The 110,262-nt window shown below is 50.0% G+C and overlaps 2 protein-coding genes across 3 annotated transcripts in view; both read left to right on the top strand.

Annotated features, from left to right (window-relative positions):
- The window catches only part of LOC143956983 (tumor protein p63-regulated gene 1-like protein), a 34,229-nt gene extending 14,099 nt beyond the window's left edge, over positions 1 to 20,130 (top strand). The window contains exons 2-6 of the mRNA XM_077467156.1: positions 1,233 to 1,550; positions 4,980 to 5,071; positions 8,023 to 8,199; positions 10,643 to 10,799; positions 19,576 to 20,130. Coding sequence (XP_077323282.1) covers positions 1,233 to 1,550; positions 4,980 to 5,071; positions 8,023 to 8,199; positions 10,643 to 10,799; positions 19,576 to 19,770 — 939 coding nt within the window. The 3' untranslated portion in view covers positions 19,771 to 20,130. The remainder of the gene's footprint in view (positions 1 to 1,232; positions 1,551 to 4,979; positions 5,072 to 8,022; positions 8,200 to 10,642; positions 10,800 to 19,575) is intronic.
- Positions 20,131 to 39,046: 18,916 nt separating this feature from the next.
- Positions 39,047 to 102,027, top strand: P3H3 (prolyl 3-hydroxylase 3). 2 transcript variants are annotated; one of them, XR_013270023.1, is made up of 16 exons: positions 39,047 to 39,529; positions 46,716 to 46,868; positions 48,330 to 48,507; positions 50,806 to 50,937; positions 52,186 to 52,319; positions 55,232 to 55,321; positions 60,652 to 60,704; positions 63,066 to 63,097; positions 67,020 to 67,144; positions 67,267 to 67,362; positions 71,265 to 71,412; positions 72,883 to 73,000; positions 78,126 to 78,201; positions 86,427 to 86,567; positions 94,408 to 98,241; positions 98,417 to 102,027. XR_013270023.1 is itself a non-coding variant. In XM_077467104.1 (15 exons), exons 1-15 carry the CDS (start codon positions 39,158 to 39,160, stop codon positions 94,594 to 94,596), a joined length of 2,037 nt encoding a protein of 678 aa, XP_077323230.1. In that variant the 5' UTR covers positions 39,047 to 39,157; the 3' UTR covers positions 94,597 to 102,027. The 2 variants fall into 2 exon arrangements, 1 of the variants encoding a protein (XP_077323230.1); XM_077467104.1 differs by having other exon boundaries at positions 94,408 to 102,027.
- Positions 102,028 to 110,262: the final 8,235 nt, after the last annotated feature.

Here is a 110,262-nt window from a genome sequence, read left to right as displayed (position 1 = left end):
AAGGTGAAGGGAGAAGGTGAAGGGAGAAGGTGAAGGGAGAAGGTGAAGGGAGAAGGTGAAGGAGAAGGTGGAGGGAGAAGTGAGAAGGGAGAAGGTGGAGGGAGAAGTGAGAAGGGAGAAGGTGGAGGGAGAAGGTGAAGGGAGAAGGTGAAGGGAGAAGGTGAAGGGAGAAGGTGAGGAGAAGAGAAGGGAGAAGGTGGAAGGGAGAAGGTGGAGGGAGAAGTGAGAAGGGAGAAGGTGGAGGGAGAAGGTGAAGGGAGAAGGTGGGAGGGAGAAGGTGAAGGGAGAAGGTGAAGGGAGAAGAATGAAGGGAGAAGGGAGAAGGTGAAGGGAGAAGTGAGAAGGGAGAAGGTGGAGGGAGAAGGTGGAGGGAGAAGGTGGAGGGAGAAGTTGGGAAGGGAGAAGGTGAAGGGAGAAGGTGAAGGGAGAAGGTGAAGGGAGAAGGTGAAGGGAGAAGGTGAAGGGAGAAGTGAGAAGGGAGAAGGTGGAGGGAGATGGTGAAGGGAGAAGTGGAAGGGAGAAGGTGAAGGGAGAAGTGAGAAGGGAGAAGGTGGAGGAGAAGGTGGAGGGAGAAGGTGAAGGGAGAAGGTGGAGGGAGAAGGTGAAGGGAGAAGGTGAAGGGAGAAGGTGAAGGGAGAAGGTGGAGGGAGAAGGTGGAGGGAGAGGTGAAGGGAGAAGGTGAAGGGAGAAGGTGAAGGGAGAAGGTGAAGGAGAAGGTGGAGGGAGAAGGTGAAGGGAGAAGGTGGAGGGAGAAGGTGAAGGGAGAAGTGAGAAGGGAGAAGGTGGAGGGAGAAGGTGGAGGGAGAAGGTGAAGGGAGAAGGTGGAGGGAGAAGGTGGAGGGAGAAGGTGGAGGGAGAAGGTGAAGGGAGAAGGTGAAGGGAGAAGGTGAAGGGAGAAGGTGGAGGGAGAAGGTGAAGGGAGAAGGTGGAGGGAGAAGGTGGAGGGAGAAGGTGAAGGGAGAAGGTGAAGGGAGAAGGTGGAGGGAGAAGGTGAAGGGAGAAGTGAGAAGGGAGAAGGTGAAGGGAGAAGAAGGTGGAAGGGAGAAGTGAGAAGGGAGAAGGTGCAGACATTGACAACAAGATATGATGTAGATGTGTTGGACAGACTGACATAAGAAAATCAAGAAGAAAGCAAAAGTCCAATAAAGAAAACATTTCTACATTGTTACATTGTATTACATAGTTACATAGTATTACATAGTTACATTGTATTACATTGTATTACATTGTAGGTGAGGTTGAAAAAAGACACAAGTCCATCAAGTCCAACCCATGTGTGTGATTGTATAAAAAGACTAAGAAGGGGTAAAGCTCAGGACGGGTCGGGACTAATTGAGCTCCTGTTGGATTTCCATAAGAGCCAACAAAGAGAAGAAGACCAGAAGACTCATGATGTCTTCGGAGACCTCATCGGCTGCCGACAGCGAAGCTCCCCAAATCCCTCCACACCCCATGTACACCAAGGAGCCCCGAGCATCTTTTTAGCCCTCAAAGCATCAACCCCTGAAACAAAGAAAAGCGCCCCCACCGAGGAGTACTTCATATTCAGGGTAAGCCTGATGAAAGATGCCCTCTTTAGGGCTGTTTTTGCCATAATGGCACACTTCTGGGTCGGGGCGGCATGGGTGGCCAAAACCCAGGAGCCAGAGTCTTAAGTAGACTCTGCATGACCCAAGATGGCCACCAGAGTCAACCAGATTGCTGCCCCGATAAACCATAGAGGAACCGTGTTCCTCCTGACTTCCTCTCCCTCTGCACTGCTCCTGAAGCTGAGCGCCACCTGCAGTGGATGAAATAGACTGCACATGTATACAGGTGGGTATCAGTCAGAAGCATCCACCCACCCCCATGTGACCACACTGGGTGCCAATCCCCAAGCTGTAACTCTATCTTGTTGGAGGAAGGTAGGTGCTTCCCCATACCTGGACGTATGGGATATTTTCCTTGCATCCACAGACGTGTAGCACACCCCTGTAAGACCCACTGGTTCTGAACGGTTCCCACCTAATGCACACACAGCCAGGCACTTGGTATTTTCTTCTCTCTCTCTCTGGCTCAATGAAACAGTCTAGAGGGTATCTTTTGTACTTTTTTTGCTGAGTAGAACTTGGCTTGGTATGGGAAAGGCATGGAATACCCCAAAGGAACTGAAGTCACTGAGGAATCTTCTGACGAAAGTGGTGGAGAACTTCCACAAAGCCACTCCTTGCTTGGAGGAAGGCTGTAGATTGGTCTCTGTGTAGAACGGGCAGTCTCTAGGGGGGGCCCAACCTTTTGAAGAGTGAGGGCCACTTAAAGTGGTTGTATACTCTTTTTTTTACTTTTACCTACAGGAAAGCCTATAATAATGGTTACCTGTAGGTAAAAAAAAATCTCCTAAACCTGTACGGTTTAGGAGATATTCCCCTCGGTATGCGCCGCTGACTGCAGCGGCGCATGCGCACGAGGGGATTCTCGGCTGAAAGTCCGGCAGTGGCCGGCCGGCCGGGATGAAATCTCCCGGGCGCATGCGCAGGAGTGACGATATCGCGGCTCCGGCCACTCACAGCGCCGGAGCCGCGATACCCGGAAAAAACGTGGCGGGAGCATGTCAGCTCCCTCGGCGTGGATCGGGCCAGATGTCGGGGGCCTCATTCTAAGGTAAGTATTTCATAATGAGATAGTATGCGGTGCATACTAGCTCATTATGCCTTTTGCTTTGCAGGTGGTAAAAAAAAAAAAATACTTCAGCGGGTTTACTGCCGCTTTAAGTGACTTGGTAACCGGTCGCAGGCCACAATGAGCAGAGCGGACACAGACGCAGCCCACGATACTTTTTGGTGGATCGTATTGGAGATAGAACACAAATCGGTTTATGTCTGCCACTACTTAGAGGTGAATGGAGGGTCCAATTGGTGGGAATGTCAGATTGACTGTGTGAAAGGGGTCCAAGGCTGCTTTCACACTGATGCGCTGTGGTTTACCCGCCCCACGTGTGCAACGCAGTGTACCTTTGGCGTTCCTGCAGTTTGCAATAGACTTCTATTATATTCTGCAGGTTTGGTGCACTTTCAGAAAGCTCACCAAACTCACAGGTAACAATAGAAGTCTGTGGCTCAGTGCAGGTAATGATAGAAGTCTATGGGGCTCAGTGCAGGTAATGATAGAAGTCTATGGGGCTCAGTGCAGGTAATGATAGAAGTCTATGGGGCTCAGTGCAGGTAATGATAGAAGTCTATGGGGCTCAGTGCAGGTAATGATAGAAGTCTATGGGGCTCAGTGCAGGTAATGATAGAAGTCTATGGGGCTCAGTGCAGGTAATGATAGAAGTCTATGGGGCTCAGTGCAGGTAATGATAGAAGTCTATGGGGCTCAGTGCAGGTAATGATAGAAGTCTATGGGGCTCAGTGCAGGTAATAATAGAAGTCTATGGGGCTCAGTGCAGGTAATGATAGAAGTCTATGGGGCTCAGTGCAGGTAATGATAGAAGTCTATGGGGCTCAGTGCAGGTAATGATAGAAGTCTATGGGGCTCAGTGCAGGTAACCTGCAGGTAAATTGCTCTGCACCTGCGGATCAGTTTGAAAGCAGCTCAGTAACCACTGCAGAAAAGATATGCCCAGATATACACTGTGGTTTTAGTAGCAAACTGACCTTTAATAACAGTCTTCTTTCTATTCTATCCCAGAGCAGGAGGTCGCGGGCCACATCAGAGGGCTATGCGGGCCACATGTGGCCCCCGGGCCACTGGTTGGGCACCCCTGCTCTAGGACATAGGTCAGAACTCACAGGCCTCAGGATCATCAGTGGCCACCTTCTGACATACACCGGGCGCTTCTTAGTGAAGGAGACGCAGACTCACAAAACCACCAACCACCGGACCCTCTCCCATTTAGCCTCCACCGGGTATCCTCCAGAGTTCTCCAGACCATAAGCGAGTAACCCCAGATTTTAGGGAATAGCCCCCCCCCCCAGCATAAGCTATGGCTGGGACCTCAATGATATCCAGAAAGCATCTCAGCAGACTGTCTAGAGGGGCAGAGAGATTCCTCTGGCAAGGCTCACCCAGGATCCAAGAACCCTCTGCTCTGGTGCTTCCGACTATTTATGGGCCCTCCAACCACCTCTTGGACACACCTCTCCAGGGATTGGATGGGTTCCAATCAGGGGCGGACTGACAACTCATGGGGCCCCCAGGCAATAGGAGAAGATTATGGGTCCCCCGGGCAACAGGAGATTATGGGGCCACACAGTATACACACACATATATACATACAGTATACACACAGACACACAATATACACACAATATACACACAATATACACACACACACATATACATACAGTATACACACAGACACACAATATACACACACAGAATACTCACACTGAAAAGGTACTGTAGAGGCGGGGCCGCTATAATCTTGGGATTTTTAAAAATACACCGATTTTTACATACTGTCCCTGGTTTTATTGAGGCTGGCAACCCTGATGGGGCCCCTTAGTGGCACGGGGCCCTCGGGCAGTGTCCGAGTGCCCGAATGGTCAGTCCGCCCCTGCTTCCAATAAATATTTAAACTGCTCTGCCATTCTTCTTCGCACTGTCATTTAAGAATCTTCCAGAATGCAGGGGAAAGGAATCAGACCAGCAGGCTGTGTAACACCGAGCAGTCTAGAACAATCAACCCCCGCTCCGCTGATTACAGAGGAGCCGAGCAAAATGTACCCATCGACCTGTACTAACTACTAGAAGGGTGCTACAGGGGGGTGGAGAAGGGAGGAAAATATAAGCATCTGAAGCACAACTTCACTTTAAAGCTAAATTCATGTACTTTTATCACTTACATGTTTAATGGGCACAAAACCCCATGAATTGGTCTCATTGATTGATCTTCCTGGAGTTCCGGTGACTTCCAGGTCTTGGCATTTCTGTGCACAAATCGTGCTGATGGAAGACCAAATCTCCGATTCCCTGATGTCTCTCGCTCTCTCTTCCAACAGACTTCAGTTGTCCAGCAGGCGGTGCAGAACCTTAGAGGGTCCCTCTCTGAAGAGGAGGATGGGCAACTCCACAGTTCCTGGATCCTGGCACAGTGAGTATTGAATCTGGCCTTGTGCCAATGAAGCCTGGCACAGTGAGTATTGAATCTGGCCTTGTGCCAATGAAGCCTGGCACAGTGAGTATTGAATCTGGCCTTGTGCCAATGAAGCCTTTATTACCCGCTTACATCATTGATAAAAGGGAACAGCCGGGACATAATGTGCCGTATTGTATGAAAGACAATCATTCTTTATGGAGGAGATCAACTTCTATCCTCATTGCCATCTGAAGGAAACGAATGTAGCGCTAATCCCGAAGGAGCCGCTGGACTTTTGCCCAGGTCTTCCTCACTTTTGCCCCACAGCCAGGCACAAGGTAGCCTTGGTGGTCTCCCTGTCTTCAGTGATCAGTCTAGGGGTTGGTGATTTTGTTGTTTTATTTTTGGAGAACTTGGATGGGGAAGGGGATTGGGATACTCCAAGAAATAGAACTATTCAAAAGTGAGGACATCTAATGCCGCGTACACACGACCGGACTTTTCGATGGACTTTCGGCAGAGTTCCGACGGACCTTCCCAATGAACGGACTTGCCCACACACGACCGGACTAGGTCCATTTGAAAGTTTTGAACGTGATGACGTACGACGGGACTAGAAAAGGAAGGTCAATAGCCAGTAGCCAATAGCTGCCCTCGCGTCGGATTTGGTCCGTTGGACCAGCACACAGACCAACGGTTTTCCCGATAGGAATTGAGTCCGTCGGACAGATTTGAAAGATCTTCTATTTCTAAGTCCATCGGATTTTTTTTTAACGAAAAACGATCAGATTCCGATGGACCTAGTCTGCCGGAAAGTCCGGTTGTGTGTGCGCCGCATTACTGATCTCTTAGTAAAGCTCTGGGGAAGTCCTCGCTGAAAGCAGATAAAAGACTTCTCCTTGGCAACTAAAGGACTTTACCCAGGGGCGGACCGACAACTCACGGGGCACCCGGGCAATAGGAGATTATGGGGCCCCCAGGCAATCAGAGATTATGGGGCCACACAGTATACAATCACACAGTATACACATACATGTACACACACAGTATACACAGACAGTATACACAGACATGTTTCTATTGGCTGAGAAGGTACTGGAGAGGCGGGGCAGCTATAATCTCGGGATTTTTAGACCAAAAGGATGTCATTTCAGAGACAGATGTAAAAAACACAGATTTTTACATACTGTCCCTGGTTTTACTGAGGCTGGCAACCCTGATGGGGCCCCCTAGTGGCCCGGGGGGCCGTCGGGCGAGTGTCTGAATGGTCAGTCCGCCCCTGACTGTACAGGACCCTTAGTATTAGCAGTAACCGGACAAAGCTCTTCAGAACACCAGCCAGTGTTCCCTAGTCTGGACCCTCAGCTGACTCTATAGTAGAACAGTGGGGGGTAAGAAAGTCTATAGATCCTTTAGGTTGTTTACTCACAAAATGTTCAGGGACAGCTAATGGCCTCCTTCCAGCTTCCAAGCGACCAGATCTTCAATAAACAGCCCCTCACCCAGCTCTCCGTAAAACCAGGGTCCTTCTCTCTCTGACTTCAGGTCGCCCACCTGAGGCCGCATGGCAGTGTGCCCCCCTCCCCCCCCCCCCCTCTCCAGGAAAGACCTCATGCGCAGTGTATCCAAAGACTAAATACCCTCTCCCAGCATCCTCCAGGGCCACCCTCCCTGGGACTGACTAGAGTGGTATTAATATTCAGACACCTATTCACAAAGAACCTTCCTAGGTGGCCTGGATACAGAGGAGGTCAGTGCCGGAAACCAACCAGCAGCTGAGCACACTGAGCAGACTACACTAATCAATCACAGCTCCTCTGTTAAAGTGGTTGTAAACCCTGACAAACCACTTTGACCTACAGGTAAGCCTAGATTAAGGCCTAGATTAAGGCTTACCTGTAGGTCCAATAAATATTTCCTAAACCTACACGGTTTAGGAGATATTTGCCGAAAGACAGGCACCGCTGTCTACGGAGCATGTGACGTAGACAGCGACGCGCAGGCGCACTGAGCACGCCGCGGTCAACGGCGATATGCCGCGAGTGGTGGCTCCCGTGCGCATGTGCGGGGAGTGACGTCATAGCGGCTTTGCCGAATGACAGCGTCGGAGCAGTGAGACCCACTGAGAAGATGGAGGCTCCGGACTACAGGGGACAGCGGTGATTTCGCTGGCTCCTGTGTCAGGTAAGTGACACATAATGGACTACTATGCGATGCGATGCTATGTGATGCTATGTGATGTGATGCGATGCAATGCATAGTAGTCCATTATGTGTCACTTACCTGACACAGGAGCCAGCAAAGTCACCGCTGCCCTCCTAGGTAGGTACTAGGATTGCTAGGATTGATAGGATTAGTGTGTATATAGCTTGGTTCCCCTGCTTAACAGGAGAATTTCTAGAGAAATGTACTTAAAGAGGAAGTAAACCCTGATGGGTTTACTTCCTCTTTGATTCCCTGCAAAGGTAAAGCATAATGGACTACGATGCGATGCGATGCTATGTGATGCGATGCGATGCTATGTGATGCGATGCGATGCATAGTAGTCCATTATGCTTTACCTTTGCAGGGAATCAAAGAGGAAGTAAACCCATCAGGCGCTACACTAAAGAGTAGAATTTGATTCATGCTTTTCAGATCTCCATTTCAACCAGCTGGGACTCCTCTTTGCAGTTTGCGGTTGGTTTTGGTAATGGAACACCGTGGCACCAAAGATTTGGCACATCCCTTTTTTTAGAACCAGCAAGAAAACTTTTGCTACCCATGTTTTGCCCGGTATCGGTACTTATGGGCCGGGGCCTACAGCAGCAGTTTTATAGGGGGATTTCTAAAACCAATGGAGCCAGGTGTAAAGTTGTTGGCACAACAGGGACTGCGCCCTAGCGGGAGGAAGGGAAGGTTGAATAGTGAAAAGAGTTTCTGCGATCTTTCTTTAATTTGATTGGCCTCCCATCTGCCCCCTACAGGATCAGCCACTGGGGCACAGAGCGAGAAGTCCTCGTCTTCCTGTGTGAGCGTTCCCTTCTCATCTGTTACTATAACTTCCTGGAGATGGGCAGCTGCCGTTTATTCCGCATCCCTCTGAATTTCATTGACACTGTGATATGGGGACCTCTGACCTACCCCAAGATGGCGCTGAACAAGTAAGTCTTCTGCAAAACCCAACAATGGAAATCCAATATCTATGGTTTTGTTTTGGATAGAGTGGTGGTGGGGGGGGGGGGGTTAGAACCCCTGCTGGTTCTTTTTTCTTTCCGTTTAGCATTGGGGAACCTTCCCTTCACCCTCCTACCCCAGAGACTCCCCAGGAAGGTAGTAGAAGCCAGCAGGAGCTATTCACCTTCAACTGGAATTCTTCCGTTCCAATGAGTATCAGGAAGAGGGGCTACAGAATGTTCACACCTCCTGCCCCGTACTTGGACAATGTCAGGATGATTCCCTCAAAATTGTTATCAACACTTTAAGAGACTTTAATCTAAACCACCATGGAACGCGTTGATGTTGATTTCCCAAGAATAGGATGGGAGATGTGAAAATGGTTCTTCCTGACACTTGTGGGAGCTGGAGAAGTGGCTTTAGGATAAGTCATGGATGGTTAAAGAGGTGGTGGTGGTCAATGGTGAGACATGGTCATCCAGTGTCCTGAGTAAAGGTGCCAAAATGCCCCCCCATTATGTGCAAGCTTAGAGGATCCTACCCCCAGCAGGTATTCACTTGGCAGAATAACTGCACAGCTCCAGATCTGTCTGTAGGCAGGGGTAGTCTACTTTCTCCATGGTAGGTGGTGCTTGGCCGCAGTGGCATTGCAGTCGGAGGGGAGGTCAAGAGGAACATGGCCCCTCTATGGTTTCCTGGATCACTGGGGAAGCTGTCCAATTGGATGCTGTTCCCCGTGTGACTCTGGGAGACATCTTGGGTCAGGCAGAGCCAATTTAGCTCAGAAGAGAAGTATGGCCAAAAAAAAATTGGCCATACTTCCCTATTAATAAAATGTCACATTTCAATAAAGTTTTTCTATTTTTTATTAAAGTCTAAGGCCGCGTACACACGGGCGGATTGTCTGCCCAACTAAGTTCGTCAGACAATCCGACAGACAGTCCGTCCAAATTTTGAATGAACGGACTTGACCACACACGATGAACAGACAGTCCGCTGAAAGCGTGCGGGATGACGTGTACAGCACGTACGACGGGACTAGAAATACGACTTCCAATACACTGCAATGCAACCTTCGGCCGTGTAAATCCTTTCTGAGCATGCGCCATACTTAGTCCGTCCAACTTGCCTACACACGAGCGGACTGTCCTCTGAAACCAAGTTTGAACGGACTGTCTTACGGAAATTCCGTAAGACTTTGTTGGTCAGATTGTCCGCTGAAAAAGTCAGCTGAAGCCCACACACGAGCGGATTTTGGACAGACAATCCGCCCGTGTGTACGCGGCCTGATGCACTGCAGTTGGCGCATTGGCGCTGCTGTCATCCCACCACACACCAGCCACTGTGTTCTAATGCAGCATTTATGCATGAATTTGTGTTTGAAGTGGGGGTGGGGTGGGGGGGGGGGCAGGTAAGCAAAGCCAGTACGGCCCCAATCTGACAGCTCTCCTACTTTTAGAAGCAGGCAGCTTTGTGTAGAAGAGCGCTGCACCGGGAGGAAGGAGAAGAGGGAGAGAGAGCACAGCATACACCTCCTCCCAACTCTCTCCTCCTCACTTCAGTGCTTCCAGGACTGGGCTGACAGGAGTAGTGATGCCGATGCCAGGTACAGTGGGGGCTGGTGCTCCATTGGTTGGGGGGGGGCAACAGACAGACCACCTGAGCACCCCCCCCCCCCCCCCCGTTCGCTTCAGCTCGCCACCCCACACTAATCCACTAATAGTAGTGAGACTCTCTGGGCACTGGGGGGCTTGGATTGCAGGAACACTGGAGTGAGGGCCTCTTGCAGCACAGGGACGATGGTATTATGGGAACACACATGAGAGGGACTAGGAGCACCAGGGTACTGGGATCACTGGGATCACTGGAACGTAGGATACAATGGAACCTAGAGGCATTTCGGAGGTGCTCAGGGGGTCACAGAAGAAGCTGCTGAGGGTCTCGGGGGGCACACAGGAAAGCACAGGGGGCTTAGCACCTGGTGTATTGTCTGTAACACTGAGCCGCACACGCGCTGGACGCCAGGCTCTGGTTGGTGTGGCACCAGCAGACCCCAGAAGTCGGTGGCCTTTCACTGGATCAGGCGTTGGAGCGGGAAAATAATTCCTACAGCAGGAGGACGACCCCGAGTCTCCATCACCACCATTCCATTATTCCCAGGTCATGATAACTTTGCTGCCTGCCGGACCAGTTCATCCTCTCTGATGGCTGCTCCATATTATGGCCTTGAATGATGGACACCTCACCGTTCCTGCTGCCCATCCAACGACCTCCAATACCTCCAGGTTATAGTGACAGTGTAGAGTTGGTGGCGTTGGTAGGAAAGGTTTTGGTAAAGTCATAAAGAACAGATTCCAACAACCAAAACAACATTTCTCTTATTCTTCCCGTTATTATTTCCCGTTGTCATTGGTTGTCTTCTCTCTCCAGGAGGGGGGGCAATGCTCTCCAGGTGAAGTGGGACAAGCTCCGAGCTCCGCCATCTTTCCTTTCATGGTGGAATCCATGGACAGAAGACCTTTCCTACATCAACCTGGTCCAACACCCGGGAGAGGCCACCCAGGAGGACCTGAGAGACATGTGCCAGGTAAAGTCACAAAGCAAAACAAAAATGGTGACTATCAGGAGAAATGAGAGCTGGTCTAGCGTCAGATATATATGTTTCATGTTAAAGAGGAAGTAAACCCTGATGGGTGTTACTTCCTCTTCCATTCACTGCAAAGGTAATGGACTACTATGTATCGCATCGCATCGCATTGCATCACATAGTAGTCCATTATGTGTCACTTACCTGACACAGGAGCCAGCGAAGTCACCGCTGTCCCCTGTAGTCCGGCGCATCCATCTTCTCGGTGGGGTCTCGCTGCTCCGCCGCTGTCATTCGGCGAAGCCGCGATGACGTCACTCCCACGCATGCGCACGGGAGCCAACACGCGCGGCTTCTCCGTCATTGACAATGCCGCGCTCAGTGTGCCGGCGCGCCGGTGCCTGTCTTCGGGCAAATATCTCCTAAACCGTGTAGGTTTAGGAGATATTTCTTGGACCTACAGGTAAGCCTTAATCTAGGCCTTAATCTAGGCTCACCTGTAGGTCAAAGTGTGTTGTAAGGGTTTACAGCCACTTTAAGAGCATGTATGATACAATACCCAATCACCTCTCTTATTCCCCCACCAAGGATGCCTTCACTTGCCCTCCAGAAGGGCAGCACCATCTTTGTTAAGGAATCATCCAACGTCACCATCTACAGTGGGGGGGAAATAACGATTGTCTCCCCTGCAGATTGTGCAAAGAAATGTAAGAACCTTCTTACATTGACAGGACTAATCTGTGTACCACATGAGCACCTACTGGAGCCAGTCTGTGGGGGGAGGGTTATTGTTGGTTGGTTGGGGATCAAATACTTATTTTACTCCATTTATAACATTTGTATTGTGTGTTTTTTCTGGATTTTTGGTTGATATTCTGTCTCCATCATATAAAATACACCTCTGATAAGAATGCTAGACCCTTCATTTCTATGTAAGTGGGCAAAACTTACACAATCCTCAGGGGAGACGATCGGCAACCCTAAGACCCCCCCGTACTTCTTGAACTGAGATTCTGACTTAGAGATAAGAAAATTATGTAGATCCTGGTGCCTGTGTAGTCCTTGGCAGTGTTCACAAATGTCTGACAAAGAAGACATGGATGGATGGATGGATGGATGGATGGAAACATGGGTGATGGATGTACTTCATATTCCCGTGGCACACGTTCCTGGATGCACTCCCAGATTTGGGTGCTGCAGCAACAACCAGCTGGATACGGGTTCAAGTCATGATGAAGATATTTGCCAGCACACCATGGAACGACGCAAATAGCTTCGAAAACGGGTGATTTATTGCATGATCACAACACAAAGATAGTGCAACGTTTCAGAAACCACGCAGGGCCCCTTCACCAGGCATGTGATCACATGCCTGGTGAAGGGGCCCTGTGCGGCTCCGAAACGTTGCACTATCTTTGTGTTGTGATCATGCAATAAATCACCCGTTTTCGAAGCTATTTGCGTCGTTCCATGGTGTGCTGGCAAATATCTTCATCATGGGCGATGGATGGATGAAGACATGGATGGATGGATGGAGACCTGGGCGATGGATGGATGGATGAAGACATGGATGGATGGATGGAGACCTGGGCAATGGATGGATGGATAAAGACATGGATGGATGGATGGAGACCTGGGCAATGGATGGATGGATAAAGACATGGATGGATGGATGGAGACCTGGGCGATGGATGGATGGATGAAGACATGGATGGATGGATGGAGACCTGGGTGATGGATGGATGGATGAAGACATGGATGGATGGATGGAGACCTGGGCAATGGATGGATGGATAAAGACATGGATGGATGGATGGAGACCTGGGCGATGGATGGATGGATGAAGACATGGATGGATGGATGGAGACCTGGGCGATGGATGGATGGATGAAGACATGGATGGAGACCTGGGCGATGGATGGATGGATGGATGGAGACATGGATGGATGGATGGAGACATGAATGGATGGATGGAGACCTGGGCGATGGATGGATGGATGAAGACATGGATGGATGAATGGAGACATGGATGAATGGATGGAGACATGGATGGATGGATGGAGACATGGATGGATGGAGACCTGGGCGATGGATGGATGAAGACATGGATGGATGGATGAAGACATGGATTGACGGATGGAGACCTGGGCGATGGATGGATGGATGGAGACCTGGGCGATGGATGGATGGATGGAGACCTGGGCGATGGATGGATGAAGACATGGATGGATGGATGAAGACATGGATTGATGGATGGAGACATGGATTGATGGATGGAGACCTGGGCGATGGATGGATGGATGGAGACCTGGGCGATGGATGGATGGATGGAGACCTGGGCGATGGATGGATGAAGACATGGATGGATGGATGGAGACCTGGGCGATGGATGGATGGATGAAGACATGGATGGATGGATGGAGACCTGGGCAATGGATGGATGGATAAAGACATGGATGGATGGATGGAGACCTGGGCGATGGATGGATGGATGAAGACATGGATGGATGGATGGAGACCTGGGCGATGGATGGATGGATGAAGACATGGATGGAGACCTGGGCGATGGATGGATGGATGGATGGAGACATGGATGGATGGATGGAGACATGGATGGATGGATGGAGACATGGATGGATGGAGAACTGGGCGATGGATGGATGAAGACATGGATGGATGGATGAAGACATGGATTGATGGATGGAGACCTGGGCGATGGATGGATGGATGGAGACCTGGGCGATGGATGGATGGATGGAGACCTGGGCGATGGATGGATGAAGACATGGATGGATGGACGGAGACCTGGGCGATGGATGGATGGATGGAGACCTGGGCGATGGATGGATGGATGGAGACCTGGGCGATGGATGGATGAAGACATGGATGGATGGATGGAGACATGGATGGATGGATGGAGACCTGGGCGATGGATGGATGGATGGAGACTTGGGCGATGGATGGATGGATGGAGACCTGGGCGATGGATGGATGAAGACATCGATGGATGGATGGAGACATGGATGGATGGATGGAGACCTGGGCGATGGATGGATGGATGGATGGATGGAGACCTGGGCGATGGATGGATGGATGGAGACCTGGGCGATGGATGGATGGATGGATGGAGACCTGGGCGATGGATGGATGGATGGAGACCTGGGCGATGGATGGATGGATGGTGACATGGATGGATGGATGGATGGTGACATGGATGGATGGATGGATGAAGACATGGATGGATGGATGGAGACATGGATGGATGGATGGAGACATGGATGGATGGATGGAGACCTGGGCGATGGATGGGGGGTTGCTCTGGATAAAAAAATTGATTGAAATGTGTTTTGGGTTTGTGGGGCTCACACACAGTTTAGATGTAAGATGTAGATTTAGATCTGCACAGATTTGGCGCTCGGTTTTCGGGGACACTCCCACAATGTATCTTTATTAGCGCTGAGTCTTGTGTACAAAGTAAGAATCTTCTGTTTGTAGATGTTCGGCTCCATCCAGCCTCGGCCATCACTAATCTCTATCGATCGGTGGTGTCTGATAAATAATCTTCATTCCTTGTCAGGCATTTGTTAGAGAATCCCCTCTGTGAATCGCGTCGCCATCATCCATTGCTGGGCATCGATCGGTGTTCTGAGTCGGCTCCGTGTAACAAATTAGCTTCATGTCATCCCGGCAATTTGTCCAGGAAAGCCGCCGTATTATTATCCTCCCAGCCGCCTCCAAAGTCAATTACCGGAGCGCTGGGCCAAGCGGGAATTACACATCAGACATTATGAAGGTTCAAAAAGAAAGATGGCTTCTCTCCGCCATGGTGCTGCGCCCGGAGAGAAAAAATCATTGCAAAAAAATAATGTGAAAGACGTCTGAAGAGTCAGTCCCCCCAAAACTGAAAATAAGATGCGGGGTGGGGTGAAGATCGGGGCAACTGCGATGACAAAGAAGAAGAGATCTCTATGACTAAGCCCAAATGACTGAAACGCGTTTAAGGGGCAGATCCAGAGTGGAAGAATGCAGTGTCTGTTATCAATAAAGCTTTGATGACATCATCGGAGTATGGCTCTTATAGTCATGGTGGTGTGTGTTGCATGGAGCGAGGACGGGCCCCTGGCTGGCTGTAGTGCAGCAGGAGGACTAACGGGCAGCTGGGGGTTCCTGGAACTATCCAATGACTCTGTATGTCTTAGGAACTCCCGTGTAGATCTTGTTCCCAGCTCCACCCACTCCAGAGATTACCAATCAAGTAAAACTCCAAGCAACGTCCCTTGGTTCCACCCCCTACCCACCTCCGAGCACCGCCCCTTGGTTCCACCCCCTACCCACCTCCAAACACCGTACCTTGGTTCCACCCCCTACTCACCTCCCAGTACCGCCCCTTGGTTCCACCCCCTACCCACCTCCAAGCACCGTCCCTTGGTTCCACCCCCTACCCACCTCCAAGCACCGTCCCTTGGTTCCACCCCCTACCCACCTCTGAGCACCGTCCCTTGGTTCCACCCCTACCCACCTCTGAGCACCGTCCCTTGGTTCCACCCCCTACCCACCTCTGAGCACCATCCCTTGGATATACCCCCTACCCACCTCCGAGCACCGTCCCTTGGTTCCACCCCCTACTCACCTCCAAGCACCGTCCCTTGGTTCCACCCCCTACTCACCTCCAAGCACCGTCCCTTGGTTCCATCCCCTACCCACCTCCCAGTACCACCCCTTGGTTCCACCCCCTACCCACCTCCGAGCACCGTCACTGAGTTCCACCCCCTACTCACCTCCGAGCACGGCCCCTTGGTTCCACCCCCTACCCACCTCCAAGCACCGTCCCTTGGTTCCACCCCCTACCCACCTCCGAGCACCGTCCCTTGGTTCCACCCCTACCCACCTCTGAGCACCGTCCCTTGGTTCCACCCCCTACCCACCTCTGAGCACCATCCCTTGGATATACCCCCTACCCACCTCCGAGCACCGTCCCTTGGTTCCACCCCCTACTCACCTCCAAGCACCGTCCCTTGGTTCCACCCCCTACTCACCTCCAAGCACCGTCCCTTGGTTCCATCCCCTACCCACCTCCCAGTACCACCCCTTGGTTCCACCCCCTACCCACCTCCAAGCACCGTCACTGAGTTCCACCCCCTACCCACCTCCAAGCACCGTCCCTTCGTTATACCCCCTACCCACCTCTGAGCACCATCCCTTGGATATACCCCCTACCCACCTCCGAGCACCATACCTTGGTTCCTCCCCCTACCTAGACAATACAGAACCAAGTATAATTTATGGTGCTAAGTAGTTTGTATGGCATTTGCTAATGAAGGGCAGTGAAATAGATCCTCTGCAGACAGCAACAATAGATCCCCACCCAGCAACAACTGACCCTTCCCAGAAACAATATAGCCCTTCCAGTAACAAAAGATCTCCCCAGCAACAATAGATCCCTTCTAACAACTATATATCCTCCCTGCAGCAATAGATCTTCCAGCAACAATAGATTCCTCCCAGCAACAATAGATTCCTCCCAGCAACAATAGATCTACCCAGCAACTGTAGATCTCCCTTGAAACAATAGATTTCACCAGCAAAAATAGATCCTTTTCAGCAAAAATAGATCCCCACTCCAGCAACAATAGATCTTTACATAAACTATAGACTCCACTGCACCAATAGATCCCCTTAGCAACAACAGATCTCCCCAGCAACAATAAGTCTCCACAAAAACAATAGACTTCACCAGCACAATAGATCCCCATCCAGCAACAAAAGATCTCTTCCAGCAACAACAGATCTCCCAAGCAACAACAGATCCCTTCCAGCAACTATAGATCCACCCTGCAGCAATAGATATCCACAGCAGCAATAGATCCCTCCCAGCAACAATAGATCCCCCTTGAAACAATAGAGTTCACTGGCAGCAATAGATCCCTCCCATCAACAATAGATCCCTCTGCACCAATAGATCCCTTTAGAAACAGTATATCTCCCCAGCAACAATAGATCCCCACCCCAGCAACAATAGATCTTCCTATCAACTATAGATTCATCTGCACCAATAGATAACCTCAGCAACAATAGATCTCCCCAGCAACAATAGGTTCCCCCAGCAATAATAGATTCAGTTAGAAACAATAGATCTTCCCAGCTACAATAAACCTCCACCAGCAACAATAGATCTTCCAGTACCCAGCATCAATAGACTCTCCAGCAGCCAGCAAAAATAGACCTCTCCCATCAACAACTGACCACTCCAGAACAAATAACCCCCCATCAGCAACAATAGATCCTCACAGCAACAGTAGAACCCCCAGCAGCCAGCATCACTAGAGCCTCCAGCACATCCAAGCACCCCTTATCATAATATCCATTCCGTGCTGGTGGTGCCTTCACTGCGTTCCCCAGCATTCCCAGGCGTTCCCCCGCGTTCCCCCGCGTTCCCCCGCGTTCCCCCGCGTTCCCTCGCGTTCCCCCGCGTTCCCCCGCATTCCCCCGCGTTCCCCCGCGTTCCCCCGCGTTCCCCCGCGTTCCCCCGCGTTCCCCCACATTCCCCCGCATTCCCTCGCGTTCCCCCGCGTTCCTGCTGAAAAAAACCCCTAAATTTGAGTGGAACTCTAGGATTTTTTTTTGATTGCCCCCCCCCATCCCCCCATTTAAAAAAAAGGTATTTCCATTCTTCACTTACCCTCTCCACTCTCCAATGCTGCACCTGACTTCATCCTCAGTCCTGCTCTTCAGAGCATTCTGCCCCCTGCTCTCCCCTCCCCCACCATTAGGGGGCACATTATCACATAGGTGGGGCTCGTAGTCCTTCATGACTGAAGCTGGTCATAAATTATGAAAAATTACTTGATCCCCCCCATAAACACAGGAATTCCTCCAGCTGGGTGGGGGGAGGGGGGAGCCTTCCCATTGGCAGAATACAATGATCACTGCTGGCAGCTACGGCCACTGGCAGTGATCAGATGAAGATAACCCGACAGGCTGATCAACGGATCAACTTCCGTACAACCAGCCAGGGCTGGATTAACATAGGGGCTATTGGAGCTGCAGCTCCAGGCCCCTGCCTTAATATAGGCTCAGCCACCCAAAAAGAACGCACTGCTCATGAAAAGCAATGGGCCAACAGAGTTCTCCCCTGACGGGCCCTGCATTCCACATGCACCGCCTGGGCAGGGTGGTGGGATCGATGATGAGCAGTCCTAACGGAAGCCTGGGGCACACCAGTGCAGGGCTACTGCAGAATTCTGGGGCTTCCGTAGCGTCACGCCTATCCGGCTGCACTCTTTCAGCACAGAGTGCACACCAATGCACGGCCCTTACACCAACCTGGCAAGTCAAATGCCAGCAGGGGCGTAACTATAGAGGGTGAAGCAGTTGCGACCGCAACCGGGCCCTGTGATGCAGGGGGCCCATGCAGCCCCCTCTACATATGGCCGGCAGCAGCATAGGCAGCTAGGGGTACCAGTGCACCATGCACACGGGTGGTGGAGGTGGAGGGTGACTAGCAGAGCTCCATGCTCGACTATCGCACTGGCTGCTCTTTAGTTGTGCATTCCCCACATGACCTGTGTCCTCGGCCGGCTCCTCAGAGTACCCCTCTCCTGCTCCATGCATTGCCGCTCAGTCCGATGTCTGTTCTCCCCAGCCAGAGTCCCGCCCCCTCTGAGTCCAGCCCACACTGCACTGCATACTTCTCCCGGGTAAACAAACTTTAAGCACACAGATGCAGTGCAGCCCTATGAGAGCCCCCCGGAGGACACTGCAGGCTTGTCAGCCAGCCCCCCTCCTCCCCCGTCATACACAGATGATGAAAGGTCTTTCTGGGAGATATGCTGATCGCCCGTCCAGCACACTGGATGGAGCCCAGGCCAACATGGATGAGTGCACGGCCTGCAGCTTGGTCATGGTGAGTGAGAGGACCCCATCCCCCACACACCATTACATACCCCCTCCATCTCCCCCTGGGGACAGGGACCCCTTCTTACGTGGGGACAGAGACCCCCACCTTCCCTGGGGACAGGGACTCCTTCTCACGTGGGGACAGAGACCCCCACCTTCCCTGGGGACAGGGACTCCTTCTCACCTGGGGGCAGTAACTTCATCTGCCCTGGAGAAAAGGACCTCATCTCTTCTGGGGACGGGGACCCCATCCTGCCTAGGAACAGTCCCCCAATGAGGCACCTAAAAATAAAATAAAAAATAAAAAAAATAAAAATACTGATACCAGTGGTGGAAGTACAGGGCTCACAAAGGTCATACCTGTGACCACGCCCTGGAGTTCCACCGCCAGACTCGGAGGGAAGGGCCCTGGCTGGGGTTCAGGGGGGCCCTTCATGGTTTCTTGCATCGGGGGCCCTGAAGGTTCTAGTTACGCCACTGAATGCCAGGCTTCCCTAGTTGGCATGAGCCCTTTGGAGTTTGAGCGCATGCCAACAAAGGCTCTTCTAAACACAGAAGGGTGTCCAGTAAAAGGTCCACCAAAATCCTCAGCACAAAGCACACGATGCTCTTAATCTGGCCCTGCAACCAGCCTGCCCATAGACGGATCAAAATGTGTCCCGTTCCTGCTGAACCAATACAGAGAAACAAAAGGACTTTGGCAGAACTGCATCCATTTAAGTAAATCATTGTGAATTCATAATCTATAATTGTTATTGTCAAGCTGGCCGATGATAAACCTGGTCTAGGCATCCATGTAGCCGGAAATGGAGAGACCCCCCAGTCACTCCATCTAATGCTTTCACTCACGGTGGATTTTGTGTTTTTTTTTTTTTCACAGCTGGAGCAATTTAAGGAGAAGCTATTGGAAATGGTGAACGTGGCACACCAAAGCAGCCCCCTCCCTGGGCGAGCCAACGGCGCACTCATTCTCAACAGGCCTGTGCAGATAGATACCTCCATAGGACTGGTGTCCTTAGTCAACAGCAAAGTCCAGTTGGGTTATGCCAAGCCAAGGTGGGGATTTGGATTTTGAATGGTCGCCTACGGCTATGTAAATACTCCACTCCAAGTGATGGATCCGAGAAGACATCGTAGGGGAGGACTTCTACCTGAAAGTACAAGAGTCATCAGATCTACAACTCTCAATGGATTTTTTCTTTTTCGAGAGCGAATTTTAAAGTTTAGTTTGCAAATGTTAAAGACTGAAATACTTAACTACATTCAGCTCTTCAAGTGAAGGAAAACCTCCAACCCAAAGGAAGTCAGACTTTATAAAGGGAAAACGTGTCGGCATCACTCTTCCTTATCAAGTACTTTAAAAATATATTTATTTAAAGAAAATGAAGTTTTGTGACGTAAATTTGTTTGAGCAATAAAGGAAAGAACAACTGGATGTCTCGTCTCTGATGGAGAGATGATTGGATCCAAGAAATGAGAGAGAGATAAATGGATCCAAGAAATGAGAGAGAGATGATTGGATCCAAGAAATGAGAGAGATGATTGGGTCCAAGAAATGTGAGAGATGATTGGGTCCAAGAAATGAGAGAGAGATAAATGGATCCAAGAAATGAGAGAGATGATTGGGTTCAAGAAATGTGAGAGATGATTGGGTAGAAGAAATGAGAGAGATGATTGGGTCCAAGAAATGAGAGAGATGATTGGATCCAAGAAATGAGAGAGATGATTGGGTCCAAGAAATGAGAGAGAGATAAATGGATCCAAGAAATGTGAGAGATGATTGGGTCCAAGAAATGTGAGAGATGATTGGATCCAAGAAATGTGAGAGATGATTGGGTCCAAGAAATGTGAGAGATGATTGGGTAGAAGAAATGAGAGAGATGATTGGGTCCAAGAAATGAGAGAGAGATAAATGGATCCAAGAAATGTGAGAGATGATTGGGTCCAAGAAATGTGAGAGATGATTGGGTAGAAGAAATGAGAGAGATGATTGGGTCCAAGAAATGAGAGAGATGATTGGGTCCAAGAAATGTGAGAGATGATTGGGTAGAAGAAATGAGAGAGATGATTGGGTCCAAGAAATGTGAGAGATGATTGGGTCCAAGAAATGTGAGAGATGATTGGGTAGAAGAAATGAGAGAGATGATTGGGTCCAAGAAATGAGAGAGAGATAAATGGATCCAAGAAATGTGAGAGATGATTGGGTCCAAGAAATGTGAGAGATGATTGGGTAGAAGAAATGAGAGAGATGATTGGGTCCAAGAAATGAGAGAGAGATAAATGGATCCAAGAAATGTGAGAGATGATTGGGTAGAAGAAATGAGAGAGATGATTGGATCCAAGAAATGTGAGAGATGATTGGGTCCAAGAAATGTGAGAGATGATTGGGTCCAAGAAATGTGAGAGATGATTGGGTAGAAGAAATGAGAGAGATGATTGGGTCCAAGAAATGTGAGAGATGATTGGGTCCAAGAAATGTGAGAGATGATTGGGTAGAAGAAATGAGAGAGATGATTGGGTCCAAGAAATGTGAGAGATGATTGGGTCCAAGAAATGTGAGAGATGATTGGGTCCAAGAAATGTGAGAGATGATTGGGTCCAAGAAATGAGAGAGATGATTGGATCCAAGAAATGAGAGAGATGATTGGGTCCAAGAAATGTGAGAGATGATTGGGTCCAAGAAATGAGAGAGATGATTGGATCCAAGAAATGAGAGAGATGATTGGATCCAAGAAATGAGAGAGATGATTGGGTCCAGGAAATGAGAGAGATGATTGGGTCGAAGAAATGAGAGAGATGATTGGGTCGAAGAAATGAGAGAGATGATTGGGTAGAAGAAATGAGAGAGATGATTGGGTCCAAGAAATGAGAGAGAGATAAATGGATCCAAGAAATGAGAGAGAGATGATTGGGTCCAAGAAATGAGAGAGATGATTGGGTCCAAGAAATGAGAGAGATGATTGGGTAGAAGAAATGAGAGAGAGATGATTGGGTAGAAGAAATGAGAGAGAGATGATTGGGTAGAAGAAATGAGAGAGATGATTGGATCCAATAAATGAGAGAGATGATTGGGTAGAAGAAATGAGAGAGATGATTGGATCCAATAAATGAGAGAGAGATGATTGGATCCAAGAAATGAGAGAGATGATTGGGTAGAAGAAATGAGAGAGATGATTGGATCCAAGAAATGAGAGAGATGATTGGGTAGAAGAAATGAGAGAGATGATTGGGTAGAAGAAATGAGAGAGATGATTGGATCCAATAAATGAGAGAGAGATGATTGGATCCAAGAAATGAGAGAGATGATTGGATCCAAGAAATGAGAGAGATGATTGGGTAGAAGAAATGAGAGAGATGATTGGATCCAAGAAATGAGAGAGATGATTGGGTAGAAGAAATGAGAGAGATGATTGGATCCAATAAATGAGAGAGAGATGATTGGATCCAAGAAATGGGAGAGATGATTGGGTCCAAGAAATGTGAGAGATGATTGGGTCCAAGAAATGAGAGAGATGATTGGGTAGAAGAAATGAGAGAGATGATTGGATCCAATAAATGAGAGAGAGATGATTGGATCCAAGAAATGAGAGAGAGATGATTGGGTCCAAGAAATGAGAGAGATGATTGGATCCAAGAAATGAGAGAGATGATTGGGTAGAAGAAATGAGAGAGATGATTGGGTAGAAGAAATGAGAGAGATGATTGGGTCCAAGAAATGAGAGAGATGATTGGATCCAAGAAATGAAAGAGATGATTGGGTCCAAAAATGGTAGAGAGATAAATGGCTCCAAGAAATGTGAGAGATGATTAGGTCAAAGAAATGAGAGAGATGATTGGGTCCAAGAAATGAGAGAGAGATGATTGGGTCGAAGAAATGAGAGAGAGATGATTGGGTCGAAGAAATGAGAGAGAGATGATTGGGTCGAAGAAATGAGAGAGATGAATGGATCCAATAAATGAGAGAGTTTCTTAGGTTGGACTTGATGGTCTTTTTTCAACCTCACCTACTATGTAGATGAATGGGTCCAAGAAATTATAGAGAGATGATTAAGTCCAATAAATGAGAGAGATGATTGAATAAAATAAATGATAAAGTGATGACTAAGTCCAAGAAATGATAAAGATATGATAGAGATGATTGGATCCAAGAAATTATAGAGATGATTGGGTCCAAGAAATGGTAGAGAGGTGATTGGGTCCAAGAAATGTGAGAGATGATTGGGTCCAAGAGATGAGAGAGATGATTGGATCCAAGAAATGAGAGAGATGATTGGGTCCAAGAAATGAGAGAGAGATAAATGGATCCAAGAAATGTGAGAGATGATTGGGTCCAAGAAATGTGAGAGATGATTGGGTCCAAGAAATGTGAGAGATGATTGGGTAGAAGAAATGAGAGAGATGATTGGGTCCAAGAAATGAGAGAGATGATTGGATCCAAGAAATGAGAGAGATGATTGGGTCCAAGAAATGAGAGAGAGATAAATGGATCCAAGAAATGTGAGAGATGATTGGGTCCAAGAAATGTGAGAGATGATTGGGTCCAAGAAATGAGAGAGATGATTGGGTCCAAGAAATGAGAGAGATGATTGGATCCAAGAAATGAGAGAGATGATTGGGTCCAAGAAATGAGAGAGAGATAAATGGATCCAAGAAATGTGAGAGATGATTGGGTCCAAGAAATGTGAGAGATGATTGGGTCCAAGAAATGTGAGAGATGATTGGGTAGAAGAAATGAGAGAGATGATTGGGTCCAAGAAATGAGAGAGAGATAAATGGATCCAAGAAATGTGAGAGATGATTGGGTCCAAGAAATGTGAGAGATGATTGGGTCCAAGAAATGTGAGAGATGATTGGGTAGAAGAAATGAGAGAGATGATTGGGTCCAAGAAATGTGAGAGATGATTGGGTCCAAGAAATGTGAGAGATGATTGGGTCCAAGAAATGTGAGAGATGATTGGGTCCAAGAAATGAGAGAGATGATTGGATCCAAGAAATGAGAGAGATGATTGGGTCCAAGAAATGTGAGAGATGATTGGGTCCAAGAAATGAGAGAGATGATTGGATCCAAGAAATGAGAGAGATGATTGGATCCAAGAAATGAGAGAGATGATTGGGTCCAGGAAATGAGAGAGATGATTGGGTCGAAGAAATGAGAGAGATGATTGGGTCGAAGAAATGAGAGAGATGATTGGGTCCAAGAAATGAGAGAGAGATAAATGGATCCAAGAAATGAGAGAGAGATGATTGGGTCCAAGAAATGAGAGAGATGATTGGGTCCAAGAAATGAGAGAGATGATTGGGTCCAAGAAATGAGAGAGATGATTGGGTCCAAGAAATGAGAGAGATGATTGGGTAGAAGAAATGAGAGAGAGATGATTGGGTAGAAGAAATGAGAGAGAGATGATTGGGTAGAAGAAATGAGAGAGAGATGATTGGGTAGAAGAAATGAGAGAGATGATTGGATCCAATAAATGAGAGAGATGATTGGGTAGAAGAAATGAGAGAGATGATTGGATCCAATAAATGAGAGAGAGATGATTGGATCCAAGAAATGAGAGAGATGATTGGGTAGAAGAAATGAGAGAGATGATTGGATCCAAGAAATGAGAGAGATGATTGGGTAGAAGAAATGAGAGAGATGATTGGGTAGAAGAAATGAGAGAGATGATTGGATCCAATAAATGAGAGAGAGATGATTGGATCCAAGAAATGAGAGAGATGATTGGATCCAAGAAATGAGAGAGATGATTGGGTAGAAGAAATGAGAGAGATGATTGGATCCAAGAAATGAGAGAGATGATTGGGTAGAAGAAATGAGAGAGATGATTGGATCCAATAAATGAGAGAGAGATGATTGGATCCAAGAAATGGGAGAGATGATTGGGTCCAAGAAATGTGAGAGATGATTGGGTCCAAGAAATGAGAGAGATGATTGGGTAGAAGAAATGAGAGAGATGATTGGATCCAATAAATGAGAGAGAGATGATTGGATCCAAGAAATGAGAGAGAGATGATTGGGTCCAAGAAAGGTGAGAGATGATTGGGTCCAAGAAAGGTGAGAGATGATTGGGTCCAAGAAATGAGAGAGATGATTGGATCCAAGAAATGAGAGAGATGATTGGGTAGAAGAAATGAGAGAGATGATTGGGTAGAAGAAATGAGAGAGATGATTGGGTCCAAGAAATGAGAGAGATGATTGGATCCAAGAAATGAAAGAGATGATTGGGTCCAAAAATGGTAGAGAGATAAATGGCTCCAAGAAATGTGAGAGATGATTAGGTCAAAGAAATGAGAGAGATGATTGGGTCGAAGAAATGAGAGAGAGATGATTGGGTCGAAGAAATGAGAGAGAGATGATTGGGTCGAAGAAATGAGAGAGAGATGATTGGGTCGAAGAAATGAGAGAGATGAATGGATCCAATAAATGAGAGAGTTTCTTAGGTTGGACTTGATGGTCTTTTTTCAACCTCACCTACTATGTAGATGAATGGGTCCAAGAAATTATAGAGAGATGATTAAGTCCAATAAATGAGAGAGATGATTGAATAAAATAAATGATAAAGTGATGACTAAGTCCAAGAAATGATAAAGATATGATAGAGATGATTGGATCCAAGAAATTATAGAGATGATTGGGTCCAAGAAATGGTAGAGAGGTGATTGGGTCCAAGAAATGAGAGAGTTTCTTAGGTTGGACTTGATGGACTTGTGTCTTTTTTCAACCTCACCTACTATGTAGATGATTGGGTCCAAGAAATGGTAGAGAGGTGATTGGGTCCAAGAAATGGTAGAGAGGTGATTGGGTCCAAGAAATGATAGAGAGAAGACTGAAGCCAAGAAATGAGAGAGACATGAATGGTTTTGCAAAAATCATAGAAAGATTTATATTCCTAAGAGTCCAAGAAACAATGCAGAGACGATTAAGTCCAATAAATGAGAGAGATGATTGAATAAAATAAATGATAAAGTGATGATTAAGTTCAAGAAATGATAAAGATATGATAGAGATGATTGGATCCAAGAAATTATAGAGATGATTGGGTTCAAAAAATGATTGAACGATTATTGGGTTCAATAATTAATAGAGAGATGACTGAATTCAAGAAATGAGAGAGATGATTGCATCCAATAAATGATAGAGAGATGATGGCATCCAAGAAATGATCTAAGGAATGGTACCAGCTGATTGGAGAAAAAACAATGTAGCACCAATATTTAAAAAGGGCCCAAAATACATCCCTGGGAATTACAGACCAGTCAGCCTAACATCAATAGTATCTAAACTCTTGGAGGGGATGATAAGGGACTATATACAAGATTTTAGTAATGAGAACGTTATCATTAGCAGTAATCAGCATGAATTCATGAAGAATCGTTCTTGCCAAACCAATCTACTAACCTTCTATGAGAAGGGGAGTTGCCATCTAGATAAAGGAAGGCCCGTAGACGTGGTGTATCTGGATAAAGGAAGGCCCGTAGACGTGGTGTATCTAGATAAAGGAAGGCCCGTAGATGTGGTGTATCTAGATAAAGGAAGGCCCGTAGATGTGGTGTATCTAGATAAAGGAAGGCCCGTAGACGTGGTGTATCTGGATAAAGGAAGGCCCGTAGACGTGGTGTATCTAGATAAAGGAAGGCCCGTAGACGTGGTGTATCTAGATAAAGGAAGGCCCGTAGACGTGGTGTATCTAGATAAAGGAAGGCCCGTAGACGTGGTGTATCTAGATAAAGGAAGGCCCGTAGACGTGGTGTACCTAGATAAAGGAAGGCCCGTAGACGTGGTGTGTCTAGATAAAGGAAGGCCCATAGACGTGGTGTATCTGGATAAAGGAAGGCCCGTAGATGTGGTGTATGTAGATAAAGGAAGGCCCGTAGACGTGGTGTATCTAGATAAAGGAAGGCCCGTAGACGTGGTGTATCTAGATAAAGGAAGGCCCGTAGACGTGGTGTATCTAGATAAAGGAAGGCCCGTAGACGTGGTGTATCTAGATAAAGGAAGGCCCATAGACGTGGTGTATCTGGATAAAGGAAGGCCCGTAGATGTGGTGTATGTAGATAAAGGAAGGCCCGTAGACGTGGTGTATCTAGATAAAGGAAGGCCTCGTAGACGTGGTGTATCTAGATAAAGGAAGGCCCGTAGACGTGGCGTATCTGGATAAAGGAAGGCCCGTAGACGTGGTATATCTAGATAAAGGAAGGCCCGTAGACGTGGTGTATCTAGATAAAGGAAGGCCCGTAGACGTGGTGTATCTAGATAAAGGAAGGCCCGTAGATGTGGTGTATCTAGATAAAGGAAGGCCCGTAGACGTGGTGTATCTAGATAAAGGAAGGCCCATAGACGTGGTGTATCTGGATAAAGGAAGGTCCGTAGATGTGGTGTATCTAGATAAAGGAAGACCCGTAGACGTGGTGTATCTAGATAAAGGAAGGCCCGTAGACGTGGTGTATCTAGATAAAGGAAGGCCCGTAGACGTGGTGTATCTAGATAAAGGAAGGCCCGTAGACGTGGTGTATCTAGATAAAGGAAGGCCCGTAGACGTGGTGTATCTAGATAAAGGAAGGCCCGTAGACGTGGTGTATCTAGATAAAGGAAGGCCCGTAGACGTGGTGTATCTGGATAAAGGAAGGTCCGTAGATGTGGTGTATCTAGATAAAGGAAGGCCCGTAGACGTGGTGTATCTAGATAAAGGAAGGCCCGTAGACGTGGTGTATCTAGATAAAGGAAGGCCCGTAGACGTGGTATATCTAGATAAAGGAAGGCCCGTAGACGTGGTGTATCTAGATAAAGGAAGGCCCGTAGACGCTACATAAAGGAAGGCCAGAAGACGTGGAGTATCTAGATAAAGGAAGGCCCGTAGACGTGGTGTATCTGGATAAAGGAAGGTCCGTAGATGTGGTGTATCTAGATAAAGGAAGGCCCGTAGACGTGGTGTATCTAGATAAAGGAAGGCCCGTAGACGCTACATAAAGGAAGGCCAGAAGACGTGGAGTATCTAGATAAAGGAAGACCCGTAGACGTGGTGTATCTAGATAAAGGAAGGCCCGTAGACGTGGTGTATCTAGATAAAGGAAGGTCCGTAGACGTGGTGTATCTGGATAAAGGAAGGCCCGTAGACGTGGTGTATCTGGATAAAGGAAGGCCCGTAGACGTGGTGTATCTAGATAAAGGAAGGCCCGTAGATGTGGTGTATCTAGATAAATGATGGCCCGTAGATGTGGTGTATCTAGATAAAGGAAGGCCCGTAGACGTGGTATATCTAGATAAAGGAAGGCCTGTAGACGTGGTGTATCTGGATAAAGGAAGGCCCGTAGACGTGGTGTATCTGGATAAAGGAAGGCCCGTAGACGTGGTGTATCTAGATAAAGGAAGGCCCGTAGATGTGGTGTATCTAGATAAATGATGGCCCGTAGATGTGGTGTATCTAGATAAAGGAAGGCCCGTAGACGTGGTGTATCTAGATAAAGGAAGGCCCGTAGACGTGGTGTATCTAGATAAAGGAAGGCCCGTAGATGTGGTGTATCTAGATAAAGGAAGGCCCGTAGACGTGGTGTATCTAGATAAAGGAAGGCCCGTAGACGTGGTGTATCTAGATAAAGGAAGGCCCGTAGACGTGGTGTATCTAGATAAAGGAAGACCCGTAGATGTGGTGTATCTAGATAAAGGGAGGTCCGTAGACGTGGTGTATCTGGATAAAGGAAGGCCCGTAGACGTGGTGTATCTAGATAAAGGAAGACCCGTAGATGTGGTGTATCTGGATAAAGGAAGGCCCGTAGATGTGGTGTATCTGGATAAAGGAAGGCCCGTAGACGTGGTGTATCTAGATAAAGGAAGGCCCGTAGATGTGGTGTATCTGGATAAAGGAAGGCCCGTAGATGTGGTGTATCTGGATAAAGGAAGGCCCGTAGATGTGGTGTATCTAGATAAAGGAAGGCCCGTAGATGTGGTGTATCTAGATAAAGGAAGGCCCGTAGATGTGGTGTATCTAGATAAAGGAAGGCCCGTAGATGTGGTGTATCTAGATAAAGGAAGGCCCGTAGACGTGGTGTATCTAGATAAAGGAAGGCCCGTAGACGTGGTGTATCTAGATAAAGGAAGGCCCGTAGATGTGGTGTATCTAGATAAAGGAAGGCCCGTAGATGTGGTGTATCTAGATAAAGGAAGGCCCGTAGATGTGGTGTATCTAGATAAAGGAAGGCCCGTAGACGTGGTGTATCTAGATAAAGGAAGGCCCGTAGATGTGGTGTATCTGGATAAAGGAAGGCCCGTAGATGTGGTGTATCTGGATAAAGGAAGGCCCGTAGACGTGGTGTATCTAGATAAAGGAAGGCCCGTAGACGTGGTGTATCTAGATAAAGGAAGGCCCGTAGACGTGGTGTATCTGGATAAAGGAAGGCCCGTAGACGTGGTGTATCTAGATAAAGGAAGGCCCGTAGATGTGGTGTATCTAGATAAAGGAAGGCCCGTAGACGTGGTGTATCTAGATAAAGGAAGGTCCGTAGACGTGGTGTATCTGGATAAAGGAAGGCCCGTAGACGTGGTGTATCTAGATAAAGGAAGGCCCGTAGATGTGGTGTATCTGGATAAAGGAAGGCCCGTAGATGTGGTGTATCTGGATAAAGGAAGGCCCGTAGATGTGGTGTATCTAGATAAAGGAAGGCCCGTAGACGTGGTGTATCTGGATTTTGCAAAAGCATTTGACACAGTTCCCCATAAATGTTTACTGTATAAAATAAGGTGGGTTGGCATGGACCCAGAAGACAGCAGGGACCACTCAGAACGCGCAGCGTGACTCGCGCATGCACAGTAGGGAACCAGGCTGTGACGCCCGATTCCCTTACTGAAGATGCCGGCACTTCCACCCGGAGCCGAGCGGACAGATCGGCTTCAGGTGAAGGTATGGCGGGCTCCCTGGACAGGTAAGTGTCCTTATTTTAAAAGTCAGCAGCTGCAGTATTTTTAGCTGCTGACTTTTAAAATTGTTTGTTTTTTTTAGGCGGAACTCCGCCTTAACCTCTTCAAGACCAGGGCTTAGCAGATTCTTCCAAAACCTTCCATGTCTCAACAGTGAAGGAAAAAAAAAGTTTACACTAAGAGAATAAAAGAGCACTATGTATTGAAATGGTGGAAGGCTCCGGAGGGGGCTGGGTGTCACTCTGGGGAAATAAGGGGGTTAGGTGACTCTGCAGTAGATTTTGTAGCCTTGTAGGGGATGAGGTTTCTGGGGAGAGCTGTGGGCAGGAGTAGCGAATGGGGTTTCTCTAGGGGGCTGTGAGTCTCTCCAGGAGGATGGGGGTTTTCCAGGGGCACTGCGGTAGACTAGGGTGCACTACAAGGACTGGAAGAGCTCTGTTGAAGGTTGGGGGCACTATGAGCAGTCTAGAAAGCTAGGGGGCCCTGCAGGAGGCTGGTGGGACATTGTGTGAGGTTCATAATGGAAGGTTGGACAACAGCACTATAGGAGCTGGGGGGTATTGTGGGAGGTTGAGGCATTTTCAGCTGGCTGGAGGCCAGGGGGAGTATTGTGGGAGGTTGAAGGTCATGGTGGGCCACAATGGAAGGTTGGACAGCACTATGAAAGCTGGCGGGTATTGTGTCAGGTTGAGGAATCTTCAGCTGGCTGGAGGCTAGGGAGACATTGTGGGAGGTTGAAGGGCATCGTGGGCCACAATGTAAGGTTGGACAGCACTATGAGAGCTGGGGGGGTATTGTAGGAGGTTGAGGAATCTTCAGCCAGCTGGAGTCCAGGGAGAATATTGTGGAAGGTTGAAGGGCATGGTGGGCCACTGTGGAAGGTTGTGAAGCACTATGGGAGCTGGGGGGTATCTTGGGAGGTTGAGGCATCTTCAGCTGGCTGGAGGCCAGGGAGAATATTGTGGGAGGTTAAAGGGCATGGTGGGCCACAATGGACAGTTGGCGATACTATGGGAGCTGAGGGGTATTGTGGGAGGTTGAGGCATCTTCAGCCGGCTGGAGTCCAGGGAGAATATTGTGGGAGGTTGAAGGGCATGGTGGGCCACTGTGGAAGGTTGTGAAGCACTATGGGAGCTGGGGGGTATCTTGGGAGGTTGAGGCATCTTCAGCTGTCTGGAGGCCAGGGGGAGCATTGTGGAAGGTTGAGGGGCATGCTGGGCCACAATGGACGGTTGGCGATACTATGGGAGCTGAGGGGTATTGTGGGAGGTTGAGGCATCTTCAGCCGGCTGGAGTCCAGGGAGAATATTGTGGGAGGTTGAAGGGCATGGTGGGCCACTGTGGAAGGTTGTGAAGCACTATGGGAGCTGGGGGGTATCTTGGGAGGTTGAGGCATCTTCAGCTGTCTGGACGCCAGGGGGAGCATTGTGGAAGGTTGAGGGGCATGCTGGGCCACAATGGACGGTTGGCGACACTATGGGAGCTGAGGGGTATTGTGGGAGGTTGAGGCATCTTCAGCTGGCTGGAGGCCAGGGGGAGCATTGTGGAAGGTTGAGGGGCATGCTGGGCCACAATGGACGGTTGGCGACACTATGGGAGCTGAGGGGTATTGTGGGAGGTTGAGGCATCTTCAGTTGGCTGGAGGCCAGGGGGAGCATTGTGGAAGGTTGAGGGGCATGCTGGGCCACAATGGACGGTTGGCGACACTATGGGAGCTGAGGGGTATTGTGGGAGGTTGAGGCATCTTCAGCTGGCTGGAGGCCAGGGGGAGCATTGTGGAAGGTTGAGGGGCATGGTGGGCCACAATGGACGGTTGGCGATACTATGGGAGCTTGAGGGTATTGTGGGAGGTTTACACATATTCAGCTGGCTGGAGGCCAGGGGGAGGAATACCGGGGCTGGATGTTGGGCCATGACCGGTGGTTTAGAACCACTGTTATAGCGTGTCACTTGAGTGACAGCTCCAGATCTGCTGGGGCTGCTGACATCACATCAAAGATGGCGGCACCCAGCAGCAATTTCAGGGCTTTTGGATGTCACATAAGGGAGGATTGTTCAGGTAAATGAATGAAACGGACATACAATCCTATGGGAGGTTTTTGTTATGGGGAATGGTGTGGTGACAGGGTCTCTTTAGTCATTGGCAGACCACTTGGTAAAGAATTGCCGTCGTTGAAACTGACAGGTTTTACACATGAATATTTCAATAGATTCATTAGCTGGGAACGGCGGACATCAGAGACGCTTTACATCTGAAAGTGATCGGATTTGCCGGAGCTTTGATGTGGGGTGAAGGATGGAGGAAGAGAAGGTTCACGTGTAGCGGTGATATCTGGAGGCGTAATAACCGATAATTCTGATTGGGAGGGGAGTTGGAGGGACCATTAATGAGAGGAGAGACGGGGGGTTTTCTGTGATTTATCACAGAGGGTGAAGGTTCAAGAGCAGAAAAATACAAACTGAATGTCATTGCATCCACACCGTGTCTAAAGTCAGCAATTAATTCTCCCAGGGGTGTTGTGTAGAACAAGAATAGGGGGGCCGAGCGCTGACCCCATCTGCAACCAACCGGTAAACAGCTATGCAGTGCAAAGACTAACAAGGATGGGAAGTCAATGTGTTGCTTAGGTAGTGTAACATTGCTCATTGTTACTGAATTGCAGAACTTTCTTTGTCCACAAGATGGTGCTGCCAACTATGCCTTGCTTGGCCGTGATTGGACTTACACTCTGCACTCTGTACACAGCACACCCCTGACCTCTGTACACAGCACACCCCTGACCTCTGTACACAGCACACCCCTGACCTCTGTACACAGCACACCCCTGACCTCTGCACTCTGTACACAGCACATCCCTGACCTCTGTACACAGCACACCCCTGACCTCTGCACTCTGTACACAGCACACCCCTGACCTCTGCACTCTGTACACAGTACATCCCTGACCTCTGTACACAGCACACCCCTGACCTCTGCACACTGTACACAGCACATCCCTGACCTCTGTACACAGCACACCCCTGACCTCTGCACTCTGTACACAGCACATCCCTGACCTCTGCACTCTGTACACAGCACACCCCTGACCTCTGTACACAGCACACCCCTGACCTCTGAACTCTGTACACAGCACACCCCTGACCTCTGCACTCTGTACACAGCACATCCCTGACCTCTGCACTCTGTACACAGCACACCCCTGACCTCTGCACTCTGTACACAGCACACCCCTGACTTCTGCACACAGCACACGCCTGACCCCTGCACTCTGCACACAGCACACGCCTGACCCCCTGCACTCTGCACACAGCACACCCCTGACCTCTGCACTCTGTACACAGCACACCCCTGACTTCTGCACACAGCACACTCCTGAACCCAGCACTCTGCACACAGCACACGCCTGACCCCTGCACTCTGCACACAGCACACCCCTGACCCCTGCACTCTGCACACAGCACACCCCTGACCCCTGCACTCTGTACACAGCACACCCCTGACCTCTGCACTCTGTACACAGCACACCCCTGACTTCTGAACTCTGTACACAGCACACTCCTGAACTCTGTACAGAGCACACCCCTGACCTCTGCACTCTGTACACAGCACACCCCTGACCTCTGCACTCTGTACACAGCACACCCCTGACTTCTGCACACAGCACACTCCTGAACCCAGCACTCTGCACACAGCACACGCCTGACCCCTGCACTCTGCACACAGCACACCCCTGACCCCTGCACTCTGCACACAGCACACTCCTGAACTCTTCACTCTGTACACAGCACCCCCCTGAACTCCACACATAACACACTCCTAGTATTTATTGTCCTTTAGGATCCTTCCACCCTGCAATTTGGCATGGTTGAGTTCCAGGACCTATTCCATGAGAAAAAAAAGCCATGGATACATTTATATAGTCTTGCAGACACATCTGGACCTTTGAGGACAACCACGTGGCTGATGTGGCCTGTCAATAATTTGAGTGTGGAACCCCTGGATCTGCAATGCCACTCAGTAAGGCTGCTGATTGGTTTGCATGGACATATAACGATCCAGGAACATCATTTTTACATAATTGTTTGCCCTCTTTGTTTAAAGCAGAATGACACTCTTCTATACTCATCTCCCCTCCGGTGATGTCTATGAGCCCCTTAATGGTGACAAAGTCTTCTCTCCAAAGTTTCAGGCCACATTAAACCCTATAGGGGAATCCAGGTGTATAGCTGTGCCACTGGGCAGAGCAGGCAGATTGTGCCTTGTAGGCCTTGTGTGGGCATCCATGGTTGTATTCACCTGACTTCTCTAGAGACTTTGTAGAAAAGACTGATGAGTCTGATTTTGGGTAGGGGTCTCCCTCACCCCCACCATTCCCCCCCCCCTCCCCAGGCTGGTCAATCAGTCCCTGCACTTAACCCATCTAGGTCGCAGCGGGCTTCCTCAGGGCGGCGGGCCTCTGCGTCTCCAACTTCCTCGGCTTCATGGAGGTGCGGCTTCCCCTGCATCTCCTCCCTCCTCGGCGGCCAATAGGATTGCTTCTCCCCTTGGCCAATTGGGTCTCAGGATCCCGCTTCCTGATTCAGGATTGGCCGAGAGCAGAATCAGGAAGACAATAGCGAACATTAATTTGCTATTGTCACACAGCTGGGTAGGCACAGTGATCTGCGCCCTGAGCCCACCCTTTTTTGAAGCCAATTAGAGCCTCCAGATCTAATCATGTGCTTCTACAAAAAAAAACCTCCCATTGGAATCCATGTGTCAGGTGCCCCGCATGTAAATGAGGAGCTGGATTTGGGGGGGCGGTGCCCCTGTGCCCCGTGTGGACGGGCCGCCACTGTAATTTTATTGTAAAATGCCATCCTGTTGACGAGATGGGGGAGGAGCTGGTCAAGGTCACTAGTTCACTTTTATGCCCACCTGGACCTCTAGGCTGGGCACTTCCCGGGTCCAAGCCACATTCACATGGAATTGTATAGCGGCTAAGAACAGTAAGAATACCCGCTAACGTTACAAGGAGCTGCTGGAAGGCCCATTGTCCTGCCACGTCTCTCTTTTGGGGTTCTCCTTGTGGTGGGACATGGGCCGGGGTGGTTACTGTAGGGAGCTTACTTGGGAACCTCGAAATTTATATCTCAATGGGGTTTGGTAACTACGGCTATGGAACTGTTGTCCGATTACCAGTGGCGACTGGTGGGGGTTTTTTTTCTTGGGGGAGGGGGGTGGGCTGTGGGGTCCTACAGCATGGTGGTGGTGGTGGGGTGTGTGCAGCGGCTCCGGTGTCTGCTCTTTAAGCGGCTTCCTTAGCCATCCTCCGCCTCCTCGGGAAGACACATGGACAGGTCCCCCTCCTCGGGAAGACACATGGACAGGTCCCCCTCCTCAGGAAGACACATATACAGGTCCTCCTCCTCAGGAAGACACATGTACAGGTCCTCCTCCTCAGGAAGACACATGTACAGGTCCTCCTCCTCAGGAAGACACATATACAGGTCCTCCTCCTCAGGAAGACACATGTACAGGTCCCCCTCCTCGGGAAGACGCATGTACAGGTCCCCCTCCTCAGGAAGACGCATGGACAGGTCCCCCTCCTCAAGAAGACGCATGTACAGGTCCCCCTCCTCAGGAAGACGCATGTACAGGTCCCCCTCCTCAGGAAGACGCATGTACAGGTCCCCCTCCTCAGGAAGACGCATGGACAGGTCCCCCTCCTCAAGAAGACGCATGGACAGGTCCCCCTCCTCAAGAAGACGCATGTACAGGTCCCCCTCCTCAGGAAGACGCATGTACAGGTCCCCCTCCTCAGGAAGACGCATGGACAGGTCCCCCTCCTCAGGAAGACGCATGGACAGGTCCCCCTCCTCAGGAAGACGCATGGACAGGTCCCCCTCCTCAGGAAGACGCATGGACAGGTCCCCCTCCTCAGGAAAACGCATGGACAGGTCCCCCTCCTCAGGAAGACGCATGGACAGGTCCCCCTCCTCAGGAAGACGCATGGACAGGTCCCCCTCCTCAGGAAGACGCATGTACAGGTCCCCCTCCTCAGGAAGACGCATGGACAGGTCCCCCTCCTCAGGAAGACGCATGGACAGGTCCCCCTCCTCAGGAAGACGCATGTACAGGTCCCCCTCCTCAGGAAGACGCATGTACAGGTCCCCCTCCTCGGGAAGACGCATGTACAGGTCCCCCTCCTCGGGAAGACGCATGTACAGGTCCCCATCCTCGGGAAGACGCATGTACAGGTCCCCCTCCTCAGGAAGACGCATGTACAGGTCCCCCTCCTCAGGAAGACGCATGGACAGGTCCCCCTCCTCAGGAAGACACATGGACAGGTCCCCCTCCTCAGGAAGACACATGGACAGGTCCCCCTCCTCAGGAAGACACATGGACAGGTCCCCCTCCTCAGGAAGACACATGGACAGGTCCCCCTCCTCAGGAAGACACGTGTACAGGTCCTCCTCCTCAGGAAGACACGTGTACAGGTCCCCCTCCTCAGGAAGACACATGTACAGGTCCTCCTCCTCAGGAAGACACGTGTACAGGTCCCCCTCCTCAGGAAGACACATGGATAGGTCCCCCTCATCAGGAAGACACATGGACAGGTCCCCCTCCTCAGGAAGACACATGTACAGGTCCCCCTCCTCAGGAAGACACATGTACAGGTCCTCCTCCTCAGGAAGACACATGTACAGTTCCCCTCCTCAGGAAGACACATGTACAGGTCCTCCTCCTCAGGAAGACACATGTACAGGTCCCCCTCCTCAGGAAGACACATGTACAGGTCCTCCTCCTCAGGAAGACACATGTACAGGTCCCCCTCCTCAGGAAGACACATGTACAGGTCCCCCTCCTCAGGAAGACACATGGACAGGTCCCCCTCCTCAGGAAGACACATGTACAGGTCCCCCTCCTCAGGAAGACACATGTACAGGTCCCCCCTCCTCAGGAAGACACGTGTACAGGTCCCCCTCCTCAGGAAGACACATGTACAAGTCCATGTGAAGTTTGCCAATAAACATCTAAATGATTCAGAGAAGGATTGGGGGAGAAAGTTCTGTGGTCAAATGAGACCAAAATTCAGCTCTTTGGCATCAACTCGACTCGTCATATTTGGAGGAAGAGAAATGTTGTCTATGACCCTAAGAACACCATCCCTACAGTCACACACGGAGGTGGGAACATGAACACCATCCCTACAGTCACACACGGAGGTGGGAACATGAACACCATCCCTACAGTCACACACGGAGGTGGGAACATGAACACCATCCCTACAGTCACACGGAGGTGGAAACATGAACACCATCCCTACAGTCACACACGGAGGTGGGAACATGAACACCATCCCTACAGTCACACACGGAGGTGGGAACATGAACACCATCCCTACAGTCACACGGAGGTGGAAACATGAACACCATCCCTACAGTCACACACGGAGGTGGGAACATGAACACCATCCCTACAGTCACACACGGAGGTGGGAACATGAACACCATCCCTACAGTCACACATGGAGGTGGAAACATGAACACCATCCCTACAGTCACACACGGAGGTGGGAACATGAACACCATCCCTACAGTCACACTGAGGTGGAAACATGAACACTATCCCTACAGTCACACACGGAGGTGGGAACATGAACACCATCCCTACAGTCACACACGGAGGTGGGAACATGAACACCATCCCTACAGTCACACACGGAGGTGGGAACATGAACACCATCCCTACAGTCACACACGGAGGTGGGAACATGAACACCATCCCTACAGTCACACTGAGGTGGAAACATGAACACTATCCCTACAGTCACACACGGAGGTGGGAACATGAACACCATCCCTACAGTCACACACGGAGGTGGGAACATGAACACCATCCCTACAGTCACACACGGAGGTGGGAACATGAACACCATCCCTACAGTCACACACGGAGGGGGGAACATGAACACCATCCCTACAGTCACACACGGAGGTGGGAACATGAACACCATCCCTACAGTCACACACGGAGCTGGGAACATGAACACCATCCCTACAGTCACACGGAGGTGGAAACATGAACACCATCCCTACAGTCACACACGGAGGTGGGAACATGAACACCATCCCTACAGTCACACACGGAGGTGGGAACATGAACACCATCCCTACAGTCACACATGGAGGTGGAAACATGAACACCATCCCTACAGTCACACACGGAGGTGGGAACATGAACACCATCCCTACAGTCACACACGGAGGTGGGAACATGAACACCATCCCTACAGTCACACACGGAGGTGGGAACATGAACACCATCCCTACAGTCACACACGGAGGTGGGAACATGAACACCATCCCTACAGTCACACACGGAGGGGGGAACATGAACACCATCCCTACAGTCACACACGGAGGTGGGAACATGAACACCATCCCTACAGTCACACACGGAGGGGGGAACATGAACACCATCCCTACAGTCACACACGGGGGGGGGAACATGAACACCATCCCTACAGTCACAGACGGAGGTGGGAACATGAACACCATCCCTACAGTCACACACGGAGGGGGGAACATGATGGTTTGGGGCTGTTTCTCTGATAAAGGTACAGGCCGACTTTGCCGCATTGAGGGGCCAATGGACGGGGCCATGTATTGTAAGATCTTGGAGGAGAACCTTCTTCCCTCATCCAGAACACTGAAGATGGGTCATGGATGGGTCTTCCAACATGACAATGACCCAAAACATACCGCCAAGGCAACAAAGGAGCGGCTCAAGAAGAAGCACATGAAGGTCATGGAGCGGCCTAGCCAGTCTCCAGACCTTAATCCTATAGAAAATATATGGAGGAGCTGAAACTTCAAGTTGCCAAGAAACCTTCAGGATTTGGAGAAGATCTGTAGAGAAGAGAGGAGAAAATCCCTCCTGAGATGTGGAAACCTCATCACCACCTACAAGAAACGTCTGACCTCTGTGATCACCAACAAGGGTTTCTCCACCAACTACTAAGGGGGTCAAATACTTATTTTACTCACTGAACTCCATTTATAACATTTGTATTGTGTGATTTCTCTGGATTTTTGGTTGATTTTCTGTCTCCATCATATAACATACACCTTTCACAAGTTGTAGAGTTGGGGGAGCTCTCTTTGGGGGGGGGTGACATCACAAGTTGTAGAGTTGGGGGAGCTCTCCTGGGGGGGGGGGGTCTTCCATGTGGGATACAGGCTGCTTTCCTGCTGAAGACTTTTCGGGAATTTTCATATTTGGCGCAGACAATTCCAGGTTATTTTCCAATGACTCCACCCAGGTCTCTGCCCCCCCCCCCCCCCATCAGGTCTCTGCCCCCCCGTCTCTAGTCCCCCCCCCCCCCCCCCGCATCATCAGGTCTCTAGCCCCCCCCCCCCCCATCATCAGGTCTCTAGTCCCCCCCCCCAGGAATGCAGCTTCCTATCCCCCCCAGGCTGATCCATCAGCTGGGAAGTTCCTCCCTCCTCCTCCTCTGTGGCTCCTGTGCTCCTCCATCCAGAAGTCTGCTCCCCCAATAATATAATGGGGATCCCCCTGATGGTTCTGCTCCCCCTCGCTCTGGCTCAGAGCCTCTCTTTGCCGCCCCCCGATGAGCTGCTGATGGACGGGGTGTCCCTCTTCTCCCGGGGAGATTGGTCGGGGGCCCGGGACCGGCTCTGGGGGGCCCTGCGGAGCCTGCGGGAGGTGCGGGGGGCCCGGCTGCGCTGTGCGGAGGAGTGCGGGCCCCGGGGGGCCCCTCATCTGGAGGAGCTGGTCCTGGAGAGGGCCGACTGTCTGCTGAGCTGCGAGAAGATCCAACTGGGGCAACCGACCCTCTACCGACTGAGCCGGGAGACCGAGAAGATCTTCCTGAGGGGGGCGCCCTACAACTACCTGCAGCTGGCCCACTACAAGGTCAGCGGGGGCAATGCTCTGCAGCTGGGAGGGTGAAATGCTCTGCAGCTGGAAGGGTGGGTGCACTAGTCTGCAGGATATAAGTGCTGTGGTCTGTAACTGGGTGTAATGGTCTGCAGAGTATGAGTGCTGTGGTCTGTAACTGGGTGTAATGGTCTGCAGAGTATGTGTGCTGTGGTCTGTAACTGGGTGTAATGGTCTGCAGAGTATCAGTGCTGTGGTCTGTAACTGGGTGTAATGGTCTGCAGAGTATCAGTGCTGTGGTCTGTAACTGGGTGTAATGGTCTGCAGAGTATGTGTGCTGTGGTCTGTAACTGGGTGTAATGGTCTGCAGAGTATCAGTGCTGTGATCTGTAACTGGGTGTAATGGTCTGCAGAGTATGTGTGCTATGGTCTGTAACTGGGTGTAATGGTCTGCAGAGTATCAGTGCTGTGGTCTGTAACTGGGTGTAATGGTCTGCAGAGTATGTGTGCTGTGGTCTGTAACCGGGTGTAATGGTCTGCAGAGTATCAGTGCTGTGATCTGTAACTGGGTGTAATGGTCTGCAGAGTATGTGTGCTGTGGTCTGTAACCGGGTGTAATGGTCTGCAGAGTATCAGTGCTGTGATCTGTAACTGGGTGTAATGGTCTGCAGAGTATGTGTGCTGTGGTCTGTAACTGGGTGTAATGGTCTGCAGAGTATGAGTGCTGTGGTCTGTAACTGGGTGTAATGGTCTGCAGAGTATGAGTGCTGTGGTCTGTAACTGGGTGTAATTGTCTGCAGAGTATGAGTGCTGTGGTCTGTAACTGGGTGTAATGGTCTGCAGAGTATGAGTGCTGTGGTCTGTAACTGGGTGTAATGGTCTGCAGAGTAGGGGTACAGTGGTCTGTAACTAGGTATAATGGTCTGCAGGGTATGGGGGCTGTGGGCTATGACATGGTGCAATCCTCTGCAACTAGTTTATTGCCTTGCAAGGTATGAATGCTGTGGGCTATAACGTGTTGTAATGCTCTGCAGAGTATGGGTGTAGTGATCTACAGGGTATGGGGGCTGTGGGATTATAACCTGGTGCAATGCTCTTCACGGTATGAGCTCTGTGGTCTGTAACTGGGTGTAATGGTCTGCAGAGTATCAGTGCTGTGGTCTGTAACTGGGTGTAATGGTCTGCAGAGTATGTGTGCTGTGGTCTGTAACTGGGTGTAATGGTCTGCAGAGTATGAGTGCTGTGGTCTGTAACTGGGTGTAATGGTCTGCAGAGTATGTGTGCTGTGGTCTGTAACTGGGTGTAATGGTCTGCAGAGTATCAGTGCTGTGGTCTGTAACTGGGTGTAATGGTCTGCAGAGTATCAGTGCTGTGGTCTGTAACCGGGTGTAATGGTCTGCAGAGTATCAGTGCTGTGATCTGTAACTGGGTGTAATGGTCTGCAGAGTATGTGTGCTGTGGTCTGTAACCGGGTGTAATGGTCTGCAGAGTATGTGTGCTGTGATCTGTAACCGGGTGTAATGGTCTGCAGAGTATCAGTGCTGTGATCTGTAACTGGGTGTAATGGTCTGCAGAGTATGTGTGCTGTGGTCTGTAACTGGGTGTAATGGTCTGCAGAGTATGAGTGCTGTGGTCTGTAACTGGGTGTAATGGTCTGCAGAGTATGAGTGCTGTGGTCTGTAACTGGGTGTAACTGTCTGCAGAGTAGGGGTACAGTGGTCTGTAACTAGGTATAATGGTCTGCAGGGTATGGGGGCTGTGGGCTATGACATGGTGCAATCCTCTGCAACTAGTTTATTGCCTTGCAAGGTATGAATGCTGTGGGCTATAACGTGTTGTAATGCTCTGCAGAGTATGGGTGTAGTGATCTACAGGGTATGGGGGCTGTGGGATTATAACCTGGTGCAATGCTCTTCACGGTATGAGCTCTGTGGTCTATAACTTGGTGTGATGCTCTGCAGGGTAGGGGTGCAGTGGGCCATGTTTTGGTGCAATCCCCTGCAACTATGTGCAATGCTCTTCAAGGTATAAGCTCTGTGGCCTATAACTGGATGCAATGCTCTGCAGGGGTCTGTAACTGGGTATAGTGGTCTGCGGGGTAGGGTAGGCTTATAACCTGGTGCAATCTTCTGCAAGTAGTTAAATGCTCTGCTAGGTATGAATGATGTGGGCTGTAACTTGTTGTAATGCTCTGCAGAGTACGGGAGCAGTGGTCTACGGGGTGTGGGGAGCTTATAACCTGGTGCAAAGCTCTTCAAGGTATGAGCTCTGGGGTCTATAACTTGGTGTGATGCTCTGCAGGGTATGGGCGCAGTGGGCCATATTCCGGTGCAATCCCCTGCAACTGGGCGCAATGTTCTGCAAGGTCAGAGAGCAGTGGGCTATAGTTTTGTGTGATGCTCTGCATGATATGAGCTCTGTGGGCTAAAGCTTGGTGAAACGCTCTGCAGGGTATAGGTTCTGTGTTCTGTACCTGGGTGCAATGCTCTGCAGAGTATGGGTGAAGTGGCCTGTACCTGGGTGCAATGCTCTGCAGAGTATGGAGGAAGTGGTATGTAAGCGGGTGCAATGCTCTGCAGAGTATGGGTGAAGTGGCCTGTACCTGGGTGCAATGCTCTGCCGAGTATGGAGGAAGTGGTATGTAAGCGGGTGCAATGCTCTGCAGAGTATGGGTGAAGTGGCCTGTACCTGGGTGCAATGCTCTGCAGAGTATGGAGGAAGTGGTATGTAAGCGGGTGCAATGCTCTGCAGAGTATGGGTGAAGTGGCCTGTACCTGGGTGCAATGCTCTGCCGAGTATGGAGGAAGTGGTATGTAAGCGGGTGCAATGCTCTGCAGAGTATGGGGGGAAGTGGTATGTAAGTGGGTGCAATGCTCTGCAGAGTATGGAGGAAGTGGTATGTAAGCGGGTGCAATGCTCTGCAGAGTATGGAGGAAGTGGTATGTAAGCGGGTGCAATGCTCTGCAGAGTATGGGGAGGAAGTGGTATGTAAGCGGGTGCAATGCTCTGCAGAGTATGGGGGGAAGTGGTATGTAAGCGGGTGCAATAATCTGCAGTTAACAAGAAACATGCCTCCAAAGAGCACAATACTCTTCACTGGGTGTGATGCTCTGCAGTAAATAGGTGCGATGCTCTGCTTTGGCTGTACAGGAGGGGGGGGGGGGGGGATGTCCTATACAGGGGGATAAAATCCGAAGTGACGGTGCAATAGTCTGTAGACCAGTGACTGGGTGCAATAGTCTGCAGTTGGGGGAGGGCGGTCTAGGCGCACCATACCCTGGAGGGGGAGGGGGTGTCACCAGATGACAGTTGGGGGAGGGGTGTGTACAGGACCAGCATGCAATGGTTTGCACACGTGGATATGGGGGGGGGGAGGGGCTCCAGAGGAAGTTCTTGTTACTTTGTATGAATGTTTGTAAACAGAAGAGATAGAAATAGAAACAATCACATCCTCTCTCTATACATCGATACATCAGATTGTGTAATGAGATCTGATTGGTTCTTCTCCTGCGATGACTCCGCCCCGGAACCTGTATGATCCCAATGTGGGGATGAGTTGGCGTTCCTAAAATCTTCTCATTCATTTCATCGCTCCCAACATCCCATAATACCCTATGGGGGGGGGGGAGGGGGGGTCATTCACAACGCACGTCGCACACACGCAGCAATACGCTGTAAATCACGCACACGCCTCGCTAAAACGCATCGCCGTGCGTTGCAGGGCGTCCAGCTACACACAGATTCCAAATGTCCGCAGTGGATCACTTTTCAGAGGTCACCTGTTTTAACCCTATAAATGCCGCATCACCGCGCTGCGACAATTCCAGATGTCCTGCTTTTCTTTTCAGCGATCGCCAACGCAGAATGTTGGGGTGACCTGAACCCCAAAACTGGCTTCTTCTTGTGTTGTGCTTGGGGGGGAGGGGGGCCCGTCCCTAGGGGCCAATTCACGCCATAGAAACGCAGTGCGGGGGCCTTCCACGCGCTCCTCTGCATGCAGTTCGGTGCGTTTTCTTCCTCCTCTTTTTTTTTTTTTTTTTCTTAAAGTGGTTGTATATTATTATTATTATTATTATTATTATTCAGGATTTATACCCTAATTATTCATCTTTCCCTGCAGGTGAGTCTATAATACGACTTACCTGTTCAGGAGATCTTCACTTTGCCTCCAGCCGCTGCTGGACCTTTCCGGGGGAAAACTCATTGCGAGGGAGTGACGTCATCGAGGCTCCGGCCACTCACATCGCGGGAGCCGCGAACCCGGAAGACGGAGTGGGATTAGATAGCGACGCCTCATTCTAAGGTGAGTATTTCATAATGTGCTAGTATCCATACTAGCTCATTATGCCTTCGCCTTACAGGGCTGCTTTACCCTTTAGGAGCCCTTTCACACTGCCAGCGGGCCGCGTTTAATGGTAAAGCGCCGCTAGTTTTAGCGAAGGCTTTACCATCGTTGTAGCGCCACTCTTTCGGCCACTAGCGGGGCGCTTTTAACCCCCACTGGCGTGCGAAGAAAGGATTAAACGCGCCGCTGTCAAAGGGCTTTTGCAGGCGCTTTGGCACCGATGCCCATTCTTTTCAGTGGCGGGGGCGGTGGAGGAGGGGTGTAAACAGCGCTTCTAAACATCCCCCAAAGATGCGGCTTGCAGGACTTTTTCTGAGGTCCCGCCAGCGCGGCGCCCCCGTCTGGAAGCCCCCGGAACTCTCACACTGGGGCTGCAGGGGAGGCGGTTTTCAGGAGATTTACAGATGCAATTTTTAGTCCTTTAGTGCCTGAAAAAACGCCTCCAGTGTGAGGGGGGTGTAAGGGGCGGGTCACACTTGTGCGCTCCGTGAGTCACACCGCACTGCAAATCGCACGCCATGTCCGTGCAATGCCATTCAGCCACACAGATAGTATACAGATAGTATACAGATAGTATACAGATAGTAGGGCTGATATTGCATTCGGACCAAACTCGTACAGGGCCATTCAGGACCCTTTTTTTTGGGGGGGTCCGCCCCGGAATCGGATCACATGGGTGTTCACACCCGATTCATGTCGGACCGGTCAGTCCACTCTGCGATATGCGAGCTGCAATGGGGGCGTCATTAGCGATGTGTGGACACGCCCAGCAGTTTGCATAACGCCGTGTGATTGGGGGAAAAAAAAGTAGAGCTGTATTTTTCCTGCACTGGACTGTCCTGGAATGCTGTAAAACGCATCAAAAATGCACCGGAACTCACCTAAACGCTTCAAAAATGCATTGAAACACACGTGTCCTTATTTAGGGCCAGCTCACACCACATGCAGTCCAGTGCGTTTTTTTTTTTTTTATGCATCAAAAATGCATAGATATTCGGTCACATGGTTTCCAGTGGCAACGTTCACACCAGTGTGGTCCAGTTCCAAAAAATGCAGTAGACTGTACTGGAACACTGCAAAACACATTAAAAAAATGCACATAAACGCACCAAAAAACACACTGGAACACTCATATCCTCATAAGGGGAGGGGGGGGGGAGCACTGGACTGCATCATAAATGCACCAAAAATGCATCAAAAACTCACTGGAACGCATCAAAAACGTGCATGCAGAAAAGCTTCTGGAATGCATCTACACTGCGTTTCTATGACCGGGCCCTATAAGGACATCTGTGTCCCGGGGGAATTTTTGATGCGATTTACAGCGTTCCAGTACTGTCCAGTGCAGGAAAAGGACAGCATGTTTTTCCTGGAACTGACTGCACTGGTGTGAACGATGCCACTGAAAACCATATAACCTGCTTTCATTGCGCTTTTGATGCAGAAGAAAAATGCACCGGACTGCATGTGGTGTGAACTGGCCCTTGCTGCCCCTCTGAAAAGTGATCCACCATTGGATATGACAGGTGGCAGGGAAGCAATTTGTTGCCCCCTTGCCTGCTGTTATGACCCTGAAAGTGCTGCTTGGGAACTGCATGCATTGCACGGGCTTGTAGGGCAGATACAGGAGTGGCCCCATGCCAGTGGCGAGCGCTTATTAGGGATGCATGGGCACTGCCCCCAACCCATGCATCCGGCCCCCTAATCTACATGCGGGGCACCGGACGCATGGGTATCTATGTATTTTTTTTTTTTTTTTTTTAGAAGCACGCGATTGGAGCCAGAGACTCTAATAGGCTTAAAAAAGGGGTGGTCTCTGGGCACTGATCCCACCCACTTGTGTGACAATAGATAATTAATATTCACTAATGTCTTCCTGCTTCCCCTCCCGGCCAATCAGGAAGCAGGTCCTGAGGCACCATTGGCCGGGAGCCCTGAGGCCCCATTGGCCGGGAGCCCTGAGGCCCCATTGGCCGGGAGCCCTGAGGCCCCTTTGGCCGGGAGCCCTGAGGCCCCATTGGCCGGGAGCCCTGAGGCCCCATTGGCCGGGAGTCCTGAGGCCCCATTGGCCGGGAGTCCTGAGGCCCCATTGGCCGGGAGTCCTGAGGCCCCATTGGCCGGGAGTCCTGAGGCCCCATTGGCCGGGAGTCCTGAGGCCCCATTGGCCGGGAGTCCTGAGGCCCCATTGGCCGGGAGTCCTGAGGCCCCATTGGCCGGGAGTCCTGAGGCCCCATTGGCCGGGAGCCCTGAGGCCCCATTGGCCGGGAGGAGAAGTGAGGGCTGGGACGTGATGGAGAGGGAAGCCGCTGCTGCAGATGTGACCTGCACGGGGTAAGTGCACGGCTGACGGGGGGGGGCCCAGAGGGCGAACGAGCAAGCTGGCATCTATAGACGGGGGGCTGGGGTGTGTATGGCGTGCAGTGGTGGGCTTAAACAATGGGGGTGGGGGGGTTAGGGTAGGCTGGTTGGGGGGATGTCTGTGGTCAAGTCTGTCAGGCATCTAAAAGCCTGCGTTATTGCGCCACTCGAATGGGTTTCATTTGGCGTCCAAATGCGATAACGGGTATAATTCTTGCTGCACCTAACCCTAAGGCCACCGATGGGGTAGCTGCTCTACTTCAAGCCGGGTTTCCCCTCATCCAGGAGAGTGTGACCCTCTCTCAATAGAGTGGGTTCACACAGCTCCGGGGCGGCCGCGGTCCGCATTTAGAAAGGGGCCTGTGCGTCTTTGGTTCCGATTCAGGAAAAAATTTGGACCCGAATGGATGAACAGGGACACACCGGACCCCATGCTGTGGCCCGTGGCCGGAGCGTATGCGAACCCAGCCTAAAGGTTCTTGTGATATACATTTATGACTGACAGGTTCTCTTTCCCAGTTGGAGGAGTTGGATGAAGCTGCAGCTGCCGCATTCACTTTCTTCACGAGGAATCCTCACCACGAGCAGATCCAGGAAGATCTCCAACGTTACCGAGGAATGAAAGGAGTTCAACAGCAAAGCCTTCGAGACTTGGAGGAGCCTCCTCACAGGGTAAGATGTCAGACAGTACCCTAAAGTTTGGGTTTTCAATTTATTCTATATTGTGTAGAATGCTGCAGTGGTAGCGCCTAAAATGCCAAGAGGGCCAGAAGCACCTAAAGCCCCGAGGTGGGTTTAAACCAATGCAACCTCAAGGTAGGAGTCTCTAGGTTGACAGGAGTTTCTTCCACCTCAAGGCTGGTGGAAAGAGGTTGAGTTCCCAGGTCTGCAGCCATTAGGAGAGAGTTTTCTTCTTCCTTTGGATCTTTAAGGTGCTCTTCATTACTGAGGGGGCTGCAGGAGTGGGGGGCTCCCAGGTGAGCAGTAGTCCCTGGAATGCCAAGGTGGGTGGGATCCTGCAGAACCCCAAGTTGGAACACAAGCCCCTGAAGTTTAAAGGTGGGTGAGAGCCTCCAGAACCCCAAGGTGGGAAGAAGCCCCTGGAACCTCCACGGTGGGTGAGAGCCTCCAGAACTCCAAGGTGGGTGGGGGAGCCCCTGGAACACCAAAGTGGATGGGATCCTGCAGAACCCCAAGTTGGAACAAAGCCCCTGAAATTTAAAGATGGATGAGAGCCCTAGTATTCCAAGGTGGGTCAGAACCCCAAGGTGGGAAGAAGCCCCTGTAACCTCCATGTTGGGTGAGAGCCTCCAGAACTCCAAGGTGGGTGGGGGAGCCCTGAAACACCAAGGTGGATGGGAGCCTCCAGAACCCCAAGGTGGAAGAAGCCTCTGGAACTCCAAGGGGGGGGGGGGGGGCAGTACTCCAAGGTGGGTCAAAGCCTTTGGAACTCCAAGTGGGCAGAAACCTCCAGAACCCCAAAGTGGGAAGAAGCCCCTAGAATTACAATGTGGGTGTGAGCATCTGAAAATCCTGGGTGGGAGTCTCCAGAACTCCAGGTGGAATGAAGCCCCTGGAACTTCAGGGTGGTGGGATGCCCCAGAACTCCAAGGTGGGCGTGAGCCTCCGGAACCCCAAGGTGGAACGAAGCCCCTGGTACCCCACAGGTGGTGAGATCCCCCTGAACTCCTAGGTGAGCAGGAGCCCCTTGAATTCCAAGGAGGGTGAGAGCTCCTTTAACTCCAAGGTGAGCAGAAGTCCCCAAAAATTCTGTTCCAGTTAAAGTGCTATGGTTTTGCACATTGCATTTGAACAAGGTGAGAAAAGGAATGAAGGGATGATCAGTGTGTTGATTCATCTTCATTATCCCAATGACTGGCTGGGTGCAGGTTGGTGACCAAGCTGTATTGCTTAAAAGAGAAGTATGGGCTTTGGTGTTTTTGCAGATTCATACTTACCTAGGTGGACAATATCTGTCCCCGCCGATTCTAACACTGAGAACCGAGCGATCAAGCACCGCAGATTGCTCGTTTCTCACAGCGCCGCGAGCAGAGAGCTGATGACTGCCACATGTAAGTGTCCTTCACCCAGAATTCTCCATCGTCATGGTCCTTTTTTGTTTTTTCTTCTCAGACGCTCTTCTCCCAGGCCAAGTCTTTGCTGTCTGAGGGTAAACTGGCCTCCGCGGTATTGAAACTGGAGGAGTCGTTATCCGCCTGTCTGTCTGCGCTTCATGCGTGTCGTACCCTCTGTGAGGGAACCCGGGAGAAGGAGAACCAAACTCACCAAGAGATATCCGAGGTGATTGCAGGTATCTAACCACAGACTCATCTCCTGAGGTCAGTACCTCTCAGCCTGGACATTCTATTTTGAGGGAAACGTGGAACAGCACTAAAGGTTTAATCTGCTTGGAAAAGCTCCATGCAGCATCATGGATTCCACTTCCTGTGGCACGGGTTACCTTTCTGGGGCTGCTACTTGGCACCATGTCCACAATGGTGGCTCGTCTACTCAGGTTTAGCAGTCTTCTGTCAGCTGTTGTCCGTGGATGTAAAGAGAGATTCCAGTTTCCATAGAGTAGAACGACATGCAAAATAAAAAATGGTGCACGAGTAGATGTGTTATTTTCCTTTCTGCAGTAGAATTGTCGTATCGTTGTCACGGTGTGGACAGTGCAACCTTAAAACAATTTTAGGAAACTGGTGTGTAGTATAAAGGGGCCCGAGGGCCACATTTGCATCTACAAGTCAAGTGAGGAGCTGCATCTTAATCTAAGGAGACGAGGAGCGAGGGCGGAATGTGTTCTGAGCTGGGGTGTAAGGTGGGGGAGGGAGTGTGCTGTTAGTTGGGGGAGGGGCAAGGCAAGGTGGAGGAAGGAGTGTGCTGTTAGTTGAGGGGGGGAATGTTCTGTGAGTTGGGGGGCAAGGTGGGTGGGTGGGAGGGATGTGCTGTGAGTTGGGGGGCAAGGTGGGTGGGTGGGAGGGATGTGCTGTGAGTTGGAGTGTAAGGTGGAGGAAGGAGTGTGCTGTTAGTTGAGGGTGGGAATGTTCTGTGAGTTGGGGGGCAAGGTGGGTGGGTGGGAACGATGTGCTAGATCAGTGGTTCTCAACTTCGGTCCTCAAGTACCCCCAACAGGCCATGTTTTGGGAATTTCTCTTGAATAAAATAGCTGTCCACAATGCCCAGCCATTGACTCTGATTTGAAGCACCTGTGCAAGATGAAGGAAAACCTGAAAACGTGGCCTGTTGGGGTTACTTGAGGACTGAGGTTGAGAGCCTCTGCTCTAGATACTTACCTCTATTATTGATATCTGGCAGGTTTATCGCTCCGCTGGAGGAACAGTAGACACTCCTGGGATCTGAGAGAAGAGAAACACTCAGAGCAGCTGTGCCCGCCCCTCTCCTCTACTGTCCAATCACAGAAGCTTTTGTATTTTATGAATGTGGCTTCTGTGATTGAGTGGTGGGGGGTGGGGTGAGGGGCGGGCATAGCAGCTGCAGCGATTCTCCTGTTGAAGATGAAGCATCACTCACCTGGAACTACAGCGATCGCCGTCTTCTGGGAATACTATAAAGCTATAAAGCTGTCAGATAACAGAGCTAAGTCCAGGAGACATCACGCACCTCACTGGACTGAACTCATAGGGGGTTATTTACTATAACTGAAACTGGTGCAGCTCTGCACAGTAACCAGTGGTGGAACTACCAGGGTTGCAAAGGTCACACTTGCAACTGGGTCCTGGCATTCCACCACTGTCGGGGGGGGGGGGGGGGTGCTGAACAGGACTCTGAATTTCTCTCATGCAGCCCAGAGCCTGCACTGACAGTTCCCCCTCCCTCGCACTGATGGGAGAGCAGATAGCCGATCTGCTCCTTCTCTTCCTGCCCCTCTCCTCCTGTGTGTGTGCTCCGTGGGAAGTGTGAAGCTAAGCAGCTGAATTTGATCATTCACACTTCCCGTGGTGCACACAGGAGGAGAGGGGCGGGAGGAGAGGGAGCAGATCGGCTATCTGCTCTCCCATCTGTGTGAGGAGGGGGGAGGGACTGTCAGTGCAGGCTCTGGGCTGTATGAGAGAGATGCTCTCGGCTCAGAGTCCTGCTGTGTAGGCACTGTTGGGCAACATTGATGAGCACTGATGGGCGACATTGATAGGCACTGATCGGTGGCATACGATAGGTGGAACTGATAGGTGAGATTAATGGCCACTGATTTGCGACATTGATGGGCACTGACCAGTGGAACTGATAGGCGACATTGATGAACACTGATGGGCACTGATCGGTGGCATTCGATAGGTGGAACTGATAGGTGGCTTTGTTAAGAAATGATAGGCGGCACTGATGAGCAATACTAATAGGTGGCACTGATGGGCAGTACTAATAGGTGGCACTGATGGGCAGTACTAATAGGTGGCACTGATGGGCACTCCTGTAACTGACACTTTTGTTGGACAGTTTGGCCAAATATAGGCAGTAGAATGAGACCTACAGACAAGAACCAGAAAAATAAAAGTGTGTTAATGTAAAATAAATAAATAATGTAAATAATATATACTGTATATAGCTCCGCCCTATGCGGTTGGCTGACGCCGCTCTTCCTCTCCTGCAGAGTATTACACTCAGGTATTACAATGTAAGCAGCGCTGTATTGTAGACGTCTCCTTGGTGACGGGACGCAAACGTCCGAAACAAGATTCCATCGTGTCTCATCTGCGATTGCTGGAGGACACCTACTCCCAACGTAAGTGACTTCTACCCACGCATGCTTCTACCCACCCCTAGAACTCTCTAGTATTATAGGGAACCTGTCACTATCTACTTCAAAATTTATTTTACCAGATTATTTACCCCCCAATGGGCATCAGGACGTCTTCTAAGTGAATTTTGCGTTGCACGGGATACATGGAGGACATACAAATATATTGCTTCTTATTGAATTACCTGAACACTTGGCAGACCCCCTTAAATCCCAATATACAACGATCAGCCATAAGTTTAGGACCACCCACCTAACACAGTAGGTCCCCCTTTTGCCTCCAAACCTCCCAGGCACGGACCCCACTAGACCTCTGAAGTTATACTGGGGTATCCGGCACCAAGCCATCACTAGGAGATCCTCTACGCCCTGTAGGTTGGGAGGTGGGGGCCTCCATGGATTGGATTTTTTTTTTCCAGCACATCCCACAGATGCTCCATTAGACTGAGATCTGGAGAATTAGGAGGCCAAGTCAACACCTCAAACTCGTTGCGTTCCTCAAACCATTCTTGAACAATTTTTGCAGCGTGGGGGGTGCATTATTCTGCCGAAAAAGGCCACTGCCATCAGGGAATACCGTTTCCATGAAGGGGGGGTACTTGGTCATCAACGATGTTTAGGTAGGTGGTACGTGTCATGTCCACATGAATGGGAGGAGCCAAGGTTCTCAGCAGAACATTGCTCAAAGCATCACTCCGCCTCCGCTGCCTTCTTCCCACACCGGCGGGAAGAAGGTAGTGGCGGACATCTCTTCCCCAGATAAGTGACCATCCCGGCCATCCACATGACGGGGCCCCATAGCAGTGGTGTCACTAGGGGGGGGGCCAGAGGGGGCCATACACGACAACCTGAAATTAACATTTTTCTGCTTTCAGTACATAAACTTCAGGGGCAACATGTTCACTTGCTGCCCAATATGCCCCACTTACTTTCAGATATCATTGTAATGAGATAATCAATGTTCTTCCCTTCAGTGGTCAGAATGTTATGACTGATTGGTGTATATACTGTATATCGGGGGAAGGCAACCTGGGGCCCTCCAGCTGTTGCAGAACTACAAGTCCCATCATGCCTCTGGGAGTGATTGTATCTGCCAGCCTTGCAGTGCCTCCTGGGAACTGTAGTTCCACAACAGCTGGAGGGACGGGTTTCCTCCCCCTGGTGTGTATAATAAATGTATATTTTCCATTTCTCCGATCTGATGTACTGTCCCTTTAATTCCGCTGGCTGTAGTCGGAGAATGGGAGTCGGCTGCAGAGATCGCCCAATCGTTATTGCTCTTCCATCCCCGGGACCAATCTCTTAGAAAGAATCTGCAGAGCTATGAAAACAAACTTGGAGGGAAGTCCGGCGGAAAACCACGAGAGGTAAGTCCCCGAGCGCCACACCGGAAATCCATCGTCTGCACTCCACGTAACAACCCCCTTCATGGGGTGATAATCATCAATTCAGCCTATTCCATGAATGAGAACTGCGAGTTATCCAATCAGATTACAGCGGCCATTTTTCTAATGGGGGTCATTTAAATGGAAGGAAGGATCTGATTGGTTGTCCAGGGCAGCAAAGATCGCTGATATAACCTATAGGAACGTCTTGTATTGATGTTTCTTATTGTATCATCCGAGTCGTTTCCAGAAAATCTCCACTTCCACGGGAAATAATAACAATCTATTATATACAATCCATACACCAGTCAGATTGTGATTGGATGTTATTAAAAAACGTCCTTTCCTCATCAATCTGTCATCTTCTGTGAAATACAATCTTGTTTGGGTACAGCGGCGCACGACCGCACAATCGTCAGTTAAATTGACGCAGTGACATGTCACAAAAAACGGCCTGGTCAGGAAGGGGGTAAAATCTTCCGGGGCTGAAGCTGATATAGATCATCCAGAGGGGGGAGGGGTTTATTCCCCGCAATGTACAGAGATCATCCAGAGGGGGGAGGGGTTTATTCCCTACAATGTACAGAGATCACCCAGAGGGGGAGGGGTTTATTCCCTGCAATGTACAGAGATCATCCAGAGGGGGGAGGGGTTTATTCCCCGCAATGTACAGAGATCACCCAGAGGGGGGAGGGGCTTATTCCCTGCAATGTACAGAGATCACCCAGAGGGGGAGGGGCTTATTCCCTGCAATGTACAGAGATCACCCAGAGGGGGAGGGGCTTATTCCCTGCAATGTACAGAGATCATCCAGAGGGGGAGGGGTTTATTCCCTGCAATGTACAGAGATCACCCAGAGAGGGGAGGGGTCTATTCCCCGCAATGTACAGAGATCACCCAGAGGGGGAGGGGTTTATTCCCCGCAATGTACAGAGATCACTCAGAGGGGGGAGGGGTTTATTCCCTGCAATGTACAGAGATCACCCAGAGGGGGGAGGGGTGTATACCCCGCAATGTACAGAGATCACCTTGAGGGGGGAGGGGTTTATTCCCTGCAATGTACAGAGATCACCCAGAGGGGGAGGGGTTTATTCCCCGCAATGTACAGAGATCACCTTGAGGGGGGAGGGGTTTATTCCCTGCAATGTACAGAGATCACCCAGAGGGGGAGGGGTTTATTCCCTGCAATGTACAGAGATCACCCAGAGGGGGAGGGGTTTATTCCCCGCAATGTACAGAGATCACCCTGAGGGGGGAGGGGTTTATTCCCCGCAATGTACAGAGATCACCCAGAGGGGGAGGGGTTTATTCCCCGCAATGTACAGAGATCATCCAGAGGGGGGAGGGGTTTATTCCCCGCAATGTACAGAGATCACCCAGAGGGGGAGGGGTTTATTCCCCGCAATGTACAGAGACCACCTAGAGAGGGAGGGGTTTATTCCCCGCAATGTACAGAGATCATCCAGAGGGGGAGGGGTTTATTCCCCGCAATGTACAGAGATCACCCAGAGGGGGAGGGGTTTATTCCCCGCAATGTACAGAGATCACCCAGAAGGGGGAGGGGTTTATTCCCTGCAATGTACAGAGATCACCCAGAGGGGGAGGGGTTTATTCCCCGCAATGTACAGAGATCACCCAGAGGGGGGAGGGGTTTATTCCCCGCAATGTACAGAGATCACCCAGAGGGGGAGGGGTTTATTCCCTGCAATGTACAGAGATCACCCAGAGGGGGGAGGGGTTTATTTCCCGCAATGTACAGAGATCACCCAGAGGGGGGAGGGGTTTATTCCCCGCAATGTACAGAGATCACCCAGAGGGGGAGGGGTTTATTCCCCGCAATGTACAGAGATCACCCGGGGGGGTTCTTCACAAAGGTGGAGTCACGCTTTAAGCCTCCACATAATACCCAATTTACAAAATGCAAGGATCTATCGTGAAGCCCCCGGGGCCGACCTCTGGAACCGCTGACGTGAGCAGTGAATGTGCTGAATTGTGCGGGATAATGACGCTGATTTGTAATATAAAGGACATATAATAATAGGAAGGACGGGGACGACACGCGTACGTACATCTGGCCCGGGGAGTCTTCCTGCGACATTCTGCGGTCATCAGTCACTAATAGCCTCTTTATCTCTTCCGATGGATATAAAGGAGATAATTAGCGGGCTGCTGTCAGGCCGTATTCAAGCTGTTAGGAAAATGTCTGAAGGTTCTATTTAATGGATCTTCATGCTGAGTGAGAGAGAATTCATTCCCGGTGTCCCTCGGAATGTTACGGCATCTAATGAGCGGCTGACTCTGCCATCCGTACGTCTCTAACGTTAAACTATATCTAACACTACAGTGTGGGGGGGGGGGCATAGTCATGTCTTTATGAAGCTGGCTTTGTACGGGGGGGGGGCACAGTCATGTCTTTATGGAGCTGGCTTTGTACGGGGGGGGGGGCACAGTCATGTCTTTATGGAGCTTGCTTTGTGGGGGGGGGGCACAGTACTGTCTTTATGGAGCTTGCTTTGTGGGGGGGGGACACAGTCATGTCTTTATGGAGCTGGCTTTGTGGGGGGGGGGGGGCACAGTCATGTCTTTATGGAGCTGGCTTTGTAGGAGGGGGCACAGTCATGTCTTTATGGAGATGGGTTTGTACGGGGGGGGGGGGCACAGTCATGTCTTTATGGAGCTGGCTTTGTACGGGGGGGGGCACAGTCATGTCTTTATGGAGATGGCTTTGTACGGGGGGGGGCACAGTCATGTCTTTATGGAGCTGGCTTTGTAGGGGGGGCACAGTCATGTCTTGGAGACACCTGAGCTCCATCATCTGGAATGGTGTCCCCATTGGTTGGTGTCGGAGATTCTTCCGTAGAGTGTTTCTCTAATTCCCGTTTTATATCTTGCAGATCATCGCGTCATACATGCGTCAGATCCTGGCAGAGAAGAAGCTCCTGTATTACGCCATGGAAAACCTGGACATCACATTCCAGGATCAGGTACTCCTTATTTTTGGGTGTTTGGACACGGCAGTGACCAGGTTTTGTCCCCTTCTTCAGCTCCGGAAGGTTTTACCCCCCCCCCCCTTCATGACCAGGCCCTTTTTTGCTATTCAGCACTGCGCTACTTTATTTGACAATCACGCGGTCATGTGACATTGTACCCAAATTACATTTGCATCATTTTTTATCACATACAGTGGTGTGAAAAAGTGTTTGCCCCCTTCCTCATTTCCTGTTCCTTTGCATGTTTGTCACACTTAAGTGTTTCGGAACATCAAACCAATTTAAACAATAGTCAAGGACAACACAAGTAAACACAAAATGCAATTTGTAAATGAAGGTGTTTATTATTAAAGGTGAAAAAAAATCCAAACCATCATGGCCCTGTGTGAAAAAGTGATTGCCCCCTAAACCTAATAACTGGTTGGGCCACCCTTAGCAGCAACAACTGCAACCAAGCGTTTGCGATAACGTGCAATGAGGCTTTTACAGCGTCCTGGAGGAATTTTGGCCCACTCATCTTTGCAGAATTGTCCTAATTCAGTTACATTAGAGGGTTTTCGAGCATGAACGGCCTTTTTAAGGTCATACCACAACATCTCAATAGGATTCAGGTCAGGACTTTGGCTAGGCCACTCCAAAGTCTTCATTTTGTTTTTCTTCAGCCATTCGGTGGTGGACTTGCTGGTGTGTTTAGGATCATTGTCCTGCTGCAGAACCCAAGTTGGTTTCAGCTTGAGTACACGAACAGATGGTCGGACATTCTCCTTCAGGATCTCTTGGTAGACAGCAGAATTCATAGTTCCTTTTATCACGGCAAGTCTTCCGGGTCCTGAAGCAGCAAAACAGCCCCAGACCATCACACTACCACCACCATATTTTACTGTTGGTATAATGTTCTTTTTATGAAATGCAGTGTTCCTTCTACGCCAGATATACTTGGACACACACCTTCCAAAGAGTTCCACTTTTGTCTCATCGCTCCACAGAATGTTGTCCCAAAAGTCTTGGGGATCATCAAGATGTGTTGTGGAGAAATTGAGACGAGCTTTGATGTTCTTTTTGCTCAGCAGTGGTTTTCTCCTTGGAACTCTGCCATGCAGGCCATTTTTGCCCAGTCTTTTCCTGATGGTGGAGGCATGAACGCTGACCTTAACTGAGGCAAGTGAGGCCTGCAGTTCCTTGGACGTTGTTGTGGGGTCTTTTGTGACCTCTTGGATGAGTCGTCGCTGCGCTCTTGGGGTAATTTTGGGCGGCCGGCCACTCCTGGGAAGGTTCACCACTGTTCCATGTCTTCGCCATTTGTGGATAATGGCTCTCACTGTGGTTCGCTGGATTCCCAAAGCTTTGGAAATGGCTTTATAACCCTTTCCAGACTGATAGATCTCAATTACTTTCTTTCTCAATTGTTCCTGAATTTCTTTGGGTCTCGGCATCATGTGTAGCTTTTAAGGATCTTCTGGTGGACCTTACTGTGTCAAGCAGCTCCTATTTAAGTGATGCCTTGATTGTGAACAGGTGTGGCAATAATCAGGCCTGGGTGTGGCTAGAGAAATTGAACTCAGGTGTGGACAACCACAGTTATAGTATGTTTTAACAAGGGGGGCAATCACTTTTTCACACAGGGCCATGATGGTTTGGATTTTTTTTCACCTTTAATAATAAACACCTTCATTTACAAATTGCATTTTGTGTTTACTTGTGTTGTCCTTGACTATTGTTTAAATTGGTTTGATGTTCCGAAACACTTAAGTGTGACAAACATGCAAAGGAACAGGAAATGAGGAAGGGGGCAAACACTTTTTCACACCACTGTAAATAGATCTTTCTTTCAGTGGCATGTAATCAGCACTGGGGGGTTTTATTGTTTATAATATAAATTAATAAAAGGAAAATTCTGGGAAAAAATATTTTTTTCTCCTGTCATTCGCTCAGCAGGTCCGGGTCATAAATCATTAGCTGATCGGCTTATGCGTCAGCAAATGACCGCACAGCCAGGACGGCGGGCGCACATGCACATCCCCCCCCCCCCCCCCGGGAATACCAAATCACATACATGTACATGATTCGGCGCGGTGGGCAGTCCTGAAGCAGTTAAAACGATCATGGATTGGGTATTTTTCCTGGTCAGGACTGATGTCTTCCATGTGGTTGGAGGACAATAAGTTGAATCATCCAATTTCCCAACTCCACCCCCTGCAAGTACCGCAAATAAGGGCGTTTCTTCTCTTCTGCCCAGTGGCGGCTGGTGCTCCATTTTTTGGGGGGGGGCGGAAAACAACCCCCCCCCCCCCCCCCCGCCCACCTGCCCCACCCACCCGCACCACCCACCCGCACTTGCCCCATACAGGTCCCGGACTTCCCCTGGCTTCTCCTCTTGGCCAATCATCAATTGTCTTGGGACCCACTTCCTGTCCTGATTGGCTGGGAGAAGAAGCAGGAAGACAATAGCAAATTTTGATTTGTTAATGTCTGGTGTGGGTGGGCTCGGGGTTCAGTGCTCTGTGCTCTGAGCCCACCCCCATTTTTTTTAAGCCAATTAGAGCCTCAAGATATAATCATGTGCTTAAACAAAAAACATAGAAATCCATGTGTCCGGCGCCCCACATAGAGATTAGGGGGATGGTAATAATAATAAATAATAATAATACATTTTATTTATAATGCCCTTTTTCATGAAAAGATCTCAAAGTGCTACAAGATAAAAGAGAAGCGAGCAATTTATACAACGCAAACGAACATCTAAGCCCTTGTACACACGGGTCGGACATTCCGACAACAAAATCCGTCGGATTTTGTCCGACGGATTGTGTCCGAAACTGTTGCATACACACGGTTGGACAAAGTTGTCGGAAAATCCGATCGTTCGTAACGTGATGACGTTATTTCGTTAGGACGGGACTACGTTCAGGCTAGTAGCCAATAGCTTTGGTGTAGGAATTTGATCTGAGCATGTGTGGCACTTTGTCCGATCGGAATTCTCTACACACAATCCGACAAAGTCCGATCGGATCATGTTGTCGGAAAATTTTATAGCCCAGCTAGAAAACTTTGTCCGTCGGATATTCTGACGGAAACAGTCCGATGGAGCCCACACCCTGTTGGATTATCCGACAACACGGTCCGATCGGACATTTTCCTTTGGAATATCCGACCGTGTGTACAAGGACTAAAAGGGACAAAAGGCCTTTCTAAAAAGAAATGTCTTAAGACCTTTTTTAAAACAGTCAGGGGATTGAGGAGCCCTGAAGGTGTCAGGCAGGGCCTTCCACAGGCGTGGGGCAGCAGCACAGAAGGCCCGTCTCCCATTGTTCTGGGTATATGGGTATTCTGGGTATATACTCCCATTGTTCTAGGTATATACTCCCATTGTTCTGGGTATATACTCCCATTGTTCTGGGTATATACTCCCATTGTTCTGGGTATATACTCCCATTGTTCTGGGTATATGAAGGAGGTTTGAGTGGGTGGAGCGGAGGAGACGTGTTGTGCTTTGGGACGTAGTTCTTTAACCACTTCCCGACCAGCGCACGACGATGTACGTCGACAGAATGGCACGGGCAGGCATATTGGCGTACATGTACGTCCAATATTCGTTGCCGCCGTGCCATCGGGAGCGCGCCGCCGGCGGCGCGCTCCCGCGCTGGTCGGGACCCCCGTGAGTCCGGTCGCGGGACCCGCGGACTCGATCGCCGCGGGCATCCCCGCGATCGTCTCACGGAGCGGCCGAATGGAGGAAATGCTGTATAAACAACATTTTTCCATTCTGCCTAGCAACTAGTGACGCTGATCTCTGCTCCATGTGATTGGAGCAGAGATCAGTGTACACTAAATGAAAGCCCAACCCCCCCACAGTTAGTAACACACCCCTAGGAACACTTAACCCCTACACTGCCACCCACTGGTTAACCCTTTCACTGCCAGTGTCATTTACACAGGAATCGCTGCATTTATATAGCAGTGATTACTGTATAAATGACAATGGTCCCAAAAATGTGTCAAAAATGTCCGATGGGTCCCCCACAATGTCGCAGTCACAATAAAAATCGCAGATCGCCGCCATTACTAGTAAAAAAAAAAATAATAAAAAATTATTAATAAAAATGCTATAAAACTATCCCTATTTTGTAAACGCTATAACTTTTGCGCAAACCAATCAATAATCGCTTATTGCGATTTTTTTTTACCAAAAATATGTAGAAGAATACGTATCGGCCTAAACTGAGGGAAAAAAATGTTTTTTTATATATTTTTGGGGGATATTTATTATTACAAAAAGTAAAAAATAATGCGTTTTTTTCAAAATTATCACTCTATTTTTGTTTATAACGCAAAAAATAAAAACCGCAGAGGTGATCAAATACCACCAAAAGAAAGCTCTATTTGTGGGAAAAAAAGGACGTTAATTTTGTTTGGGAGCCACGTCGCACGACCGCGCAATTGTCAGTTAAAGCGACGCAGTGCCGAATCGCAAAAAGTGGTCTGGTCTTTGACCAGCAAATTGGTCCGGTCTGAAAGTGGTTAAGATATGGGGGGGGGGCATGTCCGTGAATACATTGATGTGTGGGAAAGGGAAACCTTCTACTCGGGAAGCCGGTGGAGTGAGTGGAGAACGGGGTAATGTGCTCATGTTTCCGCACTCTCCTGAGGATCCTCACTGCAGAGTTTTGGATGTGCTGAAGCCTCTGCAGACTTTTTCTAGGAATCCCAATGAGAAGTGCCTTCCAGTAGTCCAGTCTGGAGGAGACAAAGGCACGAACCTTCCATAAGGGGTGGCGCCCCTTATGTACCGGCCGCCGATGCTTCTGTCATATCCTCTATAAAGTAACATTTCTTAAATGACTCAAATATTGACCAGGAACAAAGATTCCCGCCTTTATCAGCTGATGGGAGGGCGGGGCTGGGGACACGTGCAGAGATCGGTCTGTATTATTTATTACAGGTATTAATAAAGCACTGAAAATGTAGGCAGAGTTCCCATCAGTCCCTGACCTCAAGGAGCTTACAATCTAATGTCCTTACATCACATACAATGTACTGTACAATACACAAACTAGGCCCACTAGAGACCGGAGTCAATTAACCTCCCAGTATGTCCCCAATACATAGAAGATGCCAATGAAGTAGGGGCGTAGATAAGGAGGGGGTAAGGGGGATCCATCCTTCTCATCTTAAGCTTTATGTGAAATATCAACATAACATACACTATAAAAAAATCTCATCTACTGGAGATATAATGTTTCTTTTTGGGGTTTTATGTTTAGTTGTATTTTTCCCCCTGTACTGTGTGTGAGTTTTATATCTTTTATTGTTGATTTGTGTTGCAGGATGTATGGACTCCGGAGGAGATGGTCCCAGAGAGTCTCCGGGAAAGAGTCAGGTCAGAGTTCTTCTTATTCTGGGCAGTATTACCAAATACATGCACTGCACGGGAGCCATGTCCAGGGGGCGCCACAGCACAGGGTGGGGGGGGGGGGCAGATAATTCCAGGGTACACTTGGAGGGTGCCGTGTGCAGCACTGCAGAGTCTGAGCCGTCGATCGTCCTCCTGGTCCCTACAAGTGCCGGTCACGTGACCGGTCGGCTGGTTCACACTTTAACCATCTGACCCCCCCGGCCTATCCTGTCACTTCTCACGTAAGTGTAAAATTCTGGGGGGGGGGGGAGGGATTTGCTAGAAAATGACTTTGAATCCCCAAATACTATATACAGTCGTGCTCAAAAGTTTTTACACCCCAGCAGAAATTTTGCCATTAATATTGAAAAACTGATTGTGCCAAAAAACTGTCTTTTATTTAAGGATAGCGATCACATGAGGCCATTTATTATCACATCGTTTTTTTTTTTTTTTTTTTTTTTTCAATCATAATGATGACAGAAATCACCCAAGTGGCCCTGATAAAAAGTTTACATACCCCAGAATGTTTGGCCTTGGTACAGACACAGAAGGCGGCACACATGGGGGGTTAAAGCAAAGGTTAAAGCAGTTGTATACCCGCTAATGTGTGTGTTTTTTTTTTTTGCTACCTGCAAAGGAAAAGGCATAATGAGCTAGTATGCACCGCATACTAGCTCATTATGAAATACTTACCTTAGAACGAGGCCCCGACATCTGGCCTGATCCACGCCGAGGGAGCTGACGTGCTTCCTCAGCGTTTCTTCCAGGTATCGCAGCTCCGGCGCTGTGAGTGGCCGGAGCCGTGATATTGTCACTCCCGCGTATGCGCGCAGGAGATTTCATCCCGGCAGGGTCCGGCGTCTGCCGGGCTTTTAGCTGAGAATCCCCTTGTGCGCATGCGCCGCTGCAGTCAGCGGCGCATAGTGAGGGGAATATCTCCTAAACTGTACAGGTTTAGGAGATTTTTTTTACCTACAGGTAAGCCTTATTATAGGCCTTATTAAAGGCTTTCCTGTAGGTAAAAGTAAAAAAAAATTACTATACAACCACTTTAATTTCCCACATTGTTGACTTTTTAAATCACAATTGTCCGTGTATAAATAATGAGTTTATCTCTACACACGGATGCACCAGGCAGACTAGACACTGAGCCATGAGAAGGTAGAAAAGAACAGTCAAAAGACCTGCGTAACAAGGTAATGAAACAGTCAAAAGACCTGCGTAACAAGGTAATGAAACAGTCAAAAGACCTGCGTAACAAGGTAATGAAACAGTCAAAAGACCTGCGTAATAAGGTAATGAAACAGTCAAAAGACCTGCGTAACAAGGTAATGAAACAGTCAAAAGACCTGCGTAACAAGGTAATGAAACAGTCAAAAGACCTGCGTAATAAGGTAATGAAACAGTCAAAAGACCTGCGTAAGAAGGTAATGAAACTTTACAAAGATGGAAAAGGATATAAAAAGATACCCAAAGCCTTGAATATGCCAGTCAGTGCTGTTCAATCATTTATTAAGAAGTGGAAAATTTGGGGATCTTTTCATACCAAGCCAAGGTCAGGTAGACCAAGAAAGATTGCAGCCACAACTGCCACAGGAACTGTTTGGGATACAAAGAAAAACCCCCCACAGGAAACCTCAGGAGAAATACCGGCGGCTCTGGAAAAAGACGGTGTGGTTGTTTTTAAGGAGCACAATATGATGATAATCGAACAAAAAAGATCTGCATGGCCAAGTTGCTGGAAAGAAGTCTTTACTGCACAAGTTAAATTTTTTCTCTTCATTGTCATTTGAAAGACCGCTGTGCAAATACAGAATAAAATATTGCAACAACCACCATTTTATTCTCTAGGGTGTCTACTAAAATATATATATATATATATATATATATATATATATATATATATATATATATATATATAATCTCGTTTGGGGGTTCTGTCATTTTCTAGCAAAAAAAAAAAAAATAGATTTTAACTTGAAACCAACAAATGTCAGAAAAAGGTTTAGTGTTTAAGGGGTTAAACTTCGCTCATTTACACACAAAGTCTTTTCCATTGACAAATTGTTACAATGTTTATACTTAAGTTCAGCTGATAAAGAATGTTGTGATTCTTTTCCTTCCTGTCTCTTGATGGCTTCAGAAGAGCAGAGAGAATTCTTTGCTTAGAAAGAATCGGGAAACACTTTAGTCAAAGATCGCGATAGCGATTCTTGGCGATTAATCGCACAGCTCTGCATTGAAGTGTCACTTTCTTACAATCCAAGCGCTGCAATTGATCGGTCAGTAATAATGATGTTGGGGGTTTGTTGTAACAATATCACGTTTTCTTCTGTTATCCAGGGCAGAGCGGAGAGCAGCAGAGGAGGCGGGGGGTGAGTATATCTCCGGGGACCAATAGGGAGCGACCAGGATGTGTCATGTGATCTGTTATTACAGTAACCTTGTCATAGTAAGACTCTGGTGTCTCATTATGGGGGGCCGTTCCGGTATCCGTGTTCTCGGGGGGGTCTCCATTACTATGTCATATATTGCAGGTTCCTAGTTGGGGGGGGGGGGGTTCACTTTTTCCACAAGAATGTTTTTAGCAAATACAGAAGATACCGGCCAGAAAGGCAACATCTTTGTCACTTCCTACGAGCAGACCTGGAAACATTGTTACCTTTAACCCCCTCCTCCGCTCCAGAAGGCCCCCCCGCCCCGCCCATATTAATGACAGGGTTATAGAACACCCAAATGACATTTCTTTCACACAAATATAGCTTTCTTTTGGTGGAGTTTGATCACCTCTGGGGGTTTTATACAATTTAAATGAGAAAAGATGGAAAATTTTGAATAAAAAAAATATATTTTTTTACTTTTTGTTATAAAACATAAAATAGATTTTCTTCATAAATTTTGGCCAAAATTTATTCTGCTACATGTTTTTGATAAAAAAAAAAAAAAAGAAGAAGAAGAAAATCCCAATAAGTGAATATTGATTGGTGTGTGGAAGTTATATGTTCTACAAACTATGGGATATATATGGTCATTTATATCTATTGTGATTTGTATTGAAGTTTTGCATCAATAGTAACTGACATTGGGGGGGGGGGGGGGGGGGGGGCGAGCAACTGCCACTGACATCACCAGTGATGTTAATACAGTGATGAGTGATAATACTATACACTGTCACTGTACTAATGACACTGACTGGGAAGGGGGTAACATCTATGAGGAGATCACAGGGTTAAATGTGTAATTTTTTCCTTATTTTTACAAAAAATCTGTTTTCTTTCTTCTCCCTGATTTGTTGGGTGTCAGAAACCATGAATCAGACTGAGACAGAAGTACAGTAAAATCACACTTGGCCCAGCCTTTTTGCATTTTTTTCAAAATTGACGCTCTATTTTTGTTTATAGCGCAAAAAATAAAAACCGCAGAGGTGATCAAATACCACCAAAAGAAAGCTCTATTTGTGGGGAAAAAAAAGGACGTCAATTTTGTTTGGGAGCCACGTCGCACGACCGCGCAATTGTCAGTTAAACCGACACAGTCCCGAATCGCAAAAAGTGGTCTGGTCTTTGACCAGCAAAATGGTCCGGTCTGTAAGTGGTTAAAGCAGATCTGTATCCTAAACGGATAGCATGGCCACACAGAGATAATATAATATAATGTTTCTCTCGTTATGTGGACTTCACTTCTCTAATGTTCATAGAGGTTGGAAGGTGAGAAGCTCAGGGCATTGCGCTTGACACCTACAAACCGGTGAAGATCCACAGAGAAGACGTCTCCCAGCCAATGAGAAGGTTTTCATACTGACCGTTCTACCGCCGGTCCCGCTTCAACCCAAGTGCGCTCTGCTAGCGAGATCCTCCATTAAACCCGACACCGGGGGACAGGTGACATTCTATAAATCACACATCCTAGAATAAAATGTCCACAGCGAGACCCCAAATCTCTCCATGAAGAGGACCGGTCACTGCCTATCACTGTCACAAATCATGTTTATATTCCCTGTGATACCAATAAAAGTGATAAAAGAAATTATTTAAAGAAACAGTGTAAAAATAAATCAATAATACAAAATATTTTTTTTTTTAAATGTAAAGCTCCCCCGTCCCCTGCATGCTAATGCACAAAGACGAACGCACGCCTATGGTAACCAGAGATCGTACCACACATGTGAGATATGACTGGAAACATCAGAGCGAGAGCGATAATTCTATCATCAGACCTCCTCTGTATCTCTAGACTGGTAACCTGTAAAGGCGTTTAAATTTGGAGAATTTTAAATCCCCCAATTTCATTTTTCATCAATCCACAAGAGCGTGCGCAATTTTAAAGCATGACATGTTTGGTTCCCGGGACTGGCCCAGCCTTGGTTCTTGGGACTGGCCCAGCCTTGGTTCCTGGGACTGGCCCAGCCTTGGTTCTTGGGACTGGCCCAGCCTTGGTTCCTGGGACTGGCCCAGCCTTGGTTCTTGGGACTGGCCCAGCCTTGGTTCTTGGGACTGGCCCAGCCTTGGTTCCTGGGACTGGCCCAGCCTTGGTTCCTGGGACTGGCCCAGCCTTGGTTCCTGGGACTGGCCCAGCCTTGGTTCTTGGGATTGGCCCAGCCTTGGTTCCTGGGACTGGCCCAGCCTTGGTTCCTGGGACTGGCCCAGCCTTGGTTCTTGGGACTGGCCCAGCCTTGGTTCCTGGGACTGGCCCAGCCTTGGTTCCTGGGACTGGCCCAGCCTTGGTTCCTGGGACTCGTCCAGCCTTGGTTCCTGGGACTGGTCCAGCCTTGGTTCCTGGGACTGGTCCAGCCTTGGTTCCTGGGACTGGCCCAGCCTTGGTTCCTGGGACTGGCCCAGCCTTGGTTCCTGGGACTGGCCCAGCCTTGGTTCTTGGGACTGGCCCAGCCTTGGTTCTTGGGACTGGCCCAGCCTTGGTTCTTGGGACTGGCCCAGCCTTGGTTCCTGGGACTGGCCCAGCCTTGGTTCCTGGGACTGGCCCAGCTTTGGTTCCTGGGACTGGCCCAGCCTTGGTTCTTGGGACTGGCCCAGCCTTGGTTCCTGGGACTGGCCCAGCCTTGGTTCCTGGGACTGGCCCAGCCTTGGTTCCTGGGACTGGCCCAGCCTTGGTTCCTGGGACTGGCTCAGCCTTGGTTCCTGGGACTGGCCCAGCCTTGGTTCCTGGGACTGGCCCAGCCTTGGTTCCTGGGACTGGCCCAGCCTTGGTTCTTGGGACTGGCCCAGCCTTGGTTCTTGGGACTGGCCCAGCCTTGGTTCTTGGGACTGGCCCAGCCTTGGTTCTTGGGACTGGCCCAGCCTTGGTTCCTGGGACTGGCCCAGCCTTGGTTCTTGGGACTGGCCCAGCCTTGGTTCCTGGGACTGGCCCAGCCTTGGTTCCTGGGACTGGCCCAGCCTTGGTTCCTGGGACTGGCCCAGCCTTGGTTCCTGGGACTGGCCCAGCCTTGGTTCTTGGGACTGGCCCAGCCTTGGTTCTTGGGACTGGCCCAGCCTTGGTTCCTGGGACTGGCCCAGCCTTGGTTCCTGGGACTGGCCCAGCCTTGGTTCCTGGGACTGGCCCAGCCTTGGTTCCTGGGACTGGCCCAGCCTTGGTTCCTGGGACTGGCCCAGCCTTGGTTCCTGGGACTGGCCCAGCCTTGGTTCTTGGGACTGGCCCAGCCTTGGTTCTTGGGACTGGCCCAGCCTTGGTTCTTGGGACTGGCCCAGCCTTGGTTCCTGGGACTGGCCCAGCCTTGGTTCCTGGGACTGGCCCAGCCTTGGTTCCTGGGACTGGCCCAGCCTTAATCATGGGATTCTTTTTTCTACTCCTTTTGAGTCCTATTATGGAGCTCTGGCTGTCTACTGGTTCCAGGGCTGAGTTCCAAAACTGGAACCAAAGTTAAGTAGTTTCCCCACCAATTAGTCTTTAAAATGAACCAAGGAATTGGTCTTCTAAAGTTGATTTTACCCTTTGGAGGTGTGGCTTCAGAAGTTTGCTGAAATTTGTGTGGGAGGATTGGTTCCAAAGAGGAGAGGATCTACGGCCTGGAGCGGAGGATTACAGAGGTCTTAGGGGTTACTTTGTTTTTTGTAAGAAATTGGTTTGGTCCTTAATTGCTCCTGTTGATTTTCCAGTCGTATGATGTCATATAGAGGAGCCTTTGTTGGCTCATTATTATGTCTTAGTGGTCATATGAAGAAAAACCCGTTTCCACAGTGGGAAGTGATGGGCATGCGGTGTAGGGCCTCTTGAGTCCCAGTATGGAGGCCATGTCGATGTGGTCATCTGACACTGCTCTTTCTCCCCCCCCCCCCCCCCCAGGAGATCTGCCCTATGAGGAGGTATCTGTCACACTTACCCCAAGACAGATGAATGGAACCGTCCGGGTGACTCTGGATGGGGTCCTCAGTAAGGATGAGTGCGAGTCTCTGCTCAGTCTAGTTCAGGTGAGTGGAGAAATACGGGAGCCTTGAAAGGTACAAGATGGAGGATTGGGGGGGGGTTGGTGTGGAAGGAGATATGTCTATAATATTTTCTACTTGTCTTTGCATCCATTTTCTCCTATCAGGAAGCTGAAGCCTCGGGAGACGGGTTTAAAGCTAGACGGTCATCTCACACCCCTCGAGAGAAGTTCCAGGCCTTGACTGTACTGCGAGCGCTAGAGGTTAGAACACTGCGTGCTACAAAACATAGGGGGGGCTACAGGGTGATATAAAGCCAATTCCCGGGTCTGTACACCCACTGTGCCCATTATGAGGGGTTCCCACCATCCCTGTGCTGAGATCCCGGGTCTGTACTCCCACTGTGCCCATTATGAGGAGTTCCCACCATCCCTGTGCTGAATTCCCGGGACTGTACACCCGCTGTGCCCATTATGAGGGGTTCCCACCATCCATGTGCTGAGTTCCTGGGTCTGTACACCCGCTGTTCCCATTATGAGGGGTTCCTACCATCCCTGTGCTGAGTTCCTGGGTCTGTACACCCACTGTGCCCATTATGAGGGGTTCCCACCATCCCTGTGCTGAGATCCCGGGTCTGTACTCCCACTGTGCCCATTATGAGGAGTTCCCACCATCCCTGTGCTGAATTCCCGGGACTGTACACCCGCTGTGCCCATTATGAGGGGTTCCCACCATCCATGTGCTGAGTTCCCGGGTCTGTACACCCGCTGTGCCCATTATGAGGGGTTCCCACCATCCCTGTGCCGAGTTCCCGGGTCTGTACACCCGCTGTGCCCATTATGAGGGGTTCCCACCATCCCTGTGCCGAGTTCCCGGGTCTGTACACCCGCTGTGCCCATTATGAGGGGTTCCCACCATCCTTGTGCTGAGTTCCCGGGTCTGTACACCCGCTGTGCCCATTATGAGGGGTTCCCACCATCCCTGTGCTGAGTTCCCGGGTCTGTACACCCGCTGTGCCCATTATGAGGGGTTCTCACCATCCCTGTGCTGAGTTCCCGGGTCTGTACACCCGCTGTGCCCATTATGAGGGGTTCCCACCATCCCTGTGCCGAGTTCCCGGGTCTGTACACCCGCTGTGCCCATTATGAGGGGTTCCCACCATCCTTGTGCTGAGTTCCCGGGTCTGTACACCCGCTGTGCCCATTATGAGGGGTTCCCACCATCCCTGTGCTGAGTTCCTGGGTCTGTACACCCGCTGGGTGAAGTAGCGCTATTTCAAAGTAGCATTAATATGAACCAGAGCTAAATCTGTGTTATGCCCCGTACACACGTTCCGATTATCGCAAGACAGATCGTTCGCATTTTGTTGCATACAACTAAGATCGAATACAACAGTGCAAAATGTGTGTAAGATTTTTGTCGTACGATTCTGGTAAAATCTTCCGTTGTGCGTAGCTACGTATTTTAAATGATGTCAAATATGTGTGACCCGTGTGTGCTTCTGGTTTATTTTTGTGTTTCTGATCATGCGTGGTGTTTGTCGAACGACTTTTATCGGACGCATACTGTACTGGCTACACGATTGTCGTACGATGGGCTGTCATCCGACCAAAGTTTTCTTGTTTGTCCCTTCGGATTTGGTTGGACGGACTGTCGTGATCGGCTGTCGAAAGCTGCGTACTAACGATCAGATTATAGAACGATCTGTCCGAAAGCCACTTTTGTGGTCCGATAATCGGAACGTGTGTACGGGGCATTAGTGAGCACTTCTCCTTTGCTGAGATAATCCCTCCACCTCCCAGGTGTGGTGTATCAAGATGCTGATTATACAGGATGATTATGGCACAGATGTGCCTAAAGCCCCATACACACGGTCGGACTTTGTACAAACTTTTCCGTGGACTTTTGTACAAAGGGCGTGGTCCACAAGTTTGTATTGCATACACACGGTCGGACTTTTTGACAACAAACACGAACGTAATGACGTCACAACGTACTGACGCCGCTTCAAAAGAGGACGTTCAATGACTCCAGCGCCACCTTTGGTCAACTTCTGTATTGTAGTCTGATCGTTTGCATAGGCTCTGAGCATGCGTGTTTGTACCTTGTACAAAAGTCCGATGCTTTTGCGTACACACGGTCGGACTTTGCTCCATCGGACTTCTGTTGCCAGAAAGTTTGTCCGTTCGCACAGCCAACAAAAGTCCGATGAAAACAGAAAAAGTTTGTCCGATGGAGCGCACAAACAGTCGGATGTTGCTCCAAAACAGCTAATTTGCATGTTTGTTGTCAAAAAGTCCGACCGTGTGTACGGGCCTTTAGGCTGGCCACAATAAAAGGCCACTCTAAAATGTTCAGTTTTACTGTATTGGGGGGTTCAAAAACCAGTCAGTATCTGGTGTGACCACCATTTGCCTCACGCAGTGCAGCACCTCATCTCCTTGGCATAGAGGTGATCAGGTTGTAGATTTCAATGGCTGTGCCAAGTTGTTGGATATTGGTGGGAACTGGAACACGCTGTGGTATCCGCCGAACCAAAGGATCCCAAACATGCTCAGTGGGTGACGTGTCCGGGGAGTGTGCTGACCAAACAAGAACTGGGATGTTCTCAGCTTCCAGGAATTGTGTACAGATCCTCGCACCACGGAGCCATCCCTCATCACACTGCACCACGGAGCCATCCCTCATCACACTGCACCACGGGGCCATCCCTCATCGCGCTGCACCGCGGGGCCGTCCCTCATCGCGCTGCACCGCGGGGCCGTCCCTCATCGCGCTGCACCGCGGGGCCGTCCCTCATCGCGCTGCACCGCGGGGCCGTCCCTCATCGCGCTGCACCGCGGGGCCGTCCCTCATCGCGCTGCACCGCGGGGCCGCCCCTCATCGCGCTGCACCGCGGGGCCACGCATTATCGCACTGCACCACGAGGCCGCACATTATTACGCTGCACCACGGGGCCGCGCATTATCACGCTGCACCACGCGGCCACGCATCATCACGCTGCACCATGGGGCCGTCCCTCATCGCGCTGCACCTCGGGGCCGTCCCTCATCGCGCTGCACCTCGGGGCCGTCCCTCATCGCGCTGCACCACGGGGCCACGCATTATCGCGCTGCACCACGGGGCCGCGTATTATCGCACTGCACCACGGGGGCCGCGCATTATCGCGCTGCACCACGGGGCCGCGCATTATCGCGCCGCACCACGGGGTGATGGTCGTGGATGAATGGCACAACAATGGTCCCCAGGATCTCGTCATGGTATCTCCATCAATAAAATGCACCTGTGTTCATTGTCCATAGCATACGCCTGTCCCTACCATAACCCCACCCCCACCATGAGCCACGCCATCCACAACTATGACATCAGCAAACTGCTCACCCATACACCACACACACTGTCTCTACAGTGAGAACCGGGATTCACACCTCTCCGAAGTTCCAGACGCCATCCGATGTGAGTATTTGCCCACTCATGTTGGGTATGAGGAAGAACGGCGGTCAGGTGGAGCCCCCAATGAGGAGGACCAGCAGATGAGCTTCCCTGAGACGGTTTGTAGCAGAGGCTGGTCTCGGACGATGGTGGAGGTGAAGAGGCTGGATGTGGAGGTCCCGGTCTGGTTACACGTGGTCTGCGGTTGTGAGGCCGGTTGAATGTACTGCCCAAATTCTCTGAAACAGCTTATGATAGAGAAAGGAACATTCGCTTCAAGGGCAACAGCTCTGGTGGACATTCCCGCAGTCAGCATGCCAATTGCACGTTCCCTCAGAACTGGTGGCATCTGTGGCATTGTGCCGTGTGATAAAAGTGAGCATTTTAGGGCGGCCGGCCTAAGGCACACCTGTGCAATAATCATCCTGTCTAATCAGCATCTTGATACACCACCCCTGGGAGGTGGAGGGATTATCTCAGCAAAGGAGGAGTGCTCACCAACACAGATTTGTGAGCAATATTTGAGAGAAATCTTATGTACAAAGAAAGTCGTAGATCTTTGCGTTCAGCTCATGATAAATGGGGGCTCAGTATATATATATATATGTGTATGTATGTATGTATGTGTATATATATATATATATATATATATTGTATATAGTATATTGTCTGATACGATGGTGTGCTCAGTGTGTGAACGTGTTTTCATATTTATTGTCATGTTTGGGTCTAGATGGCGTCGGCGGGAGCGGTGGACACCACCCGGGCGCACCTTTTCTATTATGCCGGGGAGCGGGCTCGCGTCCTGGCGCAGTCGTATTTTGAAATGAGCCCTCTGCATTTCTCCTACACTCAGCTGGTGTGTCGGACGGCCATTGAAGGTAAATACAAGCTGCATTGTATACATGTTACAGGGCTGGTCAGTGTGTCAGCCGGAAAGCACCAATCAGAAATGAGGGAACCTTCCAATCAGCAGAAAAGTCTCACAAAAAGTTGGGACATTGACTTGAAAGTTTTAATGGTCAGCTGACATCTGGGATTTTTTTCAGCTCTGTTTTTTTTATAATGGGATTAGATGGGATTGGCGGAATTTTAGGACCTCTTTACTGTTGTGTACAAACCTCAGTAGCTCAAGGAGAAATTTGCATACAAACATGAATGAGTAACACAGGTGAGAGATAAAATGCTTAAAAGTGAAATATAAATATCTAGCAAAACCTTCAGTGTGCCAAATACAGTATCTCACCAAAGTAAGTACACCCCTCGATGACATTTCTTCTCTCTTTTCATGTGACAACACTGGAGAAATGACACTTGTCTACAATGTAAAGTAGTGAGTGTACAGCTTGTATAACAGTGTAAATTTCCTGTCCCCTCCAAATAACTTAACACACAGCCATTAATGTCTAAACCGCTGGCAACAAAAGTCAGTACACCCCTAAGTGAAAATGTCCAGATTGGGCCCAAAGTGTGAATATTTTGTGTGGCCGCCATTATTTTCCAGCACTGCCTTCACCCTCTTGGGCATGGAGGTCACCAGAGCTTCACAGGTTGTCACTGGAGTCCTCTTCCCCCTCCCCCATGATGACATCACAGAGCTGGTGGATGTTGGAGACCTTCCCCTCCTCCACCTTCCCTCTGAGGATCCCCCACAGATGACCAATAGGGTTTAGGTCTGGAGACATGCTTGGCCAGTCCATCACCTTTACCCTCAGCTTCTTTAGCAAGGCAGTGGTGGTGTTGGAGGTGTGTTTGGGGTGGTTATCATGTTGGAATACTGCCCTGCGGTCCAGTCTCTGAAGGGAGGGGATCATGCTCTGCTTCAGTATGTCACAGTACATGTTGGCATTCATGGTCCCCTCAATGATCTGTGTAGTGTTGTCACATGAAAAGAGAGAACAAAAGATTTACACACATGTCACTGGGGGTGTACTTACTTGCGGTTGCCATTCACTTTTTTCAAGAAACTATTTGCACATAAAGCATTGTGAAGATTGATGAAAATGTATTCATTTTTATAGTGGTTTTTACATAATGAGATTACACAATAATTGTCATGATAATAGGTTGTACTTTGTATTTTGTTATACCTAAAAGGTAAGGACTTCTGCTCTGCTGTGTATTTAGCTAACCCATAGTGCTCTGGGAAGCCTTTGTCATCTGTTAAAGCTATTACATTTGTATTTCTATAACAAAGAGTCTGTTTGTGATATATATATATATATATTACTGTATGTGTAACCGGCTACTCCACCTTTTAACTTATAGACCATTTGGGTGTTCTGCCCCTCCAGGTCCGGAGGAAGGATTTCATTGATAACTCTGATCTTTCTTATCTCTCCTCTGTTTAGGGGAGCAGGAAGGTCGCACAGACCTCAGTCACCCCGTCCATGCTGATAATTGTATCCTGGACACGGAGGAGAAAGCTTGCTGGAAGGAGCCACCTGCGTACATCCACAGAGACTACAGGTGGGGTGATGGGGCCACTTCTATATAATACTCTGACATCACTTCCTGTAAATCATACTCTAAATAGCTGAATGTTTGTGAACACCAAACCATCACACCACCAGGACTGCACTTAGTCCGGCCCCCATCAGTTTAAAAGGGGGGCCCAGGCACCTGCTGAGCAGGAGGACCGTTGGTGTCACTGGGAGGAATAGTGCCCCATCATTGGTGTCAGTGGGAGGAATAGTGCCGCATCATTGGTGTCAGTGGGAGGAATAGTGTCCCATCATTGGTGTCAGTGGGAGGAATAGTGTCCCATCATTGGTGTCAGTGGGAGGAATAGTGCCCCATCATTGGTGTCAGTGGGAGGAATAGTGCCCCATCATTGGTGTCAGTGGGAGGAATAGTGTCCCATCATTGGTGTCAGTGGGAGGAATAGTGCCCCATCATTGGTGTCAGTGGGAGGAATAGTGCCCCATCATTGATGTCAGTGGGAGGAATAGTGTCCCATCATTGGTATCAGTGGGAGGAATAGTGTCCCATCATTGGTGTCAGTGGGAGGAAATAATGCCCCATCATTGGTGTCAGTGGGAGGGAATAATGCCCCATCATTGGTGTCAGTGGGAGGAATAGTGCCCCATCATTGGTGTCAGTGGGAGGAATAGTGCCCCATCATTGGTGTCAGTGGGAGGGAATAGTGCCCCATCATTGGTGTCAGTGGGAGGGAATAGTGCCCCATCATTGGTGTCAGTGGGAGGAATAGTGCCCCATCATTGGTGTCAGTGGGAGGAATAGTGCCCCATCATTGGTGTCAGTGGGAGGAATAGTGCCCCATCATTGGTGTCAGTGGGAGGAATAGTGCCCCATCATTGGGGTCAGTGGGAGGAATAGTGCCCCATCATTGGTGTCAGTGGGAGGAATAGTGCCCCATCATTGGTGTCAGTGGGAGCAATAGTGCCCCATCATTGGTATCAGTGGGATGAATAGTGCCCCATCATTGGTGTCAGTGGGAGGAATAGTGCCCCATCATTGGTGTCAGTGGGAGGAATAGTGCCCCATCATTGGTGTCAGTGGGAGGAATAGTGCCCCATCATTGGTGTCAGTGGGAGCAATAGTGCCCCATCATTGGTATCAGTGGGAGGAATAGTGCCCCATCATTGGTGTCAGTGGGAGGAATAGTGTCCCATCATTGGTGTCAGTGGGAGGAATAGTGCCCCATCATTGGTGTCAGTGGAAGGAATAGTGTCCCATCATTGGTGTCAGTGGGAGGAATAGTGCCCCATCATTGGTGTCAGTGGGAGGGAATAATGCCCCATCATTGGTGTCAGTGGGAGGGAATAATGCCCCATCATTGGTGTCAGTGGGAGGAATAGTGCCCCATCATTGGTGTCAGTGGGAGGAATAGTGTCCCATCATTGGTGTCAGTGGGAGGCAAGTGCCCCATCATTGGTGTCAGTGGGAGGGAATAATGCCCCATCATTGGTGTCAGTGGGAGGAATAGTGCCCCATCATTGGTGTCAGTGGGAGGCAAGTGCCCCATCATTGGTGTCAGTGGGAGGGAATAATGCCCCATCATTGGTGTCAGTGGGAGGAATAGTGCCCCATCATTGGTGTCAGTGGGAGGAATAGTGCCCCATCATTGGTGTCAGTGGGAGGGAATAGTGCCCCATCATTGGTGTCAGTGGGAGGGAATAGTGCCCCATCATTGGTGTCAGTGGGAGGAATAGTGCCCCATCATTGGTGTCAGTGGGAGGAATAGTGCCCCATCATTGGTGTCAGTGGGAGGAATAGTGCCCCATCATTGGTGTCAGTGGGAGGAATAGTGCCCCATCATTGGTGTCAGTGGGAGGAATAGTGCCCCATCATTGGTGTCAGTGGGAGGAATAGTGCCCCATCATTGGTGTCAGTGGGAGGAATAGTGCCCCATCATTGGTGTCAGTGGGAGCAATAGTGCCCCATCATTGGTATCAGTGGGAGGAATAGTGCCCCATCATTGGTGTCAGTGGGAGGAATAGTGTCCCATCATTGGTGTCAGTGGGAGGAATAATGCCCCATCATTGGTGTCAGTGGAAGGAATAGTGTCCCATCATTGGTGTCAGTGGGAGGAATAGTGCCCCATCATTGGTGTCAGTGGGAGGAATAGTGTCCCATCATTGGTGTCAGTGGGAGGGAATAATGCCCCATCATTGGTGTCAGTGGGAGGGAATAATGCCCCATCATTGGTGTCAGTGGGAGGAATAGTGCCCCATCATTGGTGTCAGTGGGAGGGAATAATGCCCCATCATTGGTGTCAGTGGGAGGAATAGTGCCCCATCATTGGTGTCAGTGGGAGGGAATAGTGCCCCATCATTGGTGTCAGTGGGAGGAATAGTGCCCCATCATTGGTGTCAGTGGGAGGAATAGTGCCCCATCATTGGTGTCAGTGGGAGGAATAGTGCCCCATCATTGGTGTCAGTGGGAGGAATAGTGCCCCATCATTGGTGTCAGTGGGAGGAATAGTGCCCCATCATTGGTGTCAGTGGGAGGAATAGTGCCCCATCATTGGTGTCAGTGGGAGGAATAGTGCCCCATCATTGGTGTCAGTGGGAGCAATAGTGCCCCATCATTGGTATCAGTGGGAGGAATAGTGCCCCATCATTGGTGTCAGTGGGAGGAATAGTGTCCCATCATTGGTGTCAGTGGGAGGAATAGTGCCCCATCATTGGTGTCAGTGGAAGGAATAGTGTCCCATCATTGGTGTCAGTGGGAGGAATAGTGCCCCATCATTGGTGTCAGTGGGAGGAATAGTGTCCCATCATTGGTGTCAGTGGGAGGGAATAATGCCCCATCATTGGTGTCAGTGGGAGGGAATAATGCCCCATCATTGGTGTCAGTGGGAGGAATAGTGCCCCATCATTGGTGTCAGTGGGAGGGAATAATGCCCCATCATTGGTGTCAGTGGGAGGAATAGTGCCCCATCATTGGTGTCAGTGGGAGGAATAGTGCCCCATCATTGGTGTCAGTGGGAGGAATAGTGCCCCATCATTGGTGTCAGTGGGAGGAATAGTGCCCCATCATTGGTGTCAGTGGGAGGGAATAATGCCCCATCATTGGTGTCAGTGGGAGGAATAGTGCCCCATCATTGGTGTCAGTGGGAGGAATAGTGCCCCATCATTGGTGTCAGTGGGAGGAATAGTGCCCCATCATTGGTGTCAGTGGGAGGAATAGTGTCCCATCATTGGTATCAGTGGGAGGAATAGTGCCCCATCATTGGTATCAGTGGGAGGAATAGTGCCCCATCATTGGTGTCAGTGGGAGGAATAGTGCCCCATCATTGGTGTCAGTGGGGGGAATAGTGCCCCATCATTGGTGTCAGTGGGAGGAATAGTGCCCCATCATTGGTGTCAGTGGGAGGAATAGTGCCCCATCATTGGTTCAGTGGGAGCAATAGTGCCCCATCATTGGTATCAGTGGGAGGAATAGTACCCCATCATTGGTGTCAGTGGGAGGAATAGTGTCCCATCATTGGTGTCAGTGGGAGGAATAGTGCCCCATCATTGGTGTCAGTGGAAGGAATAGTGTCCCATCATTGGTGTCAGTGGGAGGAATAGTGCCCCATCATTGGTGTCAGTGGGAGGAATAGTGTCCCATCATTGGTGTCAGTGGGAGGGAATAATGCCCCATCATTGGTGTCAGTGGGAGGAATAGTGCCCCATCATTGGTGTCAGTGGGAGGAATAGTGCCCCATCATTGGTGTCAGTGGGAGGAATAGTGCCCCATCATTGGTGTCAGTGGGAGGAATAGTGCCCCATCATTGGTGTCAGTGGGAGGGAATAATGCCCCATCATTGGTGTCAGTGGGAGGAATAGTGCCCCATCATTGGTGTCAGTGGGAGGAATAGTGCCCCATCATTGGTGTCAGTGGGAGGAATAGTGCCCCATCATTGGTGTCAGTGGGAGGAATAGTGTCCCATCATTGGTATCAGTGGGAGGAATAGTGCCCCATCATTGGTATCAGTGGGAGGAATAGTGCCCCATCATTGGTGTCAGTGGGAGCAATAGTGCCCCATCATTGGTGTCAGTGGGAGGAATAGTGCCCCATCATTGGTGTCAGTGGGGGGAATAGTGCCCCATCATTGGTGTCAGTGGGGGAAATAGTGCCCCATCAGTGGTGTCAGTGGGAGGAATAGTGTCCCATGGTGTCAGTGGGGGGAATAGTGCCCCATCATTGGTGTCAGTGGGAGGAATAGTGCCCCATCATTGGTATCAGTGGGAGGAATAGTGCCCCATCATTGGTGTCAGTGGGAGGAATAGTGCCCCATCATTGGTGTCAGTGGGAGCAATAGTGCCCCATCATTGGTGTCAGTGGGAGGAATAGTGCCCCATCATTGGTGTCAGTGGGGGGAATAGTGCCCCATCATTGGTGTCAGTGGGGGAAATAGTGCCCCATCAGTGGTGTCAGTGGGAGGAATAGTGTCCCATGGTGTCAGTGGGGGGGAATAGTGCCCCATCATTGGTGTCAGTGGGAGGAATAGTGTCCCATCATTGGTGTCAGTGGGAGGAATAGTGCCCCATCATTGGTATCAGTGGGAGGAATAGTGCCCCCTCATTGGTGTCAGTGGGAGGAATAGTGCCCCCTCATTGGTATCAGTGGGAGGAATAGTGCCCCATCATTGGTGTCAGTGGGAGGAATAGTGCCCCATCATTGGTGTCAGTGGGAGGAATAGTGCCCCATCATTGGTGTCAGTGGGAGGAATAGTGCCCCATCATTGGTGTCAGTGGGAGGAATAGTGCCCCATCATTGGTGTCATTGGAGGGAATAATGCCCCATCATTGGTGTCGGTGGGAGGAATAGTGCCCCATCATTGGTATCAGTGGAGGGAATAATGCCCCATCATTGGTGTCAGTGGGAGGAATAGTGTCCCATCATTGGTATCAGTGGGAGGAATAGTGTCCCATCATTGGTGTCAGTGGGAGGAATAGTGCCCCATCATTGGTGTCAGCTCTCCCGTATCATTTAGAGGGTGCCTGTATAATATTGGTGGTAGATGTGATTGGTTGCTGCCCTCTGTAGTGTATTGGGGGAAGCAGTCGGTTTTGGTTGGGGGGGGGTTGGGGGTCGTCCGATGATTTGGCGATGGTCTTTACATCTCTGGTCTCTCTGGCAGTGCGATGATTTACCTGAATGACGACTTCGGGGGAGGAGATCTCTTCTTCGCGGATCTGGATGGGACGTCGGTGACGGTGAGAATGAATTCCGTATTCGGATCCTCTCCTTTCCTCCTCGCTCTCCCTCTTCCCACATCTCCCTCCTACTGACTGGGAACCCCCAAATCTTATAGAGAGCCGAGACCCCGGAGAATAGAACGGTGGGCGGTGAAATGTTTTCTGTCTCACGGAGTTTTTATAACACAAATATTTCAGGAAAAAAAAAAAGAACTTTATTGAATTTTATTGCACAAAAACACGATCTAATAGTGAGCTGTGTGGTCAGATATAGAAGATGATGTCACGCGGAGAACATGGCGGTGATATTACGTCTTCTCATAGAACAGAAGAAAACGGCAAAACCGAAAAAAACGCAAAGGTGACGCTATAAAAACGTTTACGGGTTTCATGTTTAGAGTTAGAAGGAAGGTCAGGTGGTGGAATTATCGCTCTCGCTCTGGTGCTTTGTGATTGCTGGTTACATATAAATGTGGGATTTGCGTGCGCATTCACGTTTCCTCGTACGCACGGCGGCTCTTCAAATAAAAAAAAAAATGTTTATTCTTCAAACTATAAATATTGATGATTGAACATTTCCAGAATAGACATTGTCTCAGATCCCTGGTAATGCTAAGCGAGTGGGGGGGGGGGAGGGGGGAGAAAAGAGACGAGGGGGCATGGGGGGGGGGAGAGACGAGGGGGGGGAGGGGGGGAGAAAAGAGACGAGGGGGGGCAGGGGGGAGAAAAGAGACGAGGGGGCAGGGGGGAGAAAAGAGACGAGGGGGGAGAAAAGAGACGAGGGGGGAGGGGGGAGAAAAGAGACGAGGGGGGGGAGGGGGGAGAAAAGAGACGAGGGGGGAGAAAAGAGACGAGGGGGGGCAGGGGGGAAAAAAGAGACGAGGGGGGAGGGGGGAGAAAAGAGACGAGGGGGGGCAGGGGGGAAAAAAGAGACGAGGGGGGAGGGGGGAGAAAAGAGACGAGGGGGGGGAGGGGGGAGAAAAGAGACGAGGGGGGAGAAAAGAGACGAGGGGGGGCAGGGGGGAAAAAAGAGACGAGGGGGGAGGGGGGAGAAAAGAGACGAGGGGGGGCAGGGGGGAGAAAAGAGACGAGGGGGGAGGGGGGAGAAAAGAGACGAGGGGGGGGAGGGGGGAGAAAAGAGACGAGGGGGGAGAAAAGAGACGAGGGGGGGCAGGGGGGAGAAACGAGAGGAGGTCTACTGATAGGGAAGGCACATAAGACACCAAATTTTTAAAAAAAGATATAAATTTATTAATTGTATCAAAAACATATAAAATCCATATTCATAGCGGATTCGATGGACGATGAGACAATACTTGATAATCGTAATCTGAGGCGTTGATGAGCAGAACCAACATGTTTCGCACGATTGCTTCCTCAAGGTTTTGCATATTCCACAGATTTCTTCTGGTCCTTAAAATAATTAATAACCGTATGCGCCTCTGATTGGTCCACCACATCACAGGTGACGCAGATAACCACACCCAGCTCCCGCTAGGAGTCAGATCCCAGTTGGGCTGCCGGGGGGAAAAATGGGAAGAGTAATCTGAGAACAGAAGATGCAGATGAATCAGAACAGCGAGATGATGGAATGGCAGCTGCGATGTGAGATGATGGTGCACCGCATCGCAGGCAGCAAGACACGTTTGTCCTTTTCTCCATCACGACACCTTCCACCGCGTGTCACCTCTCCTCCTCCTCCAAGGCATCCAATAGGATCGCCTGTCCTTTCAGCCAATCAGGTGACGGGTCTCATGATGACCCATTTCCTGCTTGGCTGGGAGGAGGATCAGTGTGAGAATAGCGAATATTCAATCACTATTATCACACAACTGGGTGGTCTTGCAGCACAATGCTCTGCGCCCGAAGCCCACCCTTTTTTAAAGCCTAAATGAGCCTCAGATTCTAATCGTCCCCTCCCCCATTGGAATCCATGTGTCCTTTATGTAGATCAGGGGGCCGGATGGCATGGACGGGGGGGGGGGGGGGGAACCCATGTGCCCCTAATGGACGGACCTCCACTGGCCCTGCAGGCATCTCCCCGATACCGTCATTTAGAGCCAGCAGTCATCTCTCTGGTAAAAGTGATCAGAGCGACTAACTAGCCACTGGATTCCTTTTACAAGCAGCAGAAGGGAAAGCCCCCCCCCCCCGGACACCTTTGACAGCTTTACCACTGGGTTCCTGCCCTTCTTGTCCCTCCTGCCCCTCCTTGTCCTTCCGGCCCCTCCTTGTCCTTCCGGCCCCTCCTTGTCCTTCCGGCCCCTCCTTGTCCTTCCTGCCCCTCCTTGTCCTTCCGGCCCCTCCTTGTCCTTCCGGCCCCTCCTTGTCCTTCCGGCCCCTCCTTGTCCTTCCGGCCCCTCTTTGTCCTTCCGGCCCCTCCTTGTCCTTCCGGCCCCTCCTTGTCCTTCCGGCCCCTCCTTGTCCTTCCTGACCCTCCTTGTCCTTCCGGCCCCTCCTTGTCCTTCCGGCCCCTCCTTGTCCTTCCGGCCCCTCCTTGTCCTTCCGGCCCCTCTTTGTCCTTCCGGCCCCTCCTTGTCCTTCCGGCCCCTCCTTGTCCTTCCTGACCCTCCTTGTCCTTCCGGCCCCTCCTTGTCCTTCCTGACCCTCCTTGTCCTTCCTGACCCTCCTTGTCCTTCCTGACCCTCCTTGTCCTTCCTGACCCTCTTTGTCCTTCCGGCCCCTCTTTGTCCTTCCGGCCCCTCCTTGTCCTTCCGGCCCCTCCTTGCGCAATTTAAAGTGTGACATGTTTGGTATCTCAGCGTAACATCCTCTTCTTTTTATTTTCCCCCAAAAATTGGGTATTATGTTGTGTTTTTCTTTTGCATTAAAATTCAAAGAAGTGTATTTTCTGTTTAAAAAAACGCAAATATATGTGTGACATAAAGAACAAAAATGCAAAAACCTGTCCAAGTTATTCTCTGGGGGTCTCAGCTTAAAAATATATATAAATAATAAATAAAATATTTGAAGGTTCTAAAAAAAATTTCTAGCAAAAATACTGACTGTCAGAAAAAAAAACCTGGAAGGGGTTCAAGTGGTTAAAAAATACCCTGAACATTTCTAGGTTGGCAAATTATATATGAGAATGTAGTGCCTCCTTATGGTCTGTAGGGGGCGCTGTCTGCTTTATGTTTGAATTGGAATTCATTCTTTGCCTTTTACAGAATTTCCATGAAATACAAAGTAGCAAAAAAAGTCATTTCCAGTCTCTGAATATTTAACCCCTTCCCATCCGGACCACTTGTGACACTTTTCGCTCCTAGATGTAAAAATCTACTTTTAAAATGACTTGGAACCCCAAACATTATAATATGCAATATATATATATATATATATATATATATATATTTGTGTGTGTCATATTATTTTATTTATTTTTACTAGCAATCCTAGAGAATAAAATAGTGGATGTTGCAATTTGTATGTCACATGGTATTTGCACAGCGTTTTTTTTCGAGCACAATTTTTCATGAAATAAAAAAAAACTCTAAATTTAGCCCAATTTTGTTTTGTATAATGTGAAAGATGATGTCACAACAATGGCGGCAAATTACGGTGCTTAAAATTCTCCATAGACGACGCGTTTAAAGGCCTTTACAGGTTACCAGTTTAGAGTTATGCCGGAGGTCTGGTGATAGAATTATCGATCTCACTCTGACATTCGCAAAAATACCTCACATGTGCGGTGCGATCGACGTTGACATGTGTGCTTTCCCATTTGCGCGTAAAGCACGGTGGGACGGGGCGCTTTAAATCTTTTTATTACTATTTATTTATACAACCGGTGGTGGCCGGGTAAACAAAGGGGCAGAACCAGAAGTGACAAACTACTCATCACTACCGATTTCCAGGAGGTACGGGGGGGCGACGTTGGTTCTTTTCTTTTGTTACAAGGCCGCCGTCGCCACCGGTCTCATCTCTACCGGGCACCACGACGGGACTGAAGAGTCCGGGAGAGGTGGGGGGGCTGCCACCCGCAGAAGTGATCGAGTGTTTAATTAGACAATCAGATCATTTCTGCATGAAGGAGCTTTGGTTTCTGGGAATGTTCCTGGGTTATAATCCCTGCAGATCGAATGTTCCTGGGTTATAATCCCTGCAGATCGAATGTTTCTGGGTTATAATCGCTGCAGATCGAGTGTGTGAATGGGGAAAGTACTGCATTTTGGCCACTAGGTGGCACTGACTATAGTAGGGAATAAGCTCCTGGGCTCCCCCTGGTGGCCATGTTGTATTTTCCGAGCATCCAGAACTAGGTATAGTTATAGTTTTTAGTTATGTTTGACACGGGGGGGGGGGGGGGGTGGGGAACACCTGAAATTATTACCATTATGGACGGCAACACGATCCGCTATCAATATAAAGAGATCTCCTCACAGGAATACCTGAGAGGCCCAACAGCCTTAATTTATGTCACTTTTGGGTGGACCGCTCCTTTAAATCCTCCCTCATCCCGCACCCCCCTTCAGTCTTGCACAGGTGTATCGGCTCCTCCCCTTCAGTCTTGCACAGATGTATCGGCTCCTCCCCTTTCAGTCTTACACAGGTATGCCGCCTCCTCCCCTTCAGTCTTGCACAGGTGTAGCGGCTCCTCCCCTTCAGTCTTGCACAGGTGTAGCGGCTCCTCCCCTTCAGTCTTGCACAGGTGTAGCGGCTCCTCCCCTTCAGTCTTGCACAGGTGTAGCGGCTCCTCCCCTTCAGTCTTGCACAGGTGTAGCGGCTCCTCCCCTTCAGTCTTACACAGGTGTGCCGGCTCCTCCCCTTCAGTCTTGCACAGGTGTGCCGGCTCCTCCCATTCAGTCTTGCACAGGTGTTCCGGCTCCTCCCCTTCAGTCTTGCACGGGTGTCCCGGCTCCTCCCCTTCAGTCTTGCACGGGTGTCCCGGCTCCTCCCCTTCAGTCTTGCACGGGTGTACCGGCTCCTCCCCTTCAGTCTTGCAAAGGTGTACCGGCTCCTCCCCTTCAGTCTTGCACAGGTGTACCGGCTCCTCCCCTTCAGTCTTGCACGGGTGTACCGGCTCCTCCCCTTCAGTCTTGCAAAGGTGTACCGGCTCCTCCCCTTCAGTCTTGCACAGGTGTCCCGGCTCCTCCCCTGGACTGAAGCAGCTTCCTCTGATTTCTCTGCACACTGTGAGCCTGTCACAATGTGCATTAGTAGCTGTAGCTGATAGAGCCCCGCCCCATTTCCTGGCTGGAGGACATCCAGCATCATCCAGCACTTTCCTCCCCAGCCTGGATGTCCCTGGCCCCGCCCCTTTAATTTCTTTCAATTGCGGAGGCTCTCTATCATTGGTTGGTGATCTGGATGTAAAGCCAGCCTGCCCAGGAACACCGACACCCACCCAGCAGAGCGTTTTTATATTTGCATAGCTCCTCCCACTGCTTTCATCAGTAGCTCTTCATAGGAGTACTGAAGGCGGGGGCTGGGAAGTTTTTCTATGTACCGCCCCCTGCTGGCCCCTCCTACCAGCCATGATCTGCCTGCATTGCGTAGAGAAGCGCAGAGACCCGCTGATGACATCACCGGGACTAAAGAAGGATTAATACCGGAAACTTTATAAATGTTGTTATGATGATGGAAAATGTTCAGGTTGATGACGGGGGTTGGGGTGACGTGGGTTGGGGTGGGGTGACGTGGTTTGGGGTGGGGCTGGGGTGGGTGGATGGGGGGTGACCACTTGATGTAGATGTATGCGATCGTCTTCCGGTGGTCATACCGGTGCGGCTGTCCGCCATAATCCCGGGATTCTTCATCTAAAATCACTTTTCCAGGCGGCGGGAGGGGGTAGGAGGGGGCGCCCCCCACTGGTGCCTCTCCAGGGTCTCCTGTGCGGAAGGGAGGGTCTCTATGGTCTGGGGGGCCGGCAGTGACGCTGTGATGTCACTTCCGGTTAGGCAGTAAGCCACACCCCCTTTTCCTGTAAAGTAGAGATCAATGTTTTTCTATTGTAGAGAGGAGATCGGGGGTCTCTTTTGGCTCCCAAATGTCTCCATAGAGAGGACCAATGGCAGCTGGTGCTCAATATTTTAGGGGGGTGGCAAATAAACCTCCTCCCCCCCCCTCACTCTCACCATCCCCCGCAGCCTTACCTTGGCGAGGATCCAAGGCGGCTGCGCCCCGAACAGGAAGTGGGTCCTGGGACTCCCCGGCCAATCAGGTCTCAGGACCCGCTTCCCGATTGGCTGGGAGGAGAATCGGGAAGACAATAGTGAATATTCATTTGCTATTGTCACACAAGTGGGTGGGCCCAGGGGCGCAGTGCCCACCCCTTTTTTTAAGCCAATTAGAGACTCAGGCTCCAATCACGTGCTTCTAAAAAAAAAAAAAAAACCCCATTGGAATCCATGAGTCCGGCGCCCTGCATGCAGATTAGGGGGCGGGCGCATGGATTGGAGGGGGGCGGCGCCCGTGTGGACGCCACTGAAGAGGACCTGTCACATGACTATTACTGTCACAAGAGATGTTTACATTCCTCGTGACTGAGATAAAAGTGATCAAAAAACAATAAATGTGTAAAAATAAATAAATAAAAATAATATAAATAAAGGGGGAAAAAAACGTAAATCGCCCCGTCCCGCGGAGCTCACGCCCAGGAGCAAATTCCTACGTAAGTCCCGACCACATATGTAAACGGGGTTCACACATAACGTGATTGGCAGAGCGAGAGCAATAATTCTAGCGCCGCTGGATCTCCTCTGTAACTCTAAACTGATAACCTGTAAAAGCTTTTAAAGCGTCGCCTATGGGGATCTTTAAGTACCGAAGTTTGGCGCCATTCCACGGATGTGCGCAATTATAAAGCGTGACGTGTGAGGTATTTATTTACTCAGCGTAACATCGTCTTTTATATTTTACAAAAATGTTGGGCTAACTTTTTACTTTTTTACTTTTTTTTTTTTTCATTATAGTGTTTTTCTTCCAAAAAAAATTGCATTTGGAAGACGGCTGCACAAAATACGGTGTGACATAAAATATTGCAACAATCGCCATTTTATTCTCTAGGGTCTTTACAAAAAAAAAATATATATATACAGTATGTGACAAAAGTAAGTACACCCTTCAGTGACATTTGTGTAAATGTTTTCTTCTCTCTTTTCATGTGACAACACTGAAGAAATGACACTTGTCTACAATGTAAAGTAGTGAGTGTACAGCTTGTATAACAGTGTCAATTTTCTTCAGACATTAATGGCTGTGTGTTGAGTTATTTTGAGGGGACAGGAAATTTACACTGTTATACAAGCTGTACACTCACTACTATACATTGTAGACAAGTGTCATTTCTTCAGTGTTGTCACATGAAAAGAGAGAAGAAAACATTTACACAAATGTCACTGAAGGGTGTACTTACTTTTGTCACATACTGTATTATATTTGGGGGTTCTAAGTCATTTTCTAGAAAAAAAATGCCAATTTTTACTTGTAAACAAAGTGTCAGAACGGACCTGGTATGGAAGGGGTTAACAAATTGCTCCCAATAAACCTGTTCTGTGTGTCCTGTAGTAGTGTTCTGTGTCCTGTAGTAGTGTTCTGTGTCCTGTAGTATTCTCTTTCCTGTAGTAGTGTTCTGTGTCCTGTAGTCGTCTCTTTCCTGTAGTAGTGTTCTCTTTCCTGTAGTAGTGTTCTCTTTCCTGTAGTAGTGTTCTCTTTCCTGTAGTAGTGTTTTGTGTCCATTAGTAGTGTTTTGTGTCCAGTAGTAGTTTTTTGTGTCCAGTAGTAGTTTTTTGTGTCCTGTAGTAGAGTTTTGTGTCCTGTAGTAGTGTTCTGTGTTTTGTAGCATTCTCTGTCCTGTAGTAGTGCTCTGTGTCCTGTAGTAGTGCTCTGTGTCCTGTAGTAGTGCTCTGTGTCCTGTAGTAGTGTTATCTGTTCTGTAGTGTTCTCTGTCCTGTAGTAGTGTTCTCTGTCCTGTAGTAGTGTTCTCTGTCCTGTAGTAGTGCTCTGTGTCCTGTAGTAGTGCTCTGTGTCCTGTAGTAGTGCTCTGTGTCCTGTAGTAGTATTATCTGTTCTGTAGTGTTCTCTGTCCTGTAGTAGTGTTCTCTGTCCTGTAGTAGTGTTCTTTGTCCTGTAGTAGTGTTCTGTGTCCTGTAGTAGTATTATCTGTTCTGTAGTGTTCTCTGTCCTGTAGTAGTGTTCTCTGTCCTGTAGTAGTGTTCTCTGTCCTGTAGTAGTGTTCTTTGTCCTGTAGTAGTGTTCTCTGTCCTGTAGTGATTAGTGATTTGTGTCTCTCTCTGTGTGGACAGGCGGAGGTCCGGCCTCAATGTGGCCGCCTGGTGATGTTCGGCTCCGGAGGGGAGAACGCCCACGGGGTGCGGGCGGTGACCGCGGGACGAAGGTGCGCCATTGCGTTGTGGTTCACGGAGTCAGCAGAACATGCAGACCAGGTAACACCCGGACTCACCTTCCCACCCCTCACATTCCTGTCACCCGGATATCTCTGTCTATAGATCTCCAATCACTGACATTCTGTATTTCTCTTCTCTCCTTCCTGGGAATGATCCCATTGGAGGAGATGTGACCCCCAACATTCAGCCGTGCAAAGCCCTCCGCACCACAGACATTTGTTTTTATTTTTATTTTTTCTGTTTTCACCTCTTTTTTTCCTTTCAGTGCAGCTGATCTTCTGCAGCCTCTGTCAGACACTTCCCATCATTGCTCCATCTTCCTGATAGGGACAATAGTGAAGAGTGTCAGCATGGGGGGCTTGTAGTTTTGGGGTGTATGTGACGGGGTGACAACGCAGGAGCACATATCGGAGACCGTTGTCACGCCAACGTTTGATTTATTTTTTTCCTAAACTTCCTGACGCTGACTTGTCCCTCTTGCCACCCGCCGCATGTATATGTACAGTATATATATGTATACAGTGAGGGGAAAGTATTTGGTCCTGATGCTTCCTGAGCATGTGACGTGTCCTGGGGGGCTGCAGAAGGGAGGAGGGACCCCCATCCTCACCTAACGAGCGAACTCCATGGACTGCCATCGGTGGGTACTGATAGAAGTCGGTATCCTCCTCCCCCCCCCCCCCCCAGTTGCAGGCTGTGGAGAAGAAGGGCCGGTGCTACCACTAGGCAAACTATGCAGCTGCCTCGGGGGCACTGCTGCCTAGAGCACCCGGCCACTCGTGTTCCTAAACTGTCCTGTCTGCAGGAAGCAACTAAGTCTCAGCATCAGCGGGCAACCGCCGCTCCGTTCGCACATAATGTCAGAGGCACAGCGGCGGCGGAGGAATGTCCGTGTCCTGACTCTCATATGGAAGCAAGAAAAGATTCATTGATGGGCGCTGGTGAGGCTTCATTTGATGGGCTCCGGTGAGGCTACATTTGATGGGCTCCGGTGAGGCTGCATTTGATGGGCTCCGGTGAGGCTGCATTTGATGGGCTCCGGTGAGGCTGCATTTGATGGGCTCCGGTGAGGCTGCATTTGATGGGCTCCGGTGAGGCTGCATTTGATGGGCTCCAGTGAGGCTGCATTTGATGGGTGGCTGGTGAGGCTGCATTTGATGGGTGGCTGGTGAGACTGCATTTGATGGGTGGCTGGTGAGACTGCCTTTGATGGACGCTGGTGAGGCTGAATTTGATGGGCTCTGGTGAGGCTGAATTTTATGGGCTCTGGTGAGGCTGAATTTGATGGGTGGCTAGTGAGGCTGCACTTGATGGGAGCTGGTGAGGCTGCACTTGATGGACGCTGGTGAGGCTGAATTTGATGGGCTCTGGTGAGGCTGAATTTGATGGGTGGCTAGTGAGGCTGCACTTGATGGGAGCTGGTGAGGCTGCACTTGATGGACGCTGGTGAGGCTGAATTTGATGGGCTCTGGTGAGGCTGAATTTGATGGGTGGCTAGTGAGGCTGCACTTGATGGGAGCTGGTGAGGCTGCATTGATGGGAGCTGGTGAGGCTGCATTGATGGGAGCTGGTGAGGCTGCATTGATGGGAGCTGGTGAGGCTGCATTGATGGGCGCTGGTGAGGCTGCATTTGATGGACGCTGGTGAGACTGCATTTGATGGACGCTGGTGAGAATGCATTTGATGGACGCTGGTGAGAATGCATTTGATGGACGCTGGTGAGGCTGCATTTGATGGGCGGCTGGTGAGGCTGCATTTGATGGGCGGCTGGTGAGGCTGCATTTGATGGGCGGCTGGTGAGGCTGCATTTGATGGGCGGCTGGTGAGGCTGCATTGATGGGCGGCTGGTGAGGCTGCATTTGATGGGCGCTGGTGAGGCTGCATTTGATGGACGCTGGTGAGGCTGCATTTGATGGACGCTGGTGAGAATGCATTTGATGGACGCTGGTGAGGCTGCATTTGATGGGCGGCTGGTGAGGCTGCATTTGATGGGCGGCTGGTGAGGCTGCATTTGATGGGCGGCTGGTGAGGCTGCATTTGATGGGCGGCTGGTGAGGCTGCATTTGATGGGCGGCTGGTGAGGCTGCATTTGATGGGCGGCTGGTGAGGCTGCATTTGATGGGCGGCTGGTGAGGCTGCATTTGATGGGCGGCTGGTGAGGCTGCATTTGATGGGCGGCTGGTGAGGCTGCATTTGATGGGCGGCTGGTGAGGCTGCATTTGATGGGCGGCTGGTGAGGCTGCATTTGATGGGCAGCTGGTGAGGCTACATTTGATGGGTGGCTGGTGAGGCTGCATTTGATGGGTGGCTGGTGAGGCTGCATTTGATGGACGCTGGTGAGGCTGCATTTGATGGACGCTGGTGAGGCTGCATTTGATGGGCTCTGGTGAGGCTGCATTTGATGGGTGGCTGGTGAGTTTGCTTTGATGGGCGCTGGTGAGGCTGCATTGATGGACTTCACTGGCGGGATCAACAGCTATTTGTGGGACTGAGAGTATAACTCTGTATGGACCTGTAACAAAGTGTCAGCACAACGTTTCTTCGGGTCGGAGTTCTTCTTTATGGGGTAATACTGGAACCAGGAAATTGGTGATTGGATCAGCAGGAAGTCTCTGTAATAATCGCTGAGGATTAAAGGAGTAGAAAAATTCTTTCTAAAGAAACATTAACGAGGAAAATTCCATTTCAAGATTTTAGTGATTAGATTTACATCTTCTTTTCAAGTTGTGTTTTTTCTTTTCTTTTGTTTTCTTTTTTTAAACCCGTCTTACAGCTTTATCGAATCCTTCCCTGAACGTCTTCTAGATAAGGGGGCGTGTCTTCCTGCAGTGTGCGGGTTCCGGGGGTCATGTGGACTCTCCGGGGTCCAGATATAAACTATTCTCAAGCTTTTGCTCTATAAATCCCTGTAAATGTTTCCTGAGATCCTCAGCGCCACCTAGTGGCCAGAATGCAGAATTTTCCTGGCGGCAGTACCTCCTGATTGGGGTCTAATTATAAAATAATTCTCAAGCATTCGTATAGCTGTCAAAATATACATATTAGAAAACTTCCAGGGATTTAGGGAAAATCTTGATCATTTTTTTTAATAAATAGACCCCAATCAGGAAAATACTACATAATAACCACTAGGTGGAGCTGAGGATCATAGGAAAGAAACATATTAGGAAATAAATCCCTGTGATTTTTTCCTATGATCTCCGCTCCACCTAGTGGCCATAGAGCAGTATTTTTTATGATTGGGGTCTCGTTATAAAATAATTCTCAAGCATTCGCTTAGCCGTCATGATAAATCCCTGTAATTTTTCTAACATGTTTGTTTCCTATGATCCTCATCTCCGCCTAGTGGCCGTTATGCAGTATTTTCCTAGTCGGGGGGGGTCCAGTTATTAGAAAAATTCTCAAGCATTTGCATAGCCGTCACACTAAACACATTAGAAATATTTCCAGGAATTTATAATGACTGCTCAGCAAATGCTTGAGAATTTTGCTAATAACTGGACCCCCGATTAGGAAAATACTGCATAACGGCCACTAGGCGGAGCTGAGGATCATAGGAAACAAACATGTTAGAAAAATTACAGGGATTTATCATGACGGCTAAGCGAATGCTTGAGAATTTTTTTTTTTTTTTTTTTTTAGAACTAGACCCCCAACCAGGAAATACTACATCATGGCCACTAGGCGGAGCTGAGGATCAGAGGAAGTAAACATATTACGGGGATTATTGGTGAAGGGCGTTCAAATGCTTGAGACTTTCCTACAGCAATTTTTTTTTATAGAGAGACCCCTAAGAGTGTGATAAGCTGTAGCCATGGAGACGCGTATGAAGAGGGGCGCCATCTTGTGTACAATCGTTCTTTTGAAGGTTGCGGTGATTGTGGGCGTGTCCTCAGAGATGTGTGCATTCCCGTGGTGGAGATAAGTGGAGTCATGGTTGTGCTCACCAAATGCCAGCTGGTGGTACAAAAGCTAAAATCTCCGGGGGAGGGGGAGGCAGTTGATATTTTGCTCCATGGGGGCATTACTGCCCCGGATCCTCCACAGGTGTCACAGATATGAGCCGCGGCCTTTCTGAGGGTCAGAGGTACACAAGTCCCTTTTGTAGGAGGAACGTCCCTTATTTGCTGTAATTCCTTGGGGGGGCACTAGGGGGGGACTTGGGGTACAGCGCCGGCTCTGGGAGCTTAGAGGAAAATCAAAGTACAGAAACCGGAACTTGTGCTAGCCGGTCCCACCAAGCATGGAGTAAGTACTCCCCGACTTCTCATTCACCCACCAGGGCCCAGAGTAGAAGCCAAAACTTCTGAGTAAGGGGGGGGGGGGGGGGCACCAACTATTTCCTCTTCCTCCCACAATGCAACACTCAGAATTCTGTCTGGGGCATTCCATGAATGAAGGCGCGTCTTTGGCTCCTCCTACAGTAATGCTTTAGAATTGCTAAGAGAAGGTCTTCAGGTCTTCATGAAATCTTGTGAGGCCGGTGAGATGTCGCTCTATTGGTGTCCTGTCCCTAGCAAGGGAGAGATGGTATTGCTCAGGCCCAGCAAGGTGGGGATCCCCCAGAGGTACCTTCAAGGCCCTCCTATGTGACTGCAACTAGCGATGTTATAGGGTCTATAGCAACCCTTTCTTAACCAACGTTCAGTGGAACCCTGGGGTCCCTCCGTAGGTTGTTAGGGGTTCCCTAGGAGGAGGAGAGCAGTGGCAAATTGATCTCCTGCCTACTCTTACAAACAAAGTAGGGAGTCAATTCTACAATGGACACCAATGTCAGGGGTCTCCCCAACACTGACCACCAATGTCAGGGGTCTCCCCAACACTGACCACCAATGTCAGGGGTCTCCCCAACACTGACCACCAATGTCAGGGGTCTCCCCAACACTGACCACCAATGTCAGGGGTCTCCCCAACACTGACCACCAATGTCAGGGGTCTCCCCAACACTGATCACCAATGTCAGGGGTCTCCCCAACACTGACCACCAATGTAAGTGGTTACATCCACTCTGACCACCAATGTAAGTGGTTACATCCACTCTGACCACCAATGTAAGTGGTTACATCCACTCTGACCACCAATGTAAGTGGTTACATCCACTCTGACCACCAATGTAAGTGGTTACATCCACTCTGACCACCAAAGTAGGGGGTCAATTCTGCAATGAACACCAATGTAAGGGGGTCACCTCAACACTGACCCCCAATATAAGGGGTGACTACAATTTTCTTCTGTCTCTTTTATGACCATTATCATTGTTTTTTTTTTCATAATAAAAGTCTCTACAACCCGCTGATCTCCCTAATGTACTAAGAGCTGAAGGTCCACCAATTTAACGGGGGGCTCCCTGAGCCCTGAAACCAATTTGAAGGGTTCCATTGTGGTAGAAAGGTTCAGAAGGTCTGGTCTATAGCATCCCATACAGACAGCTGTGTTCCCAGACACTGGTGTGTCTTTGGCTCCCCTTATTGTAAAATAAAATATTTTCAAATTTCTTGAAGAAAATTTAAATTTTAGGAGCCTGTACAGGGACCAACAAAGGAGGGAATGCTTCTTCACCTCTTGGCACTGGTCGTCTCTTTCCCATAGGCTTCTGGTCTTTTTTTGGTGGTCTGTACACATGTGCAACCCTTAAGCCTACCATACATAGTCTGATCTCCTTTAGATTTGCCACCGTCTTTTAAGCAGGGTTCCTCCATAGGGTTTCCTAAGAGGAGAGCAGTGGCACATTGATCTCCTGCCTACTCTGATCACAGTCTACCAACAATGTAAGGGATCACTTCTACACTGGTGACCAATGTCAGGGTACATGTCTACACTGGTCACAAAGTAGGAGTCAATTCTACAATCAACACCAGTGTCAGGGGTCTCTTCAACTCTGACCACCATTGTAAGGGGTCACATCTACACTGGTCCACCAATATAAAGGGTCGTGTCTACACTGGTCACCAATATAAAGGGTCGCGTCTACATTGGTCCACCAATATAAAGGGTCACATCTACACTGGTCCACCAATATAAAGGGTCACATCTACACTGGGCCACTAATATAAAGGGTCACATCTACACTGGGCCACCAATATAAAGGGTCACATCTACACTGGTCACCAATATAAAGGGTCACATCTACACTGGTCACCAATATAAAGGGTCACATCTACACTGGTCCACCAATATAAAGGGTCACATCTACACTGATCCACCAATATAAAGGGTCACATCTACACTGGTCCACCAATATAAAGGGTCACATCTACACTGGTCCACCAATATAAAGGGTCACATCTACACTGGTCCACCAATATAAAGGGTCATGTCTACACTGGGCCACCAATATAAAGGGTCACATCTACACTGGTCCACCAATATAAAGGGTCACATCTACACTGGTCCACCAATATAAAGGGTCATGTCTACACTGGTCCACCAATATAAAGGGTCACATCTACACTGGTCCACCAATATAAAGGGTCACATCTACACTGGTCCACCAATATAAAGGGTCACATCTACACTGGTCCACCAATATAAAGGGTCATGTCTACACTGGGCCACCAATATAAAGGGTCACATCTACACTGGTCCACCAATATAAAGGGTCACGTCTACACTGGTCCACCAATATAAAGGGTCATGTCTACACTGGTCCACCAATATAAAGGGTCATGTCTACACTGGTCCACCAATATAAAGGGTCACATCTACACTGGTCCACCAATATAAAGGGTCACATCTACACTGGTCCACCAATATAAAGGGTCACATCTACACTGGTCCACCAATATAAAGGGTCACATCTACACTGGTCCACCAATATAAAGGGTCATGTCTACACTGGTCCACCAATATAAAGGGTCACATCTACACTGGTCCACCAATGTAAGGAGTCACTTCTACACTCACCACCAAAGAAGGGGACCAGTTCTACACTACTCTTCTCTATGGGCTTATCATCCCTCACATTTTAGTGACCAGACAGTACACAAGTGCAACCCCTAAGCCCACCATACACATTACAGTCTGATCTCCTTCAGATTTACCAACTATGTAGTAGAAGTCTCCACCTGACTAAATACAAGTTCAGAGTCTTGCCTATGTAGACACTAACGTACATCATTTTGGGAAATCTCAAGTAGAGTTGTAGAGGGCTAGTATTATTAGATTAGAGGGTATGGCCAACTTTAAATTGACCCCACTTGTTACAATGCTTTAGATCTACCAACAACTATTTTAGTAAGAGGACCTACCCAAAATGTTCCATGTAGACCCAGTTAGGTAGGTCCTCACACTCTAAAGGAGAATCTTTAAAGGAGATTGTTCAATAAGTACAAATGTGTAGCCAGCTTTGTGTACAAAATCGGCCCAACTTCACTGCAACCCACCAGAAGGGTAAAGAGAAGCACGCATGGAACGTCTCTTGTTGGAGGGGGTTCTATGAATGGGGGGGGACTACTAGGAAAATCTGTCATCTTGGTGACTAACCCGTGAAAGCAATGCACAGGTCTTGGTTACACAGTGTCTATTCCGGCAGGTGAGATTACTGGCCATGTGCTTGTATCCTAAAGATGGTGTTGCTCTACCAATCTGGACCACCATATTTGTGGACACGTCAGTTGACCACATCCAAAGTAGTCCTACTAGGACCCAGTCCGTACTGTATATCCTTTCTAATCAACCTGAACTGAATGAATGGCCATGAATTCAAAATGGCTCCAGCTCGGGGGGCAAAGGCGAGTGGTGGGCAGAAGAAGTTGCCACCTTGGGCCCTCTTTGGCCTTTCTGCCTGAAGGACCTTGGCTGGTGTTATGTTTAGTAGCGATTTGAGTTTATCCAATATGACAAAACCTCTTTTTTTTTTAACACCTCTTTCCTCCAACAGGAACAACGTCAGGCCAGGATTCTGGTAAAAGGTGACACCAGTCCGAAAGAGCAGAAAGAGAAGGAGACGCCTAGGGCGGGGAGAGAGACCTCCAGATCCCAGAGATCTTCAAACGACGATGAGCCGGAGAAGCCGTCCGGCCGGCAACAGAGGAGGAGAACGACCAGAAAAATGAAAGATGAACTTTGAGATCCGGTGCAAGAGACTGCAGAGCGCAGAGACTTTTCCCGCGGCATCCTGGGGCAGAGCGGAAAGGGTTACTAGAGCGCCGGGCTGCAGATCCATGGTGGGATTCTGGGTAACGTGACGGAAAAGATGTTAAGGAAGAACTCCAGTCATCACAATTTGTACATAAAATGACCTGTTTATAAACTGTGCGGGAAGAGGCCGCGTTATACGGGTGTGGCCCCTTTACCACGGCCCTGCGCCGGAATCATAAAAGCTTTGCTCCAGTCTCGGTCCCAGTCCTGACATGTGTGCCAGATTCAGGTAATTCATGCTGCCGCCACCTTTACAATCCGTTGCTATGGCAGTGACAGATTCTAAAAGAATTACCGCCAGCTCACAAATAAGCAAACTAGCGGAAATTAACACCAGCTCTCCATTGGCATACAGGGATGAGTCATCGGTTGCTATGATGCCAGCGGCTGCCGGCCTCATAGCAACCAGAGAGACTTGTATGGGAAGCTGTGCACTTAGACCCACAACAAAATATGACCGGTTCCGGGAGCAGAGTGAAATGCCATGGGGGGCGTGGCCTGGTTGGAGCCCGGGCTGAGGCTTCCATACACCTCCTTTGCTGTGCAGTGCGACTTTTAAGACTTCCTTTTCCTACAACCACTTAGTGAGTATGGAGTGACCGCGGTGTGGACACGCCGGTGCTCAGAGTGGGCCGTTTTTGTGCTAAGATGTTGTCATGAATAGGACAGCTTACCACACAGGGCTCCCTGGGTGCTAGGAAGCTGGCAGCCGCTGCCATCATAGCAACCTGTGACTTGTCCCTGACCCTCATCAGCTGCTAGCCAATGAAAGGCAACAATGGAGCGGAATTCTGATGACATCATAAACCGTCATTCTCACTCCTTATGTTTTTAAATCTATTTTTAGTCATCTGTTGCTATGATGGTGTCAGCTGTGCAGCTGAATGGGGCCAGGGATGAGTCATCGGTTGCTATGATGCCAGCGGCATAGCAACTAGGGAGCCCTGTGTGGGAAGCTGTGTAATTAGTTACCAAGGGACTGAGTATGGAGTGACCGCGGTGTGGATACGCCGGAGCTCAGAGTGGGTCATTTTGTGCTAGGAAGCCATCATGAATATGACAGCTTACCACACAGGGCTCCCTGGTTGCTATGAAGCTGGCAGCCGCTGGCATCATAGCAACCTATGACTTTTTCCTGGCCCTATTCAGCTTCTGGCCAGGGAATCTCCTGAATGATCGCTGAACAGAGAGAAGCCATCCGTTGCTATAATGGTGTCAGCTGTGCAGCTGAATGGGACCAGGGATGAGTCATTGGTTGCTATGATGCCAGTGTCATAGTGACCAGGGAGCACTGGGAGGGGGGAGGGAGGGGCTGTGCACTTAGATAGCAGGGAACTGAGTATGGAGTGACCGCGGTGTGGACACGCCGGTGCTCGGAGTGGACCATTTTGTGCAAAGAAGCTATCCTGAATATGACAGCTTACCACACAGGGCTCCCTGGTTGCTATGAAGCTGGCAGCCGCTGGCATCATAGCAACCTATGACTTGACCCTGGACCTATTCAGCTGCTGGCCAGTGGTTGAAAGGAACCAAAGGGGCGGGACGCTGATGACATCATTCACCAACATTCCCACTCCTTATGTTTTCTTTCAGCTGCTGGCCGGGGAATTTCCTGGCCGATAGCTGAATGGAGAGAAGTCATCCGTTGCTATGAAGGTGGCAGCTGAGTGGGGCCAGGGATGACTTATTGGTTGCTATGATGCCAGCGGCTGCCAGCTTCATAGTGACCAGGGAGCCCTGCGGGGGGGGGGGGAAGCTGTGCACTCAGATAGCAAGGGGCTGAGCATGCGTGGTCGCGGTATGGACAGTCTGAGTTCCGCCCCCTCCAGGTGAGAGGTCCGTGTACCTGACAGGTAGATGGCTCCGTCTTCCACACTGACATTTGTATTGCGGGGGGGGGGGGGAGGGGAATGTCTCCGGAACTCGATATGATTTCCCCACATGGTGCCTCCATACCTCTGACTGCCGGCTATCTGCCCATTTTATACCCCTCTTTGGCAGCGCCCCCCGTAGCTTGTAGTAGCTGAGGAGGTTTGAACCATAAAAAAAGGTTTAGTCCCAGTAATGGAAAAGGACCTTCCCTTGTCTGATCGATGTCTGGAGAGAGGAGGCCACCGATTGGCCCTCATTCATTTACATCCATGGCCTCCATCATTCTCATTGTGTGTCACTTTGGCGTGCCTTACATGCGGTTTTGCACACGCAGCACCAGAGCATCCTATTGGCTTATTCTGTAAGCAATGCAAGGAGTAAGCTTTAGTAACCAATAAGAATTAACTTTACTGAAACCTCAGGAAAACAAAATGGATTCTGTTTGGTTGCTCTGGGTGGTCCATGGGGGGGGGGGGAGCAGCCGTTCATGGCGGCCAATCAGCTTCCAGGTATTATTTTCAGGCTTACCTGAAGACGCTGAAGTTAGAAGCTGATTGGCCGCCATGCACGGCTGCTCCAGATTCTGAGTGCTCCGGTGTTAGTAAATCTCCCCTCTATGTGCTGCTTTTACCTTTTCCCAAATAAAATCTGCCTCTGCAGGTAGGGGGCGCCTGTAGATAAAGTCAAGCTGTGCAGCTTTGACTCACGTATAATAATACCCTTCCTAGAAGTGCAGTAGGCCCTTTATATACACCCCGAAGCCTGGCAGAAAAACTCCCAGAGATGGCATCAACCCTTCCTGCCTTGTTGCTAGGACGTTGCTAAGACACTCCCAGCCAACAGAGGGGAGAGTGGATCACACCTGTAATAGTGGGGTGAGCAGTAATGGCTGAGAGTGTCTTAGCGACACCCTTAGCAACAAGGCAGGATGATGCCACCTCTGGGAGTTTTGCACTCAGGCATCGGGAGGTGTGTAATTGGCCCACACCAATAGCAAGGCACGTTATTATCCAGCTCTGGTCGGAGCTGCACAGTTTGGTTTTATGTATCGGCGCTCCTTACCTGCAGGGCGCAGATGTTCAGTAAAGGTGAATTAACTCTTTTTCTTTAATGCAGCCAGGCCGGGAGTAATGCTCTGCAGGATGCAGGGTGGGAGTAACATTATGCAGGGTAGAAGTAACACTCTGCAAGACACAGGATGGGAGTAACGCTCTGCAGGGAGTGGGAGTAACACTCTGCCGGCCTAAGGTAATGCTCTGCAGGACGCAGGCCTGGAGTAAGGTTCTGCAGGACGCGGGGTAGGAGTAACGATCTGCAGGACGCAAGGTGGGAGTAACGTTCTGCAGAATGCAAGGTGGGAGTAATGTTCTGCAGGGTGGCAGTGACACTCTGCAGGATGCGGGGTGGGAATAATGCTCTGCAGGACGCAGGGTGGTAGCAATTCTCTGCAGGCCCAGGCCTGGAGTGACGCTCTGCAGGATGGGAGTAACGTTCTGCAGGACGCAGGGTGGGAGTGACGTTCTGCAGGATGGGAGTAACGTTCTCCAGGATGCAGGATGGGAGTAACACTCTGCAGGTCTGAAGTGACGCTCTTCAGGATGGGAGTAACACTCTGCAGGTCTGAAGTGACGCTCTTCAGGATGGGAGTAACGCTCTGCAGGTCTGAAGTGACGCTCTGCAGGATGGGAGTAACGCTCTGCAGGTCTGAAGTGACGCTCTGCAGGGTGGGAGTGACGCTCTGCGGGGTGGGAGTGACGCTCTGCGGGGTGGGAGTGACGCTCTGCGGGGTGGGAGTGACGCTCTGCGGGATGGGAGTGACGCTCTGCAGGATGGGAGTGACGCTCTGCAGGACACAGAGTGGGAGTAACGCTCTGCAGGTCTGAAGTGACGCTCTTCAGGATGGGAGTGACGGTCTGCAGGACGCAGGATGGGAGTAACGCTCTGTGGGGTGGGAGTGACGCTCTGTGGGGTGGGAGTGACGCTCTGCGGGGTGGGAGTGACGCTCTGCGGGGTGGGAGTGACGCTCTGCGGGATGGGAGTGACGCTCTGCGTGATGGGAGTGACGCTCTGCGGGATGGGAGTGACGCTCTGCAGGATGGGAGTGACGCTCTTCAGGATGGGAGTGACGGTCTGCAGGACGCAGGGTGGGAGTAACGCTCTGCAGGGTGGGAGTAACGCTCTGCGGGTCTGATTGGAGCAGGTCTCAGGACAGAGCGTTGTCTCGGGAGGCGAGGGGTTGATGAATATGGCGGGAGGCCAGCCGCGTGTTCTGTATTGTCTTATAATGAAGCGCGATGTTTGCTGTCGGTGAGCTGCGGGGCGAGGGGCGCTCTGCCAAGATGTGTACAATGGGGTGTCTGTGTGCGAAGCCTCGGGGGGGACACCGAGCACCATGACTTTATATGGGGTCCCGCGAGAGAAGTGAGACTAACCCACATCCAGACATTGGGATTTGTTTTGCTTTATTTAAACAGAGTGCAGGGCGGTCAGGGCATGATTATGTATTGGTTGCTATGGGTTACCATGGCCTCCGTCAGTGTAGGGGGCGGACATACCAATAGAGGACAAGTGGGACACAGTGCCTGGAAAAAGTATTCATACCCCCCCCCTGACATTTTCCACATTTTGTTGCAACCAAAACCATAAATGTATTTTATTGGGATTTTATGTGATGGACCAACACAAAGTGTCACATAATTGGGAAGTGGAAGGAAAATGATAAATGATACAAATAAATATGTGAAAAGTGTGGGGGAGGGGCATTTGTATGGCGCCCCCCGGAGTCAATACTTTGTAGAACCCCCTTTCTCTACAAGTCTTTTTGGGGGTGTCTCTACCAGCTTTGCCCATCTAGAGAGGACATTTCTGCCCATTCTTCTTCTTTGTAGAATATCTCGCGCTCTGTCAGATTGGATGGAGAGCGTCTGTGATCAGCAATTTTCAAGTCTTGCCACAGATTCTCAATGGGATTTAGGTCTGGACTGTGACTGGGCCATTCTAACACATGGATATGCTTTGATGTAAACCATTCCATTGTAGCTCTGGCTGGATGTTTCGGGTCGTTGTCCTGCTGGAAGGGGAACCTCCGCCCCGGTCTCAAGTCTTCTGCCGACTCTAACAGGTTTTCTTCTAAGATTGTCCTGTATTTGTCTCCCTCCATCTTCCCATCAACTCTGACCAGCTTCCCTGTCCCTGCTGAAGAAAACCATCCCCACCACATGATGCTGCCACCACCATGTCTCACGGTGGGGATGGTGTGTTCGGGGGATGGGCGGTGTTAGTTTTCCCCACACATAGCGTTTTGCTTTTAGGCCATAAAGTAGAATTTTGGTCTCCTCTGACCAGATCACCTTCTTCCACATGTTTGCTGCCCCCTCCCCCACATGGCTTCTCACAAACTACAAACAGGACTTCTTATGACTTTCTTCCTCCAATGTCTTTCTTCTTGTCACTCTTCCATAAAGGGCAGATTTGTGGAGAGACGACTAATAGTTGTCCTGTGGACAGATTCTCCCCCCTGAGCTGTGGATCTCTGCAGCTCCTCCAGAGTCACCATGGACCTCTTGGCTCTTCTCTGATGAATGCTCTCCTTGCCCGGCCCGGTCAGTTTAGGTGGACGGCCACGTCTTGGTAGGTTTGCGGTTGTGCCATACTCTTTCCATTTTCCGATGATGGATTGAACAGAGCTCCGTGAGATGGTCAAAGCTTGGGAGATTTTATTATAACCCAACCCTGCTTTATACTTCTCCACAATTTACGATAAAGAAGAGGCCGATCTTCTCAGTCGCTTGTCTTAGATGGAGTGACTCCATCTTGGCCATGTCTTCGAGGGGAGGGGGAGGGGTAGAGTAGGTTCAAGTCCAGCAAATTGGCCTCTTTATCATCTGGGAAGTGCCTCCATCTTGGGGGCATCGGGAGGGGCAGAGCTCTGTTCTGGCAACTTTCATAATGGGATGAAGACCACGACTGCAAGAAAAAAGTGGGCTGATTGGGTCTGCTGAGGAGAAAAGGTTTGGGGGTAACGGACCCTCCTGGAGGTTAATCATTTAGAAAAAAATATATATATCAAAATGAGGAGCAGCAGCTTAGTCTCTGCCCAATCAAGGGAGGGGCTCAATTTTGTCATCAAAGAGGAGCCGTGGCCCAGTTTCTGCCCTACGGACAGAGTGGCTTTTGGCCATGTCATCGGGACCAGCAGCCCCGTCTCTACCTTCTCAAGGGGAGTCCAGTTTTGACCATGTGATAAATGAGAGGTCCAGAGGCCTCCTTTTTATCATCCAGGGAGGGGCTCAGTCTTGGTGGCCTCCATGAGGGGAAAAGCTCAGTCTTAATGGCCTCCATGAGGGGAAAAGCTCAGTCTTGGTGGCCTCCATGAGGGGAAAAGCTCAGTCTTGGCGGCCTCCATGAGGGGAAAAGCTCAGTCTTGGTGGCCTCCATGAGGGGAAAGGGCTCAGTCTTGGCGGCCTCCATGAGGGGAAAAGCTCAGTCTTGGTGGCCTCCATGAGGGGAAAAGCTCAGTCTTGGCGGCCTCCATGAGGGGAAAAGCTCAGTCTTGGTGGCCTCCATGAGGGGAAAAGCTCAGTCTTGGTGGCCTCCATGAGGGGAAAAGCTCAGTCTTGGCGGCCTCCATGAGGGGAAAAGCTCAGTCTTGGCGGCCTCCATGAGGGGAAAAGCTCAGTCTTGGCGGCCTCCATGAGGGGAGAGGCTCAGTCTTGGTGGCCTCCATGAGGGGAAAAGCTCAGTCTTGGTGGCCTCCATGAGGGGAGAGGCTCAGTCTTGGTGGCCTCCATGAGGGGAAAAGCTCAGTCTTGGTGGCCTCCATGAGGGGAAAAGCTCAGTCTTGGCGGCCTCCATGAGGGGAAAAGCTCAGTCTTGGCGGCCTCCATGAGGGGAAAGGCTCAGTCTTGGCGGCCTCCATGAGGGGAAAGGCTCAGTCTTGGCGGCCTCCATGAGGGGAAAGGCTCAGTCTTGGTGGCCTCCATGAGGGGAAAAGCTCAGTCTTGGTGGCCTCCATGAGGGGAAAAGCTCCGTCTTGGTGGCCTCCATGAGGGGAAAAGCTCCGTCTTGGTGGCCTCCATGAGGGGAAAAGCTCCGTCTTGGCGGCCTCCATGAGGGGAAAGGCTCAGTCTTGGTGGCCTCCATGAGGGGAAAAGCTCAGTCTTGGTGGCCTCCATGAGGGGAAAAGCTCCTTCTTGGTGGCCTCCATGAGGGGAAAAGCTCCGTCTTGGCAGCATTATTGAGGGTCTGCGTTTAATAAGAGGTTGAAGACCATCCATGACTGCAGGAAGAAAGTTGTCTGCAGTCTATCCAAGTTGGGGGTCTACTGGAGAGAAAGCTCTTGGGGGGTAAATGACCTCACTGGAGGTTTGTATTGTCAGTGGAGGCCCCGATGTTCAGCCTTCGAGGTTGTGTAATGTCCTCTCCTGGTACACCAACATTCTCTTCTCTTCCACAGAAGCGGATGAGATAATAAAATGCCGCATGCAAACCCAGGATTGTAAAGTGTATTTTCCTATAGTCACTACTAATTACCACTTTACTACGGCAGGTGACCTCATTGTGCGGAGACATAAATCTGAATATTTGGTACAACATAATCATAATACTGACAGCGTACAACTATATATCAAGTACCTCACAAAAGTCAGTACACCCCTAAGTAAAAATCTCCAAATTGGGCCCAATTAGCCATTTTCCCTCCCCGGTGTCATGTGACTCGTTAGTGTTACAAGGTCTCAGGTGTGAATGGGGAGCAGGTGTGTTAAATTTGGTGTTATCGCTCTCACTCTCTCATACTGGTCACTGGAAGTACAACATGGCACCTCATGGCAAAGAACTCTCTAGGGATCTGAAGATAAGAATTGTTGCTCTACATAAAGATGGTCTAGGCTATAAGAAGATTGCCAAGACCCTGAAACTGATCTGCAGCACGATGGCCAAGACCATACAGCGGTATAACAGGACAGGTTCCCCTCAGAACAGGCCTCGCCATGGTCCACCAGAAAAGTTGAGGTCACGTGCTCAGCGTCATATCCAGAGGTTGTCTTTGGGAAATAGACGTATGAGTGCTGCCAGCATTGCTGCAGAGGTTGTAGGGGGTGGGGGGGGTCAGCCTGTCAGTGCTCAGACCATACGCCGCACACTGCATCAAATTGGTCTGCATGGTCATCCCAGAAGGAAGCCTCTTCTAAAGATGATGCACAAGAAAGACCACAAACAGTTTGCTGAAGACAAGCAGACTAAGGAGATGGATTACTGGAACCATGTCCTGTGCTCTGATGAGACCAAGATAAAGGTATTTGGTGTCAGATGGTGTCAGGCGTGTGTGGGGGCAACCAGGTGAGGAGGACAAAGACAAGTGTGTCTTGTCTACAGTCAGGCATGGTGGTGGGGGTGTCATGGTCTGGGGCTGCATGAGTGCTGCCGGCACTGGGGGGCTACAGGGACACCTGATGTAAGGACAGACTCCGCTAGGGACACCTGATGGCATCTGCTGGTAGGTGACAAGGCAGGTGACACGCTCAGGGCTTCTACTGATTCAGCATTATGGTGAGTTTAATGATTTAATTTTATATTACGATGAAATAATGCGCTTCAACCATTCTGACACCATAACAACCATGGCGCCGGGATGATTGAAGTGCTAACAGCAGGTATTTGGAGTATCTTTATCTGCTGATTGGTAAACTCTGGAATACACATATTTCTAGTGTAGGATCTGGGCCTGCTGTCCCTCCATCCCTCCTTCATCTCAGGCTTGAACCACACCCCCTTTTTAGCCACGCCTCTTTTTAGCCAGATCCAATATTTTGTTTAAACCATGCCCTTTTTTTTTTGTTTCATTCCCCCCCCCCCTACATCATGCCTACAAATGAATGCCCAGCCCCCTAATTATAATAAGACTCCGCCTACAGACAAAAAAAGTGTCCCTGATGTGACTGTACAATGTATTTGTAAAGCGCTGCGTAAAAACTGACGGCACAATATAAGTACCTGAAATGAAAAATAAAATAAATATACATTTTTTGACAATGTTGGCAACTGTGCATTCCGGTGATTGTAGATGTGGAAGCCCCTCATCGTTCTTCGCTTGGAGAGGAAGACATCTTCAGGACCTTGGAGGACCTTGTCCCCACCGCCGGTCACCTTTGTCCCCACCGCCGGTCACCTTTTTCCCCACCGCCAGTCACCTTTGTCCCCACCGCCGGTCACCTTTGTCCCCACCGCCGGTCACCTTTGTCCCCACCGCCGGTCACCTTTGTCCCCAACGCCGGTCATCCTTTTCCCCACCGCCAGTCACCTATGTCCCCAACGCCGGTCACCTATGTCCCCAACGCCGGTCACCTATGTCCCCAACGCCGGTCACCTTTGTCCCCACCGCCGGTCACCTTTGTCCCCACCGCCGGTCACCTTTGTCCCCAACGCCGGTCACCTTTGTCCCCAGCGCCGGTCATCCTTTTCCCCACCGCCGGTCACCTTTGTCCCCAACGCCGGTCATCCTTTTCCCCACCGCCAGTCACCTTTGTCCCCAGCGCCGGTCACCTTTGTCCCCAACGCCGGTCACCTATGTCCCCAACGCCGGTCACCTTTGTCCCCAGCGCCGGTCACCTTTGTCCCCAACGCCGGTCACCCTTTTCCCCACCGCCGGTCACCTATGTCCCCAACGCCGGTCACCTTTGTCCCCAACGCCGGTCACCCTTGTCCCCAACGCCGGTCACCCTTGTCCCCAACGCCGGTCACCTTTGTCCCCAGCGCCGGTCACCTATGTCCCCAGCGCCGGTCACCTTTGTCCCCAGCGCCGGTCACCTTTGTCCCCAACGCCGGTCACCTTTGTCCCCAGCGCCGGTCACCTATGTCCCCAGCGCCGGTCACCTTTGTCCCCAGCGCCGGTCACCTTTGTCCCCAGCGCCGGTCACCTTTGTCCCCAACGCCAGTCACCTATGTCCCCAACGCCGGTCACCTTTGTCCCCAACGCCGGTCACCCTTGTCCCCAACGCCGGTCACCCTTGTCCCCAACGCCGGTCACCTTTGTCCCCAGCGCCGGTCACCTATGTCCCCAGCGCCGGTCACCTTTGTCCCCAGCGCCGGTCACCTTTGTCCCCAGCGCCGGTCACCTTTGTCCCCAGCGCCGGTCACCTTTGTCCCCACCGCCGGTCACCTTTGTCCCCAACGCCGGTCACCCTTGTCCTTTCTCCACAGTGAAATGATGCAGAAGGGTTGAGGGAAGGATTTCGTCCTCCGAAGATCTGGTACGGAGCGGGTTAAGCCGGTTCCCTGAACTCATTTGCTAAGAAAATATTTCTGGTTTGTATAACCAAATCACCGACACGCTCCGGTCATCCATACATCTCTCCCATGTCTTCTACTCACAGGGACCTCGCCGTCCTCCGATTCCCAGAATCCTCTGCTCCGCGTTCAGCATTCACCACATCCTGGACACCCATTCAAGTTTCTGTAGAGCTTCCAACAAATCTCAACCAATCACGATAAGCCGTTTGATTGGTGAGATGAAGCCCCGCCTCTTCTGACACTTTTTGTTGACAATCCGAATTCTTTGCTCCAAAATGACTTAAAACCCCCAAAAACATTTTCTATATATTGGTAAAGCAGAGACCCTGGAGAATAAATTGGGGAGCGTTGGAAGTTCTTATGGAATTTGGAGCCGAACTTCAAACAAAAATTGAATGAAAAGAAAACAGAAAATTCATCAACCGAATTTATTGTAACATAGAAAAGATGTCGTGCCGAGTAAATAGATACAAAACGCGTCACACTTTATAATTGTACACACAGAACAGCGACAAACATTGTAAATGTGACTATCCATAGAAGCCTTCACAGATTACCACTATATACAGGATGTGACAAAAGTAAGTGCACCCCTCAGTGACATTTCTTCTCTTTTCATGTGACAACACTGAAGAAATGACACTTGTCTACAATGTACAGGGCCGCTGATAGAAATCATGGGGCCCCCTTCAGCTCCACCCTGGCCCCGCCCCTAGTCCCTCCTCCAGCCCCACCCCTGGCCCCACCCATTGCCCCTCCCCAGACCATACATAGTGAAATGTAATGTTAGTTCAACATCTTCAGGCCGGGTTCACACCGCTGCGGCTGGGAGACCCGGATGTGATTCGCACCGCACTGCAGTGCAAATCACATCCAATCTCTTGTGCGATGCGAGTTCAGCCATACAGATAGTATACAGATAGTATGGCTTAATTCGCATCGCACCCGCTCCAAACTCGCACAGGACCCTTTTTTTGGTCCGCAGCAGAATCGGATCGCATGGGTGTTCACATCATGCGATCCGATTCCTGTCCGAGTTTGCAGATCGCAGCTGGGTTCACACTGCAGCGTTGCGGAAACGCCGCGAATCCGCGGCGGGTTCCCGCATCGCATACCTCCCCGGCGGCAGTTCACACTGCCCAATGCGGACTGCTGGGAGTGTCAGTGAAAAGTTAATGACACCCCCAGATCCGTCCGCATATCGCAGTGCGATCTGCAAACTCGCACAGGAATCGGATCGCATGGTGTGAACACCCAATGCGATCCGATTCTGCTGCGGACCAAAAAAAGGGTCCTGTGCGAGTTTGGAGCGGGTGCGATGCGAATTCAGCCATACTATCTGTATACTATCTGTATGGCTGAACTCGCATCGCACAGAGATCGCATGTGATTTGCACTGCAGTGCGGTGCGAATCACATCCTGGTCTCGCTGCCGCAGCGGTGCGAACCCAGCGTAAAAGTACAAAATTGCTTAAGATTTTTTAAATACAGGATTCTAATCACTATGAGTATGACACAAAAGCAGGTCAGTCCAGTTTTGTGTCATCTTTTAGGCCTCATGAATACACCCCTCACCTTGTCCACCACAACTTCAAGATCTGGACTCGATCGCCCGGCCCCGGCTCTCTCTGCTTCTTGTTAGTCACGCATAGAGAGAGAGAGAGAGGATTGCGCATATCACTCCGCAACATAACCTTTCTATGCCAATGCTGTGCGGTGTGCGGAGCGGGTGCAGAAAGTGTATTCCTCCGCGCCCGAAATAGAAGAAAGAGTCCCCCCCACTGCAGCCGCATGCACAGCGTAGAGCACATCTAAATAAAAACAAAAAATAAATAAAAGTGTACCGAACGGGGGGAGGGTTGGGGGTGGTGGCGAGGTTGGATGTTATCTGCTGATAGCGTTATTTATGGCGATCACTGATCGGTGGAGGAGGTACTTTTTTTTTTTTTTATACATAGCATTTTTTTGCAGTTCAGGTTGCCTGGGCGCCCCTGCTGGTCAGGCCCGGTACAGCAGGGTCAGATGTACTGGCCTATCAGCGGCCCTGAGAATGTAAAGTAGTGAGTGTGCAGCTTGTATAACAGTGTAAATTTCCTGTCCCCTCAAAATAACTCAACACACAGCCATTAATGTCTAAACCGCTGGCAACAAAAGTCAGTACACCCCTAAGTGAAAATGTCCAGATTGGGCCCAATTAGCCATTTTCCCTCCCCGGTGTCATGTGACTTGTTAGTGTTACAAGGTCTCAGGTGTGAATGGGGAGCAGGTGTGTTAAATTTGGTGTTATCGCTCTCACTCTCTCATACTGGTCACTGGAAGTACAACATGGCACCTCATGGCAAAGAACTCTCTGAGGATCTGAAGATAAGAATTGTTGCTCTACATAAAGATGGCCTAGGCCAGTGATGGCGAACCTCGGCACCCCAGATGTTTTGGAACTACATTTCCCATGATGCTCCACTACAATGCAAGGTACCAGAGCATCATGGGAAATGTAGTTCCAAAACATCTGGGGTGCCGAGGTTCTCCATCACTGGCCTAGGCTATAAGAAGATTGCCAAGACCCTGAAACTGATCTGCAGCACGGTGGCCAAGACCATACAGCGATATAACAGGACAGGTTCCCCTCAGAACAGGCCTCGCCATGGTCCACCAAAGAAGTTGAGGTCACGTGATCAGCGTCATATCCAGAGGTTGTCTTTGGGAAATAGACGTATGAGTGCTGCCAGCATTGCTGCAGAGGTTGTAGGGGGGGGGGGAGTCAGCCTGTCAGTGATCAGACCATACGCCGCACACTGCATCAAATTGGTCTGCATGGCTGTCATCCCAGAAGGAAGCCTCTTCTAAAGATGATGCACAAGAAAGACCACAAACAGTTTTCTGAAGACAAGCAGACTAAGGAGATGGATTACTGGAACCATGTCCTGTGGTCTGATGAGACCAAGATAAAGGTATTTGGTGTCAGATGGTGTCAGGCGTGTGTGGGGGCAACCAGGTGAGGAGGACAAAGACAAGTGTGTCTTGTCTACAGTCAGGCATGGTGGTGGGGGTGTCATGGTCTGGGGCTGCATGAGTGCTGCCGGCACTGGGGGGCTACAGATCATTGAGGGGACCATGAATGCCAACATGTACTGTGACATACTGAAGCAGAGCATGATCCCCTCCCTTCAGAGACTGGACCGCAGGGCAGTATTCCAACATGATAACCACCCCAAACACACCTCCAACACCACCACTGCCTTGCTAAAGAAGCTGAGGGTAAAGGTGATGGACTGGCCAAGCATGTCTCCAGACCTAAACCCTATTGATCATCTGTGGGGGATCCTCACACGGAAGGTGGAGGAGGGGAAGGTCTCCAACATCCACCAGCTCTGTGATGTCATCATGGGGGAGGGGAAGAGGACTCCAGTGGTGACCTGTGAAGCTCTGCATTATATTTAGGGGTGCTGGAAGAAGAAGTACTTACCTTATTTCCCACTCCTGGAGGGTCCCTCTACTGGTGCAGCCAGCCAGGAAATGGGACGGGGCTCTATCTGACTTACTGCAGCTTCTAATGCACATTGTGAGAAGCTCACAGTGTGCGGTGAAGTCAGAGGAAGCAATCTCAGTCCAGGAGAGGAGCTGTACACCTGTGCAAGACTGAAGGGGAGGAGCCGGTACACCTGTGCAAGACTGAAGGGGAGGAGCCGGTACACCTGGGCAAGACTGAAGGGGAGGAGCCGGTACACCTGGGCAAGACTGAAGGAGGGGCCAGGGGATGATATAAAGGTGGTAAACACGGTAAAAATAACTCAGAAATTTGTGTTGAAGGAAAACACTCAGAACTTTCCCTTTAGATGAAAACAGCAACAAATTCCCCGTCATCTGAGACAGCTGGAGATCATCCAGAGGGGGGGGGAAGGGCGACATCCCAGCTTTAGAAATGCCATAAAGATGCCCCCTTCTTCTGCCCCCCGGCCTAGCCCCGCCCACTCATACAATCTCATCAGTGATTAGAAGAGATTGTTTAATACGCTCAATATCTGCACCATGTTTGAAACGATCCTTTACAATCACTTTCATCCTCAGATCCCCCACCACTAGTACAGACTCCCCCCCATTACAGATCCCCCTCCAGTACAAATCACCCCCCCAATACAGATCCCTTCCCTCCAATACAGATCCCCCAGTACAAATCACCCCCCCCCCCCATACAGATCCCCTCCCTCCAATACAGGTCCCCCAGTACAAATCACCCCCCCATACAGATCCCTTCCCTCCAATACAGATCCCCCAGTACAAATCACCCCCCCCATACAGATCCCCTCCCTCCAATACAGGTCCCCCAGTACAAATCACCCCCCCATACAGATCCCTTCCCTCCAATACAGATCCCTTCCCTCCAATACAGGTCCCCCAGTACAAATCACCCCCCCCCCCAATACAGATCCCCTCCCTCCAATACAGGTCCCCCAGTACAAATCACCCCCCCATACAGATCCCCTCCCTCCAATACAGGTCTCCCAGTACAAATCACCCCCCCCCCCAATACAGATCCCACCCTCACTACATTCCCACCCCCTTCCCCCCAGTATAGATTCTGTTCCCAAGTACAGATCTCTCCCATTACAGTTACCCGCCCAGTACAAATCACCCCCCCCCCCCATTACAGATCCTTTCCCTCCAATACAGGCCCCCCAGTATGTACTGGGTAGTAGGAATGTAATGGTATGTATTGGAAGTGATTTATTCCTACACCCCCAGTGTAGATTTGCATACCCTTCCCCAGTATATATTTCCTCCCCCATTACAGATCTTCTCCTCCACTGCAGTTACCCCCCAGTACAAATCACCCCCCCCATACAGATCCCCTCCCCTCCAATACAGGTCCCCCAGTACAAATCACCCCCCCCATACAGATCCCTTCCCTCCAATACAGATCCCCCAGTACAAATCACCCCCCCCCCCCCCATACAGATCCCCTCCCTCCAATACAGGTCCCTCAGTACAAATCACCCCCCCATACAGATCCCTTCCCTCCAATACAGATCCCTTCCCTCCATACAGGTCCCCCAGTACAAATCACCCCCCCCCAATACAGATCCCCTCCCTCAATACAGGTCCCCCAGTACAAATCACCCCCCATACAGATCCCCTCCCTCCAATACAGGTCTCCCAGTACAAATCACCCCCCCCCCCCCAATACAGATCCCACCCTCACTACATTCCCACCCCCTTCCCCCCAGTATAGATCTGTTCCCAAGTACAGATCTCTCCCATTACAGTTACCCGCCCAGTACAAATCACCCCCCCCCATTACAGATCCTTTCCCTCCAATACAGGCCCCCCAGTATGTACTGGGTAGTAGGAATGTAATGGTATGTATTGGAAGTGATTTATTCCTACACCCCCAGTGTAGATTTGCATACCCTTCCCCAGTATATATTTGCCTCCC

The sequence above is a fragment of the Lithobates pipiens genome, unplaced genomic scaffold (genome assembly GCF_037356315.1).
Source record: "Lithobates pipiens isolate NorthernLeopardFrog02 unplaced genomic scaffold, aLitPip1_a1.2 Scaffold_47, whole genome shotgun sequence".
In the NCBI taxonomy this organism is placed as follows: domain Eukaryota; kingdom Metazoa; phylum Chordata; class Amphibia; order Anura; family Ranidae; genus Lithobates; species Lithobates pipiens.
This window is presented reverse-complemented; position numbering and strand designations above follow the sequence as displayed.

Bases quoted from the DNA above. Each gene is read 5' to 3' on its own strand.
- P3H3 (XM_077467104.1), top strand. From the start codon at position 39,158: ATGGGGATCCCCCTGATGGTTCTGCTCCCCCTCGCTCTGGCTCAGAGC. The intron at 63,098-67,019 runs GTGAGTATATCT...CCCCCCCCCCAG, and splicing joins AGCAGCAGAGGAGGCGGGGG to GAGATCTGCCCTATGAGGAG. The intron at 78,202-86,426 runs GTGAGAATGAAT...CTGTGTGGACAG, and splicing joins TGGATGGGACGTCGGTGACG to GCGGAGGTCCGGCCTCAATG.